Raw genomic sequence first — 144,179 nt, 5'->3', positions numbered from 1 at the left:
TTGATAAACAGAGCAGCCCTCAGGAGCCAGTGTACTTGAGCATTATTGGGACAGGCAGACTTTGGGGGACATCCTGTTCTCCTCACTCAGAGGATAAATCACCTTCTTGGCGAATGTGGATCTGATCTCAACATTCTCGGGAGATGCAGCCATGAGAGGAAAGAAAAGGAAAGAGAGAAAGCCAGCTTCGCTGGCGGGTGAAGGGTTCCTGGGGGAAGGATCACCCACGTGTAACAATCCGCTAACCTCCCACACCCACAGTGGTCCAGCTCTTCTGTGGAAGTGCCAGGGCAGGAGCGGGGAGCAAAGCAGAGCAGAGGGAGGTGAAAGACTGTGGCTTGACTCTTGCCCCTAGGAAGCTTTCTTCCAGAATTTTTAAAAAAAAAACAAAGCTCTTACAGGAAAAACTAGAAATAATATTCCTCACTCTCTCAAAATGCCCCAAAGTCTAAAAATGTGGAACCTACTTTTCCAAGTAGCCTAAACAAGCAAACAGCAAACCTGGAAGTTTATCTTGGAAGTCAAGAAGGTTAAAATGGTGATTTTCAAGTTCTTCCTCCATCTGACTCACTGGACTTAACCTACTATTTTCCTAGGAGGAAGGAGTCTTCTTTATTCTCTGCGGGCAGAAGTTGCTCTGTGGGCAGAATTCCTCATGTCGATGCAGAAACACTGCATTGCATACATGTAAAAGGTAGAGGGGACCCAGCACCACAGGTGACCACAGCAGCGAAGGGCAAAATTCATCATGAGAGCTGGCAGAGGGGGGAGAAATTATAGGACTCCATATAGAAGGTCTCCATATAGACACTCTTCGCATATATGTTGCGATTTGAGAGACATCACTAGGCATCTGTGTGTCTCCAGGTATCTCCCAAACTTATCTTCCATAATGGAAGATATTGGAGCTAATGATCAGAGTCAGATTTTCCAAATTTTTAATTTTGATTGAGTCAGTTAAAATATGACATCTGTAACTACATCCACTCTTCTGTTTGTACAGTGGACACCCATGGAACCATCTGACAATGTCTCTTCTCCCCTTATCATGGCAGAATATCAACACAATATTCTGCCTCACCCAAGGACAGGACCACCTCAGGATGAGCCATTTTCCTATGTAACTCCATCCCCAGGTCACAGTTAATTGCTCCAGGATCAAAGTGGACTGATCAGAGTTTTTCCTAAGGATTTTTCAGACAAGCACTGTTGAAGGGTTGGCCCCTCCCCAGTGCTAGAATTTGTGAGACGTAAGTTTGGACGCGCCATGTCTCCCACTGTTTGAAGGAAGCTGGTCTGCATGGAGAGTGCAGTTAACAGAAAACGCAAGAGAGCCCTGGAGATGCCCAAGTCCTTGATTGTACCTGTGTCTAATGCCCAGCTGTATCCCTGCCCACCCCACATGCTTCTAATCAAGGGACCAGAATACAATGATCTATAGCTAAAATCTGCAAGTGTTTCTTCCTGCTTATGACCAATAAGAATTTCCCTTTTGTAGTGGCTAAAACATCATCCACTGGACATCCATCAGGGGTAATACCATCTAAATCACAAAATTTCTTGGTCTCTATCTTAATAAGGGGTCATGTGAACTACCCCTCTTTCATGTGTCTCCTTATGAGAGAGTGAGGGCCGGGACATTCAATAGTGTGAGCATTAAGGGGAAAGCAGTGTGGTGATATAACGGGACCAATAGTGAGAGGGGACTAAGGTTACTATAATAGCTACTGTTGTAAGTTATTGTATACTGAGATTTCCCCTGAGATGGCACAGTGGTAAAATATTGTTCTGTTGCATGAGCAATTATAATAAATATGATTTGGACCATGAATTTGTAAGCAAAGAGAGGAAATGAGTTCCCCGCACCAGCAGAGGACCCAAACACATGACCTGCATGATGCCTGGGCCCTCCCCAGTAGACAGCGACCTGGAAGTTCTCTGGGTTTCACACAGCCAGTGAGCACAGCATCCTGCGCTCCCCAGATCCAACAGAAAAGGCCTGCATTCACCAAACCAACCCACCTTACTTGAGAAATGATGTAGCTGAGGTCCAAAAAGATGAATTTCCACAATCAGCAAAAGCCAGAATTAGAAATCTGACTAGGCTTTTTTTCCCCAAAAGCTTAGAATGAGAGAATTTAGCTTTAATAACATTTAACTCTATATCATTTATATTCAAGGAAGCTTTGTATAATGACCCTCGAAGAGTTTAAAGACACTGAGATTTACCCTTCAAGCAGTGTAATAGGAAAGTATTTATCTATGTGCATAAGAGATGTAAATTTGATGAATAAATCATGTTAATTTTGAAACTATTAAAAAATAAAAAATAAACCGATACAAATTTATTATCTCACAATTCTGTAGGTCAGGAGTCTGACAAGGGTCTCCCTGGGTTAAAAATCCTTCATTCCTGTCTGGAAGCACTAAGGGAGAGAATCCACTTCCTTGCCTCTTCCAGCTTAGCCAGCAATGGCGAGTAGTCTTCCTCATGCCACATCACTCCGATTCCCTCTTCTACCTCCCTCTTCTACTTTTTTTTTTTTTTTTTGAGACAGAGTCTTGCTCTGTTTCCCCGGCTAGAGTGCCATGGCATCAGCCTAGCTCACAGCAACGTCAAACTCCTGGGCTTAAGTGACCCTTCTGCCTCAGCCTCCCGAGTATCTGGGACCACAGGCATGCACCACCATGCCCGGCTAATTTTTTCTATATATTTTTAGTTGTCCAGATAATTTCTTTCTATTTTTAGTAGAGATGGGGTCTCACTCTTGCTCAGGCTGGTCTCGAACTCCTGACCTTGAGTGATCCTCCCGCCTCGGCCTCCCAGAGTGCTAGGATTACAGGGATGAGCCACTGCACCCAGCCTCCCTCTTCTACTTTTAAGGACCCTTGTAATTAAGTTGGGCCTACCTAGATAACCCAGGATAATCTCCCTATCTTAATTATCAACCTAATCTCATCTGCAACCTTAATTTCCCTTTGCCATGTAAGATAACATGCCCACAGGTTCCAGGTATTTGGACATGGACATCCTTGGGAGGCCATTATTTTGTCCACCACACCCAGCATACAGATTTGTTACCTGGGACAGAGAATCATAAATTATAAAATAAGTGTCACCCAGAAGAATGCATAAAGTTGAGCCCCTGACACTCAGCCCAGGTACATTTTGCTGAAAAGAAAAAAAAAAATCAAAAAAAGATCATTCTGTCGAGTACTTAAAGGACTGGAAGTCCTAATGGGGACTGAATGTTTAGTGTGAGGACATAAGAAAGAAAACAAGAGTAGGTCCATAATCCTACGTGTCTTGTTCTTCATTTCAGTTTTCAAGGATGAACAAAGATTTTTAATCTGGAGATATGTTAATGTTTTAACTACCCATTTCCAAGGCTCTCAGACCTTGTCAGCCTGATTTCTTTCTCTTACCATGGAATCTTTTTGTTTCCTAACCTCTGGGCAGATGAAGGAGAAAAAAGACACGCTTTGGACTGGAGCTGCCCTTGCACTCTGCACTTGGCATCAGTATGTTGACGGCCAATGGGCCCCAGGCAATGTTTCTCAATGTGAGGCCCACCATTCACCTGCATCAGGGTCTCCTGACCCATTTTGTCAAATTCTGGGAGTGGGATCCAGGAATCTGCATTTTAAAGAGCTCCTTGGTGATGCTGATGCAAACTAAAGCGTGACAGCCTGTATTTTAAAGTTCCCCAGTCTACGACCAGCCTCTCCCAGCTCTTAGCAGCTCCCATAAATAATTTGCCTAGTCAATGTTCTATCCCTATTGTGATTCTCAGCTATGTAATATTTTCAACAACATAAACTTGTTCTCCTGCCTGGAGAGAGAGGAAGAGACAGCATGATATTTCAGTGCAGTTCTCTGATCTGAAACTGGGGATTCTCAATACATCTTAAATATTAACCAACAAGATGCAAACTGATGCATAATTCATTAGTGGAGGTAGTAGACCAAAGTACCTTTCATAATTTAACAAATTGACACATAAACTATTAAAAATTGTAAAAGGAACAGTGTTGATCTATGCAGATTGATCCTGGCTGTGAAGAAATACAGTACAAAGGGAAAACAGTATTATGTCACTTCTGACTGACAAACAGCTAATCACATACAACTTATCTAGGGAATGGAAAATGCACTTCTTAGAAATTAAAAATCTGAAAAAAGTTAAAAATAGTTTTAAAGGGGAAAATAAAGCAAAAATCTTAGAACAAATTTAAAATCAGGCAGTCATTTTTCATTATCAATTGAAATAAATAAATGTTGACAGCAACCTGAATTATCACCCAGAATTTAAAAAAACTAAATTTCAGTTTTAAGATAAGAATATTTTCATGTATGACAATCCTTTACTATTTTCACTTTTGACTTCATAGTTTGAATTATTTTTACAATCCTAACTCAACTCATTAGATGACCACCTTTTTGAGAGAAGACAAGTAGGTTGTCTTAGTAGTTTTTAATTACATAATTATTCCTAAATAAATGCATCGTATAAAAATAAAAATGACATTACCATTAAAGCCAAAGGCCCCTCTGACTATGTCCCCAGGTAGTCCATTCCCTCCTCCTCTCCCCAGAGGTAAGCACTGATACCAGTCTGTGATATATGTTTTCAGATCCTGTTCTGAAAAATATGTATGTGCCCATGAAAAAGATGCAGAATTGTTTTGACCATTTTTTACCTAAATAGTGTCATACTGTACACAGTCTTCTACATCTTAATTTTTTTTCTCCCATTATGCCTTGGAGAGCTCTTCCCATGTATAATAGTGGTAGGTGTGCACCAAACATTCTTCTAAATTCTGGCACATATTATCTAATTTAATCCTCATTAATTTCTAGGCAGCAATGCCTAGAAATAGGTACAATTATGATCATTTCCCAGGTGGGGAAACTGAAGCACAAGGAGAAGTACAGAAACATGCTTCCAGAGTCACACAGCTTTTAGTCAACACAGAGTTAAAAATTATAAGCCTCACATGATTTCAATTACCCTTGATCTAAATTAAGTTGAGATAAGAAGTCCTCAACTTCAATAGAAGAAGCTTTCATATAATAGAAGTGTTTCCCAAATGTAATGCAATGAATTAACAGTTAGCCTTTGTTTTGCTAGGTAAGGGAAAAGGTAGTAAATATTTAAATTTCAGTTATCATAAAAGTCAAATAAATCTATAATTATTTTGCAACTTGATGGTATACATTTAAAATTCTTCGTTTGTTATGAAAGGCAAAGAGCTTTAATAAAGCCAAGGACTTTGACTTATAACCTTGAGATCATGAACACTTGTTAAAAATTAAAATGCACATTTGTCAGAAATTTATTGTAGAAACTGTCACCCCTGACCTCACGGTGATTTACCACTGACTCTGACTTCACCGATCTGGTTGTAATTAACCTGACAAGTGCAGATCTACACTTAGGAGCATAGCTAGAGGAACTCTTCCTTCTAAAAAGTTATTTCACAAGTAAAATAAAATGACTGTTACATATTAAATTAAAATCAGAACTCAGATTCTTCATTTTCTTCAAAGTTACAGAGCAGTTTTCAAAGACAGACAATCTGATTCTAGAGCTAATGCTCTCGCCCACTGCACAGCAACACAACCATATCCACCTCACTCTTTTTACTTGCTACATGATGTTCTCTCAAGGATTTACCTTTATCTAGGGCTCAACACCAAGAATATTTCTTAGCAACTTGACAAGATATAAATACAAAATGGATATATAGTCCCTGACTTCAAGAGTTTATAAACTGATACGAAATTTAATTAGTTGGCTTTGGAAAACTTTCATTTTCCACCTACAAAATGGGAGTAAATATATTTACCTGTCTTGGAGAGAGAATCTGAATAAAAATGAAATGAGATTGGTGAGTAAATACTTTGGCTTTTTTAAAGTGCATCCTGATCATCACTTTTAAGAACCGGTCAAATCTCATGGGAAGCCATGAAGTTGCCGTCGGGGACAAGAAGGTGGTCAGATTCCAGGGTCTGCTGTCTGCTCAGAAAGCCTACGTGACAATTGTCTTCAGCTAAATGGGCCTAGGGGTGATCGGTGACCCCAACAGAGAGGTACAAATTAGAACTCATTCATAACAGGAAAATTTTTATAAACCAATTATTTGTAACAAGAAATATATCTCCCAAGACACTGGAGTGATCTGGCGAGCACTTTATCCTGCAGTAGGTAAAATCTTCCAAGCAAGCCAAATTATAATTAGAAAGAAGGCTGCCTGGTAAGTGTGGAATCAGACCTTGGGAGTCTATGACTCAGATGTTCGATAGCGTCAGGCTCTGCAGCATCCAACTCTACCCAGACGTAACAGGCTGCGTCCTTGGACCGGGGCAGCCTCTAGACAGCACTTGAATGGCACTGCCAAGGGCGCCCTCGGAGAATTTCCCTGTTCCTTGTCCCCATGCTGACCATCCTCCTTCTGGAGGACATTTTTCCCTTCAGGTATGTTAATAGCTTAAATCCAGTTCCAGTCAGGCTTTGTTGATCTGGGGCCAATTCCATCCCCTTAGAGATGACTTTGCTTGTCTTTGCATGTGTTGATTGATGAGTCACACTCAGGTTAATGAGTTGCCAAATTAATGGGTTATTTCACTGTTAGCTCCATCTTTCAACTACAAAAATTAACCACTCAAAAAGTGTTGCCAACCCAGGCCTTGCCAGCCTTGACACTTCTCTAACTAAGAGATAGGGCATTTGAAATGAGCAAAATCATCATTAGAATGTATATAGATTCTTCTGTCCAGGTGAGGTGCCCCACGCCTGTAGTCCTAGCACTCTGGGAGGCTGAGGCTGGTGGATTGCTTAAGATCAGGAGTTCCAGACTAGCCTGAGCAAGAGCAAAACCCCATCTCTACAAAAAAAAAAAAAAAATAGAAAAAATGGGCTGGGCATGGTGGCGTGTGTCTATAGTCCCAGCTACTCTGGAGGATCACCTGAGCCCAAGAGTTCAGGTTGCAGTGAGCTGTGATGATGCCACTGCACTTTAGCCAGGGCGACAGAGCAAGACTCTGTCCCCACCCTCCCACCCTTCCCTGCAGAAAAAGAATGTATATAGATTCTTCTAAAAATGCCAAAACAGTCAATTCTCTTTAATTAGATAAACTGTACTCCTGCAATCTTGTTTAAACTGTAAATTTACTTGGCAAATCTTTTCTTCCAAATTCGTAAGTAAAGTTTAGCTCAACTCATTCTGTTAAATTTTAAAAGATCCTGGATTAAATGGATCCAAATTTACAAACTTTTAGCACATTACCCCATGAAGTGAAAACAAAAGCAAGAACTGTAATGTAAAAAGGTGGATTCTGCCCCTCTTTCTCATGAACACACCACTCTACTGTAACTCCACCCAAGTGCTTGATGATCAGGTTCTCAGCTTTTCATTTTTACTTTTCAGCACTTGCTAGTAACCTTAGTTTTCTAACTAAAATGTCACCATGCACAAAAACATAACCCACGCTGATTTCAGCTACTTAGCTGTTTTTTTCTTTCAAAATTATTCTGCCATTTGCAACAACATGGAAGAACCTGGAGGACATTACACTAAGTAAACTAAGGCAGACACAGAAAGACAAATACAGTCCAGTGTGACTTCATTTATATGTGGAATCTAAAAAAAGTCAAATTCATAGAAGCAGAGAGTAGAATGGTGGTTGCCAGGGCTGGGGGGGTGAGGGAAATGGGGAGATACTGTTCAGCGGGTGCAAACTTCCAGTTATACGACGAAAAAGTTGCGGGAGTCTGATGTAGAGCATGGTGACTATAGTTAATAATACATATTTGTTGTATACTTGAAATTTGCTGAGAGAAACAAATTAAGGAAATGAAATAGTGATTAAGTGCTAAGAGGAAAAGGAACAAGAAGCTGAGATGGAAAAACAATGGGAGAACCTATTTTAACTAGACTGGTTAGGGAGGGCCTTGCTGAGAAGCTCATGTTTAACCTGAGAATCGAAGGTTATAAAGAGTCAACTCAGTGAAGGGTAGCAAGGAACATTCCAGGCAAAGGGAACAGCATGAAGTGGAAAAGAGTTTGATGTGTTCCAGAAACTGGCAGAAGGCCAGGGTGGCAGTGAAAGAGGGAGAAAGTGGCATCAGGTGAAGAGATGCAGGCAGAAGCCAGACCATGTGGCACCTTGTAAATTATAGGAGGAGTTTTAATTCACTTTTTGAGGGGTGTTTGTTTGTTTGTTTGTTTGGGAGTCCTTTTTGAGAAAGGGTCTTGTTCTGCTGCCCAAGCTAGAGTGCAGTGGCATCAGGCTAACTCACAGCAACCTCAAACTCCTGGGCTCAAGCAATCCTCCTGCCTCAGCCCCCAGAGCAGCTGGGACTACAGGTGCTCACCCCCACGCCCCGTTAGTTTTTCTATTTTTTGTAGAGACAGGCTGGTCTCAAATTCCTGGCCTCAAGCAATCCTCCCGCCTCAGCCTCCCAGAGTGCTAGGGTTATAGACGTGAGCCACTGTGTCCAGCCAAATTCATTTTAAATATAAAGACAAGATATTGAGGGTTTTAAGCTGGAGAGGGGCATTTTAAAGCAGAGCAGGGTATGAAAGAGTTTAGAGGGAGGCAGAAGCAGGGATCTCAGTCAGGAGGCTGCAGCAGTGGTCCAGGTGGAGATGCTGTGGCCTGGACGAAGGTTGTGGCAGCAGAGATGGAGAGCAGTGAAGATTCAAGCCAAATTTTTGAGATAAACTACTGGAACATGCTATAATTAAGTAGTAAGTAGCATTAAGGGTGAGAAAAAGAAAGACAGGGCTGTCTCAAAGCACCATGCTGAAGCAGGAAGGAGCCTTAACATCTCATTTTATAGAAAAGGAACAGAGACCCAACGTGTGGGGTGATGGGTTCTGAGATAGTGGGCTGACTCCTAGCAGGGCCAGGACAAAAACCCAGTCTCCCAGCCGTCAGCCTAGTGGCCTCACTTCCCTTTCTTCTTCCAGGGCAGCCAAACCGCCCTTATGGCCCCAAGCAGGGGAGTAAGAGCAGGGTGTCTGCAGAATGTCACACGCACAGCATTTGTCAGCCCCTCCAACCTCATACCTTCTGGATGCTCTAGCCATGTGGAAGCCTAACTTCCCTGCCCACCACTGTAGACAAAATCCTATCCCTTAGCCATTGACATGGACATAGAATACAATGATGATGGTGATGTCTAACTTTTAGTTCTTTTGCTAGGTGCCAGATACCGATCTTAATGCTTTGCACATCCAGTAAGAGGTTATCTAATCTTCATAACGACCCTACGAGATGGCTATTATTATTAAACTCATTCTACAGATCAGTAAAATCAGGCACAAAGAACTTGTATCAGCTGTCCCCTGAGCCCCACGCAAACAGTGCGCTGTCCCTCAACCGTCCAGCCCCCACACCCAGCTCTGAGAGCTCAGGCTCCTTGTTGCTCCCACAGCTTCTGTTCGGCCCTATTCTCATTACCTGTTGTATGGTGGTGATATTTTCTTTTCCAGCTACATGCCGGGCAGTTCTTTTTGTGAGTGATTATATGGGAATAATTACTCTTTATGTAAGCACCGCCTTGCAGGATATGAAAGACATAACTTTCAGACAGCCAGAAAGCCCAGGAGGCTGCTTGTAATCACTCACTAGGTTTCGTTGTCTCCAGAAGTAATTATGGATTTCAACCACAAATCACCACTTCAATTGGGTCTACACCCCTTACTTTCTTTCCAAAATTATAATAGCAGTTTTCTAGGGAAAGATTAAGAAAGAGGGGCAGACACGCAGTGGTTCTGTTTCCCTGCTGGAGGTTTCTTGTCAGGAGCAGGAAGCAGACACTGTTACCAGAGGGATAAGTGCTGTGGCCTAGTCGCAGCCCTCGGAGTCACAGGACAGGACTCAGGACAGGGAGCTGGGAGAGACCTTACCGAGTCTTCATTCAGGCTCTTCTGGCGGCACATCATAGGAGCCCACTTCAAATCACCTCAACCAGGAGACAAGGAGGGGAGTATCTCATGGCCCCAGGAAAGGAAGTGCAAGCCTCAAGTAGGACTCATGCCAATGCTGGAAGCCATCAGCATACTCTTTCACTCGCCATAAGCTCCTTGGTGAGTGCAGTTACCAGCGTAACAGGGTATGTGCTTATGTACCCCTGAAGCCCACACTGCCCCACCACGTCCTCTACCCTCATCACCCCACTCCCATCACCACCATCACTCTTCAAAACAGAGAGTGCTCTAGGTGCCTATTGCTGTGCAATAACTACCTCAAAAGTTAGTGGCTTGGCCGGGCACGGTGGCTCACGCCTGTAATCCTAGCCCTCTGGGAGGCCGAGGTGGGTGGATCGCTCGAGGTCAGAAGTTCAAGACCAGCCTGAGCGAGACCCCCATCTCTACTAAAAATAGAAATAAATTATCTGGACAACTAAAAATATATATAGAAAAAATTAGCCGGGCATGGTGGCGCATGCCTGTAGTCCCAGCTACTCGGGAGGCTGAGGCAGTAGGATCGCTTAAGCCCAGGAGTTTGAGGTTGCTGTGAGCTAGGCTGACGCCACGGCACTCACTCTAGCCTGGGCAACAGAGTGAAACTCTGTCTCAAAAAAAAGTTAGTGGCTTAAAGCATCACCGTTTTATTAAGTTTCATGATACTCTGGGTGAGAATCTAGGCAGGACTCAGACGGAATGGGTGGGACTTCTGTTTGTGGTTTCCATGGAGGTCACGCGGTGGCTTAGTTGGCGATGGGCTCATGGAGGGGCCCGAGACAGCTTCATCCACATGTTCACACATCGGGCGCCCTGCTGGGGTTGGCTGGAAGACTGAGCTCAGCTGGGACTGTCAGCTCCCTCGCCAGGTAGTCTCAGGGTAGTCAAATTTCTTATGTGGTAGCTCAGGACTCCCCAGAAACCCAGGGGGAAGCTGCAAGCCTTCTTTTGATTAAGCCTCAGAAGTCTCTGAACAACACTTTTACCACATTGTAGCAGTGAAGCAAGTGACTAAAGCCAGCTCAGATTCAAAAGTAGGGGAATTAGACTCCATCCCTTGATAGAAGGAGTATCAGTTAATTTGTAGCCCTCTTTAATCTTCCACAGACAGGTTGCTGGACAAGCATCCACAGCACTTAAATATTTACTGCTTGCCTTGATCCAAGGGAAAGATAAATGAGAAATGGAACAAACATCTGGTCAATGACTTATTGTATCAGGGGACATAGCTTCAGAATGGGCTGTTACGGGACTTCCCTGGGTGGTTCAGGTGGGGGACCTGGCTCCCAGTATTCTGCTCACTTGACTGATGGGATGATAGCTTCAAGAAGTGTTGAAAAAGGATTGTGAAGGAAAATCTGTAAAATCTATTAAAGGAGGATAGGAATAGTATACCTTCTTAATAGGGCTGTGAGGATGAAATAGATTTTATATATGTAAAGTGCTTAGAACAGTGCCTGGCACATAGTAAGTGCCTTATAAGAATTCTTCATCATCATCATCGTCATCATTATGTTAATGGACCACATGAAAACACTGAACCTTAGCTAGGCATCAAAATTTAACTCCTCAGAGGCTGCTTTTTCAAGACTGCAAAAGGAGGGAGAAATGTGGTTTATAACCACTTGACTCCACTTATATGCTAATTACTAACAGTAATTCATTCAGGATTCTCCGAGTAAATAACTTTCGGCTCAATGTATTATCTAATAAAAACAATAATGTCATTTTTAAGCTTTCAGGTTCTTATCTACATGAGTCACAAGAATGATCATATTACCTAAAGAGAAGATGACTGAGGTGACCATTTTGTGACACCACTTTTCTTGCAATTCCAGGAGTCCCAGGGAGACTCGCTACGAGCCTATGTAGCAGGAACAAGTGACTCCCTGTCCACTGGTCACCAACTGCCAGGACTGGCCTGATGTCAAACCTTATGTCATTTAGTAAGCTGGAAGACGTTTCTGCTTCTTGGGAAGTGAATTTTCTGGGTTCCATCATTAGGTTTTCAGGTCCCCAAAAATTCCCAGATGCCTTGGCATCATTTTTCACTTCTACAAAAAATAAAAATAAAAAAAAACCACTAGTGGGGAAAGCTCACACAATACCTTTACAAGATTCTGGGTGCACTATTCTGGCAGGACACCTGGAGCTGGTTACAATACACTGTTAGGATTGTTTCCTGAAGCTTGGCACAGTAATGACCTCCAGTAAATGGGGTGGAGATGTTGGAACTGCCTTGGCAGAGTGTTGAACACAGAACTGAAAGGTTCAGAAAAGCGGGAATGGTAAACTGAACATATTGCGTGAGACCTCAAACCTACTAAATGAATATAATCCAGGAGGGCCCAGAGAACAGTCCCTTCATGGAGGCAATGAAGAAGGCATTGCAGAGAGAGGGACCTAAAATACTTGCAAAGCTTAGGTTAGATGTCTTCTGAAGGGTGGTGTTGAAAATAGGAGCATCTGCCATTGGGCTGGTCTCCATAGAATAAGTGGGACCAAGAGGCTCTGGAATGGCAGATGGTAGTGTTTAATTGTCAAAGGCAAGATGAATGTAATTAGCATGCTGGCCAGCAAGGCATGGAGTGGTAACAGGGTGCCTTAGACACCAGAGGTCTATAGGAATCATAGTTACAAGGAGGGAAAACAGACGCAGAGCAGACCAGAGTATTATTTGACTTTTATAGCCACAAAATGAAAAGCTGGAGTGTAGAAGCCTGCATGCGTTGCAATAATGGAAAATCATCATCCCTCACCTCATTTCCAAATCTAAATCAGCACAGAGACCTAGAACACATTAATTTAAGGGAAGGTTGAGTCTGCTTAAAGAAGGAGCTTACAGTTACATCACAAATTTCATAAATATTCCTGCTAAACCTTCCCCAAAGTTACATATGTCCATTTGCTAAGGTAACTATATATGAGGGAAAAAGGAATAGCTAGGTCTGTGCTACCCAAAATGCTAGTACATTCCTTGCATTCCTTGAATAGATTGGGGAGAGGGGTGTATGGAGGCCAGACGATAAATGTAATTCTCCTTATAAATGTATACTCAGAATAGGTATTCTTAATAACTTCACTTTGATTCCCTGACTTGTGAAGTAGAGCCATTGTAACAAAAAGAGGTAAGTGTATGCCCACACCTAGCCAGGATAATGAATCAGAAACAATGTCACAGCCCAGGTGGATTTGCAGAACTTAGTACCATCATCAAAGACTTAATGCCTGGAGGGGTGGCAATCCCCATCAAGTCACCTGCCCATCCCCTGCAAAAACCAGATGGATCATGGCAGAGGACAGTGGACTATCATGCACTTAACTAAGTGATGACCCAAATTTTAACAGCTGTGCCAGTTATAGTGTCTCCACTAGATAGAACAGAGCAACACAGCCTCTGGCACTTGGTATATAGTCATTGATCTAGCAAGTACATCCTCAATCTTTATCAGTGAGGAAGATCAAAAGAGGTTCGCTTTTTTATGGGAAGGAGAGCATGTCTTATCTGAGGGCTCTCTTTCACGATACAGTCACCAGAGAATTTAATTGTCTTAACATTCTGCAGACATCACATTTGTCCACTGCATGGATAATACCAATGCCAGTTACACCTAGGGAGCAAGACATAAACTACTTTAGATGCCCTAATAAGATATATACATGCTAAGACGTAGAAGAAAAACCCCACAAAGATTAAGGAGCCTGCCACATGAGTAAATTTCTTAGCGGTACAAAGATCTGAGGTATACCGGCTAAAGCCTACGTCAGGTGAAGGATAAGTTGTAGTACCTTGTAACTGCTACCACTACGAAAGATATATAGTGCTTAGTGGACTTCTTTGGATTTTAGAGGCCACAAATATGGCACTTGGGAATAGTGCTCCAACTCATACAACAAGTGATTGAAAAGCTGCCAGTTTTGAGTGAAGCCCAGAGAAGAAGAGGACCCTGCAGCAGATCCAGAGTGTGGTACAGGCTGCCCTGCCACTTGGGCCACAGGAGCCAATGGACGTAGTGGGCTAGAGATACCCATAGAAGATAAGGGTGGTGTTTGGAGTCTGACAAGATGCAACATGACAATCTGGGGTTCTAGAGCAGTGCCGACCTTCTGTGACAGAGAAATATTTGCCTTTGGAAGAAAAAAAATTGGAGAGCTACTAGGAACTGGTAGAGAGTGAGCCTGTGAGCAGAGTTGCGCATCATGCTCCATCAAATCATGTGGGCAGCTGGCGGCAGCGGTAACCCACTGCTGTAGAACCTGTCCATTCAGCATCAGACTCAAGCAGGCTAACTAGGCAGAAATAAATCATATGAACAGTTGACCCAGACTCTCATGGCACTTAACCTTTTTCTCACTGACATCTCTCCCTTAACTCACACCAATGGAAGAGGAAGATTCTCAAGCCCTGTTCACAGATGGGTCTGCTCAGTATACGGGTGCCAGTTATAAACAGGCTCCTTCTGCCCTAAACCCTTGCAAAAAAAAGTGACAATGGTGAAAAGAAATCTTCTCAATGAGCAGAACTGGAAATACAACACTCAGTGGCTCATTGCGTATGGAGGAAGAAGAGGTCTGAGGTATGGATATACCTATACTTCTGGCCTGGGGCAAATGGCTTGGCTGGGTGGTCAGAGATCAGAAAGGAGCAAGAATGAAAGAGTAGAGATGAGAAAGTCTGGAGAAAAGGCATGTGAATACACCTATGAAAGTACACAGATCTTTGTGTTTCACATTAATGCCTGTCAGAGAGCGGAGGAAACATACTCCTTGCCGGCAGGGATGAGAGTTCTCTGTGGACCCATAAAGATGGCTTCCCTCACCAAGGGTGATCTAGCCATTTCACTACTAAAAGTGACCTGCTAGCAATAAAAGCCTGACACGGAGTCCCTTATAGAGCACTGTCACTTTCAGAGACAGGTCAGCCACTTGATTGCATGGCACCACTTCTACTCTGAAGCAGGCTGTGAGTTGTGGCCAGTAGAACTGACATGTACTCTGGATGTGGGTCTGCCTTCCTACCTTCAGTGTCTCTGCCACCCCTGCCATCCCAAGGCTTAGAAAATGCCTGATCTATGTGCCTGGTATCATGCACGACATTGCCTTGGACCAAGGAACCCAATTTGTGGTAAAAAAGTTGGTCAAGTGTATGCATGACCATGGGATCTTCTGGTCCTAACACCATCTGACAGAATGGTATAAATGGCTTGTTAAAGGCCCAGCTAAGGCACCAGCTCAGGCACACTATCCCATGGGGTTGAAGCACTGCCCTCCAAAATAGTGTTCATGTACCAAACCCAAGGTTGACATAATAGCTAGAATACACTCGTAAAGGAATTAAGAGGTAGAAGTAGTTGGGCCTCTATTACCATACTATGGTGACCATTTATAGAATTTATGTTTCCTCACCCTGCAAACCTAGGCTTTCTCACAATATGCATCCTGATTCCCTAAATTGGAAATCAGGGGACATGGTATGGGTCCCAATGAATTTGAAGCTGAGACTACCTCTTGGTCTTCTTGTGCTCCTCTTGCCTACAAACGAACAAAGAGAGGAGATACTGTACTGGTAGGGTAAATAACACTGATCACCAGAAGGAGCAAGGGCTGCTACCATACAGTGGGAGCATGGAGGAGTATGTCTGTGATCTAGGGGATTCACGTGACATCTCTTGCCTCTATTAACTGCGATATTGTGCACAAACAATTGGAACAACCATGACTGGACAAAGGTAAGTCAGATAAGGGCTCAACCCCCCAAAGATGAACATCTGGGTCACCCTACCAGGCAAGCAACCTACATCAACTGCAGGCTCGCTGAGAGTGAGGGAAATGTAAAATGGGTCACAGCAGAGGGAAGTGATGGCTATCCATGATGACCTCTGACACAGCCACAGCAGCAGAGACCACTGCTCATTCTACTAATTCCTCATATTAAGTCTCTCCAGATATTGTAGCTGGCTGACATTTGAAGGATACTCTCTGATAGATGGGGCTTAGTGCTGGAGGGAAAGGGAAGAAGACAAGTCAGTATGAGTAATGCAAGAGATGGACTATACTGAACACATTATTTTCTCTCAGCCTAAATTCTTACTCCAGCTGTTGTCACAGGGAGTGGTTCCACATTGGCGTCAACCAATGTCGTGCAGGAACAACATGGAAGCTACTCTGAAGCTACTGGACCATGCAAAGAAATCTACTCAGCATTCATGCATGTACACCCCAGAAATGCAGGGAAGTTAATGCCCACTTGACCAATGCAGGGGTGACATCGATAGATAAAGGCTTCTTCCTTTTGCCCCAAGAAGCCAGCTCTAAGATGCATTTCCCAAGGTTCCTCAGAAGTGTCTTCAGGACTGAGTGGCAATCACCAATAGCAGCAGCCAACTCCTTAATACCTCTGGTTTTCCCAGTGATGCGCTGGAGCCAGCTTATACTGACCCATGGGAGCCAATTGTGCACATCTCATCCCAGCTCCACATTTGGTGATGTCCTGTGGAAACTGGCCATGGTAGGAGCATTTGTACCATGAGGAATGGTAAATGTCACAAATCAAAGTTATTGCCTTTTTTCCAGAGAGCTGGCTGATAACCATTGACCAACACGCCACTGCTTTTTTTCCTTCATCCCTCACCCTGTTCCTGATGCCTGCTTTCTCCAACTCCATTACCAAATAAACTACCTGCACATAAGCCTTTGTGTCAGACTCTGCTTTCACAACAGTCTAGGCTGAGACAAATATGTCCCTCAGAATGTTGTTATGAGTTTTAAATGGGATTGTATTGTAACAATACGACTATGGACAAGACTGAACAGCCTAGATCTAGAAAAGTACACTCACCTTAGATGGTTTTATTTTTCTTATTGTCTCCTAAGGACAGTGAGACCAAGATACTTGGAATTTCAACTGCCAGGCATCCTGAGGTAGGAAACAAGGTGGGTGTGAGGATGGAGGCCACAGGGACTTCCTCCAGTGTTGGTGCCTGAACAGGGGGACTTGGAAAGGTGGAGAGAGAAATGTTTCAGCGGTTTCCTGGGCCTGCAGCATCTCTGGGCTGTTAGCCTGTTCCATCCTTCCAGCTTCTCTGTCAACTATTATAAAGCCTGAACTCCAGCCCCAGCAGGAGTAGCACAAGGAGCCTGAGCTGATTTCCATTGGTCTTGGTAGAGGGCTGATTTCAAGCATAGCAAGTAGCTGACTTTGAAACCCCTTCTGACCTTCCCACCTTGTTTTGTGGGCCTCTGCCTCAAGAAAATGTCTAGCTGTGTATTTGTATATGTATATGGTTTAGGCTAAGAAGGCTGTATCCCTAAGGCTGCACTGTCCAAAATGGTACCTACTGGCCACGCATGATTAATATTTAAATTAATTAAAATGAAATCAAATTTTTAATCCTGTTCCACAGTCAACTAGCCACACTTCAAGTGCTAAATAGCCACATGTGGCTAGTGGCTGCCATATTGGACCACATAGATAAAGACCACATTTCCATCGTCACAGAAAATTCTTTTGGACAGTGCTTTGAAAGAGCTGTAGCATTTGGATGCCAGGCCTAGAATAGCGTGGAACAACCACAGCTGAATGTGTCAATGGGGATACATTCCCTACACACCTCTGAGATCTCTTCTCACACTGAAGCCCAGGATAGCCCCGGTGCTTGAGACCACCAGCGACACCTTGTGGCAGTAAAAGTAATAACAGTTAAAAGATCCCTTCTCAGGAGAAGAGCTGGTTTCTGGTTTTCTGTCCTCTGAGCGTGTGTAACCAGAACACCCCATTGTGCTCGAGAAGAATGATAACATTTATTGATCATTTCCCATGCAGCAGGGACTGTGATGAGTTTTTCACGTGAAATTTCTCATCTAATCATAACAACCTTATGAAAGCAGTGCTATTGATACTATTCCCATTTTAGAGATGAGGTAACTGAGGCTCAGGGATACTAGTTTGAGCACATTAGTGGTGAGGCTGGGAAAAGGGCTGTTCCCGTGCAAGTAGAAGGGATTTCATAGCCATGTAACTTGAATATTAAAAGAAATATGGAAGTTCGTGACCAGCCTGGCGATACAGTGAGACTTCCATCTCTACAAAAAATTTAAAAATTAGCCAGCTGTGGTGGTGTGCATCTGTAGTCCCTGCTACTCAGGAGACTGAGACAAGAGGATTGTTTGTGCCCAGGAGTTCAAGGTTACAGTGAGCTATGATCTCACCACTGCAATCCACCTGGGCTACGGAGTGAGACCTTGTCTCTAAAAAAAATAAAATAAATTTTTAAAAAAGGAATATGACCTCATTCTTACCCCAAAATAGTGAAGTACAATATAGTAGGTGCAAATACAGAACACACAAAGAATGTCGTGACTGTTAATTTTCTTTCTCCATCTTTTTAGGGAGCTATCTTCCCGTCAAATTTTTATTATCCACAGCTGTAAACCAGACTTCCTTGTTCATAAATTCCTAACCCCAAATGAATACATTCAAAGACGGTACTTCAGCAAGATTGTATACTATTGAAAAATAAATTCCATAAAATTTGAAGTAATAAACTTGCTACCAGGTTATATTATACACCATTTAAAAGAGTCAAAGCATGTCAATTCTGAGTTCATTTGGCAGCCATTTCAGAGCTTGTTTATAAATGTTTAGCTAAGGAACAAAATTAGAGTATTACCTGCAAAAGTTTTTCAAGGTCTCCAATTGCCTTTTTTTTTTTTGCAACTCAGACACTGGCTGCTGCTGCATGTCAAGTGCACTTCCTTGTGCTTCCACCACCTGTCAATCATTCTGAGTCCTTAATTAGGACTCTTCCAAGGAGACTCTGACATCTCAGAGAGTGATTCTTCCACACGGCTCCTCGCCCTCTTTCCCAGATCAAAACCCATGTCAGCAGACACGGTCAAAAGAGGCGCTTCCTACTTCTTGGGGAGACATTTTAGAGGGCAGATTTTTAAAGTGTGGGTGGGGAGATGGAGTGTGCTTTGGAAATGCTGAGTCGTAGGAAGCAACAGAAACTTGCTGTACCTGACAGAATGGCTTCCCTACCCCCTGCAGCCAGCACACTGAATGTTCAGGTGATGTTGTATGGCCAAAAAGTTTTGCTGCCCCCTGAAAAGTATATACTCATCAAAAACAGAGCCGGACCCTGCTGAAAGGGCTTCCAGATACCAGCTGTGTCCACAGCTGTTCAGCTTCCCAACTTCCCTGATGAGCCAGCATTCTTGTCCTGGGCAAGGATTGCCCTACATTGCATCTGATTCAGAAAAGCCAACAGGAGCCAAGGGGAGGGGTACGAGCAGAAGAAAGGGCAGTGGGGCTAGCCAGAGAGAAGAGGAGCCAGATAATAGTTTGGAGTGGGAAGAACATCGTGCTAGGGCTCAGAGGACAGGTGCTATGGTCCTGGTGGGGGTCGCCAACCCCCTAGCCTGCTTTCTTAATTGAATGACACCCTTGCTTCTGGAGGACACATTGGCTACTGGGAAAGTCAGAGCACTACTGGATGCCACCCCAAAATTGTATGATGCTCACCTCCATCAAGTCTTTTTGGAATCCTAACTCAACCGGCCCCTTCCCCCTCTCCTTTGTTCCAGAGAATCTCTCTCTAGAGGCGCTTTTCCTGCTTTCTCAGGAAGTAGCTATCTAGTGGGTGCTACTGCTACAGCCACTGTCCCACCTGCAGGGTGGACCTGGCATCTCTTCTCAGTGGGAGAGGCAGACTAGGAGATCCGCTGCAGAACCATGTGTTTCCGGGACAGTGTGAAGCTTGGCAGAGACAACAGGTTCTGATACTCGGATTGCAAGTCTCTGATGCCTATTTCTGGGAAAGGCAAAGAACAAGAAGACTGGGGGGGGAGTCCCCAAACTCCATGGCTTGTCTCCAGCTCCTAGCGCAGAAGGACCCAGAGCAGAACTGCCCAGGCCCTCGCCGGATGCCTGTCCACGTGCTCTCGAAATCAAGGCTGACCCTGCCAAACTGAGATGGAGGGCTTACACATTTTTCTTAACATGGAAAATAAAAAGTCAACAAGTGTGGTTTCCAAAGCTTAATAAAGTAAAAATTCAAAATGGAATTTCTGTGATGGTTTCAACTATATAAAAATCATGCAGTCATCTGTGCAAGACCCAGAAGGGAACAAGAAAAAAATGAAATATTCACATTATAGGAGTAGTAGAGTGGTGAAGATGGCTTTCTCTTCTTTCTTCTTTTCCTGTTATAGCAGCTCTAACATTAAGAATAATTCAACTAAAGGAAGCACTCTTTAACACTGGGCACTGCAGAAGAAGAGCGTTCCGTTTATGCCGTGGGGAGAGGCCTCACAGCAGACCCTCGGGGCTCCCCCTGGGCCTAGGAGAGGCCACAAGAGCAGCGTCTTTCCCCTCCTAGCAAGAGCCACAGGGAAAGATTGGGTCTCGGGTGACATCTTGACAGTGTGATGACAACACGACCACAGCATCCCCAGTACATGACCGGATGCAGACCCCAGCTGGCTCCTGCCCCCAGACCTGTCGCTCTCAAGGCCATCCCACCAGAGGGAAGGACTGAGCTCTCGTCAACCTGTTTCCTCCTAAGACGCCAGCAGAGAAATTACTTCCTCCTACTTTGGGAAACACGTTTAATTAGTCAAAACCTTCTCTGGCTGAATCCTACTGACCGTGACAAATATATTTCTTGATTCATGCTACATTTTGAGCCAAACTGTAGTCACTTTCGGAACACTGGCCTTGACTCTATTTTGGGGTGAGAAGAGCAGCTGAAACCTGTGGCCTTCTCACGAACGTTATGGGCTAGGAGAGTCTTCCTGCACTTCCACAGACATCCGTGTATTTAGGCTCTTGATCTCTTAAGCACTATTCATACATAGCCTCGACTGAAACGAAAGTCTCATGGTTGATATTTGGGGGGTTTAAACTAAGGGTTTCTTTTTCTGTTGTTTATTTTAATTTCCAGATATTCTAAATCTGGAATGGACCAAAAATCACTTTGTACATATTCTTTCTTTAAAGAGGAAACTGTCATCTCTGGGTCCTTATTCAATCTCAGATCCAAGAGGATCTTGAGTGGTCAGGCCAGGTTCCAGGCCCAGCCTGGAGATTCCCTTACCAACGGGAAGGAAACGTGAGAAAAACTGTTCTGGGCAGCCCAGAGCCTTCACTGTCTGAATCTGTGGTTTTGGCCAGTCCCAGACTCTCCATGAACACGCTAATTTTTCATTTCCCGGGGCAGGAAAGGGATGCCCATCACCCCCACCCCCACCAGGGTCCTGCTCATCCCAGAGCACTGAGTCTATAAATAAAGCTGGTCATCTCCCTCAGATGGGCTAAGCTTTCATCTTTCTTGACATACTGAGTATCAACGAGAATAAAAACAAGAGTGAGGAAGAAGAGAGAATGCCACTGCCACCTCCTCTGACTCAGTGTATTTATTACTCACCAGTCGTGATTAGGAGTTGACATGTATGACCAGACATAGCCTAACTGCATTACTCTGCAACAAGGAACTTTCTTGACCTGGGGATAGAGCAACGTTCTGCCTGTAGGCTTCTTAGAATCAGTATTATGGTCTGCAAAAGAAGTGTCCCTTCCTGCAGCCCAAGTGGTCACCTTTGATGTACTAATAGCTGACCACATTGGAGCATGGAGCATGGACCAGGCACTGTGCTCAGAGCCTTATATGCACCATCTCATTTACTGTTTACAACAACCCTACTAGGTAAATGCCATTACTATTAGCATTCCCATTTTATAGATGGGAACACCAAGGCTTATTGAAGCTGGACTGGTAACCTGAATTTGACTCTCCATATCCATTCTGCTCCCTTCTCAGTATGCTTTGTGTCCCTGGGAGACTGGCCTTCATGCCTGCACCAACAGGGCCTTTTTGCCCTGTGGTTCCAGTTGAGCTGGGCCAAAGGGAGGCACTGGCTTGAACGGGGAAGTCAGGAGAAGAGAGGTGTGGGCATTTATCCCCCGCCTCCTTCCGTGTCTGGCCAGTTGTGCCAGTGGCTGCATTCCTCCTCTTGGGCCACCTCTCACACTAGAGCTCTCCCTGGGTTCAGAAAACTCTGTGCCTGTCCTTGTCTCTTCAGGCAGAAAGGTGACAATGGCTTCCCCTGCTGTTAGTTCCTGGAGACTCACCATCTCTCACTGGTTACCTTAACCTTCCCACACCTCTGAAAATTGTCCCTTTGTTAAACTCCCTGCAGTTAAGTTCTTTGACAATATCACCTCTTTCCTGCCAGGACCCTTAGCTGTGGCAGAAACTGAATTTCTTGCTCCAGTTAGCACAGCTAAATATGGTAAAGCTGGGATTAGGAATCTTGGCAGCCTGACTCCAGAACTCACATTTAAATCACTATCTACATTGCACCAAATAAGGCCACCAATGATAGGGGGAAAGGAGTCTAGCTCCTAATTTCAAATCCTCTGTCCTTCCTCAGATGCAGCCATCTAGACAAATATGGTTCACAGCAGGGCTATGTCCTGGGCCTCAGTTTCCCCTTAGACTGTCAAGGTCACCCCCATTTCCCCCAGAATGGTCAAGGCCATTGTGAAAATGACCTGTCTAAAGGCCTAGGAGCTTAGCAGGGTCAGGCACATTCTCTCACTTGCTACCCAGAAGTTAACTGAATGCAATCATCCCGACAACGGGATCTAGACACTGGTCTATGCCACCTAACCCAGACCAACGTAAGCAGAGCCTCTGGGGGCAGGGCCTGGGCGGGTTAGTTCTAAAAGCTCCTCAGATAAGTCCAATGTGTGTGCAGGTTTGAAACCACCATGCTAAACTGCAGGCAGCCGTGCAAATGTGAGTTATTTTCCTCATGACGTTTTCCCCCCAAGCCTGTGGTGAAACGAGCGGTGCCCTTTCCTTCTCATCAGGAAAGGGAGTGGGGAAGGGAGGGGATACTCGTGTTTAAAAGTGGTGCAATATTTTATAGTATCTGAAACAGATCCATGAATACTTCTAAGGCATGTTGCCTCAGGCACGAAGCAGCAGACTAGCAGGCATATTCTATAAGTTTTTAAAACGTGGAGAGGTCTCAAGTCATCTGAGTCATGCGTGCTCTTAATTAATAAATCCTTTGAAATGGGCCATCTTAAAACACACCTATATCCCTACATATCACGCAGCGATGAGCTTCTACTTACCTGCCGTTGGAGCCACATCAAAAATTCCTCGGTGTTCAGCTTCCCTTTGTCCCCTCTCAGTGAAGGCAAGCTAGACATGAGTTTGAGAACGATCTCAAACTTCCCATTGTCTTGCCACCTTCTCTTCCCATTCCTGCCTTTTCTGCCTCTTCAACTGACTGGCTGTGGGACTCAGGCTAGTGAGGTCATCTTTCTGAGCTTTCATTTATCCACTGAGTCCGTGGCTCTCCAGGTGTGGTGCCCAGAGCAGCAGCACCACCATCACCTGAGAGCGTGTTGGAAACGCAAATTCTCAGGCCCCACCCAGACCTGCTGAGTGAGAAACTCTGTGGGTGACTCAGCAGTCTGTTTTAAGCAGCCCTCCAAGTGATTCTAATGCACACTAAATTTAAGAACTGTTGTTCTCAAATATCATTAGGAAGCTGCTCTCTTGCCAACCTCCTTGTATGGTGTCTTTGGATGTCCAGTTTCTTCCCCCAGATATGCAAAGCCCTCACTCTCTCTACTCCCCTGCTCCTTTTCCTAAGACTTTGGCACCTGCTGTTCTTTCTGCCTTGCATGCTCTTCCCAATGGCTTCTTCACATCTTTCAGGTGACCGCACTGTATAAAGTAGGTATCTCCTAATATTCTTTACCCCAGCACACCGTGTACTTTCTTTATAAGACTAATTACCATCTATTATCATTTTATTTATTTGCATATTTTCATCTCTATCTCCCCCTCACATAAACGTAGGCTCACGAAGTAGGGACGGTATCTGTTTATTTGCTGTATCCCAGAATTTAATAGTATGTCCAGTGTGGCCAGTTCTTTCTCCGTGATGATGGAAATGTCCTATATCCACCTTCGTCCAATTTGCTAACCACTAGCCACATGGTGGTGACTATTTGGGCACTTGAAATGATGCTAGTATGACTAAGAAACTAAATTTAAAATTTTAATTTAATTTTAATTAATTTGAATTCCAATAGCCATGTGTGGCTACTTCCAACTACACTAACAGTGCAGCTGTAGACACTCAAAAAAATAAGTGTATTGAACAAATGACTAAATCTCTTATTAAAAGCACAAAGAATGTGATTTAAAAAAAAATTGACATGGTTGGCCTATAATACTTTCATTGACTCCGATTAGTATAACCACCTTGTCTGCTAAAAATTTGCTTTTTACTCTACTTTATGTAGGAACTGCCTTCTTTTTTTCAATGCAATTGTTTTCGAGTTGCAGCCAGCATTGTGGCAGAAATTTTTAGCTGGGAGGTGAGAAGGAAAAGGTAAAAACCAGGCTTGTTAAATTGGCCTTGAAGGTAAAATTGAGTTATTCCTTTTATAGGAGGTTTGGGATGGAGGGAACAGAAAGAATGATCCATGATCTCTTCCTGCCTTTAATGGACTGTGCTTGTAGCCCTGGCAAGGGTGCCTAGAGAATCTGGAACTGCAGAGGATGGGGGAAACTGGTTTTCCTCTTCAGCAGAGGAAATATGGTGAGGTGGAAGGAAAATCACACAATCGAAAGCACTTGGATTACAAGTCATCTTGGAAAGTTACTTAGCCTCTCTAAGCCTCAACTTCCTGATCTATAAAATGGAGATAATACCTCCCATCTCACATGGCTAAATATGTCAAGTGTTTGGCACAAAGAACGTGTTAGTTCCCTTGTTTCACAGCCAAAAACTTTACAAGTCCCAGGAGAAATCTATCTCATGGAAAGGTTTTTTTCCTCTCTCTAAAATATTCCCACTCCCTGTACTTTTTGAACACAGTCAACTTTGACTTTGCTTAACCTTATCCTAACCCTGTTTTGCCCCCCGTTCCTCTGTCTTTAAGACTCCTAGATATATAATTTTACACTTTGGGGAATAGTCATCATTATTTTGGTTAGTGTTGGATGATTTGACATACTGTAATCCCTTTTATCAGATGTACTGGAATATATTCATAGCCCCAACTTACTTTTCTTTAAAATAAAAGATAGGCTAAAAATGAGATCCAAGGATCCTTCCAGCTCTAAAATTGCTATATCCTCTGGTTACAGAGTTTCTAACAAGGAAGCATGTGGCCTAAATGTGTCATCTTCATTATTAGAAATATCATAGTACTAAATTGGGCTCTGATGTCCCAAAATATTCCTGCAGTTTAATACCAGATTACAGTTTCTTCTCTTGCTTTGTACCCCAACTTGTCTGCTCTCTCTCTCTGTCTTAGTGTAGGTCTCCCAAAAAACAGAACCTGAGGCAGAAGCTTAAACACAGTAGTTTGTTTTGAAATGTGATCTCAGAGACCCAAAGTATAGGCTGGAGGCATGAACAGTGAAGAAGGGATTTGCAAGGATGCATTATCAAGTTTTCCACTGTTACAGGTGACTGGTCCTGCAGGATTTCTGGGGAGACTTATAAATTGCAACTCAAAGCTGTTTGCCTGGGAGAAGAAAGAGGAAAGCAGTTATTCATCAGTCCTCATCTCTACTGGTCAAGGGTGGCCTCGGCCTCACAGATATCAACTCCCTCACACTTCTGAGTTGTGCGTGGCTGCATGTTGATCTGGTTCGCTTCGTGTGGTGTCAGGACATTCCAGCATCAGAGAAGTGCGAGAGCCAAAGGGCAAGGCTAGTCTCCGTCAGGCTGCACCTGTGCAAAGCTGACTGCTACCTGCACAGCCCTGGTAACCACAGAAATGACATGAGCAAGAGGACCTGGAGTGGTACAGAAGGAGGCACAATCTATTTCTTGCACTTATTTTTTGTGCCTTTCTTTAAGTTCACTCTATCACAGAATCCTCTTCAAACAGCCATAATCTCTGCAAAGAATTAATTTCAGGTGGTTAATGAAAGAAGTTCCACTTGCTGTTGTTTTTGCTGATCCTAAGACCATAATATTCTTCATCTCCCTCTTCTACCACCCATTTTAGACTTCTCTCACCCTTTACCAGTATCTTGCCTGGTCGAAGTTGCTTGAAGGGTGACTTTGAGTATTAGAGTTTCAGCACAATCCACTGACACACTTCAATACAGACCCTCTGACTTTCACAACATTCTTTGTGTTGATAATTGACTGACTTCAGCCTGTCATTTTCTTCATTTTATTTTTTCAAAGACTTCAAAGCTGTCTAAACACACCAGCCAAATCAATCCTTATGGTCACCATTGCTCCCCTACTATTTTAGGGACCACAGTTATCACACAATCCAATGCTTTGCATTCTGCCTGCACCTCGTCTCAATTCACCGCAGGTCAGAGTCTCAGCAATTAACACGCTGCTGGCCAGGTGTCACCACTCTACCGACCTCCAACAATAGAGGGAAAATAATATAGACTTATTTTTCTTGTTATTATTCCCTAAACAATACAGTATAACTATTTATGTAGTATTTACATCGTATTAGGTATTATAAGTAATCTAGAGATGATTTTAAGTATATGGGAGGATGTGCATAGGTTATATGCAAATGCTGCAATGGAGTCCTTATTACCTCTGACCAGTGAGTGCTCTCCCTCCAAAGTTCCAGTCCCAAATATTGCAGCCTGGGTTCCCCTGAAAGCATAGCCTGAGACAAAGTCTTGCATACAGGAAGCAGTGAAACAGGGAAGGCGAGAAAGCCAATACAAGGATGAATTTCCAAGATGGCAATGCAATGAACAATCCTAAGGAACATTCTGAGGGGCTTCATAAAATGCATCTGAGAACAAATGGTGGGAACATTTATCCATCAGCTTCCATCCCCATTGGTGAAGGCCCACCAGGTTAGCTCCCCTGCATCTCCAGGTTGTACATGTGTGAGTGCCAAGTGAAGCCCACGGTAACCCACCCTATGGCAAACTAACAGAAGCCTGCACCAAACTGATTGCTACTTCAGTGTCTGGAATAAAAGATAGAATTTGGAGTGGTAAAACAGGTGTTTGGTACACTCCCTCTGGGATGTCCTTAAGTTCCAGTTTTCCTAGGATCATTCCAGTGTGTCCCAGTATAATTATTAATATTAATAATTAATCCCCTTTCACTCTCAATTTTATCCCAGTTTAGACCATAAGGATATAATCACTTAGTGTATTCTCTCTCTCTCTCTTTTCTCTCTCTTTCTTGCACACACACACACACACACACATACACACACAAACTTTGAGAAGCATGAAAAAAAATTCCCAATAGAATTGGTTTTTTCACAGTTGTTTTTCTTCTTCGTTGTTGTTTTTCCTCCTTCTTTACTGCCCTCTGCAGGAATATCTCTAGATAGAATGTACTTTGTTTTCCTTGAGGCAAATGAAGAATGCACCCAAAGAAACCACCTTCTTTTATGCAAAGGAACAGATCCTGTAACACACAGAGTTTATTTTAATTTACTTAATTTAATGAAGCACTGCATTCCACAAGTACAGTCTGAACAATAATTCTCCTTTAGGATAGAAAAATTACATTAAGCAATGCCTGGTACCATGAACTGTATATGGAAGCTTTGCGGATCTAGAAACCAACAGTATATAAACATCAGACATTTTCAACTTTTAAAATGTGGCCATTATAATAGGACAGGCTCTCTCATGACATTATATAAGTAACATCACCAGCATTCTTTTTGTTTTTATTTCAAACCAAATAAAAGCAGTGTAACCTGCAAAATTATTTTAGATCACTGTGACAAGTCTGAATTAACTACAAAGTTCAGTCAGCCCTTATCCGTGGGTTACAGATCCATGGATTCAACCAACCTCAGATGGAAAATATTCAGAAAAAGATGGAGAGTTGTGTCTGCACTGAATATGTATAGACTTTTTTCCTTGTCATTATTATTGTATTGTCAGTATAACTATTTACACAGCATCTACATTGTATTAGGATTATAAATTATTGAGAGATGATTTAAAGTGTGCAGGAGGATATGCATAGGTTATATTCAAATACTACATCATTTTATATAAGAGACTTGAGCATCTTGGATTTGGTATCAGTGAGGAGTTCTGGAACCAATCCCCCATGGATACCTAGAGACAACTGTGATTGCAAACTACTTCTTCAATGAATGGCAGTAACTACAAACTCAATTCTGAATAACTTGACTGTCTGTTGCACCCTACCTACTGAAGCAGAGTGCTCACTTACATGGCCACAGGTATTCATTCACCAATGTTAGGATGTGACTCAATAGGCAGTATTCTCTTTAGCTGCTCAACCTGGAACCACTAGGGAGATGGATTATCTGCCCAAAAGCTAATGCTCAGTGTGAGCTAATATAATAAAAATTACATACTTTTAAAATTGAATCAAAATCATGACTAAAGACCAATGGTACACAGTTTCCACAAGATGGAAAAACAGTCAACAAATCATTTATTACAGGTCTTGTTTTATGTTTCTCTTGTCAAGGATGATTATTCCTTACAAGTGGGGTTTCTGCCATCAGTAGAGTCACTGGTAACCTTGAGTGCTTACCTCGTTGGATTTTGATATTCAATTAAGTGAGCTTCTCCATGTTAAGCATTGAACACAGCATTTGGCCCACAGCAAGAGCTCAATAAGCCTTTGTGATTTTATTATTACTAAATAAAAGTAAATTTGAATTTCACTAAGATTTTTGAAATTCATATTTTATTTACTTAGCATAAAACTAGCCTATTCAACAATTTCCCGTAACTAAACTTCAAAAAGACCTTTATCATTTATAATAGAAAATAATTAAGACCCTAATTCATTTATTTGCATTTTTTCCCAGCTGTCTTTCATTGACTTCTGACCTTAAATATGAACAGAAATGTGTCCTAAAGCGCATGGTCTTCCCAGTGAAGATCCAGTCAGTTTGCCAAATGCTTACTCCATCCTGCCTTAATCTAATAGCACTTTCTGAATAAGAGCTTACTTTCACACCCAGAGACAATATTTTTAGAATAAAGTTCATTGTGCTTTATCATGTGTTTCATTTAATGTCATATCCCACTATGTGCAAGAAATTGGAGGAGTGTGCGCTAATGGAGATGCTTACAAAGGTCTTGGTCAAAAGTGCCACAGGGTTTCATTAACATTTTTAAAGATACTTACAATTTTTCTGAAAATAAATGGAATTCAGACAATAAAACATGATTTAGTAGGACATAAATCCTATTGAATCAGCTTTTACCGACTTTCATTTGCAGACCCTTCAGAGCGAAAAGGGATGGGGAGAGGTTGGATCAGAAGGGTGTAGTGGAGAAGATACAAGATGCAAAAAAGGTATGAAAAGCTGTGATTCCGCTTTTTAACGATAACACAGAGAAGGAAATAATGTACATAACAGTGAACATTTGCTCATTTGCCTTTAGCCAAGTGAAATCAAATGTAGAAAATATGTGTGCCCTATAATAATAAATGACACAAAAATACTATTAATATTTAGATTCAAGAGAATTGAACTGAGTAAGCCTTTAATCAATTTAGGTCACTACAGTAAGTGTCCTTTTTCACAATATTTCTCACAATACTACATATTATTTACCCTATGGTTATTCAGTCTTACTGTCTAATTATATACGCTTATAATCTTTGCCTTGGGGGCAAAGGCAAAGAGAGGAAAATGTTGTCTAGTCCCTCAGGGCACAAGAATATGACACTTGCCAATGGGCGTTATATTTATGCAGACTTCTTTCAACCATGTTTTCATTTATATCACATGGAAGCGCCTTGAGGTAACTGGGCAGTCCTGGACCACCAAATGCCAAATAAATGTTAATGAGGAAACAGCTTATTCATTCAAATACAACTTTGGGATTTCCACAAGCTGTTTTCCTTTTTTTTCTTTCTTCCTTTTAAAACAACCAGGAGAAACTGTAGCTACAGGGAGGTAACGAAATAGTATATAAATTATAGTCCTGACTTTGTGTAAAACTAAAAGTGTGCACCTATAGCATATCATAAATAAACAGGAAAAAAAAGATTAGAAAAATATAGACCAAAATGTTAACAATGGTTATCTCTGGGGGTGGGACTGAAGTGATGATTATATCTTCTCATGCTTTTCTGCTTTTCCTCAATTCTGCATTGTTGCCACTGAGGCCCTCTAGAATCTGGCCTTGTGTTGATATGGCAACTGTGGAAAACTTGCTTTACTTTTCATATGCTAAGGAACATAAGCTACTTGATGACTGGCCATGACAACTGTCAAAAGGCCACAGAAACCACGCAGCACTGGGACACGAAGCCTGCATTTCTCATGATTCTCCAGGCCGCACATGCAAATCTTGACATCATCTTCAGATGGACCAGCCTTAGAGAGAAGTGTCTCAGATTTGTTTTCAAGAAAAACAGGATACTGAGCTTTTGTTCTCATGTCAAAGAATAAGAAACTCTCATATTAGTCTTTATAAATCAAGACAGTTGATCAGATCCTAGAGAGAAACTCATATCTTGGGCTCAACCAAAGGAATGTAATCACCTAAAGGTATTAGGAGAGTTTTTCAAGATGTTTAAGTTTTATTAAATTTAAAGTTACTTCTTTGGCACCTACTATTCAAAGTCAGAGAATGGCCATACACTTACACACACTTTGTAGAAAGTTAAATCTGCCTATAAGTCTTCGGCAGACTTGTAGGTCGTTTTTCTCAGGCCTGGATGTGCTGGGATAACACAGGGTCAGTCCTTCTGGAAGGCAGGTCACTGGACTCCAGGATCTCTGTGGGGCCTCACAAGTCCCATGACCCTGGTCAACTTTAACCATTGTCTTTCCCCTCCTCTCTACACCTAACCGATCCTCAAGTCCTACTGCTTACCCCTCCTGAATACCTCCAGAACACATTCTCCCCTTCCACATTCATGCCTGAAACCTTGGTCCAGGCCACAATCATCTCTCACCTGCATTGTTGCACAGGCCTTGACCTTGACTGGTATCCCCGACTCCAGACTTTAACCTTCGCGATCCAGTCTTTCTATGAACTCAGGTCTGATCACATCACTTTTTGGCATATATTTGCATGACTTCTAATTGCCCTCAAAATAAAGCCCTAATTCCTAAAGACCCTTTAGAACCAGATTTCACATAGCATGCTCCCCCCAACCCCAACCCCCAGGCCCCCAGCACGCCCAGCATTCCAGCCATGCTAGCTACGTGATCTCACACCCCTGGCTTTTGCACGTATGGTTCCCCTGCCTAGGACACACATCATGTTCTCTCCTTTACCTGAATAACCCCTACTCATTCTTCTGGCCTCAGGTTTGGTGTTACCTGCTCTGGAACAATGTCCCACATCTTCTTGGCAGGGCTAGATGCTCCTGTTCTAGACCCTACAGTATCCTTAAGCTGAAATTGTCCATTCCCTCTCTCCCCTGCTAGTCCATAAGTTCTTTCTGGCCATGGACTATGTCATGCTACCCTTGCTCCCCGACACTTAACACACTGCCCAGCACATAAAAGGCATTCAGTAAATACTGATTCAGTCAGAAGCAATAATTTCAAGTGCTTTTGGCTTCCCAAAGATAAGATCTCTACCCATCCTCACCCCCCTTGACACAGACCTTTGTCACGAGATATAAAATTGGAGTAACCTTTCAGATGTATTGGTCCCTTCCTTTAGTTCACTGCTAACTAGGAAGAAAATATTGACGTGGACATGAACTGGCTAATAAAAACCTCAGTTTTCTGAACTGATACCAGGTTATTCTTTTAAGACCAGAGAAGATGATCTCCCCACCTTATAGGTAATAAAATAATCCAAGTGGGCACCCTCTTTGCCTGCCATTTGGTTTACACTCTGTTTCTATACCTGCAAACGTTGAGAAGAGAAGAGGGTTTTCCCCCCGACAGATAGTTCCTATTTCTAATCCTTCTCAATTTCTCCATCCTTATCCCACAAAAGGTTATACCTCTCAGTAACATCAGTCTTGAACTTCAGATTCGAGGCTGCAGTCTTAGGGTAAGAATTTATGCTCTTTATTACAAATTATTAATGGCTATCACTGCATTACTGCTCTTGCTGCTTTGTAAAAAGAGAAAGTATTAATAGAATCCTTGCTTTACTAGGTGGAATATTTAATAGTTTTCTTACCCCAATATTTTTTGTGCTTTTATGCAAACTAAAACATGGGAGCAGATGATTTGTTTCTTTGTGCTTTTGCTATTTCCTGAGAGAAATTCTTTCCTTCTTTCCTCTTTTCATTCCTTCTTTCCTTTCTTTCTTTCTCCCTTTATCCTATATGCACAGAATAACACTTTGGGTTAATTAATAGGGAGTTAGATAGACCTATTACCTCAAATAGGATACTCCCAATGCATTTATATAACAGCGCCTTGCAAAATAAATGCTTATTTTTCTGCATGTAGAAATTAAGCAACAAGATTATGTTTCCAGCTATGTTAAGTGCCAAAGTCTATAATTATCAAAGAAACATAATTGGATGTCTCTCTTCATCGGTCCTCAGCTTACCAGTTTAATAGCTACCCCCAAAAGAAGTGTGTGTCTTGGGGGGGGGTGCTAAATGTGCAAATATGGCACTTTTATTAAGTCAGTACTACTATTTTGCTTTCAAATTATTTCCTGCTCCTCAAAGTTTACATTCAGTCATCTGAAGTCTGTGTAATTAAAGAAGATATTTACTGAGCTTAAGCGCATTTAAAGTAATGAAGCACCTTTCATCTCTTCATCCATTTTGGACTTCAATTCCCTGCTAAGAACATTTATTCTACCTAATGTAGGATAATTTTCTTTGATGGAAAGGATGGAGGCAAAATAAATTCATGTGGCTTTATGGTTCCTTCTCCTGCTAATGATCTTCCTCATTTGCATTCTTCTCCTTGATTTTCCTTCTCATTTTTCCAAGCATCAGTCCATTCAGAACTTTGGCTTCCTCTAGCACTTGCGCCATTTTTATATCAGCCTTGTATCATGATTTTCCTTCCATCTTCTTCTACCATATTTCTGTCCTTGGAACCATACCTTCCATACCCTAAAAAGAAGAGATTTTTTTTTTCCAGTTGTCATCCTGCCTCTTCAGATTTCTCTGTGGTCATAACAAAGCCTGTCTTGCCAAAAGGCCACATAACTATAACCTTGCACCAAATAATATATCTTGTCTCCAAATGCTGTTTTCTGGCAGCTGGAAAGAATGTTGATTATTCATATCTACAGAAATCACAATGCTTGCAGATGATTTGATTCTTCCCCTCCCAGCTGCAGCTCGATTCCAAGTCCGGTGTTTCATCTGGACTTCCGCGGGAGGAAGCCAGCTGGAGGCACAGAGTGGGAGGCACTGGGCATTCAGAATGCTCCACCCTGCTCTGTGTCATTTTTCTGATATCTCCAGTTTTGATTTTTAACTGTTAGCCTCTGGGGGAAAAAATAATAAAATGAAGAACTAGCTTTAATGGACTGTGCTAAAATTACTTTCAATATGTTTTAAAACTCGGCTTTAAAAATTTCTCCACAACAGTTTTGACCTATGTCAAGAGACACAGGTACGTTAAGGAAGTGTTTCTGGAAAACTACATTTGAGGCAGTTTATGAGCTGAAGCCAAGGCTGAGGCATTGCTAAGGCAATCTGTTGCCCTGGGATACTAATTAACTCCATATATTGCATATAAATTAAGCCAGCAGCTACTGAAAGAAGCAGCTTACGGGAAAGAAAAAAACTAAAGAGGTTTAAAAGAAAGGTACTCTCTTCTGATCAGAGAAAAAGACAAAGACATCAGGGCCATGGGAGGAATGCTTTTCTCTACATCTCAGCCTTCTTCTTCTTTTTTTTTTTTTTCCTAGTAGCTTCTACTCTTTTCTTTTTCCTTTCGTTTGCCTTTCTCCTTTCTCCATGGCAGGTGTGATTTATTGGACAGCATGACTACAGAAAGGGTCTCTTCCCACGGAGGTCTGCTCTCTGTCTCTTTTTTTATTAGTAAGAACACTAACATGAAATCTACTCTCTTAACAAATGTTTAAGGGAACAATACAGTATAGTTAACTATAGGTGCTGTGTTGTACAGCAGCTCTCTAGAACTTACTCATCTTGCATAAGTGAAATGTAATTGACCAACATCTCCCCACTTTTCCCTCCTCCCAGCCGCTGGCAATCACCATTCTACCTCTGCTTCTATGAGCAGGACTATTTCAGATACTTCATATAAGTAGAATCATGAGTATTTGTCCTTCTGCGACTGGCTCAGTTCACTTGGCATAATGTCCTCCGAGTTTATCCATATTGTCACAATGATAGGATTCCCTTCCTCTTAAAGGCTGAATAATATTCTATTGCATGCATATACCATACTTTCTTTATTCATCTATTGATAGGCTTTGAATATTTCTATATCTTGGCTATTGTGAATAATGCTGCAATGAATATGGGAGTACGGCGATCTCTTTGAGATCCTGATTTCAATTTTTTTTAATATATGCCCAAAAGTGGGATTGCTGGGTCATATAGTAGCTCCATTTTTAATTTTTTTGAGTAACCTCCATACCGTTTTCCATTGTTCATTCCCACCAACAGACTGTACAAGGATTCCAATTTCTCCACATCTTCACAGAACCTTGTTATCTTTTGTTTGATTTGATAATAGCCATCCTCAAAGGCGTAAGGTGATGTCTCACTGTGGTTTTTAGTTTGCCTTGTCTCTTTAACAAGGAAGCTGTTCACTAGATAGATGCTCCCCTAGCTGTGTTCTCAAACTTGCCAGGGCATGAGAACCCCAAGCTCCCTCCCTAGAGATTCGGATCCAGTAGGTCTGGACCGATGGCTTGGAATCTGTATGTTTAACCAGTGTCCCAGGAGATTCTTAGAAGCTGGTGAGTTTGGGAAACACTGCCTCTCCCTCTGAGAGTCCTGTCCCTGCAATGGGACGCCGGCAGCTCTGGCTGAGTAAACCTGGTCCAGTGGGGAAGGAGTTCACGACTGAATCTGCAGTAACCAGCCCTCCTTTCCAGCCAGCCTTATTTGCTCCTCTGTGAAATGTTTCAAGCTTAGTTATTAGAATCAAGAGTTGACTTTCTATTTTTAATGCGCCAGTATTTTAGGTGAACCCACCTGTGCCTGACTCTTACTGTTCACGTGGACTACAGTGTCACTGTTGGCCAGCACTTCCATCTGGTGGCAGCACCCTTAATCCGAGTCCCAGGTTTTGTTTGGAACATGACAAGCTTCTCTGATCCTCTTAATAATCTAAACTAAGCACTGAAAATCATCATTCCACAGCCACAAGCAACAAGGAAAATGACCAAAATAAACATACCAGTTGTGCCATCCACTGACCTTCCACTCAATCTAGACATTTAAATGGCTTTGTATAGAAACCTACTGTGATCTAAGTAAAGCCTTTTCCTTTAAACAGTCACATGTCCCAAAAAGGGCTGCACAGACATTTCTGCTTAAGCCTAAATTCATATATTATACATGTCATCCCCACAACCCTCTGGAAAAATGAAAATATAGGTCTGTTATTTGTGAATTTATTATAGTATCGTTTGAAGATTCAACCTATTAGCTAAGGTCTAGTTAAGACTACGGATTTAGTAGCCTAAGGCATTAGTGGCCATTAATATCACTCATGTGCTACTGAACTAAGAAGCCTATTGTGTATTCTCTACAAACAGCTTGCCAAAAATACAAAGACTGTAATACCACACCGTTCTCACTTACTCCTAACACAGAAAGGGGCTGCTCTTAGAAAAGGAAAACAACCTTTTGCAATATCAGGATGTTTCTACTCATGAAATGACATACTACTTATGAATGTCATGGATCTGAATTCTATTTTAAAGTCTGATCTTGAGCTTATTTGACAATTTTTAACTTCTACTTGCCTGTTCAGAGATGTTTATTTCTCTTGATCAATTTCACACATTTGCTTATATCTCCTGGCAAAAAGAATTAAAATTACTTGATGAAAACATTCTTGTGAGCCAGCCATCATTCAAGAATGGATTCTGGGAAGGTTTCTCTATTAGTTCCACAGAGATGAGACCTCAGGTTATGTGATTGTAAAGGAAATAACTGAGATGGGGAGGGAAAAAACTTGTGTGAGTAAAAGAGAAATTAGAAAGGCATCATGCATTTAACAAAGACAGAAACTCGTATCAAATGTTCCTTGACCATGAAGCTATTTCTTTAGAACCTTTGTTTTAAAGAATCACTCTGAAATGTCACTACTTCCTCCAAGTGTATGAAAAGGACACCGAATTTAAGATAGGGATACATGGTTTTGAGTCCAAGGAGGTTCTCATGCTGATTCTCCCTGGGTATAACTTTGGATAATTATTTCACTTCTTTGCTTCAGTTCCATCTTCAGTCAAATGGGAGAATAGAAACATGTCTCACCTCCCACAGTGGCTATAAAGACTAACTGTGCAACTTGCCTTTAACATAGTAGAACAGGCTCTAACAAATGCAATACAAGTGATTGTATTATTAGTAATCTTTATGCTTTCATGGAAATGAGTCAAATCTCTACCCCAAAACTCAACTAACTGCAAGTCCCAAGTGCCCAGATTCACGTAGGGCATTTGAATATCCTACTAGGTACAGGGCAGGGAATTACATTCCAAAGGAAATGAAAAATGATCGAAAATAGCCCAACATCCCAACAATGGGATACCTGAGAGAAGCTAGTTTTCCACAGGCTCTGTTGTGCATGAGAGCTCGGCCCACTAGACCTGCTTCTACCACAGAATGTCTATTTTCCTACCAAAGCCAAATAAGGGCCAATGATGGCTTACTCTTTCCATGGCCAGGACCACAGCCATGAAAAAGCAATGCTCTGAATTAGTCACAGCAGTGGCCAGGCAAGCACAGAACCAAATGGCAGAGATAAATGCTCTCGGAGCTCACCTACCCTCATTTTCTTCTTGATTTCTTCTTTGCAAAGTCAAATAGTATACAAAAAGAATATCTATTAAGGATAAACATGTAAGATTCTGTTGATAGGCCTGTTGGACTCAACCACACTATTCAAGAAAGCAAGCATATATTAAGATTAAAAGTCAATTTAATGTATTATTTCTAGTGCATTTTTTCCTTGCCAAAAATAAAAACACAAGGTGAAAAATAACAAAACTAGGAGACTGAAGTACATAATGCAAGATCTACATACAACTCTACATATAATCCTAACACGCTGAGAGATCTTGATGACAAAGATTTCATTCCGAGTTGCTGTTAGTTTTAATGCAAATGCAGTATCTACCGTTGCCAACAAGCCTATAGGTTCAAGTAAGTAGAGTGCAATCATGAAAAGTTATTCTTTGTTAAGATTTCTATTGCAAAGTCAAGCATGACTTGGCAGCAACAATCATTACCCTTAATGCAGATAATACAAACCAAGAAAAAGACACTGCGGAAAAATACAAAATATTTACTCTACCTAACCTAGCAACTCCTACTGAACAACATATATGCTGCATATTTATGAGTTGTAGCCCACAGTTGTGGAGAATTCACTATAGAATAAAACCAAACACTGCATGTTACATTTAGTATACAGCATGACTTTTCTGTTCAGTACAAGAAAAATCTAGTACCCACCAGATACTCGGACTGACGGCCTGATAGCAGCAATGTGTCAGGATGTTGTTCTTTTTTGTTTTTTTGCCCCCAAATAAAAATAAAGTAATAGCATTGTTGAATATTCCAATTAAACCTCCATCCAATTCAAAATTCATCTTCAGAGCTGTCGGCTAAGAGCATTACTCGATCTTGCATGCTGTTGAATTCTCTCTGCTAGAGAAAGAAGACAGAAAAGCATTAAACTCCTTATGCAGCAGAGCAAGAACTCTTTCTGCAGCAGAGCAAGTATATCTTTTAAAGTGGGTCCACTTTAAAAGATATACTAACAAATGAAGTCAAGGCAGCAGCTGCTACGGCTAATCCAAACCACTGGGCACGTCAATACTATTCATGCATCATTAAGCCCTATGTACTTTATTAAGCAAATTAGGTAAGCAAAGAATGTTCTGAAACTGATTACGTTTTGCTATTGTTGGTTCCATACCTTTCTTTTATGCCTTTTGAAGCCATTTCTCCTTCGGCGATTCATAACCTTGATGCTGTAGAGCGCTCCCAAGATGAACAAGGCACCAGCTATCCCAACCCCTACAGGCACCAGCATCCCAGACATATAACCAGCCTGCACAGAAAAAGACACACGCATGAGAATGCTAAACAGACCACTGCCACTGGGTTCCTCATTTCTGCTGGATGGCAGCAGGTTTTTAGGCACTTTGAATCTTCATGTTTGCTTTGTTATAACATAAAATAGAACCTAGAATAAAGTTACTTTTTAGGGAGAAGGCAACAGAGAGAGAGGTATGACTATTTTGGGATATTTCAAATACTTAGAAGTAAGTACTGAAATAAATCAGCCAGACTTAGTGGCACCTCCAGCCACTTGCTTATGCACATTTGTCAACAGCAGTTTTGGGGACAGAAATATAATTTGTATTAAAGATGGATGAAGTAAGCTTCTGAGAATGCCAGGACTATTAAAATGCTATAAATTGGAAATATCAGCCAGGGCCAAGCTCCAAGGGGGTTGAAGTGTCCTCTGGAACAGTGTTTCTTGGAGGGTAAAAGGGGGATCTTGACAGTAGTGGTTCTCTCTCTCTCTCTCTCTCTCTCTCTCTCTCTCTCTCTCTCTCTCTCTCTCGGTCTTAGCTGCATTATAGTAAGAAAGGAAAGACAAAAGTGCTTGTGAGTGAGTAAAAGGTGAGGGCTTCTGGAAGCCACAGGGAAGAAGAGGGCCTGCAAAAGCAAGAGGAAGGATGTTAGATGTTGGAGTAGAAGAAGAAAAGACAAAAACAAGGAGAGAGTACGCACATAAAATGGATTAATTTCTATGCATGGAATAATCTCCCCAGCTTATTCCAAACAAGACCAAAGTTGGGGATAGGGAGGCAATTCTGAGTGTCCCCGGCCCCAAAGAAAGGAAGTGGCAGAGAAGGGCACAGAGATCACTGCCGACAACCTTGGTGCCTCCAAAAGAACCTGGAGGAATCAAACCCATGTGTGTTTCCAACATCCCTGAAGTGTCGCTATGGATACCTCGGTCCTAAGATAGCAGCATGATCCCCACATAACCCCTGGCTTCCGTAAGCAACTCAGGACCTCCCCAAGCTCAGGGCAAGCCCATCGTACTAAGGCTGATTCCTGCACCTTAGCCAATAAGACTCCTATGGACTAGAGAGGTGTGTACTAAGCTAGAGCCCTGTCATGGGGTAACACAGATACTGGTTTATCTCCCAAGAACCCCCTCCTAGAAGACAGGCAAAGTACATAAACAATTAAAGTTTTAAAAGCGATAATAAGGACTTTGGATAGGCATGGGGAGGGCGTGTAGCATGAATCTGTTCATTTATTTGACTATGTCTAAAATTTCTAATATAGCACAAACTCTTTTTAGTATCTTTCAGAATGAGCCAAAAACAGAGAGGGACAGAGAATGAAAGTCTTCCCAAAAGTGCTGAAGTTTGCAGGCTGAGCGGCTTTCCCAACATTTCTCATAGTCAATCCAAGGAACCAATGAAACTTTACAAAACTGCAGCACCCTCCTCTCTTGCTCACCGGCCTCTCACTGCTTCTGCCTCCTAGAGTCTTAAGTTAGGGCAAAATGTGGACATTTTTACATTAATTTGAGAAGAGCATTTTTCATCAGCCTACTAAGTATTTTTCCCCAAGAAACAAAGCCCAGTCATTGTCCAATAAATTAATATGCTTTGCGGAAGCCAACATTTTCTAAAGTTCTTCCAGGTTTACTTAAAGTTTATAAAAACTCTGTAATTTTCCATGTGGAAAAACATTGGACAATAGCAAAGTTTCAGTGCTCTCCCCAGAACCGTATTTTCTTTTAAATCACCATTGCCAGTGCATGGCAACATACATACACGTTGAATCATAATCAACTTTATGCCCAGTCAAGCAGGCTTTTCAGAGCTACATGTTCAGAGGATGATCTTTTTGAGCTTTTAGAAAGTCAACTCAATCGGCCTCTGTGTGGGCCACCTCGTGCAAAGTGACTTAACCCCACACCAATCATATGAATATTCCACAATATGTCACTATTTCTATATTTCTTACTGATACACTTAACCTTCTTATTTCTAGAACTTAATTTTTTCAAATTTATTTTTTAACTGATATACAAATTTGTATGTATTTATTTAATATCATATACAACATCATGTTTTGAAGTACATATACATTATAGAATGGTTAAATCTAGCTCTAGAGCTTTAAATCATTTAGATGTCACAAAAATTCAATTTTATCTTTTTATCCCTCTTTCTTTCTTTTCTTTCTTTCTTTTTTTTTTTTTTTTTTTTGGTGGCATCTGCCTGCTTTGAAATTGCAAATAAATTACAAGATGGAAGCAAAGCAACCTGTCGTCTTCAAATATAATTTGACCATTCATCTTTCAAAACTGACGAAAGGAAAATAAGCTCTTCTTTTACAATTGTTCATGATTTGATTTCTTTAGGAATGAAAATAAATAAGATGGCATGCACATATTTTGAAGCTATAAATTCTGCCTCGTACCTTTTCTTTGTTCAAACTTATTGCACACATGTGCCCCCATATGTTATACCCTGAGAAGAACACAATTGTTCCCATGTATTATTCCAAACAAGAATGCATAACCCGAACCTAATCATGAGGAAACATCAAACAAACCTAACGTAAATATTCTATTAATATTTTTTAAAGGGACCACATTCTTTAAAAATGTCAGTGTCATATAAGACAAAAGATGGCTATAAAAATGTTCCAGGTTAAAGGAAATCAAAGAAACATGACAACTAAATGTGTCACACAATCCTGGACTGGATCCTGTCAAGAGAGGAAAAAATACTTTTATTAATGTAAAGGAGATTGGGGGTCTGTTGAAAACACTGGAATATGGATACCAGATTCCATAAAAATATTATATTGATGTTAAACATACTTAAGCTAATAACTATACTAAGATTTGCTAACAAAATATTCCTACTCTTAGGAAATACACACTGAAGTATTTAGAGGTAAACAAGCCATGGTGTGTGTGACTTGTCCTCAAATGGCTCAGGTAAAAAACAGGAGAATGTGCTAGCAAATGAGCAAGCCAACTCGGTAAAATGTTAACCATAGGTGCATCCGGGTAAAGGGGTAGGAATGTTCTTTGTGCTACTCTTACTCTTATATCTTGTCAGTAAGTTTTAAATTATTTCCAAATAAAGTTTCAAATTTTTTAAGTGGATTATAAGTCAAAATAGTACTAAATACACTTGTTTTTGTTTGTTTGGCTTTGGAGGTTTTTTGTTTGCTTGTTTGCTTGAAGTGTATGAGAAAGGTATCCTTTCTTTTTAGGATAGTGTATTTTTTCAGAAACATCTGTTGTCAAGAAGCTATAAGATAACCAAATGATACACTGTACTACCTAAAGTCTGCTGAATTGAGACAGCGTCATTACGATTTCTATGCAATGGTGGTTCTCAAACAGGAGCGTGCATCAGAGTAGACAACAACAACAAAAGGAACAATTCAGAACTTGTGAAAACATCACCCTTTATATACCCAGCTAACTAATAGACACCTAATATTAGAACAATAAAATGAAGCTAACCTGAGAGAGTATCCTGGCTTGCCTGAAGGGCCCAGTTAAATGTGTAGTTCAGTTTTCAGTTCTAAGGGATTCTGTGACTTTCGCCAAGGAGACAGTATTTTTATTCTTAAATGGTTCCTGAAGATAATGACTAACAAGACTTTTATAGATGATAAATATTATAGGTGGATGGATGGATAGAAAGACAGATAAAAAGAGAGTAAGATATCAATACACATGTGTGTGATTGATTCAAATCAAATGAGCATGTAATATATCAATCACAGAGGAAGGAGGAGATGGGGAAGATTTAACTGAGTCCCTCCAAGAGTCAAAAGATGAAGACATAGGCATTAAATAAGACAACTGCTGGAGTCTCAACTTTTCTTCTTCCAAATTTTTTTTTTTTTTTTTTTTGAGACAGAGTCTCACTCTGTTGCCTGGGCTAGAGTGCCGTGGCGTCAGCCTAACTCACAGCAACCTCAAACTCCTGGGCTCAAGCAATCCTACTGCCTCAGCCTCCCAAGTACTGGGACTACAGGCATGTGCCACCATGCCTGGCTAATTTTTCTATATATATTTTTAGTTGTCCAGCTAATTTCTTTCTATTTTTAGTAGAGACGGGGTCTCGCTCTTGCTCAGGCTGGTCTCAAACTCCTGAGCTCAAACGATCCTCCTGCCTAGGCCTCCCAGAGTGCTAGGATTACAAGCATGAACCACCACGCCCGGCCTTCCAATTTTTTTAAATTAAAACATACTGAAAAAAATACTGCAGAAGAAGGTGAACAAAAAGCTGAGAAAACTTCAAAATAAGCCAGAAAACCAGGGGCCACACATAAAATTATTTGTCTTGGTGAAAAGGAACAAGAAGGTCATATCAAGATTCTGAGATAAGAATGAAGGGTTCATAGGAACAGAAAATATAGCCTTTCTCTAAAACTGCACAGATTTTTAAAGTGAGTGGTGAAGGGATATCTACATGCAGGTAAGAAATTTTGCAATATCAAACTTCAAAACAGGCTACGTGCCAAAAGTTATTTTAAGTCTATTTTTTGTCCTTTTTTTTAACTCAGAAGCATATGACATATGGATTGCTATAGAAGCAATGACATATGGATTCCTAGATTAACATACCAAAGCCTATTTAATTTTAATTTCTATATTTTCTCATGAAAAATAATAAGAAGCACTACCAACGTAAATATATACAGTTCTAAACTTTTGAGCTTTCTTCCCCTAAGTCTTTCCTCAGTCCATCTGATCATCTGTCCTTTGCACAACTGGATGCATTACAAATACCAAAACAGCCTCGCCTGACCTCAACAGCCTTAAAATTTTTCAATGTTACTTTTAATATATATGAACACAAACTCTCATTCTCAAAAACTGTACATGTTAAATTTTACTGAGAAGCAAAAAAAAAAAAATAGTAAGGAGAATTAATATAATTATATAATTTAATTCTGATTGAATGTTTTCTTTTGTTCTAAGGTGTAGCAAAATATAGGTAATTCAAATATGGAAAAAATTGATGCTAAATAATAAAAAAGATATATAATACCATCAACAGAAATATATTGAGGTGGTGAATTGGAGGAACTCAATATCCGACTATCAAAAAGACTTCCATTTAACTGAAACTCCAGTTAAATGAGAGCTGGGCTGTAATAATGGCGTCTGACACAGGCTGCAGCAAGGAATTCAGGGCTCCATTAATACGTTTCTGAGTAATTCCAGTTTAAAATTATAAAGTAACCAAAAGTGAAAACTTGCAGAGGGTTGACAATCAAAAGAAAATGAACAATATAAACCCAGAAAGAAGTTAATATTGTCAATCACTACATAGATGGCAGTTAATGCAAAAGAGGAAAACATTTTTCTAGAGTTGGCCATTCCAACATGTCAGCTCATTAATGCTTAGTAAGTAGCAACATTATAATAAGCTACATGCCTTGAGAGCCTCACATTGGGACAATGCCAGATAAAATGGGCTTATATTCTTGAGATTCCCTAGAAGAAACTCCACCTTGATATGTACAGGATATTATTCAGCTGAACATACCAACCAAGGTAAATTCTTACACTTTTATAAGAATGAATGGTGCTCCAAAGAATAAGATGTTTCCTGTGTTCTACAAGAAGGAATTTAAAGAGAAGACCTTCTTGCAGAGCACCTGGAAGTAGCCCTGTATCTTTGGATAGATTAGCAGAATCAGTAATAAACTAAAGCTCTGCTATACTGCAGATCTTTTGTTTTACAAAGCTGTATGCCTGTCAAGATAAGTTCAAAGAAGAAAATATTTTTCTTACCTTGTCTTTTAATTTTTCCATCCAGCTTCTCACTAGGAAAAATAAGAGAATAAAATGTAAGTAGCCATATTTTACTTATATTTCATGGTATTAAGCTAATTTGATACATTGAAGATTTTTTGTATTAAATACAATAAAAGGGTCAACAATATCAACATAATGACAGTAATGGTCTTGTTTTTATTTCTACTTATTTAAAAATGTAACAGAGCACAAACACCTATCATATCATTATTAGATGAACACAGAATATTTTTGTTTGTTAAATACTATTATAAATGAATGCTTTGTGGGGGGAGGTCTTGGGAAGAAGAAAGGAAATCATCTTTAAAACACCAAGTTCATTTGTTCTCTGACATTTTTTCTTTAGCTTTATTCCTTATCTTTCCCAGTTTTTATGCTCAGTGGGAATGCTGCACTTGAATCAATGTCAGAGAGCAGAGATTAAGGCAGGAAAGGGCATGGGCAAGCCCGGGCTGCCCAGCACTGGCTCCAAAAAGGAGCATTTGCAATCATATTTAAAGAAGAAAGAATTTAACAGAAGGCAAGAACAAGAAGTATTTCTGAAATATATTTATATTTACATATATATATCTTGTGAACTGTGTCATTCTATCATGACATAACCACTATGAAAAATAAAAGCAATAAACAAGTAATATTTATGGCAGCTAACTGGAAAGGACTACATAAACTATGAAATTCTATGTAGATGATGACTACAACCAATTGGAAATAGATAAGCCAAAAGCAGAAGGAAGCATCAATAAAAATGAAAACATGTTAGAATGGCCATGTTAAGGGTAGTTACAGGTTGTTGGTGGGTGGTTTTTTTTTTTACCCTTAATTACCTTTTAAAGTTATAATAATGTTTCAATACCAAAATAAAATTCATTTTTAAAGACATCAGAAATGAGAAAAAAGATAAATATATTCTCATTTTACCTCTGTTATCAAACAAAAGAAATGTTATTAAAAAAAAAAAAAAACCTTTAGGATTTCCTTAAATTTTCTTTCCTCTCTGAAAGCTTCAACAGGTAGGAAGGAAAGCAACAGAGTGGCAAACTTTTCTTATAAAGAGCCAGAGAGTAAATACCTTACATTTTGTAGGGCATACAGTCTCTGTTACAGCTACTTAGTTCTGCTGTTGTAGCACAAAAGTAGTCATAGACAATACATAAATAAATGGGTTCAGTTATGCTCCAATACACTTTATTTTTGGTTACTGAAATTTGAATTTCTTGAAATTTTCAAATGTCATAAATACTTTTCTTTCGATTTTTTTTTTTCAACCATATTACAATGTAAAAACCATTCCTTGCTCATGTGCCGTAAACAAAACAAGCAGCAGGCCAGATATAGGCCTTAGGCCACAATTTGCCATCCCCTGACATAGACAGACTTTAACCAAGAAATGGATACCATCATTTACAGTCTGACTCTAGTAGTGATATATCTGACGATACTGACAATGGCTAGCACACCCATACAGTTTTATCCCTCACAAAGCACCACGCATGTATTGCATCATCTGATCAGCAAATCAATCACAAACATGAGAGTCAGTTAAGATTATGCTCAGGGAAATGACGAGGAAACTGAAGCTCAGAAAAGCTAAGAGCCTTGCCCATGGTGAGCCAGCAAATAAAGAGTCACTGGAACGCAAACCTGATTGAACGACCCAGGAATAAGACTTCGCAACTACCCATTTCTTTTGGTGGTACCACCACTCTTCTGCTCCTTCAGGTTGAAAATATGGAGACATCTCTGGCTCTTCCATCTCCTTCAGCTCCTGGCTTTCATGTCTCATTAAAGATCTTGTCAGGACCTCTCAGGTTTACCCTTCCCCCATCACTCCCTCTGTCCAAAGCAGGATCCAGGCCAAGATGGTGGTGATATTAGTCAGGATGAGATCAGAGTCGTGGGTCAGAACAAAGTCTAGGTATCTCAGGAAAAGGCCAGGGGCCAGTGATTCTAGGAGCAGTTCCATGGGGAAGTGAGGTCCAACACCGATCTACTAGTGGAGAAACTAGTGAACCTCTGGACCCTCAGCTTCCTCATATAGAAAATGGAGACAGCAACATCTATCTTGCAAGATTCTTGCGAAGATTAGAAATAAAATGTGCAAAGTGTTTAGACAGTACCTGATGTCAAGAGACTAGAAAACAAAACAAGAAATCTAGGACAAGAGGGGAAGAAGAAAGGTGAGTAAAATATGAGTATTGTGTTAGTATGTCTCAATTAAGTCCAAGACATAGATTTAAATTCAAGAAAGAGAATGTTTCCAATTCATTTATTCATTCAACAAATATTTATTATGCAGTGTGTTTGATCAGGGATTGTGCTCTATGCTGGGTCAGCAGAAGTTATAGGATCTAGTTCCAGTGAGAATGCAGTTAGGCTAGCACATCTGTGATGAGAAGTGGATGACAAGCAGGAATGTAGGGACAAGCAGAGAGTGAGGGACAGCATGGAAAGCCAGTTGCTGGGATACAGGCAGAACTCCAACCTTTGAAGCAAGATCCTCGGAATCAGGGAATAGGCTGGGTATTAGATAGAGAGCAAAGCAAAAGAGGTGGGGGGCAGGAATGCCAAAGTGAGCACCTCAGGAAGAAGCAAGCCAGGGCAGGGTAAGGGTAGCTTGGGGAAGAGAAAGGGGAGGCAAAGACCAGGCCAGCGTCTGAGGCACCTGAGACACCAATAGGCTTGAGTACTGTAGGAAACTCACTGAGAAACATTCTAACTTAGGCCTTACCCAGCCAGGCCTCACTGGTAAACTGTCCGCATTTAAGGTTCTCAGAATGAACTTCACAGAGACTTTTAGATGACTGTCTAACAAAGTAACTCTCCACTGAAGGCAGGAAGGCATATCAGCACAGGATGGTCACATGTGTACAGGTCATCTGAAAGAGCATGTTCAACAGACCTCGTTCAATAATTTATAATACAGAAAAGAAAGCTGGGCAAAATCTTGGCTAGTGAGGGGCTGATACACAGAGGATAGTGAACAAATATTTGGGTCTAGAAAGATTGAGAAAATGCCATTCTTAGAGTATGTGAGCTTGATTATGTTTCCCCTTAAGAACAGGAGACCCCAGCGGGCCACGCCTTGTGCTTTTCAGGTATCCACCAGGCTCCTTAGCATGGTACCAGACACTCAGGTGCTTAAAAAATATTTTTCCTTCTTTTAGCAAATATTTATTGCTTTTAACTGAGTTCACAATCATTCAGTAAGCATGATTCTCTTTCATGAAGATTCTGCAAAGTGTTTTCAGCAAAACAGTCAAGGCAGAATAAAAATAAATTTAACACAAGGATCATTTTAAAATTTAAGGAACAGAAATTATAAGGGAATTCAAAAACAAGGAGAGAGAAAATCATAAGGAAATATTTTTCATTAAAAATATGATTATTTATAAAGAGGAGAATCAACAACTGCAATTTTTTTAAAAGTAGAGAAAGCATTGTCTGGGGGATGGGCACACTTGTACCTCTGACTCGGGTGGTGCAAAGGCAATTTATGTAACCAAAGCTTCTGTACCCCTGTAATACTCTGAAATTTTTAAAAAAGTAGATAAAGATCTACTGAATGTAGAGAAAGTAGATAAAGATCTCATGAATGAAAGGGGTATGAACTGATATAGTTTTTTGGAGGTGTGGGGATGGAGGGGGAGATTTGCAATCAATATCAAAAGCTTTTAAAAAGTTTAAAATATTTTATCCAAAGCTCCAGTTATCAAAGAAATGTATCTTAAGCAATTAACCATGGACGCACACAAAATTTTATTTAAATCATGTTCACTGCAACATATTTATAATAGAAAGGAGCATGTAAACAATATCAATATCCAACAATAGAGGATTGGTTTAAACACTCCAGGGGAAACAAAACCTTAGGCTACGCCTACAGAGTAGAATATTATAAGAAAACAAAATTATACAAAGAGAAATACTTAATGGCAAGGTGTTCAAATTACACACTGCAAATGAAAAAATACAGTATATATAATGCGAGCCCAAGTTTGTAGATAAAAACATTAGGTATATAATTGGAACAATGCACATCAAAATGTTAACTGAATTAATCAATGGGTGGTAGAATTCTGGGTGATTTTTCTTTTATTTCCTATATTTTTAGGATTTGTCAAGTTATAATTTCTTACTACTTTTAAATTAAGAAAAAAAATTTTATAACAAAACCCCCCAAATTCTGTAAACCTTTGTAAATTAAAGTTAATGGTAGATTGCTAATAGTAGGGAACACAAGAAGTTGAAGCCTTTCCACTTGGCTAATTCCTCAGCCCACAGCTACAGATTCACTCTAATTTCACTGATTCTGGTCTGTTTTCCTTCTTGAAATTGTATTTAATGCAAATCTCAGAGCATAGCAATATGTTAATAATAAGGCCTCTGCTCTCCTAGTAGGAAGAGAGGTACACAAAAAGTAGGCATGAATAAAGGTCATTTTTGGCAAGCCCACAGCTAATACTCAATAGTGAAAAGTTGAAGGCTTTTCCTCTAAGATCAGGAACAAGACAAGAATGCCCACTCTCACTACTTCTATTCAACATACTACTGGAAGTCCTAGCCGTCCAAATTATAAAGGAAGAAATTAAATTGTCTCTGTTTGCATATAACGTGTTCTTATTTATATAAAACCCTAAAGACACCACCAAGAAATGGTTAGAATTTATAAAAGAATTCAGTGAAATTGCAAGATACAAAATCAACATACCCAAATCAATAGCATTTCCATACACCAAACAACAAACTATCCATAAAAGAAATGAAGAAAATAATCCCATTTATAATAGTTACCAAAAAAATACTTAGGTATCAATTTAACCAAGGATGTGAAAGACCTGTACACTGAAAACTATAAAATATTGATGAAAGAAATTTAAGAAGACACAAATATAAAGATATCCAGTGTTTGTGGATTAGAAAAAATAATACTATTTAAATGTTGATACAACCCAAAGCATTCTACAGATTCAGTGCAATCCCTATCAAAATCCCAATGACATTTTTCACAGAAATAGAGACAATAATTTTAAAATTTGTAAGGAGCCACAAAAGACCACAAAGTAGCCAAAACAATCTTGAGCATAAAGAACAAGCTGGAGGCATCACACTACCTGACTTCAAAATACATCGTAAAGCTATAGTGATCAAAACACCATGATATTGTCATAAAAACAAATATATAGATCAACGAAACAGAGAGTTAATAAATAAATCCACATTTTTGTAGTCAATCAATTTTCAACAAAGGTGCCAAGAACACATAATGGGGAAAGGACAGTCTCTTTAATAAATGGTGTTGGGAAAACTATAACCACATGCAAAAACATGAACTTAGACCCTCATCTCATACCATATAGAAAAATCAACTCAAAATGGAGTAAAGACTTAAACATAAGATCTGACATTGTAAATCTACTAGAAGAAAATATAGGAGAAAAGCTTTATGACATTGGTCTGGGCAATGATTTTTTAGATAAGACTCCAAAAACTTAGGCAACAAAAATAAAAATAGACAAATGGTATTTCATCAAGCTAAGAAGCTTCTGCACAGCCAAGGAAAAAACCAACAGAGTGAAAATACAACCTACAGAATGGGAGAAAATATTTGTAAACTATACAACTGATAAGGGGTTACTATCCAAAATATATAAGGAATTCAAACAACTCAAATAGCAAGAAAACAAATAACCAGATTTAAAAATGGGCAAAGAATCCTAATAGACATTTCTCAAAAAAAAAAAAAAAAACACATACAAATGGCCCTCCCTTTTTTCATTCTCTCAGATGCTGATATTGATATTTTGGTAACCTCCCATAAATCATGAATTTTCTGAATGGCATCTAGAATGGTGAATCTTTTCCAGAAGAGTTTCAATTTTACTCTGCCCAGATCCATCAGGAATCACCATCTATGGTAGCTAAAGCCTTATAAAATGTATTAATATTTCTTAAATAAGATTTGAAAGTCAAAATTACTCCTTGATCTATGGGCTTCAGAATGGATGTTGTGTTAGCAGTCATGAAAACAATATTCATCTCCTTGCAGATCTCCATCAGAACTCGTGAGTGACCAGGTGCATTGTCAATGAGCAGTAATATTTTGAAAAAAATCTTTTTTTCTGAGCAGTAGGCTTCATCAGTGGGCTTAAAATATTCAGTAAACCATGCTGTAAACAGATGTACTGTCATCTGGGCTTTGTTGTTCCACTTATAGAGCATAGGCAGAGTAGGTTTAGCATAATTCTTCAGGGCCCTAGGATTTGGGGAATGGTCATTGAGTATTGGCTTCAACTTAAAGTTACCAGCTGCATTAGCCCCAAACAAGAGACTCAGCCTGTCCCTTGAAGCTTTGAAGCCAGGCATTGATGTCTCCTTTCTTACTATGAAAGTCCTAGATGACATCTTCTTCCAATATAAAGAAGTAGATTTCATCTACAATGAAAATCTGTTGTTTAGTGTAGCCACCTTCATCTGTGATCTTAGCTAGGTCTTCTGGATAACTTTCTGTAGCTTCCACATCAGCACTTATTGCTTCACCTTGCACTTTTATGTTATAGAGATAGCTTCTTTCCTTAAACCTCATGAACTGACCTCTGCTATTTTCCAACTTTTCTTCTGAAGCTTCCTCACCTCTCTCAGCATTCTCAGAAATGAAGAGAGTTAGGGCCTTGCTCAGGACTAGTCTTAGGCATGAGGAAACATTGTGGCTGGTTTGATCTTCTGCCCAGACTACTGAAACTTTCTCCATATCAGCAATAATAAGGTTGTTCCACTCATCATTTGTGTGTTCACCAGAGTAGCATTTTTAACTTCCTTCAAGAACTTTTCCTTTGCATTCACAACTTGGCTGTTTAGCTCAAGAGGCCTAGCTTTGGACCTATCTCAACTTTCCACATGCCTTCCTCACTAAGCTTAATCATTTCTAGCTTTTGATTTAAAGTAAGAGATGTGGGCCGGGCGCTCACGCCTGTAATCCTAGCGCTCTGGGAGGCCGAGGAGGGTAGATCGTTTGAGCTCAGGAGTTCGAGACCAGTCTGAGCAAGAGCGAGACCCTGTCTCTACTAAAAATAGAAAGAAATTAGCTGGACAACTAAAATATATACAAAAAATTAGCCTGGCATGGTGGTGCATGCCTGTAGTCCCAGCTACTGGGGAGGCTGAGGCAGGAGGATCACTTGAGCCCAGGAGTTTGAGGTTGCTGTGAGCTAGGCTGACGCCATGGCACTCTAGCTGGGACAATAGAGTGAGACTCTGTCTCAAAAAAAATAAATAAATAAAAATTAAAAAAAAATAAAGTAAGAGATGTGGGACTCTTCCTTTCACCTAAACACTTACAGACCATTGTAGGTATATTATTATAATTGGCCTAATTTCAATATTGTTGTGTCTCAGGGAATAGGGAGGCCCAAGGAGAGAGAGAGAGAGACAAGGGAATGGCCAGTCAGTGGAGCAGTCAGAACACACACAATATTTATCCATTAAGTTCACAGTCTTATGTGGGTGTAGTTGATGGTGCCCCAAAATAATCACAATAGGAACATTAAAGATCACTGATCACAGATGACCAAAACAAACATAATGATAATGAAAAAGTCTGAAATATTGTGAGAATTAACAAAATGTGACACAGAGACACAAAGTGAGCACATGTTGTTGGAAAATGGCGCCAATACACTTCCTCAACACAGCATTGCCACAAACCCTCAATTTGTAAAAAGTGCTGCAAAGTGCAATAAAGCAAAGCACAATAAAGAAAGGTGTGCCTGTATTAAAATGAACAGAAGAAAGGAGATAGGGAAGTCAGGCAAGCTGGCCAAGTTCAAGGTAGAGACCATCTCCACTTATCTAAATTAATTATAACTGAAGAATTTCAGGCTACCTGGATTTATAAAATATAAGCTTCTCATATAGCATTGTGTAAGACACATTATACTTCATAGCTAGGTTAATTTGGTTCACATTCAATTTTGAAAGAGTTATAATCTCTTTAATAGTCAAATTTTCAACATCACATCTTTCAATATTGTGGGAAACTTGATTTTATCTTAATCGATGAAAACAGAAATGTATGTTCCACCTAAATAAAAAATGAAATATCAGAACATAGTCCTTTGTTCAAACCATGTGTAGTATCCAAATTTCATTTACAGTATTTTTACAGTGTCAAGAAATAAATGGAGAACAGCTCTTTTTCCTCCCTGTTATTTAACCATAAGTGCTTTTTCTAGCCCAAAAAACAGACAAAGCTTTTTTCCAACTTATATAACACACTTAAGAATAATAAAACTTACTAAGTTTTAAGTATTATCTGCATGCTTTTTAAAGAACCTTGAGTTTTTCTAGCTACAGATTATTGTCTAATGATGCTAAATTTACCTGCTTTAAAACCACACAGAAACTCTATCCATAATCATTTGCTCTTCACATAATTACAAAACAGCAAGATTCCAATGAATAGAATGACCCACTTCTTTGCATAGGGCTAAATGAGCAGTAATCGTGTATCTAAGAAGCAATTAATTCTGAAAGCTCTGCTCTGATATTTTCAAAGAAAGGTATAAAGAGCCCAGATACCCTAATCTCTACTTTCAAGTAATATTAAGAATGTCTTGGCCAAGTGCAGTGGCTCAGGCCTGTAATCCTAGGACTCTGGGATGCCAACGCGGGAAGATTGATTGAGCTCAGGAGTTCAAGACCAGCCTGAGCGAGAGCAAGACCCCATTTCTACTAAAAATAGAAAAGTTAGCCAGGCATTGTGGCATGCACCTGTAGTCCCAGCTACTCTTGCTGCTGAGGCAGGAGGACCACTTGAGCCCATGACTATGAGGTTGTAGTGAGCTATGATGATGCCACTGCACTCTACCCGGGGTGGCAGAGCAAAACTCTGTCTCAAAAAAAAAAAAAAAAAGAATGTCTTTAGTTAACTGCAGACTTAGGAATGATACTAAATACCTACTGGGGATGCAAAAAGAATATCTTGCAGTCAACTACACATTCTGCCAGGGTCATTTATTAGTACTAATGATACTGATAAACAGTAAACTTTATTGTCACAACTCTTGTGATGAGAAGGCTATCATGAACTTCTACCATATGGAAATACATGATGCTTAAATGAAGAAAAAAGTATCCCTCAGTGTGTCTTTCTTTCTCTTCCCAAAAAGAGAAGCATAATATATAACATTTCTTGCCACTATTCAGCAAGAGAGAAAATAATTTTTCTATGGCCCCCCTCCACCCCTTATTGTTAGAGGAAAAATTCACTGCTCTCTGCCTGAGGTGTTCTTGAATGTTCTATGACTTCACCACTCAGGAGCATCAAGTCCACGGTCAGGGAACCTGAAATTCTCATTCTCACGAGGTCTCTTCTCACATTTGCACTACCTGATCTTCAATCCATTGGTGAAAAAGAAAACGGTTTAACAATGGTGTTCTAGCACCTCTTATATTATCCTGGATAGAGCTGGAGCCCATTCTACTACGTGAAGTATCCCAAGAATGGAAAGACAAGCACCACATGTACTCACCATCAAATTGGTATTAACTGGTCAACACTTATGCACACATATAGTAGTGACATTCATCAGGTATCGGGCAGGTGGGAGAGCAGAGAAGGGGATGGGTATATGCACACCTACTGGGTGCGGTGAGCACGGTATGGGGAATGGACATGCTTGAAGCTCTGACTCAGACGGGGCAAAGGCAATATATGTAACCTAAACATTTGTACCCATAATATGTTGAAATTAAAAAAAAGAAAAAAAAAGAAAAAAGAAAATGGTTTGGTCTTCATACTTTATTTTTAATAGAAAGTTTACTGCTTTCTGAAGTTCAGTATCATTGAGCTCCCAGTACAAAGTCAAGTTTGTGTGAATTCTTTTACCAGATCTACTGAATCTAAAATCTGCCATCTGGAGATATAGCTGAAGCTTTAGCAACCATGAAGTCCATCAGCCCTACCCACAGTGCCTCCTCGTTCTCAGTGTTATTCAAGGTGATTAACCACTGCAGTTTCAAGACAAGGCCCCCAACCACCCTTCTCCTTTATATCAGTTTTGGGGCTTCCACTGATAAAAGCCATGGCTTGACCATAGGCTGAGGTAAAGAGAAGATCGCCTGGTACCAGGTGACTGTAAAGTCATGTTTGCAGAGTTTCTGCATGTATCCAGAGTTTCTGACATGATTCTACTCAATCAACATGAAGCTCCCACTTCCCTAGTGCCTTGACTCAGCCAGCAGACGAAATCAGTCAGAACTGGAGAGCTGAATGAGCACTAAAGTGGTTTTCAGGGCAGCTTCAGGGTTTGTTTTCCAAAAGTTCCATCTACCAGTTCATAATGCTTCACTCCTCACAATAATGGGCAAACACCAAGCTGCACTCTCAAGAGAAATTAAGGCAACTCTTTGGTTAAGAACACCTGAACGTTGCTGTTTAAAGGATAGAAAGTTTCAGTTATGTAAGGTAAGTTCTGGAGATCTAACATACAGCATAGTGCCTATAGCTGACAATACTGTATTGTATACTTAAAATTTGCTAAAAAGGGCAGATCTTTGTTTTAAGGTGTACAACTTAAGGTGTATACGCTGTGAAATGATCACCACAATAAAATTAATTAACATATCTACATAGTTACGTGTGTGTGTGTGTGTGTGTGTGTGTGTATAGATTTTTCTATCCACTAAGAGAATAGATCTCATGCTAAGTGTTCCTAACACAATAATAGTAATACTAATAAAGGGGATGAAAGGAAACTCTGGGAGGTGATGGGTATGTTTATGGCCTTGGAGGTGATGGTTTCAGGGGTGTATACTTGTCCCCAAAGTCATCAAGTTGTATACATTAAATGTGTACAACTTTTTGTATGTCAAAAAAAGAACACCTGAATATTATAGTTAATATATTCAAAAGCAAAACTTTTCTGCTATCTAAATGAATTACTTGAAAGTTTCCCTGAGCTCTTGATCCTTAAGAAAAGCCTAAAGGTTTTGACAGACCACTACAGCATGGCAGACAATTAACCCAGACTCTATCTTTCCCCCTTTGTAATCCCTTGAGCAAACAGGGAACCACTGTTCAACATATAGGGCAGTACAGCCAATCTCAATTTCCTTATTCCTTAGTCACTTCAAAGATCATTCCACTTTGCCACGTTCTTGAGATGCCACCCCTCCTGTTACGTTTACCTTCTTTCCCTCGTGTGGGAACATTTACTTCCTTGTGTGATCTGTAATTTTTCACACAAACTTATTTTTTAGTGGGGAGGTTGTTTTTCCTATAGGAATCTTGTACACCTGAATTGCAGAAGTGCCGCTACAAATGAGCAGTATCTTATGTGCTTGTGCTGAGCACACCAGGAATGTCACCCATCTGGCACAGAGCCATACCTTTATCTCTGAGTTGGGGATTCTTGCATCATGAAGGCAAGCCTAGGGCTTCAGTGCCTTTTGTTTTCTCCCACTCAGAGCCCCAGGAGGAGAGGCGCTCCTCTGATGTTTCCCTGGTTTGCAAAGGAGGACTTTTCTAGGCCCCCCTTTCACTGAGGGAGCAGCTTTTCCAGAATGCCTTCTTTGTGTGGGCATTTCAGTCCCTGCTCTCTGCCCTGCAGCGCCAAGGCCATGTGCCTTAATCCCACATTGGTGTTAAACATCCAGCACTCATAATTGGTCCAGAGGCCCCCTCAAGACACTACCAGAATTTCCTCCCTTTTTAAGGCTAAATAATATTCCACTGTATATATACCACATTTGGCTTATCCATTCATCCATCGATGGGTACTTGGGCTGCTTCCACATTTTAGCTACTGTGAATAATGCTGCTGTGAACACGGGTGCACAAATGTCTCTTCATGCCCCTCCTTTTAATTCTTTGGGGTAAATAGACACAAGTAGAATTAGGTTTATTATTTGACATGTTTTCACTCAATCAGATGACTTCAACAATGTAACCAACATTTATTGAGTATCTAATAGATATTATCAGGTACTGTGCCAGAAAATATCTCTAAAGCCTTATATATTTATGAATTAAACCTAACAGCAGTTAGGTCTAAAAGGTAGGAAGAAGGCCAGGCGTGGTGGCTCACGCCTGTAATCCTAGCACTCTGGGAGGCCGAGGCGGGTGGATCGCTCGAGGTCAGGAGTTCGAGACCAGCCTGAGCAAGAGCGAGACCCTGTCTCTATTAAAAAATAGAAAGAAATTATCTGGCCAACTAAAAATATATATAGAAAAAATTAGCTGGGCATGGTGGCACATGCCTGTAGTCCCAGCTACCAGGGAGGCTGAGGCAGTAGGATCGCTTAAGCCCAGGAGTTTGAGGTTGCTGTGAGCTAGGCTGATGCCACGGCACTCACTCTAGCCTGGGCAACACAGCAAGACTCTGTCTCAAAAAGAAAAATAAATAAATAAAAGGTAGGAAGAGAAATTAAATTGTATTTTTTCAGCAGACATAATTAAATCTCAAAGCTCTGAGCATCGATTAGACATTAGAAGTAAAATCTGATTATCCCAGAGACTCACTTCCATACAAACTCTTTTATGAGTTGCCTAACTGCTCATGGCCCTGAATTAGCCATCAACCAAAATGGATTTATTTTTACCCAGTAACAAACAAACCTTGGACATACTTATGAGTTTCTTATGAAGAAGCAGCCAGAGTTTTTGTTTAATTGGCAATATAACCATGTACATTATTAATGATAAGTTTATTTTCTTCTTAATGTAGAAGTTTAAAGGCCATTAACTGTCGCAGCAAGTTATAAATGTACACTAAGAGAACCTAACCACATAACAGCTACTTTCTTCACAGTCCAATACTATAGAGAAACATTTTTCCAGGATTTGTGTGAGGTTTTATGTTTGCACAGAGGCATCTGCAGTAGACTTCAGCGAGAACTACAGCCACTATGTCTCTAGTCTAAGACAGATGCTTCAAAATTTTAATGCAATTTATGATAGACTGACAAATTGAAATTCAAGACCCAGTCATTCACATAGAGCCAAAAAGAATCCCCAACAGAAATCAGACAAGAATGACTTGAAAAGTTCTCCTTGACATTGTTTTCTCCCATGATATGCTTCCAAACCAGGCCACCTTCATTTTTCACCTTAGTACCTCAAGGGTGTCTCTTGTTTCTCTCCAAGCAATATTTTTGAAAAGCAATCTGATCACACCACTCCCTGCTTTAAAACCCCTTCAAAGCCTCCTATTGCCCTTAGGGAAAAAGTCTAAACTTCTTCACTCAGCTTACAAGACCCTGCATGATCTCAGTTCTTACAATGAGCTGAATGGGCCTCACCTCCAAATCTTCACATTTATTCCACCTTCTGCCTCCACCTCCACCTCTCCCCACTCACTCCTACTCATTCTTCAGACCCAGCTTCAAGGACCCTTCCCCTGGGAGGTCTGTTCTGGCCCCTACAATAGATCTCTAGACTGGGGAACCCATAGCACCCTGTTGTTCCCATATCATTAATGCCACGCGCCACACTGTCATGGGATCATAAGTGTCTTAACAGCTGCCTTTGCTGTTTGTGGATTAAAGAACCTGTCTGTTTTGCTGATTGCTGCAGCTCCTGCACCAGACAGGGCCTGACATGCGGGAGACACTATTTGTTGAATTAATGAACCCCATTCTCATGAGGACTGGGGCTATTGTCTTCACGAATTTGGAACCAGATAAAGGATAAATCTATTGAGCTAATATATATATTGTGCTCCTACTGAATACTATCTACAGGAGGGGTTCTTAATCATTTCTGTACCACGGACCCCTCTGTCTGTCAAATGAATACTATGGACCCCTTCTTGGAATACTATTTATAAATGCATAAAATAAAATACATACAACTCTAAAGAAACAAGTATACTTAATTCCATTATCAAGTTATTTTTTAAAATTTGGTATACAATAGTAAATATGTCTTTCTACTATCTCATTAAATCAGATCTACTGACAGGTCTAAAAATTACCATAATTTCAAAGTAATGATGAGCGTGAATAACATTTTATCTGTGACAACTACAGTGTGATATGAAGTTATCTGCAGTATTTGTTGGTGACAAAGACACATTTACTGCTAATACTACTATTGCTACTGTCTACACTTATAATTAGACAAAACACTAAAATTTAGTTAGAAGTTAGTGAAAATAAGGATGTAATTTTTACCATCCAAGTTCATGGACCTCTGGAAAGAGCCCTAAGAAAGCCATGGAAATGCACCGCTTAGCTCTTCTGCTGTCAGGGAGCACAGGTGACGGACAGCCACAGCCACCCCCAACCCCTAAATCCACCCCTACATTCGTGCAGTGTCCATACTTCCCCTGGACTGTTCCCAGGCACTGACTGAGCCCCGCAGGGTACCCATTCCTGTGGGACACAGGAGTCCTCTAGTGGGCAACTCAGCTCAAGATCTCACAATCAGCCTGGCCAAAACACTCTTAGCACTGAACTATCATCTGAGGCTTTTCCCACCCAAATCCTCCTTCCTTCCGCCTCTCCTTTCACAGAAGTCAGACTGGCCTTGCAGCCTGAAAGCTCTCCCAGTCTACTCCTAGTCCCTTCTCTTTACTCTTTTGCAGGTGTTTCTTCCTATAAATCTCTTGCACAAGTAATCCCATCCTGCTTCTGCTTCTCAGAGGACCTGAACTAACACAATCCCGTTTAATTAAGGAAAAGAGAAAATCCTATTTACCTGAGTTCATTCAGACCTGATTATCCCGAAGATATCTGGACACACTGCATTTATAACATTTTACCAATTGAAATACACCACCTGATTTCAGAAAAAGGCTTTGCAGAGAATTTTTTTAAAAAGAAAATCTTTCCCATTAACTCTTTGTCCTCTAAAGGAAGGGCCACAGAGGGTTAAGTCCAAGGATTATCCTCCCTGAATTGGTAACAATGGCTCATGGTAACAATGAAACCAAAAGGGAAAGGGCTAAGACCTACAGCCAGCACAAAAACTGTTTAAACAATATGATGTGAAGGATACACAAAAATCAATCCAACTGAAGATCATGTTTCTCATTCCTGAGAGCCCCTCTGACCCAGTACTGTGGATTATAAAGTGAATGCATCAGCACTCCTCATACACAGTAGAGAAAGTAAGATACTGGCTGGTAGGTATAACGTAGAACTAACTGCAGGGGTGATGCTGAGAAAATGTGGATTATGACAAGTAAATTTTAATGGGGAAGAGGGACAAAGACTGTTTATAACCCAGAGCATTTCCCTTCCCCATTCTCTACTCCTTCCACAAGGGATTTCAGGTACAATAACAACATAAAAAGTAATGCTAGAACCAAAATAGGGAATGAAAACAGAAAAAGAAAATGTAAGTAAGCAAGAACAATCAAGAAAGAAATAAACACAAGTATGAAGTTTCTAAGGTCCAGCTGAGTGAGAAGAATTGATATGGAAAAATTTGTTTTTAGCATCCTAAGTTGAAACATGGAATACATTTTCCCACCAAGACTTCGTCTGGTGCATTTGTCAGATTCTACAAGACCCTTAGAAAAAATTCTACGTCTAGTACATTGTGATCTAAGTCAGTCATTATGGGTTGCCCCAGGGACCTCACCAGGACATAGAACATGGTTTCTAAGGGGTAACGCCCTCTAAGATTCAAATCAATTTTAGGTAAAGAATTCATTCAGCAATGTAAAATACCCTGTGTCTCCCTAGGTAAAAAGAAACATGATGTTATGAGTTAAATTGTGTCCTCCAAAAGGTAAGTTGATGTCCTAGCCCCCAATACCTCAGAATGTGACCCAATCGGAATTGGTAGTTGCAGATGTAATTAGTTAAATTAAAATGAGGTCACACTGGAGTAGGGTGGGCCCTTAATCCAATGTGACTAATGTCCTTACAAGAAGAGGAAGAAAGATACACAGAAAAGAATACCATGTGAAAACACAGAGGTACACAAGGACAAGGCAGCCATGGGACAACGAAGGCAGAGACTAGAGCGAACAATCTACGCGTCAAGGAACCCGAGGATTGCCAGTAACAGCCAGAAGTTATTAATAGGAAAGCAGCATGGAACAGACTCTCCCTCAAGAAGGACCAACCCTGATGACAACTTGATTTTGACTTCTAGCCACTAGAACTGTGAGAGAATAAATTTCTCTTATTTTAAGCCACCCAGTTTGTGGTACTTTCTTATAGCAGCCCAAGAAAAGTAATACAGTAATCACAAGACTGCTCTCCCCAGGCTCCTTGTCCAGTCTCCCTGCCTGTGTTAACACCGAGCCGCTGCCTTATAAATCCCACGGTAATGTACCAGGTTTCACAGGGCTTGATTCCATGCTGGAGATGGACCAATGCTTTTGGAAACTGGATCCCTGGTAGCAGAAATCAACCTGCTGATGCACTGTAATGACCTGCGTCGTCTCTTTGCTGCTGGGGAACAATTCGCAACCGAAATGATCTAGTTCAATTCTGGCCTCAATATATTACATTTAAATTGTACTTTTCTTCCAAAAACACTTATGAAAATTGCCTCATTAATGCTCATTACTCCCTTGTGCAGTAAGAAAGGAACAAGTACCATTATCTCAATTTTGAAGATGGAGACACTGAATCCTAAAATCCCAGGAATATGAAGAACATCAAGAGATCGTCAGCTCCAAAGAGGCCCACACTTGCTGCTTAGCAGAATCACCTGAGCAACTCAGCAAAACTATAGATTCACGGGCATAACTCAGCTCCAGGATAAGCCCAAGTGTCTGTGCTTTTAACAAATTCCCCAAGGAATTTTTTTTTAAATAACTTCCATAGCACAATTCATGAACTGGCATTAGGGAATCACAGCACGGTCTCACCTTTCTCAAGTTTGAGAAATCTATGGACAGACCCCCTTTATAAGCTAAAAATTCTATGGGCCTCCAGTACTAACAAATTATTTTTATTATCATGTTACTTAAATAAATACAACCCTAAGCCCAGATGAAAGCCCCTAATCCTAATGGCTCTTTTATATGACTATAAAACCAAAACAAATTCATAAATTAAATGAAATCCCAATAAAACCCAAATTCATTTTACTGCACCAGTCCCTGCATGGCTGCTGTACTGACTGCTACAGAGCTGGTCCCTGCAGGGTGGCAGGCTCAGACCACATGTGGCAGAGGAGACCCATTCCCCTCCACTCTTCTCTCCAAGAATCCTGGCTAGGCCTGCCTCGTGCAGCCCGGGTCAATGTCACGGCCTTCACTGCACGAGAATGTGACCGCCAACACAATGCAAATGCAGGCTTTCTAATAACATGGCGTTCTCAGCTATAAGGTGTCATTCAGATAATCCAAAATATTCTTATCCTGATGTTTTTACATCTTCATCCAAATTGCAAGCACAAGATTTAAAATTTCATAGTAAACTTATGGATCTTCCTTTGATAAACATTGATCTGACCCAACTGCCTGGCAGTCAGAATTCAATGGATGTGGGTTTTAACACATTGACTGCCACACTGGAAAAAAAAAATTTTTTTCCCTTTGGGGCCATGGTGTTTTATTACAAAAATAGAATAAAAACTTCGAAAACAAAAAGATCCTTTCTTACTTAATGAAAAATTTGTAATTTTTTATTGTTTTCTGTGCGAGAGTTATATGCAATTAAATTGTCAATGTTAATTGTAACAATGAGAACATCAACAAGTAAGACTTTCACGAACCAACTGCAGGTTTTTTCCCAGGGGACCACCCGGCACGTAACATGTGTGCTACAGCATGGCAGTGTGAGTTGCCTGCGCACCACGCGGCTCCCAAGGTAAAGAGACATGTGAGTTACATATGCTTCGCAAGGCCCTGGGCTCAAAACCAGCATGAGTTAAATACAACTCACATGGCAGTTAATGTGCTAAATTCTTAGCAAGAGTTAACATACTTAGTGCTTACTATGTAGCAGACACTATTCTAAACCCTTTACATAGACTAACTTGTTTACTCTTCGTATCAACCCTGTAGGGTAGGTAGAACCATTATCTCTATTGTGCAGATGAGAGAACTGTGGCAAGGGAGGTTAAGCAATCTGCTTGTAAGTGGCAGACCTGGGATTTGAACCCAGAGAGACCAGCTCCAGAGCCTGTGCTCTCCATCCCTAACTACATAGACTTTTCAGGTGAGGTATTCGCAATCCAAGATTAATGGTAGAGTCTGACTTCCCTCTGCTCCCGAGTGGGAACCTGAGGCAGTGGCTCCAGGGTGGCATAAGTTGCAGTGATTAAGGAGCCTGGGTGAAGGGTGGGAGGTTGCACTGCATAGAAATAGGAACAAAAGAGCCCTAGAAACTCGCCAAGTCCCCAAGTCAAAAAGCCGGGCAAACCACCAAACAGGCATCCATCCAGAAAAGCTAGGTAAAGCAGAAGAATCTAAGTAGACAGCAGAGAAGAGAAACCAAGGAAATCAGATGAATGAGCAGGTCTGAAACGCAGTGAGACAGAGCTTAGAGCTCTGCTAAGCAGAAGAGGAAAAAGCCTGCACCCTTGGGCACGAAAGGAAGGAAATTGTTAAAGTTATCAATTTAGCTCCAGTACAATCCTTCAAAAAAGGAACTGGAGTTGTCTGAGTACGAACTTATGCATGTTTCCCAAAAGAGCCCCTCACAAGAGAGATAAAGGTGACACTAGAATCTCTGGAGAGTTAGTCACAAAAGCTCATAATAGGAAAAACTCAAGGCTCCCTTCCCAAAGACAACTGCATCTTTTATCTCGTCATCTGCCAGGCATACAAGTGAAACTTTGCTAACTTATACTTACTTCTTCCATTCTAAAAATAGAAAGGCATCAGGCTACGACAGGTTGCTGTGGACACAATCACAGATGAAACAAGATTAAATGGTTGTGCTACTTTGATGAATGGCATACTTTTAAAAAGCTTATTTGGACATAATTAGTAGCAGGCTGCCTAAAAGGAAAACTGGGTTTGTGTGGTGATGATAAGAGACATCCCAACCAATCTGGCTTTCTCCTGCCCTTCAAATTGCTGAACGCTCACCTTGGCAGTCAGCACTTTATGCCTGTCTGCTTCTGGAGAGAACTTGGCACTTTTTCTAACACAAGGGCAATTTTCTTTAAAGGGAACAACAACCAAAAAAAAAAAAAAAAAAAACCAAAGAACAAAGCACAAGGAAAATGTTGAAAATAGGAAGAAAAAAACAAAGAATGTGATGATATAAGCAACTGGAGAAACTTGAGTGAGAAAAATTATGTAGAAAAAGCAGGGAAGGGAGAGCAGAGGAAAATAATCTTTTTAAGTGACTGGCTGACATTAAGTAAGAAGAGAGAGAGTTATTCAAAAGCAACTTGGAAATGCTTTGTGCCCATAATTAAAGCTTTTATTTCATAAATAAGAAAATCAACCCACTGGATTTTTTTAGCAAAATAGCGTTAAGCTTAACTGATGAGAGGGAAAGAAACTTAAGCAAAACAAAAGAAAAACTGTGCCCCAGAGAACAGATGATTTTTCATTGCTGCAAGATATACTTGTTTCTGAACTATAAAAAAATGTCATAATCATAGATACTCAATTTCACATTTTTTTTTCCCAAAGAGCCTTGCTCCCTGTCTGTGTATATGATAGTTTTGGCACCAAAAGTAGCATGTATTTTAGGTTATAAAAGCAAAGAGGCAGACCCAAAAGAATCAAATGTTTTGAACCTCATCAGCCTACATTAGTTCTCTGCAGTGATTTAATTCAACCATTGATTAGGATCTTGCTGGAGGATGGGCACAGAGAAAAGATCCAGTCCCTGCCTTCAGGGAGCTTATAATCTCACAGGGATGCCCTTGTGAGAATCAATACAACACAACTGGTTAAGTGCCCACAATAACAAAGGTGGCTGTCACACACTAAAAAATGAATGCAGTCATTAATGACCGAGGACTTTTACTACTACCGAATCTTGGGGAGACAACTCACTTCACTCCTAGGATTATCAAAGCTAATGACTTAGTGACATGAGAGTGCCACACAGAAAGCTGATCCCTCTCACAGCACGGGCCCCTCCACTACGGCTCAGCAAAAGAGCAACACTTCTTTTAAGTCTCAACTACGGCGTCCTGATCCTGAATCCCAGTTTGTTCCCTGTATGATTCGATGTCCCTACGGCTTACAGCGTGAATGATCTACCCAGAAGCATTTTGGGAAAAGGCTTTTTTTTTAACCTAGGTTCTCACATACAGAAGCAAAACAACTGAATCAAACCTAGATTTCATAGTAATTTGTCTACAGTGCACATCTTGGGTCCCACGGCATGACATTTGCCTTCGAACTGCTGGCATCAGATGGAGCATTTTCCAGATGGCTTTCCCCTCTGCGCTTTGATCTTCCAACTGGCAAGGCAAGTGCTGTTGGTATAACACCCTGTCTAACCCTGCAGATGTGGTGCTATGCAAGGGGGAGGTGACAAACAGACCCTCCTTACAGGCCTCCAGACACTGTAGTAGAACTTCTGGGTGCTTTACTCACACTCGGCTCAGTCTAAGCAAGTCCAAGGAGGACCACATTCCTCAAAGCCCACTGTTTACTCAAACTCAGGCCTTCCACTCTCTCTGCCCATTGGACCTGGTCACAGCCAGTGGCAAACGAATCCCCTGTGTGTCCACATTCTCACACAGGAGCAGTCGGTCAAGGGAGACCACGAGGAGACCAGGCGCAGATGCAGAGACCTGCAGTTGCCCCCAGAGCAGCAGGCTGGGGTGAGGGGCGAGCTGTCCGGCTGAGTCACCGGTGAATGAAAAGCTGAGCTCTTCACTCAGTCTCGCCTTGTGTTTTGTTTTTTTTTTTTTTTTTTTTTTTTTTGAGACAGAGTCTCACTCTGTTGCCCCGGCTAGAGTGAGTGCCGTGGCATCAGCCTAGCTCACAGCAACCTCAAACTCCTGGGCTTAAGCGATCCTACTGCCTCAGCCTCCCGAGTAGCTGGGACTACAGGCATGTGCCACCATGCCCGGCTAATTTTTTCTATATATATTTTTAGCTGTCCAAATCATTTCTTTCTATTTTTAGTAGAGATGGGGTCTTGCTCAGGCTGGTCTCGAACTCCTGACCTCGAGCAATCCACCCGCCTCGGCCTCCCAGAGTGCTAGGATTACAGGTGTGAGCCACCGCGCCCGGCAAGGCATTGCCTTGTGTTGAAATTTGTTTCATTCTCTTGTTTTTGTTTTGTTGTTCTTTTTTCTTTTTGAATTGTGGTGAGAAAAAATAAATATATAACATTTACATAAAATTTACCAGCTTCACCTTTCTAAGTGTCCAGTTCAACAGTGTTAAGTATGTTCCCGTTATTGTGCAGGAACCTATCTCCAGAACGTCCTCCTCTTGCAAAATTGAAACTTTATACCCATCAAACAGCAACTTCCAATTCCCCCCTCCCCTCTGCCCCTGGTGACCACCTGTTCTTGTTTGCCAGGCAGGGTAGAATGTCTGGCATTAAGCTCCTCACATCCTAATGATATCAACATTATGTGACATGATGTCACAAATAGGAATGAAACAGGATGAAAGATATTAATTGAAGACAATTTTACAATTAAAGGAAAGATTCCTTATTCATTGTTCTTCCTATCCTGTCAAGTAAGGCAGCATCTGTGTTGTGAATGCAATTACAGCTGATCAGACACCCACTCAGGATCCAAAGATCTATTTCAGGGAGGGGGTTATTGAATCTCTATTTATTCCTATACTCCAGTGATCATCGGTGATGCAAAGTCCGTGGCAACTCAGCAGGTGAAAACGGCTTGAAGAGCAGTGCAGAGGATGGTGGTGAAACTAACCACCTTAATCCCTAGGGCCAGTTGATGACTTCAGAAAACACCGTATTGGCCCAGCAACCCCTCCACAGTCCCTCCACACAGACTCATCTAGTCCCAGCAGCTTCAGCCTTCCTGGGATGGGCCAGGCCAGAAAGCCTGACAGATGCTGCAAACCTAAGAGAGGTCACGAGAGAGGAGCTGCACTCACCCTAATGTCTACACCGTGTAACACACCACCGGTCCAGGCCAAGACTATTAAATGTTCAGTTGATGCAAATTTCAGCCCAGCTAAAATTACAAAAGTCATAGTTCTTCCAAAGAATACAAGTACCTCTGCTTGAATAATCAGTATATTCACATAGGGAACCTTTACGTGGTAGAGACAACTCTTTTGCCTCTCTCTCTCCTTAACTTTTGATAAAATAAGTCATCATCTGTTACACCAAACCATCCTTGTCCTTTTCAGTCCAGGGTATCATCATTCTGGATTTAATTCTATTTCTTTGAATTCAAAAGGCCTATATGAACTCCCTCCTTGGCCTCTGGAACTCCCTCCGGGCCCACGCTTAGTCTCCAGCCTTCACTGTACATCAAGGTGACACTGGCCTACTGCTTGCCCTGACCAAGTTTCATACAGCACTCTTTAAAACACATTCTAAGCTTGATTATCTAGATAACAACTCAAAATTAAACACATGAAAAGAATGAGAAAACCCTAGCATATTCTAAGTCTGAATGTTGGAAACGATTTTCAACCTTTCTATTCTGTTCCAGTCACTGTCAAAGTCCTAATACATCACCCAAATGTCCTCTGTCCTACCTCTCGCCCACCCCAACTGCTCTGACCTTACTGCAGGCCCTGGTCATCTCTCACTCAGATTAGTCCCAGGACTTGCAGCCCCCACTGGCCCAGCATCCAAGGCTCACCTTCCTTTGGACCCACCTGGACCCTTCCACCTTCCAAGAAACAAACCCTGAGCTCCAGCGAGACCAGGGACTGAGCCCTCTGCACCCCCAGCCCCCATTCCTCTTATTCTCGTTTTCTCCACCACACCATCGCTCGCTATTATACCACCTACCACTTGCTGGACACCAGCAGGCAGGCGTCAGCTCTGTGCTAAGTATTTTACACATATCTCATGCAGTTCTCAAAACAACTCCTCCTGCTATCCTCGTTTTACAATGGAAGAAGTTGAAGAAGCTCTGGGTTCATGGGGCATTCTACAAACACTTCATTTGAACCCTCTCTTGACTTTGGAGCTTTCATCAAAGCACTTTCAGACCTGTTTGTGTGTATTTGTCTCTTAGGTGCATTCCCTCAGTCAACCACACCCTCCAACTTGAAACAGTCCTTTCCATTGGCTTCTGTGACACCAGGCTTCCCCTCACCTTCCTGGCTGTTCCTCCTCAGCATCTTTGGGGGTCTGACCTACTCTACTTCACCTCTGAAGTATGGAAGTTCCTCCGGGTCCAGGTCCAGGCCATTATCCTTCTTGCTCTAAGCTCACACCCTTACAATATCTATTCCCACGGCCTCGGTCCCATCCAGTGCCGCCCGCAAAGCTCACGCCTCCAGTTCTGCCTCTCCTCCAAGCCAGACGCATCTCTCCTTCAGTGTCTCTCATGCACCTCAACAAACTCAACATATGAACTCAGGAGCTCTCCCTCTCCCCACCCCTACTCCAGCCTAACTCAGGTCCTAACCTGGTCATCCCCATCTCAGTAAGGACATCACGACCCACCACCTGCCTCAGCCAGAAATCTAGAAGTCACCTTGAATACTCCCTTTCTTCCCTCTCAAGGTCCAATCAGCCAGCAAAACCTTTGATTCTACCTCTTAAATGACTCTTGAATCCATCCACTCTTCTCCCCATCCCAGTAAAAGCCATCTTTCCTGTTGCCCAGTCTATTGTGACAAACTGCTCTCTCGCTTCTATTCTTGTTCCTTCCTCACTCCATTTCCACTCTTTATATAGCACTCCTTACAAGACATCCTGCAGCCAGAGCGATGCCTTTAAAATTCAAACAGCACGTTGAATATTGCTATCCTATCCTATTCCATGTGCTATCCTACGGCATCCCACTGCTGACAGCATAAAATCCCAAACTCTTAACCCACTCAGCAAAGTCCTGGAGGGTTTGGTCTTTGTTGATTCACCAACCTTCACTCCACTTCCTGTTGGCTCTAGGCACACTGGCCTTCTTTCAAGTCCTCAAATACTTCTTCCTGCCTTCAGCCTTCACAAACCTATTCCCTCTGCCTGAAATCCTCCTTTCTCAGCCCTGCTTCTCCTTCTCTGCATATATCGGTTCACAAACACATTCCCCAGGGAAGCCTTCTCTGGTCTCCATCAGGCCAAGACCCCCGCTAAAAGATCTCTGACCACCTAATCATCTCCTTTATGATGTTTATCATAATTGTAATTTAAAGACTGGTGATTGCTTGATTAATTTATGTCCCCTTTCCCCCACTAAAATTTGGGCACTGTGAGGGCAGTCCATGTTCATAGGAAATAATCCTTACATCCTTGCTCAAAGCTTGGTCCACGGACCAGCAGCATCGGGGCATCATCTGAGAGCCTGTTAAAATGCAAAATTTCAGTCACCACCCCCAATCTCCTGAGTCAGAATCTGCATTTTAATCAGATGCCTGGATAATTCAAAGGTTCAATAAGGTTTGGAGAAGCGCTGCTGTGCATTATTTGGTACTCAGCCACTGCCCACCAGTAATGAACTTGATGGAAGCCAACCTCAAGACAGGACCTCAGATTTTTATAGAATAAATGCTTAATATACTGTTTTCAAAGTGAATCTCTGAGGGACTTGTTTTAGGATTTAAATGTACACAATATGATTCAAAAGCTCAGCAAACTACATGGTCCTGCATTTTAATATCCTGTAAGCACTCAGACCCTTGCCTAAAATGCTAAAGGATTTAAAAATAAAGCTCTATTCATAGAGGTGAAAATACGTTCTTTTAAATCTTAATATGTATTAAGTTGACCTTGCAGAAGCCACTGGAGAAGATAGAAACTTTTATCCATAAGTTCAACTTGATGTTAAAAAAGAATTTTTAGAGAGAATGCCTCCAATGGGAACTAAGATAAGATTTTTCCCAACTTAAGGAGAGCTGCTGAGTCATAGAATTATAAAATGTGAGCTCAGAAAAGATCTTATAGGTTATTCTCTAAGTTCTGCTTCATTCACAAAATAATTCTGTGGTACTTCATATCTATAGTATCATTTTCAAATGAGCTCCAAATTATTCATCTTTATCATCCAACCAATCAACCAACCCATAAGTGTTTGAACTTCTAATACCTGAAAAATGCTGTGAGACACTTGTTCCTTTGCAAAGCTTATGGTTTAATGAAATGAAATAAAAGCTCATAGCAAATAAAGTTGTATTATTAATAGCTATGTCCCATGAGATGCACAATGCAGAAATGCTTTAGGAAAAGAAAGAGAATCCTTAGGATAAGGTAATCAGAGAAGATTCCTTCATGTTGCCGGAAGGAATCTTGGAAATCAGCAGTCCTGGGTCTTCCTTCATACTAAGGAAACTGACTTGCAAGGAGTGCTTTGGCCAAGGTCATAACGCAAGTCTCTGGCTGAACTACAGTCAGAAACCAAACTCCTGACTAATCCCCTCTGCCAGGCTGCACAGCCCCTCTTCAGTGTTGGCTCTCTAATGTTCGGCCCTAAGGCAAAGCCTACTACTTGTCCGTTAAAACCCATTCTCCCTTCTTCTATAACAACAAATCTGGTCACATGTTGCCCAGCCATCCTGGTTTTCTAGTATTTTCAGTTAGATGTGGCCCTGTGACTAAGTTGTCAAGAAAATGCTGGTGGAAGTAACGTGTGACCTCAGGGTCTGCACCTCAAGAGAGGAGGCGTGTCTCCCTCACACTCTCCTTCCGCTTCCCACCTACTGCACCCCAGACATCAACAACACCCACCAACCGTGTCCTAGTGGGTGGCAGAGCACAACTTAAGAAGGAACCTGGATCCCTGAATGATCTGTGGAGCAGAACCACTTAACGAACTTGGAATGTTTGCCTCGGATTCTTATGTGAGAAAGAAATAAACTTCTCTCTTCTTTAAGGATCTCAAACGAATATCTAATATCTCAAACCTATCTAATATAACCAACGTGAGGTTAGATGAAATTGTATGAGAGACATAATAAGAACTGTGATGCTTTCCTACTTTAATAAGAAGTATCACTTTGCATTAACTCCTTGACCTAGCTCAGTGCCTTGCACATATGAGCAGAAATAGAGATTTCATTGTGCACTTAGGTACCAGGCAATTTGTTAAGCAATTTACATATGCCTTAGATTATTTAATCCTTACAACAACTTTATGAACTATTATCTATAATTTACAGATAAGAAAAAAAGAGGCTTAGATGGATGAATTAATTAAGTCATATAACTACTTACTGTTGTGTAGAATTCAAATCTAGGTATGACTGACACAAAAGCTGGCACTCTTTGTCTAAAACGCTATATTCCAGGCTGTGTGTGTCCATGTGAGTTTATTTTGATGGACAGGCATCAACTGAATGAAATTAGTGTGGCAGGTAGATGTGGTGACCAGAACACTGGACTGAGAGACAAAAGACCTGGGATTCTCACAGGCTATAACTCTGGGCAAGCTATTTAGCTTCTCAGGGGCTAAGTGTCTTCTAGAGTAAAATGTGTTACCCGAACCAGATGATCTTTAAAGACACAGCTCTAATAGTCTGCAGCAAATGTATAAAGACCCAGCGACCCCTTATTACCACCTATTTTACTCTCAAATCAACCAAATAGAAGACCTTGCTAGAGAAATAGGGTTGCTCTGCACTGAAGGAACAGAGTAGTATAAAAATTCAAACAAGCAACATAAAACCACCAAGTACACCCACAAACTCAAATGCATGGGGTTCCAGAGTGTCATAGGTTAATTACCCTTTTTCCCATTCAAATCCAGTGGACCTGCAGAATGCCAGATGCTAGACCACTTTGCCAAATGCTCTGTCCCACCCTAGACAGAGATACCACCATAGATAAAAGGGCAAGATTTCAGAAGAGCCCTGGCAAGGATGCTAAATTTGAAGAACACAGAGTGAGCTCTAATTTTAAACTCAACATTTTCGACCAGTATGCATTCCCAAGGTCTAGGGAATGTAGATTCAAAATGTCTCTTCAGCCACTGTCTGTGGATAGGGTTCCAAATGGACTATTGGAAATGGTTCAAATAATGCTTAACACTTATCATCTCCAAAGTACCCTGTAAATACCAATTCACACCACATCACTCACCAAAAATATGCCACTAAAAACCCTCTGAAGCCATAATTCTCTCTGCTCATGACATTTATAGAGAATTAATGACCAGCTGGAGTCTATGGACTTTGACCAGAGCCAGCAGTTATTAATGCATAGGAAAAATTTTATACTCTGGTTCATTTTTCTAAAGGTAGCATCCTTCAATGTGTGCAGAATATAAAACCCTAGATGCTGCATTATACGTGAGCTCCCTGGTTTTTTAAACAGACTGGTAGACTCTCTTGTGACTACAGCTCCAGATTTCAAGCAACTGAAAAGCTAAGTAACAGGATCTGTCAGGAGGATGTTTACAGTTTTAAGCCATGTTGTCAACACACAGGAAAAAAAGTGAGATTCAAACTAACTAAAACACAAAACTGTCCTAGAACCTGCAAAAAGGAAAAATGCTTTCAATGTCTTCATAGTAAGTCCATTGTATCATAGTCTATTTTACTCAACAGTGGATTCATTTTTTAATCTTATTAGTACGATCATAATTTCAGCTTTACATCCACTTTTCCTGAGCTATACTTTATTCACTCTTTCATTTGTCTGCCTACAAGGAAAAGACTGAGTAATTCATCTCTAGAGTCTCCTAAACAGGGTAGTAAAAGCAACATTAATGAGTCAGCTTTGCTGTTGTTCCTCGTAACTCTTTGTCGCAAATGGGGAATAGCTTGTTCTTGACTTTGTACCCCCACTGCACTAATTTGCATCTTTATTCTAACTTTATGAAACTGTAGAAAGCAATCTGGTCCTAATTCTAACAGATAAGTTGACTACCATAAGCAAAGACTGGTTACAGTCCGGGAGGGGTATAAAGACTTTGAAAATATCTTTATCCCTTAATAAAAACTGATGGTCCTCCAGAACTGTGGTTTGATCACTAGACAGCACAGCATTTGTGAGTCTTAGATCCATATATTGCTGAGAAGGAACAACTGGGCACAATCTTGGAGTTTATCCCTATTAAACTGTGCCCACTTAATCTGTACCAAAAGTTATAAAAATAAGACAACCAGAAGGGGCGTTTCTAAGAGCATTATTTACAAAATACCTCTCTAGCTGAAAGAGGCTGCTGCTCTCCAGAAGCAATCAAAACCAGGGGGAAAAGATATCTCTAGAGTGTCTGGGCTGACACAGGGCTTTTTGCAGAGTATGTACAGCAAATGCACAAAGGGAAGATGTTTTTAGAGTTCCCAGATTCCCAAGCTGCCTCTGTGTGTTGTGTTGTCCAGTGGTCATGAGCAATAATGAACTGGTTATCCGTTAGCTGTATTTCCCCATCTCTCACCTCTCCAGGTCTTCCCAGCTGGGCCCACTGATGCAGCTTTGGCCTATCTCAACTCCCAAGTTAATGAGGATGAGGCAGCCTGCATCGACAGCCCCCGCCTGAGCCCCTCAGCCCAACTTGGTGAGCTTTAGGATTAAGTCACATTCCAGATTCCATGTTGTGTTCCAGCTCCATAAGGTTCCTCCTTGACTAACCAGGCCAGGGCATGCTTGGGGAAGAGTCTAACTATAATCAGCCCTTGTACTCTAGCTCTGTGTGGCTCTGTCCAAATGATCAGACCATCCTCAATTCTGATCAGTTGCCCATTCTAGGACCAGCGACCTTCCCTGAACCCCAAGTCACTGGCCAGGTCCTGAAATCCTACCTGTTTTATGCTAGTCCCTCCTCCAGGGCATGATCCTGGCAGCCTACCCACCAGAATCCAACCTCTTCGTCCTCCTCCTGCTGGTGATGACTATTCCTGGGTAAAGCCACACGTGGACCACTTCTGGATTTCCCACTGCCCTGCTCAGCCCGCCTCACTGGCTGCCTTAGAATCAATCCTTCCTAAAATCAGGACTGAAACTGATACTTTCCATCAGAAATTCCTTCTGGTTTTCCTGCTATCCCCTCTAAAGCCAGTCTGGTTAGTCGCTTTCCTCAAGAGAGGATGTTTCTGAGAGCTGCAGGAGAAACCAAACCAACAGGACCTGGTAACCACTGAATGGAGAGGCTAATGGGATAAAAATGCCAAATGACTGAAGTTTCAATCTGGTGAGGCCTTCTACAGTTCCTTATGAATACTCCGCAGAGCCACCTCTGTACTAAAAGCTGTTGAGGGAAGACGGCAGCAGGGCCGCTGCACCACATTGTAACTCAAGTAAATGCCTCGCCGTGGGAGGTGCGGAGGACGCCACCTGCACAACCAGCTGCTGAGGACAAGCCCAGGGAACATCGAAATCCAGCTCGGGCTGGGCCCACTGCTTACGTTACCCATTCAGTCCTCACACTAGCCCAGTGAGGTCAGATTATACACATTTTATCGAAACAAAAAAAAAAAACAACAAAACTGGGGCTCAGAAAGGTTAACTTGTTCAAAATCCCTCACTTAATAAGAGCAAAGCTGGGAATTGAGCCCAGATCCTTTAGATTCCAACACGTGGGCTCTATCCACTGGCTACAGTGCCCTCCCAGGACAGGCTCAGTAGAAGAACGTGGCCAGTAGAGCTCAGTGCTGCAGAGAGGCAATGTAAGAGCTGAAGAGGGATGACACATGTAGCAAGTGATGGTGACAGAAATAAGTGCACACTAAATGCCAACTATGTGCCAGGCACTATGCCACATGCTTTAGCTGTATTAGTTGCTTTAATCCCTACAGCAGCCCCCAGAGATAGGCCCATTGTATTGATAAACACAAACTAAGGCACAGAGAGGTTAAATAATTGGCCTAAATTCATACAGCTAGCAGGGAGTACAGTCTGGGCTTGAACCCAGGCAGTGAGGCCCCAGAATCTTCAGGCTTAGCCCCTCCTGGAAAGTCACTGAAGACCTCAGCAGAAACACTTTTAGGACGGTGGTGCCACCTAGCCAATTTGCAGCATGGCTGTGAAGGGAAGAAGAGAAAGAAAGAACAGGCACTCAAGGGCGTCTATTAGCTCCCTAGGGCTATCATAACAAACCACCACAAACTGGGTGGCTCAAGCAATGGAAATGTATTCTCTCAGTTCTGAAGACTCCAAGTCCACAATCAGGCTATTGGCAGGGCCAGGATCCTCCCGGAGCTCTAGTGGAGGACCCTCCTTTGCCTCTTCCAGGCCCTGGCAGCTCCAGGTGATCCTTAGCTTGTGGCAACATAACTCCAATCTCTACTTCACGTGCCCTCCTCGCTCTGTGTGTGTGTGTGTCTCTGTGGCTCCTCTGAAGTTCTCCCTGTGTGTCTCTGTCTGTGTCCAAATTTCCCTCTTCTTATAGGGACACTAGTTGTATTGGATGAAGCCCCAGCCTAATGAGCTCATCTTAACTTGATTAAATATGTAAAGACCCTATTTCCAAATCAGGTCACATTCACGAGTACTGAGGGTTAGGACTTCAACATACCTTCTGGGCTGGGGGACACAATTCGACCCACCACAGGAGCCATGGGTTCAAGGGGGAGAGTTGGGAAAGATGATTTATGTGCTCTTTTAAAATAACATTTTATTAAAGATCAGTAGGTAGGTCATGGTTCTTTCTAAATAAGCAGGAAATCTGATTATCTGCATCCCAAGAAGGGCTTGCCAGGCCTGGTATATCATTTTTAGTCTTCTGCTTTGATTTAATGAGTTGGAGAAGGACACAGCCTCACAGCTTTTGCCAGGAACATTCTGATACTGCCATCTATCACAACCTCCCCAGCACACGTCTACCCTGATCAATAAGAAAGCAAAATCAATGCCCATGTCAAGCTGCATGGTTAGCTCTCAATCACACAGGCTAACAGAGGCAAACAGTTGTGCAAACACTAAAACTAACAAACAGAAACTTTCCACCTAGCTGGAATTTGGTCTGTTTTTTTTTTTTTTTTTTTGAGACAGAGTCTCACTTTGTTGCCCGGGCTAGAGTGAGTGCCGTGGCATCAGCCTCGCTCACAGCAACCTCAAACTCCTGGGCTTAAGCGATCCTACTGCCTCAGCCTCCCGAGTAGCTGGGACTACAGGCATGAGCCACCATGCCCGGCTAATTTTTTCTATATATATATTTTTAGTTGGCCAGATAATTTATTTCTATTTTTAGTAGAGACGGGGTCTCGCTCAGGCTGGTCTCGAACTCCTGACCTGGAGCGATCCACCCGCCTCGGCCTCCCAGAGGGCTAGGATTACAGGCGTGAGCCACCATGCCCGGCCTGGTCTGTTTTTTAATTGGTATTTTTCTTAGACAAATTAGTTTGTAATCTCCCCATTTATATCAAATGGAAATAGTGGTGAAAGGAAGTAGCCTGGAAATAGCCAGATTGGCAAAAGGAAACCAACCTGGAAGTAAATGGCTGGTATAGATAATCCACATACCTTGAACTAAGAATTAGCTATACTTACACTATCGATATGTTGATCCAACACCCAAAATATTGGCATTAAAGTTTTGCCTTAAGAAATTCTAGGCAGGGCGTGGTGGCTTATTCCTGTAATCCTAGCACTCTGGGAGGCTGAGGTGGGCAGATTGTTTGAGCTCAGGAGTTCGAGACCAGCCTGAGCAAGAGCGAGACCCCGTCTCTACTAAAAATAGAAAGAAATTATATGGACAACTAAAAATATATACAGAAAAAATTAGCCAGGCATGGTGGCGCATGCCTGTAATCCCAGCTACACAGGTGGCTAAGGCAGTAGGATCGCTTGAGCTCAGGAGTCTGAGGTTGCTGTGAGCTAGGCTGATGCCACGGCACTCTAGCCCAGGCAACAGAGTGAGACTCTGTCTCAAAAAAAGAAAAGAAAAAAGAAAAAGAAATTCCAGCACAAGATTATTTATCATACAAAGAAATTACCACATATAACATTTATGCATTCATTAACTTTTCCCAAAGCATTTGTTTAAGTATTACCCACTCCTGACTAGTTTAGCATAGTATTCCCAGCATAGAAATTAGCAAAATTCTAATTAGGAACACCTATAAAGAATGAGCAGCTGATATTTGTTAAAGTGTTTCTAATGCCATGAGACACCCAATGCTCACTATCTTTACTCTTTAAATTCACAATCACTGTATTCACTACAGCACTGGAAGCAAAAAATGATAATCCCCAGCTGAGGCAGAAGCCAACATTTTCAAGGAGCAAGAATACTCTCAAAAGAAACACACAACTGTTTATACAAATCGATAAAATGGATGTTGTTTTATTCCAACAAGCAAGTCAAAGACTACCATTAATTCCAACAAGGTTGGTGTTACTTGAAACTTTGAAAACTCCTTTCCTACAATTACCACCAGAGTATTGTGACAAAGAATGTAAAACATTCATTAGAATGCATAAGAATTTACCAAATTCTTTGTTAGTACCTGCCATATATGTGACATTGTGCTAGGTACCATTGATTTTTGGAAAGAGTCAAGAGTTGATGAAGCAGATTGATACCATTTGGGATCAAAAAATGTTTCACAAAAAGTATGTTGCCAGCCAGAGTACCATTCACTCTCTATACATCAAATAGAGCCTCTCAATGGTTTCAGAATTTCCTCAGAGTAATTCTGGCTAACGCTGGACCTTGTAGGATGAACTCTTAGCAAACGATGTCATTGATTTAAGAGAATCTATGTGCAGGCATTGGCGTATTGTGTGATTGCAGCCTTTCCATTCCCCTGAGCCTCCAGGCTCAAATCGGACATGTAGGCCAAGCCCGGCAGGTGTCATCACCATTTATTATCTTCCTCAGAGACCATCACTTTTTTTCCTAGTTTCCCTTGAAAAAATCAAAACAAATGGTGAGTCTTTGTGGTTTCTATGCATCACTGCGAGTATACAGCCTACTCTCCATAGAGCTTTTACTTTGCCCTTTAGAATGAGCCTGTCTCCTAACCTTTGGACAGATAGAGGTGACCGGATGGCCCATTTATACACCAGTGTGGCTCCACATTATCCCCACCACCCAATATTGTGTCCTTAGTAATCTCTTCCTCTTGAGTGTGGTCAGGACCTGTCACTTGCTTCTAACCAATAGAATATAGCAAAAATGATGAGATGTCATTTCTGTGACTACGTTACATAGGACTGTAACGTCTGTCTTGACAGCAGACTTTCTCTCTTGTTGGCTTTGATGAAGCAAGCTGCTCTGCCGTGCGCTGCCTGCCATATGGTGAGCCCCACGTGGCCAGGAACTGAGGGCAGCATCCACCCAGCAAACCAACAAGAACCTGAAGCCCCCAGGCCTACACCTGGCACGAAGCTGAATTCTGCTGACAACCACGTAGAGCTTGGAGGCAGATCCTCTCCAGTCAGCTCTGGGAAGAGCCTCAGCCAATACCTCGAAGCTCAGCACCTGATGCAGGGAACCTAGCAAATCTATGCCTTCCTCTTAACATTATTCCATCTCCAGAGGATTTTCTTGCCATGTTAGCTGTCTTGATCATTCATTTACTTCACATAAAATGAGCACTAATTTTTAAAAACTTCCAGGATAATTCTACAACTGCCAATAGTATGTATGTTTAGTGGTCAGTCCTGGTAACAGTATCTCAACACATATAAACATGCAAGCATGTCACAGCCGTGCTATGTGTCCTCTGCTTCCACATGCCAGTTGAGAAAGCCAGTCCTGCTCTTCACAGTTGCCTTCAAGAGTAAACAGGGAATCCAGAATAGGTAAATCTACAGAGACAGAAAGCAATCTAGTGGTTGCCAGGGCTAGGGCAGAGGAGAAAGGGGAGTGACTGCTTAATGGGTGTGGGGTTTCCTTTTTGGGTGATGAAAATGTCTTGGACTTGAATAGAGGTAATAATTGCAAAGCACTGTGAATGTATTAAATGCAACTGAATTATACACTTTAAAATGCTTAATGGCTAATCTTATGTGAATTTTACCTTAAAATAATAAATGTTAAGAAAGGGAATAAACAGGGAGAAGTAGGGACCATGACGGCTTTGAGGGGTTCAGAGAAATATTTTTTGAGCCAGAAAGGAAGGTCACTCTGGTCACTTTTCCATGAGGAAAAATCAAAATCCACTGTATTACACACTACCTCCAAATACTGTATTTCATGCACTGTAAGAGGTCGTTGATTATAAGATTTATCATTGAGGGATCGGGGCCAACATGGTGGACTAGAAGCAGCCCGCACACGCTGCTCTCTGGAGAGGACTGAAAACCGCAAGTAGACGCTCACCTACGCATAGACCCTCTTGGAGAGAGCGTTATAGATCATCAGAGAACCAATGGGGACACTCAGAGTGAAGGAGACAGGGATAGGGAAATCCACTAGCCAAGATCGGAAGGTACCTGGGGGAGACCCCTACATGTGGGGACGGAGTAAAGGAGAGAGCCCCAGGCCCTACGCTCCCGAGTGGACACTGCAACTCGAGCTGTGAGGGGCCCCCACTACTATCACAGGCCTCTGTGCTGACCAGGGAATCACTTGGAGGGTATATGGTGAAGATGCATCAGAGATCAGGCTCAGCAGGGACCCACTGGCCTCTGTTCGTGGGTAACCTTAGCTGACGCCACTCTGAGCTCTCGGGTCTGGAGCACCTGGTCTACACAGAGATCGGCTTTGCTGCAGCTGCCCCAACATCACACCTTGCCAGGGTGGGGAGGGAGCAGGGAGAGCAGACACGCTCTCACACCCATGACTAGGAGCCAGGCACTCCTCCCAGCCAGGGAATTCAAATGGGGTTCGAGAGGTCCCACGATAGCAGCCTCATTAGGACCTGTGTGAGGAGAGAATCCCAGCCGCCCAGAAACCCAGCACCCACAGCCCTGCATGCCAACCAGTGGAACGACTGCCCCCCAACCCCATGTGCCACCATGCCAGGGCCAACATGCCCATGGACCCAGGCGCCCAGTGGAGGTCCATGTCCCTACAGACCTATGTGGCATCTAGCAGGCCACATCCTCACAGTGCTGTGCACTGACCGAAGCCCGCTGGACCCTCATGCCGCACAAAGGTTCATGCCCCGGCAAACCCAAGCTCTGAGTAGGGGGCCATGCCCCTTGGCCCTGTGCACCAGCTAGCAGGCCACACCCATCAATCTGCATGCCACATGGCAGGTCAAGCCCCCGCAGACCTGCATGCCACGCAGTGAGCCATGTCCTTTGGTTTTGTGCACAGGCTGGCAGGCCATGCCCCCATGGCCCTGAACACCAACCGGCAGAACAAGCCCCTGGCCCTGCATGCCAGCCAGTGGGCCACACCTCCACATCACCACACGATGCCACACTTGTGGTCCAACTCTCTACCATGGACTGCTGGCTGCAAACCAGGGCCTACCATGTACTACCATTACACCTAGACCTGGATGGAACAAACACCTGCAGCCCTAACACCTACAGCCACAGCCTAGATATCCTCAGCAAACAGCCACTGCCACCACCATGGGCAGACATGGACAAAGCAATCTCCCAAAAAGCCCACCTCCATGGAGGGGGACTCACCCAGCCCCCTGCTCAAGCTTCCAACAGTGGCCCAGGGACAAACTCACCATTCCATAGGAAGATCTTCCAGCCCTGGCCCAGGTGCCATGACTTCCCAGGCACTGGCCAAGATCCCGTGACACACCCAGTTGCCTGGCAAGAACCCATGACCTGAACCACCACCAGTTGCAGTCCTATGATATGTCCAAGCTACCCCAAGGCCATGTGACCTGTCCAGGCACCAGCCAAGGTCACACCACCCACCTCTGTGGAGAGGGACTTGTGCAGACCCCTGCCTGAGCACCCAACAGTGACCTGGGAAACAATTCAGCAATCCAAATGAATATCCTCCACCATCGGCTTGGACTATGACAACCGCAGGGGATCAAGATGACACAGAAAAGCTGTGTTACAGGCTCTCAGCACATCCTCCCCTCTCAATCCTCCAGAATAGGACACAAAAGTGTTATCTAGAGACCAATCCTCCTTCTCACTAAGTAGAAGAGTTCCCAGAAAAGGAGAATAGGTGTTCTACAATGCAAAAAAACAATAGATGCTAGTATGGATGCAGAGGAAAAGAAATGCTTATACACTGTTAGTGGGACTGTAAATTAGTACAACCTCTATGGAAAACAGTATGGAGGTTCCTCAAAAAAATATATGTAGACCTACCATTAGATCCAGCAATCCCACTACTGGGTATCTACCCAAAGGAAATGAGGTCATTTTATCAAAAAGACACCTACACTTGAATGTTTATTGCAGCATGATTCACAATTGCAAAGATGTATAATCAACCTAAGTGCCCATCAATTCATGAGTGGGTAAAGAAAATATGGTTTATATATATATATATATATATATATATATATATATATATATATATATCATGATATATACACACACACACACACACACCATGTAGTACTACTCAGCCATAAAAAGGAATGAAATAATGTCATTTCTAGCAACTTGGATGGAACTGGAGACCATTATCCTAAGTGAAGTATCTCAGGAATGGAAAACCAAACACCATATGTTCTCACTAACAAGTGGGAGCCAGATGATGGGTACAAACAGGCTCAGAATGATATAAAGGACATGGGAAACTAAGAAAAGGAGAGCTTGAGAGGGAGGGTGTGGGATAAAACCTTACCTATTGGGTGCAATGAACAGTATTCTGGTGATGGGCACACCAAGAGCCCTGACTTAAGCATTATATAAGGTATCCATGTATCAAAAACACTTATATCCCCTTAATTAATATTTTGAAATAAAAACAAAACAAAAGGCAAAAAAAGATTTATCATTGACATTGAAAATATACATTGTCTGCAAGACTTACCCCTGAGTTTAGAAACATCAAAATGTGAAAACTATTTGTATTAGAATCAAAGGAAAATGCCATCACTAAAACATGAGACATAGTTACTAGTAATTTTAGCGGATACATTATACTTGACTAATCTACAATGTAACTTAGAATGCCTGATATAAATATAAATGCCTTATAAGATGGAAAGAATATAGTGTCACTGGGGTAAAATAAATAGAAAGAAGACTAGAAGATAATAGGTCATTCATTTCCTAAGAGTAGAGGGATTGTGGGGGAGTTTTCTCATCTTCTTCAAATACTTTTGCAATGTAACAGAATGGGATTTCCTCTCCCTTCAACTGCTTTGTGCCTTCCCATCTTCCCCTGGTAAGCAGAGGATCTTCTAGCCTAAGGCATGAGAAGAGGATCCCTGGTAGAAAGAGGATCTTCTAGCCTAAGGCTATGAGAGGGGAACAGTATAGCAACAGAGAGGGTTGTTTGTCTAGGTAGATACTTCACTCTGAAAGCTTCATTTAGTCAACAAAAATGTATTGATCTATTATATGGTAGGCTTTGTTCTAGACCCCAAGGACATAACTAACTGTTAATTAGCAAAGTCTCTGCCCTTGTGTAGTTTCCAATCTAGTGGGGGGCAGGGCAGGGGCGGAGGGAATGGGACCAGCTCAACTAAGCAATGCAAAACAGGACTTACTGGCTGGTTCACAAAACCACAGGGTGAAGCTGGAGCCCCAGGAGAGAGCTGTAAAAGAGGGAGTGGGTGGGAGAATGGGGGAAGAACAAGAAAGAGGAATTTCTGAGCACCACATAAGGATGGTCAGCTCAGCCTGAAAGGGAGATGGTAGCAAAACATTTGCACCATTCTCTGGCCGCTGAGTGATTTTGTGGTCTGCTCTAAATACGGTTCTTTCTGATGACAAGTAGAGCCAGAAACCTACCCAGCTGTTCCTGGGCATAATGCCAGGGTTATATATCTTATCCAATTTTTCTTGCTTTAGTATATACAGCTTCATAGTCAGAATTAACAAACAAATAAACAAAAATGAGGGAAATGGACTAACACCTGCCTTACTCTTTTTAGCCAACCAAGCAGGCATTTTTTAGGAGGAGAGAAGTCCCTATCTGCAAAATCATCACCTTATGAAAATACATAAAATAATAAATCCCAAGAGAATCTGCAAGTTCACTTCAAGTAAAGAAAAAGGAGAGAAAGAATAAGTGAAAGAATCACATTTCTCTTTGGAAAATGCCAGCTTTTTCTGAATTCTAATGGATGGTATGTCATTGAAGCATCATTTAAGTGACTGGAATGATTTTTCTCTTCAGGGTGATAATGGATCCAACATAGGTGGTAGGGGACTAAAAGGAAGCAAGAATAGAGGCAAGTAGATATGGAAAAGACAGGCTATAAAAGCTTTTAGTTCTTTTTATTATTCACATTTCTGAAAATGAATATGTCTGCATATTTGACTACAAAAATCAACTTTCCACACTTGAATATGGTGGGTGGATTATGAATTAATTCCATTTCCCCACCCAAGAAAAAGCCTTAGTTGCTGATGTTTCTGCATTAAAGGAAGCATTAAAGTTCCCACCTTAAACTTCACATATTGATGACAACTCACTGACTAGAGTAATTGCCTGCACTTGAGGTATGTTGCAGCCTTAAGAGATGTTCTTTGCTTCTCAAAACACCACATCACTGTGCTCGTCATGATTAAATAGCATCATATTTGCCTTGCTCAGCTGAAACTAAGACATTTCGCTAGCCTTAATAATGCTGGCTTGACAACCAATTCGTTTGAGAATGAGCCTAATGATTCGTCATTTAGGGACACAGAAGTGGATTTCAGAGAACTAAGAAAAGAGACAGTGACAAGTTATGTTGAGCAAACTACCCTTGTTTCTCAGCCAGCAGACAAAAATGTGACAGTGTTCCAACTCTTGATTTGAATTGATATAACCAAAATAAAGTTATCAACTTTCGCAGCTTAAAGAGGACTTTAAAGATCTAGTCCAAAGATTCGCTGACCATCAGTTCAGAATCTATCCACAAATGCCAAATTTCTTCTTTCCACAATTACTGCCATTTCCATCGATGAAAAGCATTGCAACCACTTCCATCCACACATGTATGTGGCACACATTCACTCATTCATTTTCATCATCAACTACTTACTGAGCACTAAAAATGTGCTATATACTATAATAGGTTATAGAGAATACAAGGATGAATAAGACATAAATTCCCTGCCTTCAAGTAGCTCACAATCTCATAAGGAAAACAGACATTAACAAATACAATATAACACTGTAAGCAAAGGGCTACAGAATTATAAACAAGGAAAGTAATCAATTCATGAAAATTCTCCCAAATAAGATGACATTTGTATCAGGTATGGAAGAATGAGTAGGCCAAGGGAGAAGTGAAAATGGAATTCCAGACAGAGAGATCTGGAGCAAAACCTTGGAAACATGGAAGAACACTGCACACGCAGGTTGGGAAGAGTTCAGTGTGGCAGGGATATGAAATATGCAGACGACGGGAGAAAACGTAGCTGAAGGTACCATTATCGGAAGGCAGATTTGAGGCCAAAATGTGTACAGCTTCAAAGGCCATACAAAGGAAATTCACTTTATCCTAGGTAAATGAGGTATCCAACATAAAGTTTTTATTTAAATGGGACCATGCTGTCTTCTTCAAATTGATCATCTCTCAGAACCAGGCATAACACCCTTTGACAATATAAATATTCGTTCAGTGGAGATGCTGATGCTCAATGAACATAATCAGATTTGTATTTTAGAAAGATATCTCAGAAGACAATGAGGAGAGGGGACTAGAAGAGACTGCAAGAAAGAAGATCAGTGAAGAGATCCCTGCAAAAGTCTGGGCGAGACACGATGCTGGCCAAAGGGATGGCAAAGAAGGGAGAGTCCAACAGTCACTTAGGGAGAGAATGAGTGGGACTTTGCTACTGACTGGATGTGGGAGCCGAGAAAAACAGAAGAATTGGAGATGACACCAGATTTCTAACTTAGACAATGAGAGTTTCCAAATGGCTCGGTACCCTCATCAGCTCAAAGATGAGGAAGAAGTTGATAGGATCCAGATCACAGGTGTCAGGATTATACTTGGACAGGGGGTAGGTCACCTCTTCCTTTAAGTCATTAAGGAAGGTGGGCCCAGATACACTGGAGGTGAGCACAGAGAAATATTAAAGGCATTTATGCCTGCTGACCTCAGATCAGTCCAACTCCCCTTTATGTAGGTGAAAACACTAAAGGCTCAGAGCAATTAAGAGAGTTCCCCAAGACCACACCATACATTAACAGCAAAGCCAGAGCAATATGAAGTTTCCCCAGGGCTCCTCCTACAATATGATCATGTTTCCCTTTACAAATTAGGACAACCAAACACTTCATGAGCATGGAAACAGGAGACAGCATACGTACATAAATTAAGAACAACTGTACAGTTAAGCTTTTCACTGTTCTGAATGTCTAGTTCTCTGCAACTTATTTTGTAACCTGGTACATTTGAACATTTATTTTCTTTGTTCCAAGGAAAATAGTCAGAAAGAGCAATAGAAAAAGTCAAAGTAGCCTTGAGGCTATGGTTTTTATAATATGACAAATAATTATTTTCTTGAATGAATAAAGAAAGGGGAGTGCAGGCCCTAGAGTTAAGTAAAAAATAATAATAAAAAGAATAATAGTACAGGTAATAATAAGGAGAAACTTACTTTTGTAATGTCTTAATGAAAAAAGAGACAAGAAAATTTGATAATGATTCATCAGAACACATTTCTACTATCTTTGCAATACAAATTTTTGGCCTCCTAAAAAGAAGGCATTCAGATTTACTAAACTGGTTTTACTCACCCAAAAATCAGTATTTGGGACTCACCAAATTGAGTTTAGGGTTTCAAAATGTAACTCACGCATCACTAAAGATACAACAAATACTGAACAGAATAACTTCATGTTCTTATCCACATTTCCTTCTTTATTATCTGCTCAAAATGTCCAAGATCTAATGAAATGGCCCGTCTTTTCTTGCCAGCCAGGTCACTTAACTGGTGCCAAACTGCCTCCCACCGGTGTTTTAGGCTAACTTCAACTCCCTGATGGAACCTGGAGCTCTTTTAAAAATCTAACACCCCGGAGAGGAGTGAATGTAGAAACAATGGAAAGACAGACTGCCTCAACATTCAATTTTATCTTTTATATATCACATGCTAATAAAATAATCAAGAGTATTTGTCAAAGTATCTGACATAAAAGTCACTAAACAGTTTTCAGTCTCTCAAGAGAGAGGTAATGACTGTAATATAAATCGTGATTAATTTTTAGGTATTTCAAATTATCTAAGTAAAATCAGGAGGGAGGGTATTCTTTACGCATTTTTTTTTTTTTTTTTTTGAGACAGAGTCTTGCTCTGTTGCCCTGGGCTACCGTGCCGTTGCACCAGCCTAGCTCACAGCAACCTCAGACTCCTGAGCTCAAGTGATCCTCCTGCCTCAGCCTCCCAAGTAGCTGGGACTACAGGCACGCACCACAGCACCCAGCTATTTTTTCTATTTTTAGTAGAGATGGGGTCTCACTCTTGCTCAGGCTGGTCTCAACCTCCTGACCTCAAGTGATCCTCCTGCCTCGGCCTCCCAGAGTGCTAGGATTACAGGCATGAGCCACCTCGCCCGGACTATGCATTTCAAATAGTGCTGGTGACAAAGAAGATAAATTGCACCACGACAAGAACCTATGAGAATCTTAAATGGAGTGAGGGAATCCAGATGCTGCCTTTCTGTTCTGTGCCTTGACACACGATGTGGGCACCTTTTTAAACACCATTTTATCCAAGAGATCATCCTGACCACTCAACTCAGTCAGGACCCCTTGTCACCTCCTTCTGTTTCACCTAGTTCATTCCCTGTGATTATACTAATCTCTCCATACTGGAATTATTTTTTTTGGTATTATTGCTTTAATTGCTTGTCGTCCCACCAGACATTAAGCTCCAAAAAGCTAGACTATCACTACTGTTCATCATGGTAATCCCAAAGCCTGGCAAGTGCCTCATCTGTTGTAGGTGTCCAATAAGTACTTGTTGCATGAATGAGTTGATGCATGAATGGATGGATGGAATGAAATGATTTGAAGAATCAACTTTTTTTTCTGAAGAGACTTGTCCATTATTAGACATATGTTATTTTTAAAAAAAGAAAAAACCAATATAATGTAGTAAAGGATTCCAGTTCAGGGTGGGGAAGAAGCCTAGATACTCAGTTAATTTTAATAGCTACTAGTGTTCCTTTTTCCTCTAACAGAAATCCTTTCGTCCAGAGCTCACCTTTTTATTTGACTGCAGCGACATCTACTGCTGAGTTAGAGGAAAATCCATCTTTTCACTTAATGATTGTCCACGGTGCCTAAGACCCCAGGGCACTCAGATAGATGCCATCCTCTCATCATGCATAATATTCTTACAGACAGTTATCTCCATTCTACACAGAGAAAACATCCGTGTATTTTTCATTAACGTATCCCACAGCAAGTGAGGGACAGAAGTCCTGGCTGCAGCGCCCCTCCTTGGAGACTTGCTGAATGAGGGGAGAGCATGACTATCATACAACTCTGCCTCACTAGAGGAAATGCACTACTGACATAGTTCCTCTTAATGTGAATACCACCTTCATGCTGCATGATCCCACGGCAGAAGGCAGAAGGGCGAGCGGGCACATGAGACAGAGAGAAGAAAAGGGGCCAAACTTCCCCTTTTCATTAGGAGCCCACTCCCAAGATAACTAACCCGCTCCCATGACAATGGCACTAAGCCAAGCCCCCATGACTCAATCACCTATTAAAGGCCCCACCTCTCAACACTGTTGCCTTGGGGATTAAGTTTCCAACACATAGACTTGGGGGGACACATTCAAACTATTGCAACCTTATCGCGAGCACCCAGGAAATGAAAGCTCCTACTGCTAAATTTGCTACATATTTATGTGCTCACAAAAAATGCTATGTAAAAGGTAAGTGTTCAATAAAAATTTTCTGAATAAGTATGTACTTGGAAGTTTTTTCTCCCAGGAGCAAGGCTGGATTTGCCCTTCAAATCCCACTCTGACTGAGACTCTTCCATGATAAAATGCCCATTCACGTGGCTCTTTTCTAGGTTTCTGCCTGTGAGCCTCACCTGCGGGGAGCTGAGGGTTGGCTTCCTTGGCTCTATGCTCTAGGCAGCCACAGACAAGTGCTAAAATTCTGGACTACTTATAAGCAAAAGTAGTAACTATGGAAATGATCTGAGTAACTGGATTCAGGGTGGAAGATTCGTCAGCAAGATTAGACACACTAGTTAAGGGGGTCAGAGTTCATCCTCATTGCTCCTCTGCAGCAGGTAACAGCCAGGTGATTTGCCTGTTGACGATGCTAAGACAAAGAGAGATGAAATTCCCTTGTCACTATCATTAAGATTTTTTTTAATAAATTTTTTAAAAAGAGTAAAAACTAACTAGACTAAGGGTCTAAAGAATTGTCTGTAATGGGAGATGAGGACCAAACAATTGCATGTTTAATAAAAGCATATATTATAAAATTCTAACTCCTCTTTGTAAAACAATACCTCTTAATCTCCCAAATGAGATTTCCTCAACTTCCCAGATGAAAAGTGTGGCCGTTTGCCCCTCAGAGTGTGGTCCACAAACCAGCAACATCAGCATCTCCTGGGAGCTTTGTACAAACGCAGCATCTCGGGCCCCACCCAGACCTACTGAATCAGAACCCACCTTGTGCCAGGATCCCCAGGTGACTCGTATGCACACTAATGGTCAAGAAACACTGCCCTTTTAGCTAAGGACTATGCTCAGCTATATAAAATTAGTAAGACACTCATGGTGCAGGGAAGTTCCTATCTTAATCTACTGCCTTTATGCTAAATGCCCTTATGATAATCATGTGGGGATATTTTTCTTTCCTAACAGCTTTCTGTAATAATCCTACCATGTTCCAAAAAATAAAATATATAATTAACCTGGGAGGGAGAAAAAAAAAAAAACTTAGAGGTGTACCTGTAGCTTGAAAAAGTAACATTTAAAAAGTGAAAAACTCTAATCAATTATTTGCATCATCTCTAAGATAGGTGATCACTACAATCTCCTCACACTAAACTGGTTAAATCAGTCAGTAGAGACCTGTGCAGACAACCACTGGGTCATGTTGTAAAAAAAAAAAAAAAAAAAAATGAATGAATAAGCAAAGGCCATTAGAAATCCTCGTCAGATTTTTAAATAGTTCAGCTATCATATTCCCAAGAACACTCTAGGTTTTTGAATTTATTTTTGGTAGCGGATTCCTTTTTCTCAAATACAGTCTTCTTGGGAACTCCCAGTATATCAAAGCTCCTTGAGGGACTGGAGGGTAAAGGAACCCAAGCCAGCAGCTGGCCCTGTTTCTATCTTACAACGTCCCTGTGCCCTTCTCCACCTTTTGAAACCCACCTAACCTTTACAGTCTTGTATAAATGGGCTTCTGCTTCACTTTGCACATCTATATCTACTCATATAATGTTGCAATGACCCTATGAGTTAAGAATTATCATGCCCTTTTTTGAGTTAAAGAAACCGAAGCTCAAAGAAGTTAAAAAACTCACCCAGGTCAACAGTAGTAAAGCGAAGACTTAAGTTCAGGACTTCCTACTCCAAATTCTAGGCTCTCAACTGCCAACCTGCATGTTGTCTCTAATGCTTCACATGGTTCCCTTAGCTGAAATTACTATTTCACCCTTCAGTACTTTCAGGGCATTTTTTTTTTTTTCACAGCATATAGCACATCCTGCCTCACATTATAGATTTTTCTTTCCCATGACTCAGCAGCTCCTGGAGAGCAGACACTGTGTTCTGCTCATCACTCATGATCTAGCAATAATTTATAAATAGCAAACTGAGTTCTTCCAGTTTTCTGGGGTTTGCCTTCCTTGAGAAAGTGCACGTGGATGCAGACCCCTGGAAAAGCTAAGAGCTCACCAAGCCAGTTCTGCTTCAGGTAAGCCGCATTTACTACCACCACCACCTGCCCCTCCTCCATCCAGGTGGGGCCATTGACTAATTCTCACTAGCAGAATTTAAGCACAAGGAAAATGAGGAGTTCTGGGCAGCCTTCCCTAAATTCTATCTCTTTCCTGCTTCCTGGATAGCTGCAGAGGATCCAGTAAAATTGCTCAGGCCCAAGAAGATGCTGGGGATACTAAGCAGAAGAATAACTGCATGACAGTGGATTGTGAAGAAAACAAGAAATAAACCTATTAAGCCACTGAGACTTTGGAGTTGTTTATTATAGCAACTGGCCTTCCCTGACAGATACATTCCCACTTATCCAACATAAACGCTTCCAAAATTTAAACTTTGGAATAAGGAAAAGAGATTATTGAACAACCTTTCCATGGAGTGCTGGAGCCTCTGAGAATTACTTTACTGCATTAGTACTCTGCACCTTTCATTGCCTTTGAACTGTTTTACAACTCTCTAAGTTATAGACAACTAATAGCAATACAAACAACTCTTCTTTAGATAAGCAAATTAAATATTCAGTAGGGGAACAGCCCTACTGGAAAAAGTCCATCTTGCATTCATCCATTCATCTGTAAATTCATTTCAATAGTTTTTGACTCCACATAAATTTGTGGTTCTTTGATGTCTCCTTTGAACCAGTTGTGGTGTCTGCCTGGTTCTTTCATTAATTGAGTTAAATAAAATCTTTGAGATGTATTCATTTTACATCTATATGAGAGTCATGATTATATCTTGTTTTAAAAATTTATCTTTTAACAAGTATGAATTATTGATGGTCCCCTTCAAAAGTCATTAAACCAAGGTCTTAGGGAAACAGTGTATTGATACAGTGAAAGAGATTAAGAGAAGAATGAAGCCTCTTTGGATCCCAGGGCAGTCCTGGGTAGGTGTGACCAGTGCTCAAATGAAGAATGCAAAGTGAGCATGATGACCAGGAAAAGGAAGAAGGAAAGGCTGCAAGATTCCATTGAAAACAAACTTCCCTGCATCAGGATTTTTCCCACGGTTCGCCCTACATCCTTGTTATGAGTGGATTAAATAAATGAGTTGTCTTTATATTTCTCTGTGATTTCTGTGGCTCAATCCTGAGCTGTCAAGCCCCCCTGGCAACCACTCTTCACCTTACTTCTATGTGCATGGCCTCCCCTACATATCTGCTTCCCACAGAGCAGGCAGAGAAGCCCAAGGCCTTGGTCCTGCAGGATGTGCAATACTTTACCAGGCTTGTGATAAACAAACCCAGGTGTTAGTTCACCCAGTGCCTATGGCTGATTTCACATCAAACCTTCTGCCACTGGAAGTTGCCAGTGCAACTTTGAGTATTTACCCCCAAGGATCCATCAAATCCATCCTGTTCCAAATATTTGCTATCCTCTTTCAAGAGGAGCAGCTTGAAAATTCAAATCCCATTATTTCAAAAAGATTTCAGCCCTGCAGGAAAACTTAGAGATGGAAGGTGTAAATTAAAATCTCCTTTGTTGTGAGCACTCCTTCATTTAAAATTCCTTCCCCGGGTCTTGATAATCTCTGTTTGTGAAGTTTATTTTAAAGGTTCTTCACATGAATTCAACTGGGACCTCTTGTTTGACCATATAGCTACATCATGTGCAAAGTTCTGTGAAAGAATTCTTCTGTGCAAGCAGAAACATTCTGAGTTGGGAAGGCAGAACCCTGTGGTTATCAATTCTCAAATGCCGAAATGAAATAAACAAGTTCACTGGCTGACTTCAACCTCACCCGATCACTAAAGTTAGCTTTAAGGCTTTAGCATCCTTTTTTATGATCTCAATTGGAAATAGGGAAAAATTACTTAAGTGCTCTGTTTTCCAAATTGCCAAAGTTAAGAGTATTCTTTCTCTGATCTTGTCTAAGCCAAATAAAACTTAGAAGACTCCAAATATTCCAGATTCTTAATACAGTGGGCCAAGAGCATTTAATTAATTAACTCACCTCAATTAGCATCATGTAAACTTAAATCAAGAGATAAGGACACTGTTTTGACTATTTTCTCAATTTTGTTTTAACACAACTGCAAGTTTTTAACATCAGCTTTATTTACTTTCCTCTGTATTTTTCAAAGAGAACAATTTATACTTAATTTCTTCCTTTCTGAAAAATGTCCCAGTTGTCCTAGTATTTCTTCTTTTTTAATTCCCAGAAGAGCCTACTAGATGTTTTCACCATTTAATAATTCCCCAACTGAGCCTACAAGTGCATTCTCATTACAAAGTAATTAGCTTGCAGCATTCTCCTCAGATGTAATGTGCCTTATTAATGTTTTTATTAACTGTAGCTGATGAAGAGATTATTTTCTGGCTTGGTCCCAAGACTCCTTTTCTGGCTCTCCAAAGGAAAATTGACTGCTGAATTTTCACATAAGAAATGAATTCTTAATGAAAGAAATGTGATTTTTTTCCTAATTCTCTAATTTAATTATGAAAATATAGAGAAGACCTTCAGCTTCTGGGAAGCATTGAGTCCATTATCTCATGCAGATCATTAGAAGAAGTTAAACCAAGATAAATAATTTGGAGTTCAGATATTTGGGTTTAGGTTTCCAGAGGGTTCTTTCTAATCAAAAAGTCCAAATTTATTTTTAATGAACCTTAGACACAAGAACCCAATGTCTAGGATCAGGGCATTAAAGACACAAAAAGAGAAAAAATGTTCAAACCAGGATCCTAAAACATTTTAGATACTATATTATATGCTGCAGCTGGAAGTGAGATACAAAAAGACAACTTGATTCTCTGACTTGGGTAAGCAATCAGCCCACGGCAGGGAGAATCAGGTTTCGTAAATGTCTCACTACCATCTTAGGTAATGTGATGGTTGTTTTCATTCTTTGGTAGGAGCCATCAAAAGGCTTTATCTCTATAAAGCCACCCAATTAACTATTTGGAAATTTTTTAATTAATCAATCACTCTGTGAGAAGGCAATCATCTGATCTTTTTTTTTTGAGACAGAGTCTCACTCTATTGCCCTGGCTAGAGTGCCGTGGCGTCAGCCTAGCTCACAGCAACCTCAAACTCCTGGGCTCAAGCAATCCTTCTGCCTCAGCCTCCCGAGTAGCTGGGACTACAGGCATGCGCCACCACGCCCGGCTAATTTTTTCTATGTATATTTTTAATTGTCCATATAATTTCTTGCTATTTTTAGTAGAGACAGGGTCTCGCTCTTGCTCAGGCTGGTCTCGAACTCCTGAGCTCAAACGATCCACCCGCCTCGGCCTTCCAGAATGCTAGGATTACAGGCATGAGACACCGCGCCAGGCCAATCATCTGATCTTCATCTGATTCAGAAGCTAACAGAATCAAGGTAATTGGCCCAACATCTCCAAGGTCTGATCATTTCTACAGTGTAGAAGTGCTATTAAGTTCATTCTTAAAAAAAAAAAAAAAAAAAAATTGTCTTAAATGTTGGATTATGTTTCAGAAAAACCTAGTCCCAAAATGCTCCCCAAAGTTCATGATCACAAGTCACACTATATAATTAGTTGATTACTAAAAGCTTGTAGATGTTGAAACTACTTTGCAGTAAATAGAAACAGAGAAAGTTAAAACCAGGTGAATTTCTACCTGCCATGTGATATTTAAGTTTAGTGTCAGTTATAAGCATTATACAGTTCCTGGTCATTATCCTTTTTTCCATAAATCAAACTAATGTCATCTAAAAGCCCCACCCTGCCCCCCACGTTGCTATCCAGGAGAGATGCAATATAGCCTCCCCATTCCTGCTCCCAACTGTACTGGAGAGGTTCAAGCCCAGAATGGCTACCAGCTGGAAGAGAACCCCCTTTTAAGCAATACTTAATCCTGGGTGCTAGGTGGTATGAGGTTCCCAGAAAAATAATAAGCAAAATGAGATAGTGCAATGAGTGGAAATTAAATAATATTGACAATAACTACTCGAGGAATTTCCAAAGGGAGGACTTGGTGTAAGTTAGGGTTCCCAGGAAAGGCTTCAGCCAGTTCTGAGTGTGGACACATGAAAGGGGGAGAAAGCTATTCCCAAAAAAGCAATGGTGGGAAAAAAATGGGTCAGGAATGTTTGACGCACACTCTGGCGACAGTGACTACAGCCCAATTAAGACCAAGGTCTTGGACAGAGCCACAGGGAGAAACAGACAGGAAGACAGACCAGACAGAACATGGAGATCCTTGAATGTATCAGGAGTGTATAAAAGAGACAAATATATTTTAAGAAATGCTTCTGATCCTTGAACCACTGAATCCTTGAATTACCTGATCTAAATCTCTGACTGCTTATTTTAACATTTAATCTCCTTTACTTTTGCTGCATTGTATTTCTTCTTTGCACCTTCAATCCTTTGAATTTCAAAAATAGCTTCAGCTTCCTGAGGCCAACTTGACAGTTCTTTTAGGAAATCATACAGAACCTACTACTCTAATATTGCTACTGTGAACCCTCAGTCAGGAGACCCAGCTGGTCCAAAGGTTATTTTTTAACAACCAAACCTAATTTTCTTTCCTCAACATAGGAACAGCCCCAGGGAGGCTTTACACCTGAGAGATTCAGCTGAGTGCCCTGGACATACTAAATTGTGCACACAGGAAGTCGTGGCTGCTACCGCACAGTGGCGACACTCAGCTAACTCTATTTTATCGGTTTCCATCAGTACGTTTGAGACTTAGAGTTGACTCCATGCTTACTTTCTCAAAAGAAAACTTAGAAGTATGGAAGGTAATTTGCAGTGTTACTCGGCTGACTTGGGCAAAGTGCATGGTGTCTGTTAATCTGAGTTCTGCCTATGACTCTTGGAATTTAATGAATTCCTGAAGCCTCAAGTTCTCTGTGCCTGAGAGACTTCTTGGTGTGGAAGTCCCACAAATAGCTATGAAACATCATTAATGTCAGTCTTCAAGAAAAATTTAGCACAACCCACAAAATTATGCACATCATCAGTCCTTTCCTCTTCTCAAACACCTTAACATGTCCTATGTTGAAGGAAAACAATAGTTTGACTGTAACCAGTATCTGGAACTGTTCATCAGAAGTCTCATAAACATTAAAATGAAAGGGAAAAAAATAGCGTACATTAAATTCTTTTTAGACTAGCACCTGATTTTCTTTAGGCTTGGCCTGTCCTCTCTCTGACTTTGGTTCTAATGAATTCTGTGTTTGTAGTCCTCAGTGCACATTTGCGAGCACAGTTGGGAATGAGCAGCAGGGAGGAAGTCTATTCATTTTGGGGCATTTAACCTATTTATAACCTACCACATGCTAAAAAGAGGATTTAGGGCTTTTGACAAAAATATGTACAATACAACAGGATGAAAATAAATGGAAAACTCAGGAAATAAGTGCATTTAGAACCCACTAAAATCCTAAGTTTGCTGAATATTTTACCACAGGCATATAGATAGATTTTTCTCCCCTAGAAATCCTCAACCACTACAAATCTGCACATAACCAACAGTTGACATAGTACTTAAAAGGCATCCTCCTCTGCAGATTGAGTTTCCCGTATGTGTTCACCCTCATGAGGTAGGCAGAGGCAGGGATCATTATCTACACTTTAAACTCCGGCACAAGGGTATCTTGTCTAATGTGAAAAACCAAGTCTTTGCTTCTTGTCTAGGAAAAAGAATTCAGTTCTTTCAAAAGATTACTCTCTCCAAAGATTACTCTCTAATCCAGAAACCCTGAGTACCATCTTGGGGATGGGGGACTCCCAGGCATGTGGCCGATACTTACCCAAGGAAATTCCCCAGGAGATGGTCACTCATCCTGGATACAGGTGTCTGGGCACAAACCTCCACGGCCCAGATTTAGGAGTCTGTAATGTGACCATGAGCTTTCCAGGAAAATTGAATCACGAATATTGACTTTGTTTGATCTCTATGTGACTGTAAAAAAGCTGGAGATTTCTAAGACCTGCTAATCCAACACACAAAAGAACGCTAACCACAATGTAAATCTTTACTAATGGGGATTCCATTTACAATACACAGAAACACTTCTCAAAATCCTCTTTGCCTTACATAAACAGAAGTAGCCTTGCCCCAAGGGGATAACCACTAAATTCAGTTGAGCACAGCTGTCGTCTAGGGTTAGGATCCAGGTATCAGTAGTTTTTATATTTCTCTAGGAGCTATAAGAAATTGATTCCAATGTGCAGCCGTGGTTGAGAGCCACCGGTCTGGGGCCTTCAGCCAATCTGCCATCTCTCTTTGTGCTGGTTACATTGGACTAAGGTTTCTTTCCTTCCTCTCATCCCATACACAGATTTAATTACGCTAGCCCTGGCAGCTTCCTGAGCAATATTTTAAGCCATAGCTTAACATGTTATACAGGAAAATACACTGGCATTTGTTGCATTAAGGAGTTGCTTGAAATCTCACACTACCCACTATTTTTTGCGAAGCATCTCTTCCTTGCTGCCATGTGTTGCACTATATTAAGGATTCAGTCTTAGCTACATGCTATGCGTTTTAAACGAATAAGAAGAAGGAGGACAAGGAGAAGAAAGAGTGCTGACATGTTTTAGGGATAAGGGTTGGACTTTCTCACAGTTGAATGCTCTGTTTTCATAAAGCTCTCCCACCACACTTAGGCCACAGTCCATTCTACCTTCCTACCAATTACTTGTCTCATGTTCCTCACCCCTTCAACTTGCTAAATTACCAGCTAATGAACCTGATAAATGACTTCCTTATAGAGCATAATAAATGAAAACATCTTAATGAGTTATGCTACCCAGATAGCAGTTCTACATTTTTCTAAGGCCTTCTGAAGACACATTATCTCAATGCAAAGGAAGGCTCTAATATGGGAAAATAGGCCCCTTGTGAGGACAGGAAGGGGATACAAATGAGGGGATTGGGCAGTGCGCCTCTGAAGTCACACCTCACAGATGGCTGCCCACTCCCAGCAAGCCTGGGCTGTAGGTGAAGATTCAGTTCCCCGCTGTGGAGTTGCTTGGCCACTGGCCTCACATCTATGGGGCCACTCTGCTCCACTCCGTAGTCATTTATCTCTCTCTGTGTCAGCCTCTCACTATTTCCACAACACACAGCACACACTTAGCAGGTGCTCAAGGAATGTCTGGTGAAAAAACAGATACATGAGCACTCTCCCTTCCTCTGTTTTCCACAAACATCCCTAGACCATTAAGTGACTATCATGTTTTTTAAAGATTTCCAGAGAAAAATATTCCAGTCCCTCAATCAAGTGCCCATTCCAATGTTATATGCAGGCTTTTGAAAAAAGTAAAGATATCTATAATAATTCTTCGATTAACTAACTGATAACTTTTGGAAGCTTTATCCATCTGGAACAGCCACCAAACTCTAAAGTAGTAGCCAAAAATGGTTTCTTCCTGAGGAAGAAAATGGAACCATGCCACCCTGAAGCTCTCACATGAACTCAAAACATATTTAAAATAAAGACATTAATTTAACAAGATTGATCTTAGGATTCTTAGAGGATAGAACAGACATTGATGAGTAGTGGCTACAAAAGAAGAAAACAGAACACAGAAACCATGAGTGATGGGCGTGGTGACTGCCACCCACCCCACCCATCCCGCCAACCATGTGACCACATTCCCCTTGCAACCGATGGTGCAGAAATGAGCATGTGACCTAATCCCAGCCAATTAGGGGCAAGACAAATTCTACCAGGGATCCTGGGAAAGGCTTCCTCTCTCTTGAAAAGAGCTGTTGTCTTCTTTCCCTGGACAGTGTCTTGACTGTATGTGACACCTGAAACTGCTGCAGCCATTGCAACTATAAGGACGACAGCCCATGGGCCAAGTCAACACACCAAGGATGGCAGTGCAGCAAGATTAAAAAAACTTGAGTTGCTGATGACAATTGAGCTACTGAGTCAACAGCCACAGGAGTTTTATCTCTGAACTTCTTTTTTTTGAGAAAAAGTGTATTTCTTTACTCTTTAAACCAATTTAAGTTAGGATATCTACTACTTATACCTGAAAGCATCCTAACAGACATAGAAAGCAAAAAGGAAAGAATCATCAGATATTAATTACATTGTAAATGTTTAAACATTAAAATGGACATGTTGACTCAATTTGGTCATATTGATTTTACACTTTAAAGAGTATAATGGTGTGATTTATTACAGCAACTGGATAAGAAGTGGTGTGGGTCACAGTGTCTGCTCTCTGTACAGGTTCTTGTCAATAAATCTGAAAACTAACTTATTAGATCGGAGCAGAAATTGATTCTGCATATGCAAATAGACAGCTTCCTATATGCTACTAGCATTTTACCAATCAGTCGATCCACCTCAATCAAAATGTGGAACTTTCACTCCTAATTCCCTCTGTCCTGACAACAAACAATTCACTCCACAGTCACACTCACTTCCCTGCAACAAGATCAAGAAACTAAGCTCTCTCCCTCCAAAGCTCTAGAAGCAATGCATACGCGACATATGTGAAAACAGAAGCTCAGAGAATTTGAGGCCATGAATCCACTGCTTTGCCTTAGAAAGTCATCTCTGTTTTCTGCTCTTGTCATTTCACAGGAAATGAGACTATAATCTATTCAAAGAGTTTGCATTATTTTTAGCCCACTACCCACCTCAATCTGTTCATTTTTTAAAATTTATATGGGTTTTAGTGTTTGCTTTGGAATACCATTCATATTATAAAATTGGAGGTGATAATCTATGAATAAAGTAACCCATTTAAAAATAGAGAGGATGGCCAATTAAAGTGTTATTATATTAAATCAGATTGTTTTTTGAAGGATCTCAGTGTCTTCACTTTTATTGATTCACTATGAAAAAGCTATACTTAATTTTATAGTGTTTACACTCTGAGTATAGCTGCCGTGCAGCTCTCCTTTCAAAATGATGCTGCTCGTTAAATACTTATTGAAACCCGTATTAATTTCCTATGGCTGCTGTAATAAATTACCACAAACCTATGGCTTAAAATACAACAACTTTATTAATTTATAATCCTGGAGGTCAAAAGTCTGAAATGGGCCTCACTGAGCTAGAATCCAGATGTTGGCAGGGCTGCGTTCCTTCTACAGGCTCTAGGGAAAAATCCATTTCCTTGTGTTTCCAGCATTTCTTGTCTCATAGCCACATCACTCCAACCTCTGCTTTCGTCATTCCATCTCCTTCTCTGACTCTGATCCTCCTACTTCCTCCGTAAGAACCTTTGTGATTACACTGGGCCCACTCAGATAATCCAGGATAATCTGCCCATCCCCATCTAAAGTTTCTCTTTTTTTGAGACAGGGTCTCACTTTGTTGTCCAGGCTGAAGTGCAATGGCACAATCATAGCTCACTGCAGCCTCCAACTCCTGGGCTCAAGCAATCCTCCTGCCATGACCTCCTAAGTAGCTGGGACTACAGGCATGCACCACCACACTCAGATAATTCTTTTTATTTGTTGTAGAGATGGGGTCTCACTATGTTGCCCACGCTGGTCTCCAACTCCTAAAGCAATCCTCCCACTTTAGCCTCCTGAAGTGGGTGCCTGACACCCACCTAAAGATTCTTAACTAATGAAATCAGCAAAGTCCCTTTTACCATGTAAGGTAACTTATTCACAGGTTCCAGAGATTACAACAAGGACATCTTGGGGGCAGCCAGTATTTACCTACCACAAAATCCATCACAAATAGGGGAGATTTTCCACTATTTCATGTGACCTCAGAGTATTTAGGTAACTATATCAATTAATATTGCTTCATAAGTTACTGATTTTGAGTTACCAGGAGAAACTCCTGTCCTTTCAGGAAAAGGTTGGTGGGCTAATAAAATTCTAGACCCAGACACTTCTCAAACACAGTCTTCCCACAGCGGGAAAAAGAACAGTTTGAAACATCTGTTCTTGCTTTGATTCCCAAGAAACCCACAATTCTAGAAACATGTTGACAAATAAATGTATCAGGAAAAGAAGTGACAGCAAAAGGTAAGAGACACCTAGGGAAATAGTAAATTATTATAAAAGGAAAAAAATCTGATACTAAAAAAATCTCAGGACCTGAGAAAATCACCTTTAGAAGCATAATAAATCACTGAATTAGTATCACTAATTTAAGAAACTTTAGCCATGCATGGGAACTGAAACCAGGAGTCAGGACAAGAGGACAGCAGAGCTATTTGTCCTGAGCCTCAAGCCTGACAAGCCTTAACATTTAACTGCTATGAGGCAAAAACTGGCAACAACCCAAATGTTCATCAACAGGTGATTACATAAAAAACAAAGTGATATATCCTTACAATTGAATACTACCCAGCTATACATATATATTACATGTAACAGGGAACAAATTACTGATACATACAACAACCTAGTTGAATCTTAAAACCATTATGCTAAGTGGAAGAAGCCAGCCACAAAAAGGTACATACCATATGATTCCATTTGTATAAAAGTCTAGAAAATGCATACTAACCTATAGTGACAAAAGTAGATGAGTGGTTACCTGGGGCTGGGGGCCAGGGCAGTAGTCACCGGGGCTGGGGTGATGGAAATGTTTTGCACTGTGATTGTGAAAGAGGTTTCATGGGTGTATGCAACTGTCAAAATTATCGAACTGGATGCTTTAAGTGGGTGTAGTTTATTGTATATAACATATACCTTAATAAAGTTGATTCCTTAAAAATCTGACTTCTATTCAGTGGTAAATTTGTGTTGAGGAGCATGATAAGACCACAGCCCAAATGACCATTCCAGCCTCTCCATATTTTTCTAAGATCCACAGTCCCTCCAACTACTTATAAGTATTTATAGATGGCAAGCCAACTTCATGAGTGGTGAAAGTTGGTCTCTTTGACCACAATCCAGGGGTGGACACCACATGACCTCCCTACTTCGATACAAAGACAACCCTCTCCCCCTTGCTCCTCTCTCCAGGAGTCCCTGAATATTCATGCTTTCCATACTAAAAAGACTAAACTGTCCATGATACTTCCATATCATAAAGCCACCATCTGGGAAGTCACTTTATGTGTAGATTTTTGTCTTTGTTTCTCACCGGCTCAATAAGAAGGTATCTTTGTATTTTGCCTTTTATTTCATTCACTTCAAACCTGTTCATGTAAAACAGGAGCATTTCAGACTAAATAATTATTAACTTGTTCACAGACCAGTGTTCATATTATTTTGTGTTTGTGTTACATTTTGATATTATAATATTGTGATACCTTTATAAGCTTTTATCAGTTTCATTTGACCTGTTTTTAAAGTAATCATTGCCCAATACATGCTGAATTTGGCCAGAAAATAATTCAGTAAATATTGTCTGTCCACTGGAAGCCCATTCCTTATTGTCTTCCCTCTGTGCTATATGCATGTTCCACAGGAAATCCCAGCTACACCACAACTACAACCTTTATGCCAACCTGTAGTGTGATAATCCCATAATTATATCCAGAGCAAAGTCCTGGACCAACTTCCAAATTTCAATGAAATACCCCCAAACTGGTATTTTTACCAGTTTACCTGACTCTTAAGCCTAAAGGTATAAATTAGTCCAGCTGTTAAAGACTAAGATAATTTTAAAGAGGGTATTTCTTTGGAGAAGAGGTCGCTTCAGTCAGGTCAAGAGAGTGAGGCTTCAAGGAGTCACTCCGAGGTTAACAGAGCCTCCCCCTGACAAGCGGAGAGGGGCAGACTGGGGGCTTCCCTGCTGACAGGGGAAGGAGAGCCAAGGTGGGGTCTCTGGCCTTAAGGTGGGCTGTGCACAAGAGGGAGTGAGCATGAGGTGTTCTGAACACTCTGGCTGCTGAAAAGAGATTGTGTTTGACAAGGTAATGCAGCCATAAGACTAAGGAGAAAAGTCATGGGACTGCCCAGCTGCTCACCTAGAAGCAGCAGAACCTTCCCCAGGGAATAAATTCTAAAAGGACAGAGTGGGACTAAATGCATTTGTTTTCTGACTGCAGTCCACTCATGCTGCTGTTTTAATATACTGATGACACACATCTCCTCCCCATATAGAAGTCCCCCTGAAGCCTATAACTGTCTTCTAGCTGGGAAGGAAAAACAGAATTCCTTCCAAAAATCAGGCAACCATGCTCTTAATGGGCGTAGGAAACTGTCTGAAGCCTGGCTATATAAGAGCATGAATATAAACTTATTGAAGAAATACTGGATAACTTTTTCCCAAATGAACCACCCATAAGTATAGAAAATCCATCTGGGGCTGGGCATGGTGGCTCACACCTATAAACGCAGCACTCTGGGAGGCCAAGGCAGGACGATCACTTGAGCTCGGGAGTTCAAGACCAGCCTGAGCAACACAGTGAGATCCCGTCTCTATAAAAACTTTAAAAATTAGCTGGGTGCAGTGATGCACACCTGTCATCCCAGCTATTTGGGAGGCTGAGGCAGGATTGCCTGAGCCCAGGAGTTGGAGGCTACAGTGAGCTACCATCACACCCCTGTACTCCAGCCCAGGCAACAGAGCAAGATCTGTCTACAAAAAAAAAAAAAGAAAGAAAGAAAGAAAAGAAAATCCATTCTGTTTCACAATAGTTGCCAATGAAAGCAGGCTGTCACCTTAGGAAAAAATAAAAGGAAGTTTGAGAGGAGGGAAAAGGAAACACACATGACTCTTACCCAGGCCTTGATTCTGCTGTTCCCACTCGATGGCATCTGGCACCTGGTAGGTGGCTCCCTCCAACAGGCCCATGTTTCCCTGCTCTAAGTCGGGTTCTTGGGACGTGACACCAGGGAGAGTGAACCCTGGCAGCTCAGTGTCGCCATCTAAGCCCTCATCCAGGGAGTCTGCATCTTTATCCTCCTCATCTTCTTCCTCATCTTCCTCTTCCTCGTCTTCATCTTCTTCATCCTCTTCATCCTCATCTTCGTCTCCCTCTAGGCAAAAAAGAAATCAAAGGGAAACATGAAGACATACAATGAGTACACAGGCAAACAAATGAATCTTTTGAAATGATCCAAATACTACAAAATAATCATGCTTGGCCTTTTAAAATAAATTGTTATAAACAAGTCAGACAAGGTGAGCTTTGCAGAATTATGTGCCCACTGTATATCCTGTATTTTAAACTTTCAAAACCACAGTTATATAAGATAAGTGTCATGTATTATATTTACTGGGAGTCAAAGTTCAGGTAATATGAGTTGGTATTAAAGTCATTTATATTTACTACAGGGTAGGAAACATCCCCTTCCTGTTTTCCGGACGTCATTAAAGGTTTATCAGAAAACACACTGAAATACTAACAGAATTTAAAAGGAGCTGTTCCAATCCCTTTATATCTCCTAACATAAAAAAAAGAATTCATTATTTTACCATTTTTTCCTCTTCTTCCATAGCAGTGAGTACAACTCATGATAATGTTAAGCAAGAAATGCATAAATTCACTCTTGGATTCTGTTCTCCCTATGGAGGAATAATCAAAAAAACTGGAAAGATTGCATCAACATTCTCAATCCAACTCTAAAGGAATTGGGAAATGGAGTATTATCAAGAACAGAAAAGCAACACATGAAAAAATTATCATTATCATCATAAGAGTTAACATTTACAACTTGTCATTTCCAGTGCTTCAGGTACAGTGAATTTAAGGAACATAGGAGCCCCAATTTCATTTTGCTTCTCCAATTTTAACTTCCTAGGAATATTTCAAGGCCCCATCATCATGGATGCACCCCTGAAGCCCCCAATGAAAGCCCACCAAGCTCATAGAAGGCCTTCCCTGTGGTGTCTCCCCTTGGTTTTCAAGCCAGCAGTGACTGCAACAGGGAACCCTCATCACAGTGGAGAAGAGAAGGGAGGAAGGACAACCACAGCCATGCAAGAATGTTTGAGACTCCTTTCTTGCTTCTGCACAACTTTCTCCCCATATACCCCTTTTCCTCTCTCATTTGGAGGTTTTTTAACTTTTAAAAAATTAGTACTTCTAATCTCTTTTTATTCATATACATACTTTAACTTCATAGGATTAATACTTGTCACTGTTCCAAAAATACAAAAAATATTTACTGAACCCCTCATGGGTGTTGCTCTAGGCACTGGGGACAGAGCAAGAATGTCTCTGCCTTCGTGGAGCCCACATGCCACTGAGGGAGATGTACAGCAGCCAAATAGATATACCAATAGGCAGACATTACACTCTGATTAACTGGCAAGAAGACAGAGAATCCCAGGTGCTGCTACATTAAACAGGGCGATTAAGGCAAGCGTTTCTGATTAGGTAAAGTTTGACCAGAGACCATACCAAAATAATGAATTCGCTTCTTGTTTAATTTAGGTCAATATCTACAGCAAGAACATTCCCAAAAGAAGGAAAAGCAAGGGCAAAGCCTTGAGGTAGGTGTGCACTTGCCGTGTTCAAAGAACAGCTAAGAAGACTGGGCTGGGGGGCAGGGAGGGACAGAGAGAGTATAGGGAATGAGGTAGAGGCCAGATCTGATTTTTAAAAATGACTCTGGCTCCAGGATGGAGAACAGGCTATATCAGAGCAAGAGACAAAACAGGAAGACTCATTAGAAGGCTATTTAAAAAATAGGGAATAGATGCTGGTGCTTTGGACTAGGGTGTAGTCTGGGAAGAGGAGAGAGGTGGCCATGTCTGGGGTGTAATGTGAAGACAGAGCCCTGCTGGTAACGATGATGTGAGATGTGGGAGGAAGATCCCACATTACTGAAAATGGAAACTAAATGATAAAGAGCGAAATCAAGAGTTTTCTTTGAGATACAGTAACTGTGTGATGGCCAAATGGAAATGTTGGAAGTCTAGGAAAGGTCAGAGCTGGAGATAAACATTTTGGAGTCATCAACTTATAAATAATATTTAAGGCCTTGAGACTAGCTGAGATCATCCAGTGCAGGAAGAAAGGCAAATGGTCCAGCCCACACCCGGGGCAACCTGCCATTCAGAGGGTGGCCAGCAGGGGGCGATCCAGCCAAGGACACAGCGGAGCGACCACTGGCGGGAGAACCGAGAAGAGTGTGGGGTCAGGGAAAGCAAACGAAAGAAGCACTTCCAAGGGTCTGAGAGACTTAGGGTGTCTCTCTGGCTTTGACACTGAGAGAGCATTGGTGACCTATACAAAATTTGTTTCCAAGGAATGACAGGGACAAAAGCCAGGTTGGAGTGGTTCAAAAGAAAATTAGAAAAGAAGATACAGCAAATATAGAAAATCTTACCAGAAATTTGGCTGAAAAGGAGAACAGGGACATTAAGGTACAGTTGGAGAGAGAGATGGGGTCAAGGGTAGGTTCTTAAAATAGGAGACACTAGAACTTGCTCATACGTTGACGGGTGAGACCTGGTGGGGAGGGATAACTGACCATGCTGGAGAGAAAAGCAGCTGCTGGAGCAATATCCAGGGAGACAGGGTGTGGCAGAGCAGCTGCACACGTGGACTCTGGAGCCGCAGGAATTTACTGCCGCGGTGTGATTTGGGACAGGGTGCTGGACTGTGCTGGGTCTCAGCCTCCTCATCTGTAAAACTGGTATCATTCCCCCCTCACAGGGCTGCTGTAAGGATTACGGCAGTTACTGTACCAGGCAGTTAGAACTAAGCCTGGCACACAGCAGACACTGCGCAAGGTTAGCTTCTTCGCAATTCCTGAGAGAGGGCGGGCTCCAGCGCCCAGGCTGGCTCGACACAGCCTCCCCTGCGACGGGAGGACAGGCAGGGGACACCGGCTCCCGCGCAGGCGAGTGGGCAGATTTGATGGTGGGAATATGCGAGAGCTATCTTCATATTTCTTTTATTTTCTCAGTCAAATAAAAAGCTGGAAAGGAAAAGAGAAATGTTGGTGGTTTGAGGCGAGAGGAGAAAGTGTGAAACAGACATCTTGGAGAGTGGGAGAGTGAATTTTCGGGGGAAATGTGGCAGGACAGCCAGTCGGCCCTACGGCCCGCTTGAGATGTGACATCATGTATTTAAAGTGAGACCTGTTAAGATGGTTGTGTGTTTCCCTCCAGCCATATTCGGGGGCTTGGGTGCATGGGCGGAGAGGTGAGTAGGCAGAGAGCTTTAACCAGCAGCCAGTTTTACTAGGAGAGCTCTCTTTGCAACGTGGGGGACGCAGACAGGGTAAGGCAGGGTGTGGACTGTGTGAGAAGGATAATTATAAAGACAGACCAGGGGCTCTAACTAAGGAGAAGTTAAGGGGGAGGTTGGCAAGAGGAAAAAAAGTGAATGGGGTAATTGGATTATGGAGAAAACTATCAGGGACCCTAGAAACTATTTGAGGATTTCCACTTCTTTGTTTTAAACTCTGGACAGGTTTTTTTCCCCTTCTCTTTGTGGGGGGCAGGGGGGGGGATATGGAGGGGGTGGCACCCCATCCCTCTCTCAGCGTGGCCCCCAAGGGCACCCATGGTCCACAGCTTCACAACGTAGCAGGGACCCCCAGCTGCCATTCACAAGTGCCCGTTTCTGTTCTAGAAAATGGAAAAAGAACAAGAGCCAGAAGGAAGGTACAGGAGTGAACCAGGAGTGAGGAGGAATCACCGAGTCAGAGTAGTAACCTGAGGCCTCCAGGCCAGGGCAGAAGGAAGGACAAGCAGACAGACATCTAGAGGAGAAGCCAAAGACGTTGACCAGGAAGATTCAGCCGTGGGACACTAACGCCCACCTCACCTGCTGCCTGTGCAGCTAGGACCTCATCAACACCACCACGGTGACAGAGTGCCCGGCCACGTTCTCTAGGGGGTTCCTGGTAAAGTATTTGGAAAAGAATGACACCTGCCCTTCGTGTAGGATTGTGCTCTCAGAGCCACCTGCTGCAGTACATTGATCATGGCAGAACCATGCAAGATATTGTTTACAAATTGGGACCAGCCCTCCAAGAATCAGAAATGAAAACACAGAGGGAATTCTATCACAAATTGGGCGTGGAAGTACCTAGAGACACCAAGGGGGAGACTTGTTCTGCAAAACAACACTTACATTCCCATCCAAATGGCAAAACCAAAGCAGATGACAGTTCAAAGAGACATCAGAAGAGAAGCAAGAAGAGGACAATGACTGATGATCAAAGGAGTGATGAGTAGGTGAGCATCTGTCTGGAATGCAATGGCAGCAAACTGTGGGGAATGAAATGGAAATGGACCAGCTGACGATCTTCCATCTAAAGAAGTTCATCACCAGAAAATGTAAACTTTCATCTTTCAACAAGGTAATAGTCGATCCCTAATTAGAAGCTATGGCAAGTCATTTCTTATTTGTATAAACGCTTCAAAAATTCTTCAGTTTTGGGGTTTTTTTATAAGTTTGTTTGGAGATGTTAATCAGAAAAAAAATCTCAATTTGTTTTGCCTACCCCACCAGGTAGCCAGACAGGAAACAGCAGTGAGGACCAGATGAGTGAACAGATAGATGGAGAGATAGAGAGAGAGAATAGGATACTTTCAAATTGTGATAAATAATGAGAATAAAATGAAACCTGGTGACCTGCTAGCGCAAGGTGGGGTTGGTGGCCGGCAAGTTGCAGGGAGCCCACCTGAGGCACTGACAGGTGTGCGAAGCTATAAACCAGCAGCAGGAGCCAGCTCTGCACACATACGAGAAGGCACTGGAGGGCCTTAAGCAGGCGTATGTCATTTGGGGCATAGTTTAATAGATCCCTCAAGCTGTGTGGAAAATGGGTCATGGGGTGCAGAAGTGGAAGCAGGCAAGCAGGCCGATGGCAGGTGTCCAGGAAACAACCATGGCAGTGCAGGGAAGGTAGGGAAGTGGACAGACTCGAGGTGTGTTTTGGAGAGAGCAGTGGGCAGAACAGTGGCCCCAAAACAATAAGCCCACATCTTGACCCCCAGACCCTGAGAATGAGACGTTATTTGGGAAAGGGATCTTTGCAGATGTAATTAAGAATCTATAGATGAAATAATCCTGGATTATCTCGGTGGACCCTAAATCCAATGACAAGAGTCCGTATAAGAGTGAGGCAGAGGAAGCCTTGAAACACAGAGGAGAGAAGAAAGCTGTGTGCAGATGGAGGCAGACACTGGAGTGATGCAGCCCCAAGCCAGGGAACCCCAGAAGCTGGAGGAGGCAGGAAGGATCCTCCCTGCTGTGGTCTGAATGCATCTTCCAAAATTCATACATTGGAAACTTGATCCTCAGTGCAGCAGTGTGGGGAGGTGAGCCCTTTATGGAGGTGTTTAAGTCATGAGGGCTTTGCTCTCATGAATGGATTAATGCCACTGTGCAAAGGGCTTGCAGGAGGGGGTCCACTATCTTCCGCGCTTCCGCCAGGGCAGAATGCAGCAAGAAGGCCCTCATCAGATGCTGGCACTTTGATCTTAGATTTCTCAGCCTCCAAAACTAAGAGGAAATAAATTTCTGGTCTTTATTAAAAAAAACAAAAACAAAACTATTTGAGAACTTCACAGACCTTCTTCCTATAGAATTGGCTAAAAAGAGCACTTCTTTATTTTTGAAGCATTATAAAATCACTTTTAGTTCCCCTTCCTCCCCATGAACCTAAGAGGCTTGTGTTGATAGAATAATTGTGACAATATGAAACTGATCCTCTAGGATCACTGCTTTCTGACCACTACCATCCACCAAGCACAACTTCTGCTTTGTCCTCAAAATCTTCAGTTAATCTCTCCCTTTTTTTTTTTTTTTTTTTTTTTTGAGACACAGTCTTGCTCTGTTGCCCTAGGTAGAGTGTAGTAGAGTGCAGTGACATCACCATAGTTTACTCCTGGGCTCAAGCAATCCTCCTGTCTTAGCTTCCCAAGTAGCTGGGACTACAGGAGAGTGACATCACGTCCGGCTAATATTTCTTTCTTTCTTTTTTTTTTTTTCTTTTTTTTTGCCCAGAGATGGAATTTCACTCTTATTCAGGCTGGTCTCAAACTCCGGACCTCAAGCAATCCTCCTGCCTCGGCCTCCCAGAGTGCTAGGATTACAGGTGTGAGCCACTGCACCTGGCCCAATCCCTTCTCTTTAAAGTATAGAGCTATAAAAAAAGAATGAAAGGGACCTCAAAAGTCATGTTACTCCATCCTTTTGTCCCAAAGAGAAGGCTACACCTAAGTAGCCTGAGCCAACAAGAAGTTTGCTACCTTTATAATGTGATTTTGAGAACACTGCTAGGGTTGACATGTGTCATAAACTCTCCGACATTCACTCACCATGGTACAGCCTTCCTTCTCCTCCTCCCCTCTGCCCTAAAATGCCCTACATGAGATATCTTCCTCTGAGTCAGACTATAAAACCTAGGAGTACTCATTCTGGAAACATCTTATTGAGTAGTACACAATTTATACTACCGGAAAGTAAGGAAGGACCCTGATTTACATGTGGGATGAAAAATGAAAGCCTTCTCTTTGTACTACCAACCTCAACCTTCAGCACAAAGCAACGTAGAAGATTTACTATTTGTCACTTTTAATATTTGAAAAATCATAGAGCAAGCCTGAAATGATAGCTTTAGAAAAAAGAAGTTTGGGTAACCGTGTGGAGAAGACAGGAGGAAGTCAGGCCTTATAGGAATGAGATTTCTCTTTTAATCTAGGCTTGTTCCCTCACTATCTTTTTCTGCCAGAACTGGTCTTTTCTAGGAACCTACAATCATTTTGTAGGCATTAAACATCTTTAGTCGTATGTCCCCTCTACTCTGCTGCAATTACCAGTGGACCAATGACTACTATTACAGATCAGTAACAAAAAAGATATCATCACCTTTTCTAGTATTAGCAAAATAATATATTTCATAGCAGCTTGACCTAGAAAGGTAGAAAAATATTGAATAAAGGAAGTAGTCTTGTCCTCTGTTACATCTCCAGTGACTAGCACAGTGCTTGAAAATCAACTGTGCTCAATATGTATTTGATGAACAAATGGATGGGTGAATAGACGCATAAACAATGAAACAGATGCAGTTTCTTTTTAACCCAGCTCTACAGAAACACAGAGTAACATTTAATAAATAATTACTAAGACATTCCTCTGAATAATCTTGCAACCGCAAAGGCAACATGTAAGACCAACAGGTGTAAAACAAATCAGAGTTCTGTGCATTGATCTTCTAGTCTTAAAATCTGGAGAGAAAGTCATCTGTATTTCAGCCAATCTTTCAACTACTAATAGTTACACCCAAGAGAAATAATGACATCATGAACACCTCTGGACACAAAGGGCAACAGCATGCCGTAACGTTCAGCAAATAAAACTGTGCCAAAACCAATAACAGTATCCTCGGTCCAAAAAATTAAGATTAAAGAACTTGTTCAAATAACACTACCAGGTTATATTTAAAAATTTTAAGGTAATGCTTTCTGAATTTTGCAATATTATTTCAATAAACCCCAAAGTTAATTTTCATTTCTCTGAACTCCAAATAAGCAAGTGGGTCAAGTTAAAACACACACACACACAAACACACACACACAATAATTCCACATAAAGATGGCACAGAGAAAAAAATGGACCTCTAAAATGAAACAATTGCTCTTGCTTTACCATATGTAACAGATACACCCCTGTATCAATATCCAGTGACAATGCTCAAGGACTTGAAGTTGTATTTGTCCTGAGAATCTCTCTTTAAAAAAACACATACAGCAACCCAGGAAGGGAAGGTTCAGAGAGTTCAGCCTGAGAAGGTCCTTCTAGTCACGTCACCCAGAATGGAAGGTTCATCTTCATAACCGACACCTCCTTTCCCCAGGTAGGCTTGGCACTGATCACATCAACAATAACAGTGACACTAGCAGCAGTCAAAGGGACAGGAATGATGGTTTCTGAGTAGCTATCTCTCTTGACAGGCAAAATCCTCCCAACAAACTGCACACTGTTCCCACTCCCAGGCACATGATATATGCTGCGGAAAACTCCCTTTTCACTCCTGTCGAACCAGCATCTCCTTCAAAGCTGTGTCCCACTGAATTCAGGATGTACAGTCAGGCATTGACTGAGGTTCCTTGCCATGGAGCTAACAGATTTTTCCACAGAATCCTTACCAAGATCAAGTCAGTTGGGATTAATCTGATACTCTTGCTAGCATGTCCACCGTCAAGAATTCTGACACCTAACAATAAGGATGAACCTGACCGAGGTGTCACCCAATAACCTAACTTAGGTATTCGGAGAGCACAGCTCAGCATGCAACAGGCACTAAGATGTGGTTCAGCTTCTGATTCTTATGCTTCAGGTGCACTGAAACAGTTGAAAATAAAACTGTAAAACATTCAACAGAAATGTCAGATAACAGTGCCACATGGCAAAGAGAGGCTTAGTAATATTAAGTAGTAGGTCTACCACTCAAATAGAGAGATGTCCTTTTGCAAGTGGCAGGGAGAAAAAAAATGTGTCTAGACAGTACTCTAAGCCCATTTCATCTGTCTGGTCGCTCTCTGACAGAATCTCTTAGCGGCTGCTATACCCCACAACAATACTTCATACTTACATGGGGCTTTTCTTCTGAGGAACACAAAATGCTTTGCGGGCATTATCCTCCAAACTTACATTGTTGGCTAAACAGGGAGCAAGTTTTACAAGCTTTGTTTCACTTGCATGCTACTTAGCTGGTGAAATAACTACCTTGGACGTTCAGCTATCATAGCAGAACCTAAAAATGAGTTTGTTCAAGCCCAAAATTTTTGCCTCTCTAGGTCAGGCCTGTTTTCTTTACTCATTGCAAATGTTTCTGCCTAAAGGTCCCAAAACCAAGAATTTTCATTTTGTCCAAGGCCAGCGTCATCAGCTAACTCCCAACAAATGCAATGGAAGATGTGGGAGAAATTTTGCCCTATGACCCTGGTCTGAGTAATTCGACTCTGCTACAAAGTCCATTTGCTGTTTAAAAGGCAGCTCCCTCCAAAGGTGCTCAGTGTCTCTAACCGCATTTTTATCGCAGCTTAGACATTTTTCGATCTCCAGAAGATAATTATCTAGCACTTCCAGGCTGTTACTAACGCATCAAAGGGGGAAAAAACTCTTGGTTGAGAATGTGTCATCGCAACAGTAAGAGTAGGAAGACCCAGAGCAGTAACACTCTTTCCCAACGTATCCTGTCTATCCTGGACTCACAAGAAGAATAGCATCTCACCTGTCTGTACCTTCTGACTTTTGGGAACAGCAATGGTTAATTTGAATCTCCATCTTTTGCCTATTTATTCATTAGTTTTACACATCAAATCTCTCTTTCAGTGGCCTTTTCTTCCCCTTACTAAATTTAAAATCAAATCTAAGGCAAACAAATTATCACATGTGAAAAGAAACAAGGTAGATTCCCCAGGCATAGCCAGAGCACCTATTAGTTTTTCTCCCATGATCCTCTGAAGGGAATGGCTCTGACACAGCCCGGTAACATCTTTCTCAGAGAAGAAACGTCTGTTGGCGTATGTTTTCCTGGGAACTCCTATGCCAATAATAATCAAAAGCCACTGTAGCAAAATGGTTCCCACACATAAAGAGTGACTGAAGCCCTAGGGATGGCCTTGCTTCTATTTCCAGATTTATTTTTTTAATTTGGGCATCAAATACGGGTGCAAAACTTAACAGCCAGAAAAGAAAAAAATTAAACTTGTCTTGAGAATGTGAAGGGATTCTCCAGCAGATGGCTCTCCAGGATCAGAAGGTGCTAAGGAATCTTCTGACATTACCACAAAAGCCAGCAACTTACAACGTTAAGTTGACTTGGAATTTATAGAATTTCATTACATTTCTAAAGTCTGAAATATTCCTTCCAAGTGCTTTTAAATTTTTATCATGTAATATTAGGTATATGTGAAAAAATATATATGAATGTGTGTATAAATATATACACATATACACCATATTTATGTCATTAAGCTTCATAATAAAATGAACTGCAGAGAACTCATCATTCAACTTAAGAACTAAAATGTTATTAATACTGCTGCATCTAACTGCCTATTACACTTTTATCTTAACCTCCTTTTCCTGAATGCCATACAAAATTACTGGAAGTCATATTTGGGGACTGTCTTGCCATTCAAAATTATAGTTTTAAGTTTCACCCATCTTTTACAAAACACTAGTTTATTAATTTTCACTGATGTATGGTATCCATTATACTTACATGTCACAATTTATCTATTTTTCCCTATGCCTAGGAACATTTGCAGTATTTACTTTTCGCTAATTGTGTGTGTGTGCTGTTAGGAATAGTGATGCTTGAACATTCTTTTTTTTTTTTAAACAGGATCTCACTATGTCACCTAGGTTGGAGTGTAGTGGCTTTTCACAAATATGATCATAGCACAGTAGAGCCTCAGGTTCCTAGGCTCAAGTGATCCTCCCACCTCAGCCTCCTGAGTAGCTGGGACTACAGGCGTGCACCATCATACCCAGCTAAATGACGTTTATTTGAGGAGAGAAAGATAGGATTATACGGCAAGAGCAAGATATAGGTTTACAGACATTGACACATATGCCACAGATGACAACTGGACCCATTGTCTCAGCAGGGCAAGCAAAAGGAAGGGCAAAGAGAGAGCTTGTTTCTCTTTTTTTTAGAGATGGGGTCTCACTGTGTTGCCCAGGCTAGTCTTAAGCTCCTGACCTCAAGTGATCCTCCTGCCTCGGCCTCTCAAAGTGCTGGGATTACAGGTATGAGTCACTGTGCCCGGCCTGAAGACTCTTATCTATGATGTCAAGTATACCTGCTCAAGGGTTTCTCTAGGGTGAATTTCTAAAAGTGGAACTGCTGGGTCAAAAGGAATACAAGTGTTCAACATCCTAGGTAATGTCTAGATAAATTTCCTTAGCTCCACATCTTCATCAACCTTTGGCATTGTCAAACATTAATTTGTTTTCAATCCAGTATATATAAAATAACGTCATTCCAGATGTAATTTGCACTCCTCTGATCACTAAGGAGGTTGTGTATCTTTTCATATACTTGTGTATCTCTGTGAGATGCCTACTCATGTCTTTTGTTCATCTTTCCTATTGGGTTGGCCATCATTTTCCTACTGATTTTTTTGGAGTTCTCCTGGACACCAATCTCTTACCAGTTATATGGATTACAAATATAATCTCTAGTTGCAGAGCTATATTTTCACTTTCTTTATAATAGCTTTTTATTAAATTTTTTTATTTTAATATAGCTGAATTTATCAATATTTTAAGGTTAGCAATTTTGTGTCATAGTTTAAAAATTTTTATTATGAGGTCAGAAAAATATTCCATAACTTTAGTCTAATTTTTAAGTTTTGGCTTTCACATCTGTTTTTAAACCATATGGAATTGATTTTTATGTAGCATGCAGCATCCAATACAATTTAGTTTTTTTCTATATGGACGAGCAATTGTCCCAGAACCATTATTTTTTTAAAAAAATTCTTTCCCCACCACCCTGCAGTGCCATTTCCATCACATATCAAGGATGGTCTACAGCAGTGTCTGTTTCCATGCCTCTATTCTGCTCCCCTTGTGACTGTCCCTGTCCCTGTCCCTGTCCCTGTTGTCTAAATACATAAAGATATAGTAAGAGCTTTATAAGTTTTAATATCTGTGAAGGTATTAACAGATACCCTCCCCCAATTTCTTCTTCTTCTTTAGGAATGCACTAGCTATTTATTTCTTGGGCCTTTGGCATTCCATATAAATTTTACCAAAGTTCAACAAGTTGTTCTAAATTAATGCAATGTAAAAATAAAATAATGAAATCTTATTTTTATTACTCCATTCTTTCTATTTTCTTTGAGTTTCTTCTGTTTTGTTTTTATAGCTTAAGTTCATTAATCTTCAGTCTTTCTTCTTTTCCAATAAAAGCTTTTTATTTTTATTTTTTAATTGACAGATAAAAACGCATGAGTTCATTGTGTACAACATGATGTTTTGAGGTATATATACATTGGGGAATGACTAAATCTAGCTAATTAATATATGCATTACCTCTTATAGTTATCATTTTATAATGAGAACCCTTAGCATCTGCTCCCTTAGCATTTATCGAGAAAACAATATATTGTTATTAACTATAGTCACCAGCTTATAATAGAAGATTTTTAAAGGCTAAAAATTTCCCTTTAGATATCTCTCTATTGTCATACCTCAAGTTTGATATAACATTTTCACTATAAGTCAGTTCTAAATATTTTTATTTCTATGATGATTTCTTCTTTGATCCACAACTTAATTAGAAGTTTTTTTAATTTTCAGAAGTATGAAACAATTTATCTTTTTTATTATTAATTTCTAATCTAATTGCACAGTCATCGGAGCATGTGGCCTGCATGATATCAATTCTTCAGAATTGGTCAAGATTTCAGGCCAGGCATGGTGGCTCACACCTGTAATCCTAGCACTCTGAGAGGCCAAGGCAGGAGGATCGCTTGTGCTCAGGAGTTCGAGACCAGCCTGAGCAAGAGCAAAGACCCTCGCTAGAAAAATAGGAAAATTATCCAGGTGTCATGTCATGACATGCACCTGTAGTCCCAGCTACTTAGGAGGCTGAGGCAGGAGGATCACTTGAGCCCAGGAGTTTGAGGTTGCAGTGAGCTATGATGACGCCACTGCACTCTACCTGGGGCAACAGAGTAAGACTCTGTCTCAAAAAAAAAGAACTGGTCAAGATTTTTTTTATGGACTAGTAAATGGCCACTTTTTGTAAATATTTCACATGTGATCAAAGATAACATGTATTCTCTAATAGTTGAGTACAATATTTTATATACAACCATTAATGCTTTTGTCTTAAATTTCATTTTGCTTGAAAATTTTAGCAAATCAAGTTCCATACATAAAAAGGATAATATATCATGACCAGTTGGGCTTATCCCAGGAATACAAAGCTGTTTTAGCATTCAAAAACCAATCAGTGTAATTAATATATTAACAGACTAAAAAAGAAAATCATATCATCATCTTAATAGGTACAGAAATATCTTAATAGGTACAAAAAGCATCTGATAAAATCCAACACCCATATATGTCCAAAATCAAACAAAAAGAAAAACTTTCAGCAAACTAAAAAAAGGACCACTTGATTAAATTAGTTAGCTTGGGCTACCATAACAAAATATGACAGAGTTGATGGCTTAAACCACAGAAATTTATTTTCTCACAGTTCTGGAGGCTAGAAGTCCAAGACCAAGATGCCAGCCAGGTGGGTTTCCGGTGAGGCCTCTCTTCCTGGCTTGTAGACAGAAGGCCACCTTCTCGCTATGTCCCTACATTACCTTTCCTCTCTCACAAAGAGAACTTTTTAGTGTCTCTTCTTCTTTTACTAAGGACACTAGTACTATTGGATTAGACCCATTCTTATGACTTCATTTAACCTTAATTACCGCCTTAAAGGGCCTATCTCCAAATAAAATCACACTGGTGGTTAGGTCTTCAACATGAATTTTGAGGGTACACAATTCGGTCTATATCACTGATAAAGGGTGTTGACAAGAAGCCTCTAGCTAATATCATAATTAGCCCACTTGTATTTATTGTCCTTATTAATATATTTGTTTATTCCTTTATCTGTTCCACTTTTTCTGTGCTTAATTTTTCTCCTTTCTTGGTTTTTTTTAAAAACTGCTTAAACTTTTTTCTTATTCTGTTTTCCCCCACTACTGGTTTATAAATTATACATTCTGCTGCATTTCTTTTTTCAGCTGTTACTCTTAAAATTGTACCATGAATATTTAACAAAACAAAGACTAAATCACTATCTTCCCACTCATTAAAAAGGGATTTAGAAAACTTTAATCTTTATAATACCTTCCTAATTAATTTATACCCTATTGCTGTCCACTATTTTAGTTCTGTCCTTTAATAACTCCATAAATTAAAAATTATATTTTATACAAAGTATTTATGATTTATGTACATGTTCATCAATTTATTTGCTCACTCTTTCTTCTTGCATCTCAGCCTTTCCTTCTAGAATTATTTTTCTTCTTCTATAAATGCAGCCTTCAGAAGTTCCTTTTCTAAAATCGGTTGTTAGTAATTTTGTCTTTGTTCTTAAAAAGTATGGGCACATAATTCTAGGTTATCAGTTAACTTCTCTTAGCACTATGAAGACGTTATTCTCCTGTCTTCTGGTTTCCATTTCCATTATTGCTGCTGTGAAGTCTGCTATATCTAAATATTGTTCCTTTGTAGGTAATCTGTCTTTTTCCCCTGGATTTGTTCCTTTAAATCTGGTTATTAAGATTTTTCTCTTTCTCATCATTATTCTTCAATTTCATTACAATGTACCTCAGAGAACATTTCCCTGTTTTTAACTTTTTTATTGATGTAGAACATGCAAATAAAAAAGTTGACAAACTGTAAGTGTATAGCTTAATAAATTATTACAAAGTGAACAGACCAACGTATTCGCCACTGAACTGAACAGAACTGAACTGTTTCTGTTTCTCCTTCCTGTCCACTTAATTTTAATTAACTTCATAGCCCTGTTTATGGGGCAACACAGCTCTGAGTATTATTTGCTATAGAATGAGACAGAATGAGCCTATTTTCATACAGCTGTATTTCTTGTGTAGTGAGAATAGTGTTATACTGCCTAGAAATGAATCACCCCTTTAAGAAGGATGGGAATTCCTCTGAAGGGTGGCATGTACATGGTGTTAATCATGACAGTCATCTGACTGTCAACTGCCTAGGGACTGAAGGTGTGTCCCTCAACCTGTAAAGAGGACAAACAGTATGTATGGGGGCAGGGGCATTCACTAGTGGGCCCTAGGAGAAATTAACATCTTGGTCTTGGCTCTTCTATATGGGGACAAGAATGGGGAGGAGAAAAATAAGAACTTACCCTCTGTAGAGAAAACAAGCCAAGAGCCCTGATGCCAGAAAGCCTAGCAAAATGCCTGAAAAATTGTTCCAGTGCTTTGGGAATAGAATATAAAACACCTTCTCAGACAGAGCACAGAATGGGTCAGGGCCCAGGAGACCTGGGAGCTTGTTAACTAAGGTAAGATCAGAAAGAAATTTGTACCTTGTAAGCCTAATTCATTTTATGGTTTTGTTTTATTTTGTTTTTGTTTTTTGTTTGTTTACTTGCTTTCTTAGTGTATTTGTGTCCTCTTAGGTTTGAGCCAAGTATTTTTAAAATTTCTACTAGTTTCAGTTGAAACAAGTGAGAGGGTTTTCACCTTGAAAAAATCCAGCGGGAGCAATGTGAGGCCCCTGCCTACCTGGAGAATCACCTTCTCATGCTAAAATAAAACCTTGGGGACTATTTATGCTGTTTTAATAGAAGAAGAAATGTCCATAAAATATTTTGTCTGGAGATATCAAATGATGTAAAAGGATACAGAATGGCTGGAGAAGAAAAGCCATCAGTAAATGGAGGCAGAATCAATGTCAATCTTTCAGGACAAATTTAATGATTCCAAGTGCAATAATTTTTTTAAATCTTGTAAGGCCATTTAAATTGATGCATTACATGTTTATTCTAATCTTTTCCTTCAGGGATACGTATGCAGTTAAGTGTTAGGAGGTAGTCTGATGCCAAAACAATGTCATGGTTATGAATGCAGGCTGATAAAATGTTGGCACTATCTTTACATTATTTTATACATTTTTTAGGTTTGTAATTGCTTGTCCTCCAATCCAATAAAACTCTCATATTTACACCAGTAAAAGAATACTTATATATGTCTGTCCTCATAGTGAAGCATCATGCCTTTAAAATTATGTTGATTTTCTCCAAACATTTAAAATTCCTTTCAAATCTCCACAGCCCATTATATAGTTCCAAGCTACGTTTGCTTCAATAACTGCACAAAAACTACCACCTATGGAAAGCCTTGCTTGGGCCAGTCCCCACAGGGATTCACAGCCCTGGAGTATGAGCCCAGATTAACCATTCAGAACAAATCCTTTTGCCTGGGATCTGAACATGCCCCTCAAGAGAGACATGGTTCTTCTTTGAGCTTCAGAGAAGTTAAAAGAGAGAGAAAAAGAGGGAGGGAGAGAGAGAGGGAGAATAGTTTTTATAAACCAGATATTTATTAGCCTGAGGCTGGGTACTGGGTACTGGGTTTCAAGGTCTTCTACCTTGAAAAGTGGTTGCTTCTGTTATTAAAGCTATTCTTAAGGAATAATTCATACAACCAATAAGCTAATGCTTGATTATACATCTATAAAATAATTTATTGCTAGTATGATGTATCTGGTATCTATTCACTAACTTTTAGAATTTTTTCCATATTTTTGTATTTGTCACCACTCATCATTCTATAACTGTCAATAAAATGATAAATATACAGTCAGGCATCATTTAACAATGGAAAGACGTTCTGAGAAATGTGTGGTTAGGCGATTTTGTCATTGTGTGAACATCACAGAGTGCACTTACACAAACCTAGATGGTACAGCCTCCTACACACCTAGGCTCTATAGCATAGTCTATTGCTCCTAGGCTACAAACCTATACAGCACGTTACTATACTGAATACAGCAGGCAACTGTAACACAGTGGTAAGTATTTGTATATCTAAACATAGAAAAGGTACAGCAAAAGGATGGTATTATAATCTTACGGTACCACTGTTGTACATGCAGTCCATTGTTGACCAAAATATCATTATGCACCATGTTACTATACATATATATACAAATCTCCACACACATACACACATACATATACACACGACATACAAGCATATACATCAATTCAGTGTTTGTCTAAGCTGGAGCTAAGATCTCTCTCCTGACACTGAGAGTCCTTTTTTTGTAATTTTTTTTGGTGATACTTTCCACCTTCTGCCTTGCACATCTTGCCTTTTCTGCTAAAACTTGTGCTCCTCTAAGAGCAAGATTCACCCCCAATTTTGCTTACTATTATCTGAGTCAACAAACAAATACTTGTTAAATGCACACATAAATGAATGAATAAATAAAATCACTGAATATGTACCAAGCAAAATCCTTTCATTACCATGAGCCATTATGTATAATTTTTTGAGTGTCAGAGGTGAGCTTACTGAGTAGTGCTGGGCTGGGCAACAAACGCACAAAAACCAGATGGGGCGAATCAACTCTACAACAATGTTTACTTAGCTATGATTATACCAAAAAATGAATTCCCCATGGTAAGAAGGCATACCAGAAAATTCGAGTAAATGCCAGTTATTCTCTTTCTTCAACAGCAGAATTTGTGAGCACAGCTTTATGGCAATACATCACAATATTAATTTTAAATATTTCTGAAATACCACTGTCTATGTAAGAATTACTCGCACACATGTGATAACCATTCTGAGTACTAATTGACTGTACTACCTTACAGAGCATATAGGTACTTAAGAAGAGAGCTCTGTTATAAATGGCAAAAAAAGTTCTATGATTCCAGGCCAAAACAATAAAATAACTTACCATACAAAGCAATCAACAACTGAAATTACCAGCAATTCTGTTTCATAATCTGTCACTTAAACACTTGAAAATGATGCAAAGATGAAAATAGGGAAAAAAAAATCTCATCCTTCCCTAATATATTTGGCACTCCTGTTAACAGAGTTATAAAATTATTATTTTTTTAATTTAATCTGCATTGTTTCTTCCTGGATAGGCATCTGGGGGGGCCGGGGGAAGCTAGCATTTAATTCATCATTAAAATCAAATGAAGGGCATACTCCATCCAATACTCTTTCCACATCTTCCCCACTTGTATATCATTAAAGTGGCTCTGTCACTGAGGCAAAATTAAATCCGAATCCAAAGCATTTCCCAGAACAAAAGCCAAAATTTGTGCCCATTCTTAACACAGAGTGAACATTTGTAACCTCACACTACAGTATCACAAGTAGCAGGAGACAGTTCAGGTTTATTACACTGTACTTGATCTTTAACATTGTATATACCACATAGCAGCAACCAAACATAAATCACATAAACCTGGTTTTACAAATATGGCCTCCTGATGGGATTTTTGAATACTTTCTCACCTTTACATCATAGGTGTCTTCTGAGCTGAAAACTCAGCTGTGAGAACTGAGAAAATAACAGGAAAATATTCTGAAAATGAGTAATTATTGGGAAGGAAAAAATAATTGATTTTGTGAATTAAAGTGCAAGTGAAGAGCAAATACTTCTCCCGTAAAGATTACATGAGCTCTTAAATATCCTCAGTGGAGTTTTAAAGAAAAATATGTTGGAAACATCTCCCTAATGCCACTTAAAGAATATATTTCTCAATCTGTTTCTGATTCACCAATAAAAGGAGACAAAACATACGGACATCAGTACCAACTATGAAGCCACCACACTGTCACCTGAATGAAGGAATACTTTTCAAATGTGACTTTCTCCTGAAATTCCTATCAGTAGAGAGAATCCCTTAGAAGAGACAGAACCAAGAACTCCAGATAAGGAAGGAGAGATAACACTACTCTCTCTTCAAAAGAGGAAATTAAGACACACAGCATATATCAATAAATACTGGAAGTGCTCTCTGAGGACTGCCAAAAACATCTATGAGATTAAATACACATGCACATGCATGCACACATGGTGCACACGAGAAGGCAGGAAAATGATGCCAGTGAAATAAATTAAACAACGAGTGACAGAATAATGACAGATTTCTGCCCTATGCATGCTGCCTGTCTGGAAAAAGATGTCGAAAATGTAATCTTTTAAAACCTAAATATAAAGACAGCCAAAATGATCTTAGAAAAGCAAAAAAAATTTTTTCAGAAAATAAAAAACTGATGTTAAAGGATATATTTGACCTTATATTTTAAAAAATCAATAAAGGGCTAATATCCAGAATCTACAATGAACTCAAGTGAGTCAGCAAGAAAACATCAAAAACCCCATTAAAAAGTGGGCAAAAGATATGAACAGAAGCTTTTCAAAAGAAGATAGACTAATGGCCAAGAAGCATATGAAAAATGTTCAACATATCTCTAATCATCAGGGAAATGCAAATCAAAACCACAATGAGATATCACCTAACTCTAGTGAGAATGGCTTTTATCAAAAAGTCCCAAAACAACAGAGGCTGGTGTGGATATGGAGAGATAAGAACACTTATATACCGTTGGTGGGACTGCAAACTAGTACAACGTCTACGGTAAGTAGTATGGATATACCTCAAAGAACTAAAACTAGACCTACCATTTGATCTAGCAATCCCACTACTGGGTATTTACTCAAGGAAAAAAAGACATTTTATAAAAAAGACACTTGCACTTTAATGTTTATAGCAGCACAATTCACAATTGCAAAGATGTGGAAACAACCCAAGTGCCCATCAATATATGAATGGATCAATAAAATGTGGTATATGTATACCACGGAGTATTACTCAGCCATAAAAAAAAAATGGTGAACAAATACCTTTTGTAACAACCTGGATGGAACCAGAGACCATCCTTTTAAGTGAAGTATCACAAGAATAGAAGAACAAAAACCAAATGTACTCACTACTAAATTGAAACTTATAGATCAACACTCATGTGCTGATTCAATGGAAATTCAATGGAAATCAAGCAGGGGGATGGAGGAAGAGGGGGTGGGTGAAATCATACATAACGGGTACAATGCACACTATATGGATGATGGACACACTTATAACTTTGACTCAAACTGTACAAATGTAATTCATGTAACCAAAATGTTTGTACCCCCATAATATTCTCAAATTTTAAAAAAAAAGTTAAACATGGCTTCCCCGTCAGATACCAAGAATTAAAAATCTCTTTGTGTGTTAAAAGTGATAATTCTCCAGCAAGACAATTACTATGAGTTTGTTCCATAAACCCTGCAATAAATGGGCCTTTTGAAACAGATGAGGAAATGGGGATTGTTTGGGACAATGACATGGGATTATATAGCCTCAACACTCAACACTTGTGCCCATACAAAGATCTAAATAGGACCAGTCAGGTCAAGAATTCAAGTTCTCCAGGTCAGGGACACTGGCATTTCTTTTTCTCTTGCAGAAGAGCAAGAAGCTAACCCAGAGTCATCCTAGGACCATCAGAGCAAATTCACCATTTTCCTGTCTCTGTCTGCTCAGCACCGTGGTGAGCAGTCAATGGTTTTCCATGTCCCACTACCTGGAAGGCCAAGATACTGACTTCTAAATATTAAGGGAGAAGGTGCCAGGGTTGGGAGAGAGGATTGCCAAAGACTTAATCACAAGGACTGAGAAATCTCTGTTCTTGTACTCCTATCTCCCACACTTTCTTAGAAACCTAGTACTTGAATATATAGATTTTTCTCAATATTGAATTGTTAAGGCAATAACCTTCCATTCTACAGTATTATTGTCACAACTTTACAGTACATCTTCCATGGGGGGATACAAAAGAATAAAATAAGGTTTTGTTTGTTTGTTTGTTTTTGTTTGTTTGTTTGTTTGTTTTGAGACAGGGTCTCACTTTGTTGCCCAGGCTAGAGTGAGTGCCGTGGTGTCAGCCTAGCTCACAGCAACCTCAAACTCCTGGGCTCAAGCAATCCTTCTGCCTCAGCCTCCCGAGTAGCTGGGACTACAGGCATGTGCCACCATGCTCGGCTATTTTTTTTTTATATATATATTTTTAGTTGGCCAGATAATTTCTTTCTATTTTTAGTAGAGATGAGGTCTCGCGCTTGCTCAGGCTGGTCTCGAACTCATGACCTTGAGCAATCCACCCGCCTCGGCCTCCCAGAGTGCTAGGATTACAGGCGTGAGCCACCGCGCCTGGCCAATAAGCTTTATTTATTCAGAGTAAATAGATATCCTCAGTTGGATTTCTAATATACAGAAAGTGGAACTTCTTTAAGTAAGTAAGAAATATTAGTATTAAAATATTTTAAACACACCTAACTCAAATAAAAAATACTAAGTATGTTTTCAAGAGTAATTAGAAATTTTGAGTTGGTCTTTGGAGCAGATGAAGACATCAATATTCAAAAAGAGAAAAAAATCAATCTATATAGAGATCATGTTCAAAAATTAGTTTATGCAGTTATAAATAGATAAATATGTATATAAAATCTGCCATTATCCTATTTTGAATAAAAAATTAGACTATTCTTGTCATATTTGTATTTCAAAGATGCTGAATACAGCCCTAGCAGAGCTATGCCTGAGATGAGTATAATGCATTTTTTATCATTCTGAAAACATCTATTCCCTAAAAAAAAATCATACATAAAAGTAAAATGTATCAGGCAATGTGAAAAAATAAACCATTATCCCTTCAAAATCAAACTGCATTTTTGCTGACAAAAGACTTACTGAAATACGCACATGGTGGCATGCACTTACAGAAGGAGGCTTTCTTCAGTGACTAAGAAATGTAAAACACACCAAAACTTCTTCCCCTCTACCAATTCACATCACTCAGGTAGGTGTTCCAGAGACAGAGCATATGTGCCTTCAGAGCCAGCTGGCAAACTCATCAGAAGCAGATCCTCTGTTGTGTGTTGAACTGTGTCCCCAAAAAATGATATGTTTAAGTCCTAACCAGCAGTACCTGTGAGTGTGACCTTATATGGAAATAGGATATTGGAATATGTAATCAGGTTAAGATAGGTCATTAGGATGGGCTCTAATCCAATGACTAGTATCCTTATAAAATAAGGAAGCCAAGTACAGTGGCTCACGCCTATAATCCCAGAAGTTTGGGACGCCAAGGTGGGAGGATCACTTGAGGCCAAGAGTTTGAGATCAGCCTGGGCAACACAGCAAGACCCCATCTCTACGAAAAATTACCCAGGCATGGTGGTGTGTGCCTGTATCCCCAGCTACTTGGGAAGCTAAGGCAGGAGAATTACATGAGCCTGGGAGTTCAAGGCTGCAGTGAACTATGACTGTGCCACTGCACTCCAGCCTAGGCAACAAAGTGAACAAGACCTTGTCTCTAAAAAAAAATTGTTTTAATTAACAAAATAAGTAATACGAGGAAATTTTGGGCACAGAGATACAAAGGGCCATGTGAAAAAATTGGAGTTATGCTGCCACAAGCCAAGGAACATCTGGGACTATCAGAAGCTGGAACAGGCAAGGGAGGATCCTACTCCAGAGGCTTTGGAGGGAGCATGGCCCTACCTACACCTCGATTTCAGACTTCTCAGCTCCAGACTGCATGGGAATAAATTTCTGCTGTTTTAGGCCAGTCAGTTTGTGGTACTGCATTACGGCAGCCCTAAAAAACTAATACTCCCTTTTAGTCATTATGTTGTAGAGATGTAAACGGGGGAAGAAGACAGGGTACAAGTAGATATAATTTTTAGACTGATTTGGGCTGTTAATTATCTCTTAAAGAATAAATAGGGCAGTGGATTCAGAAATTTCCACAAAGGTTCACTCTCTTGGGTGTCTGGTGTCTAACAAGGCATGTCCCTTTCCATATCCCATTGAGAAAAATACCTCATTTCCCTGGAGAAATGCCCCTGTCCTCTAGTGGGAAGGAAGATATTAAAATAATATAAACACGTCTCAGAGATTAGAATGTGAAAGGCAGATAACTTGATATAACTAATACACTGTTCTAGATAAGAATAAATTATCTCCCTCTCGGTATGATTCTATGGTAGAATTAAAATGTTTCACCAAGTCAAACCCTCAAGCTGCACATATATTCCCGGGCAAGGTGGAAAAATACACATTGAAAATGGAGGCCTCTAATACACCCAGGAGTCTAGTAGGTTTATCTGTTTAGGTAAGTGTAGTCAATTCAGCTTTCAGAGAATAGAGGCACCAGCATAAAACTAACTGTGACATTATTAATATATACTAATTAAATATAAGCTGTATTCCTTGATATTCAGCAGAAAATGTGTGCTAATTCAAAATCTTATCTTAAACCCAGCAATATAGCAAAAAGAATATCTTTTAACCAAGAATGTCTTTTGTAAATCTTGACAAGGATCATAATTTAGACCAAAAACTCACAAAATATATTATCAAAAAAGTAGCTAAAATCGAATTGTGTAGAAGAAAAGAACTAAAACTCCAGAACATCTTAGGCATGTCAGGAAAATTCTAACATATTTCAATACAACTGCCATCATCTACTAAATTTAGAAAATTATTGCAGTTTCACAAGTATGGATTATTCACAAATATAATTTTTTTTCTCTGATTTAATGAGCCCTGCTGGGTAGAGCTGTCATCTCCAACTCAGGTTAATTTGAGGAAACCTGCTTTTTCCAGATGGCATCAAAAAGAGCAGTTAATATGAGACACTAAACTCAAAGTCACCTGGTGTTTACCTTCATGCGGAGTGCAAGAGCTGTTAGCCTCTGAGCTCACTTGGATCTGTTTCGTAAACCACGATTCCACTGCAGAATTCTCCACTCTACTCCTAAACTGTCATGTTTCTCTGTCAGCAGACCACCAGCATTACCCTCAAAGTCTACGATAGAGTCTGCTGCAAATCTAGCTGAACCTTCTTCCCTGCTGTAGAGCTGTAGAAAACAACAGCACATCCTATGTCTTTAACAGCATCAAACACATGGCTAATTTAGTGTCCAAAGCTTACCTGTGTTGCAGATTAGTTTAAGAAACTCTGCACTACAAATCTCTGGACATTTTGTACCTCCAGCTAGGCACTATTTATCTGCTAAAATGCTGATCACTTGATTAATTATGGGTCATATTTCTAGTCTTATTTATTAATGTACAGCCATACCCCCAAGTTTCTTCCTCATGATCAAAGCCAATGTCTTGGAAAGTACAATTTGGCATGAATTTCTCACAGTCTTAGTAAATAAAGAGACTGCCTATCTCCACATAGTGAAACATTCTAACCCAGAGATGTTACTAAAGGAGAATAAACTAGCATTAACAACCAGAGCAATGTTACCAAAATACAAGCCACATAAAACTTCCGTAGAAGAAAATCTAGCGGAGAAACTCAACTTCTCCATTAAACCTAGTATTCTCAATCCAGCCTGAATACTGAAGTCCCCTAAGGCACTTTTAAAATGTTGATTCCAGATCCCGCCCCGCCCATGTTATCTTAATCTCAATCACTGGGAGAGGAACTCAGGCAATGGAGTTTTTTAAAAGCTCTCAAGGTAGTTCTAATGTTCAACTATAGTTGAGAACCACTAACATATCCTAGGGGCCAGCAGACTTGTTTTATAGAGGACCACATCATAGATAGTTTAGACTTCGTGGGCCATTTAGTCTCTGTCACAACTCTCAATTCTGCTGCTGTGGCATTAAAGTAGCCATAGACAACATGTAAATGAATGAGTGTGGCTCTGTTTCAACACAGCTTTATTTATGAACACTGAAATTTTAATTTTATGTAACTTTTACATGTCACAAAATATTCTTCTTTTGATTTTTCTCCACCATTTAAAAATGTAAAAACTCAAAAAAAGTAAAATTAAAAAAATGTTTTAATGTAAAAACTATTCTTAGCTTACAGGCCATGCAAAAACAGGTGGCAGGCCAGATCTGGCTGGGCCATAGTTTACTGACCGCTGATCTACACTGCAGATTGAACACACTTCCACTCAATCTTTTCTCAAAGACATTTGCTCAGTGACTCACTCCATAAGTCCTAGAAAAGATCCCCTTCACAGCACGGATACCTTCAGATTCGAGTTGGTCCAGGCCATACGAGGCAGCTGTATTAGCTCGGCTAATGGACGGAGCAACAGTTCTCTCAGAGGATGCCTCAGAAGCAGGAGGTGTGGGGGACAGGCTGGGTGTCTCCACCATTATTCCTGGGGGCGTCACTGGAGAACCCAGAAGTGGTGTGAACTCCTCCTCTGGCCCTGTGACTGTGTCCCTCAGGTCTGCCAAACACAAGAGACAGGACTTGACCCACAAGGTGATCATTACGGGACGCGTAAACATGTGCTTTCACAAGAAATGACTGATGAAACTAATATCTCACATACAGTAAGTCTGGCACTTAGGTCAGCTCCCCTTCCCCATATTGCATCAATCCACCTCCTCAAAGCAAACACTTTACCTTCCAGGAAAATATATTGTCACCAATCAGAACTTGGTTTTTAAATTTTAATCTCCCACTTATTCTACTGACAGTATTATGGATTTAGCAGGATTTTATATATTATGTATTACCAAAAGCAAAAGATTTAACAAAAATGTATTAAAAAACATGCCAAAGACTACTTTGAAAAGACTGAGCGTTTTTCTCAAAATGAAGTCAGAGTAAGAGCCTAGATCTGTGTCTGGAATGTGCTCAATTTCAAAGCAGCCAAAAATAGCCATTTATTTCCTAGTCTAAAGACTCCAGAATAGTAGTAGCTTGAACACAGATTTGAAAACATCACTATCCTTAAGAGATCAGAGCACTTATATAGAAAGCATTTTGTAGACATTATTTCAAATCCTTAAAATAACCTATAAGATGGGTAAGTGTTATTTAGAGAGGAACAAACCAAGCCTTACAGAAGTTAAGAAACTTACTTGAAGCCATAGTACTAGTGAGGCCACAGCTGGGATTCACATCTAGGTCCTTGCTGTTGTCACCTCACCCTGCTGGCTCCTAGCAGCACAGTTACCAAACAAGGAGAGCGTCCTCAGGAGGTCTGGCCTTTGTGAATCCTTAGATGAGCCACCAGATTTTACTTGGTAACTGACCCCTCATCCTTTTGGACTGTGCCACACCTCTCCAAACAAGAGAGAGCTCACCTACCTTTCCAGGCAGGGTGTGTGTGCACACGGATGGCAGGACCAACTGCCTCACTCATTCCATTCCTTATCAACTTATAGAAGAGAACCACTCCCAAAACAATGAGAACAACTCCCTCCCTTACAGACCTTCCGCAGTGGGAGTAACTTCCAAAGACCAAGGGACGGCCGTAGTTGAAACTGTCATGGCCAGAGGCTCCCATTTTCTTGACAGCTGAGTAACACCGGGAACATCAGACACAGGAGCAGGTGACGCCTTTCCTTCCTCCGTCTTGCCAGCGTCTCTGGTAACCTCGAGGGTAGCAACCTGCTCTTGTGTCACCAAGGATAAAGTGGCTTCTGGTTCTTGAACGGCTGTTGTCATCTCTTGAGTGATGATGTCTTAAAAGGGGGGAAACATTTTAAAATAGAACAAATCCCTATACTTTAAAAAAAATCACTGTATAATTAATAAATTGGGGGGGGGGAAGGCAAATAGCTATTTCAGGAATCGGGAAAGCAAAGGGAAAAGTCAGACATAAAATGCCAGTAAATAAACGTTTTCCCTGCTGCTGCTCTCAGGAGTCATGAATCAATCTAAGACAGAGATAAAGAAGTTTATATAAAAAACTAAAATAAAATCCAAAACACAGTAGGAGGATCAACAGTTGAGCTCCCTTTCAAACACTAAGAAACAAATTATGCAGAACTAAGTTGCATTCAAAAATTTTCAGAAACATTTGTATACAGTATATTAATTTTCACATTAGCATTTCGGAAGAGTCAAGGAAGTTAGCATTTTAAAACAAAGGAATAATAATTCCAACAACTAATGTTTGCCAAGTGTCTATCATGTGTCATACACACGCCATGCTAAGTGTATGGTGTACATGATCTTATTTTATCCTCCCATGTGTACTAAGGGAAGGTAGGTACCAATATCATCCCATTGAATTGTGTATCACCGTAGTCCAGAATGCAGGCTTTAGAGCCAATTTGCCTGGGTCTGAATTCCGACCCAGTCACTTACAAGCTGTGTGTGATCTTAAACAAATTACTTCACATCTCTGGGCCTTGAGGTACCTCAGCTATAAAATGGAGATAATAATAGTTTTGATCTCATAGAGTTGTTACAAAAATTAAGCTATAACAGATAACACATGTAAAACACTTAGTACACACCTGGTACTTGGTAAGTATTCACTAAACTTCAGCTATTATCAGTCCATTTCACAGAACAACTTAGGTTTAGAGAAGCTAAGGAAACTGCCTGAGGTCACAGAGCCAAAGCTTTTAACCACTGTACTATGTCCAAGGAACACTCGGAGCAGCCTCTGTAGATTTACATTTGCTTTTCGATCAGAAAAGAAAATGAAATAGACCTGCAGGGTATGATGTATCTCTCATAGGTCCACTTTCTTGACAACATTCCAATCCCCTAAAATACATTATTAAAGACTATTTCTAAGTCAAGATGTGCCCTCTTCTTAAAAAGGGGCTATGCTGGAAGTTGCTAATCCTGTACTGAGCGACTACTAAAACCTTAATTTCTAGAAGATCTTATTACCTCTCTTTTTGTATATACTAGCTATAGACACAAAGCATTTTAGCAAGGCCAGTGAGTTCTAAAATGAAAAATAACATTCTAGGGATAGCTGAAAAAAATTTTCTCCAAGTTTTTAATGACGTCACAATATATCCTATTACTTAAAAACATTTTCCTTGAAAATAATGTATTTGTTTAAAATAGTATGTTTTTGTTTATTTTTCAGTATAAACAGTTCCTTTTCTTGATATCCATCCAGTTTAGACTGTTTTTCTTTTGAATTGATATATAAGATTATAGGACAAACAATATGAGTTAGGGTAAGGTTTTGACATGAGCTCCATATTTGTATTTTACACCATTAAGTTCTTTCTTTCTTTTTTCTTTCTCCAAAAAGACTCTAAATCTCTTGAGAGCCAGGATTCATTGCCCTTTCCTATCTCCAGCACCTAGGACAATGCTCTATTTGCCACAAGAAGAGAATAACATATAGTTTTATCATTTTAAGCAGTATGTATTGTCCACAATTGCCCTCATTTTTGAAAGCATAATGAATACTTCTGAGAACAAACATGTAAAAATAAATACACAATCAATGCTCATGGTTTTATGAAATATCAAGAAATTTTAAAATGCATAATACCTTGAATAAATGACTGCTGTTACAGAAAGCAGAGTGAGAACTGGAAGTAGTAATGGAAATATTTTAAATAACCTCAAAAATTTCCCAACATCTCTCACTCTTTCTACTTCCTGTAGAGAAAAAATAATATAATAATAATGATAGATTATTTTTAAAAACCTGATCCTCAGCTGAACCAGTTGAAGAACTAGCTGACTCAGAAGACAGACTATAATGTCAGGGAAATTCATCTCTTAATAATATCCAAAAGCATCATGATATCATTGTATATTCTGAAGGAGAAAACGTCCTTAGTGGTCCCTGAGCCCTAAAATGATTGGTATTTGAGTTGTTTACTTTAGAAAAATATTTATAATCACCCGAAATGATTAGTAAAACTTCTGGGCTATTCTATAACTACTATTGCCAATAATTGCAAGCTTTCACGTTCTTTTTAACTCTATAGGACAAAAAAATAAAAAATAAAACGAAAATAACTACTTGTCTATTCTTCTCTCTACAAAGAACATTTAGAAGCTGTTTGATGAATTTGGACAAGGACAATAGGCATTAAATTGAATAATTCCAATCTGAATGGTTCTCTATTTTCATTTATTAACCCACTTAATGGATATTCATTGAGTACCTACTATGTGCCCCGTATTGTGCCCGGTGCTAGGAATAAAAAGATGTCACCTATTAAAAGACTGTACTTTAGTGAAGTACTTATAAATAAGAAACATATTCAATAATCAAAATAACTTTAAAAGTTACCAAAACTATTTTACTTTTTAGGTTGTATTAACAGAAGCTCATGCAAGTCTAGTATATAAGAATCATGGATTCAATTATGCAATGAATAATCTGGGGCCATACGACTTAATGCTCCAGAAATACAAGCGTTCCAAAGAACTGAAGTAAACTCCTTGTTCAGTTATATCTAATCTCTTCCTGGCCATGTGGACCCCCTAGTTCCACATAAAAACCAACTTACAAAACATTTTCTGGAAGCTTTTATGAAAACTTACAGCACACTAGGTCTTTCAGTCTTTAAAAAATGAATTAGACATGTAAAATTCAATCTTTCTTTTATCATTCATCGATCAATGATGTCTTATCATTTTAATTCAATCTCAATAACACTTTCTAAAACATATTACTAATTTAATATTTTCCATTAATTAGGCTACTTGGCTGAAGTAACACATTGTACATGTTCTAAAACAATTTGAAATGAGCATGTACAAGTTATACTGAGCATTTCCTTCCTGCTGTTATTATCTGACCAACTAAACATAATAAAAGAAAAACATTTTCCAGCAGCAACAAATATAAGGCTTGCCACTTATAATATTCACAGGTGTAAGGACCAAGAGAAAGTAGGAAATTGAAAATGCAGAACCAAGCCAGCAGATAATTTATCTTTCCCCCCTTAGCTCCAGATGTTTTCTTTTGGGGAAAGCAAAGTCAGGGAACTCATACGGTTAACACTATGAGATAAATACAGTATTTACCCAAAGCTTTTTTGTTAGAAATATAAGGGATGTGAGTATGTTTTACAACAATGTGAATACAAGTATCCAACATTGTTTATTATACCATTTAAACATATACCTAATCATTCGCATTTTTTTATTTATACATTTTCATAATAAAACATTAGGCAAATTTAGTCTATATCAGAGTTTCTCAACCTCAATGCTATTAACATATTGGTTCGAATAATTCTTCTTCTGTGGGAGGCTGTCCTATGTACACTAAGATGTTTAGCAACATCCCTGGCCTTTACCTACCAGAAGCCACTAACATCTCTTAATTTTAACAACTAAAAATGTCTCCAAACATTGTTTCCTGTGCCCTGGAGGAGGGGGAAAACAGAACCATCCCCAGTTGACGACCACTGGTCCATATGCAGGGTTTATATTTGGGTGTAATTTTTATATAAAATATATGATTTATTTGTATACTTTTGACTTTCATTAAAATGTTAACCTATCTCTAAATTGCCATTTAAAAAAAGAAACCATAAAACCAAATTAAAAGATTCAAAATTAAACCAAGCCTGTTTTTGTTTTCTTTTTTTTTTCTCTCTCTCTTTCTTTTACCTTTCAATGTATCTCCCAACAGCTGATATGCCTCAGACTCATATTCAGAGACGGAAACAGTGGTCTCTAAGAAAAACATGGCATCTCTTTCCTTGGTGGATTCTGTGAAGTCTCCTGTACTTTGGAACAGGTTCACAACGGAAACTTTTGTGTCTTCCATCAGACTTGTGGGGGTAAAGGAACTTTGTTCGGTGAAGGCAGGTGATTGCTCATCCCCTTGCACTATGAGCAGGGCTGTCCCCATGTGTGTTTCCCCTTCAGGCAGCCCCAGAGCCACCTCTGAAGCCTCTGTCAAAGGCTGGCCCCCTTCCACACCCTCATGGCTTGCTTGTGCTGTCTGAGACATTTCCATTCTCACCTGAGCCTCTGCACTGTCTCCAGGCTTTGGAGTCTTTATCTGGCTTACACTGTCTAATTTGGTGTCATCCCACTCATCACTTAAGACAGCTGTGCTAACACTCACTGTGACTTCTGGGGCTCCCAGCAGACTGTCAGTTTCTGGCTCAACACTGAGTGTGTACTCGGAAGTCATGAATGATTGCTTGGTGGCAGTAGCCTGGGTATCATCAGCTGTCATCTGCAAAGACCTCTCCCTATCAGGCGTGAGGCTTTCAGGATCAGTGCCTGCTGTGAACGCAGCACCAGGAAAAGAAGTTGTCCTATGGTCTGTGTCTGCTTCAAATTTCTCAGTCCTTGGATTGGTAATTAGCATTTCTTTAGTATTCACATAGGATGAAGATTGATGTCCCAAACTAACTCCTTCCTGACTTTCAGTTGCAAATAATTGATTATCCACGTAGCTCAGAAAACCTTGTGTTGCTTCTGTGGTCTCTTCTACAATGGGCTGAATGTTGGTACTCCTAAGGGGTTCCTCCTTTTCATCAATATTCAGAGACGCAGTTGCAGTGATAGCAATGGTTAACATGGCCTTGGAAAGTCTGCTTTCCGGAGACATTCTCTCCGGCTGGCTGGAACCAAACACTTCTCCACCTGCTGGGACCTCTGGCTCAGTAGCAGTATAAACACCGGGGTTATTAGGCTGCAGGAGCCCCGCTCCTATAGGATGGGTTTCTTTGTTAATCAAGAATACTTTATTTAATGACACGGCTGTTGGTCCTGCTGACACTATCAGTGCATCTTCAGAGACCACCACTTGAGGAGTCTGCTTTGAGGTAATAGAGCTATTTTCTAGGTCATCTGTGTTTGTCTTCTCAAACTGCCCTTTTTCTGCAGGAACATGTGCTATCTCACTCCTTTCCATTTTGGGAAAGGCCAGACATTGTGTGGCAAAGTTGAGAAGTAGAAGGCTACAGAAAGCCAGACAAATGTGCAATATGATTGGTCTGCTCATAGTGGAAGAGAAATGTGCACATAAATTGGCAGAGTTGACAATTCCAGTAATTGAGTCCTGCAGAAAAATAAAGCACACCGAACTGTCATAGAAATATATTTTGTAAATAAATCCCTTTAAATTAAACCGTAAGTAAAATAATCTCCTTGACTTCACACAAAGAGATGGTAGGTAGGAGAGGGCTGTTCTATTTCTTTGTACCTTTGAGACATGAATAACCCAGTTCATTTTTCCCTGATGAATTTTTCTGATTTAACTTGAAACTCCCTAGAAAAAGGTACACGTAGCTGAAGTATTAGGTTCATTGTTTCTTAAATACCTACTTGAAATAAACTACCCTTGAAGTCACATTTGCAAAATTCTCTCCAAATTCCTCTATTAATCACGTAGTTAAATGACTACAGAAATAGCAACATGTCAAAGATATAAAAAGTAAATTTTACACATTCATTCAAAGAACTTTTTCAGTGTTGCCATGGTTTGAATGTTTGCATCCACAAAATTCACATGTTGAAACCTAATCACTAATGTGACGGTAATACAAAGCAGGACCTTTCGGAAGTGATTACATGGAATGGGATTAGTGCCCTTATAAAAGAGACCCCAGAGAGCTCCCTCACCCCTTCTACCATGTAAGGAAGCAAAATGGGGCCATCTATGAACCAGAAAGTGGACCCTAATCAGACACCAAATTTGATGGTGATCTTGGATTTTCTAACCTGCAGAACTGTGAGAAATAAATTTCTGTTGTTTAAAAGCTACCCCATTTATGGTATTTTGTTATAGCAGTCCAAATGGACTAAGACAAGTATGTTTTAAAACTTATTTAATATCATTATTAAATACTGAATGCCAGCCGGGCGCGGTGGCTCACGCCTGTAATCCTAGCACTCTGGGAGGCAGAAGTGGGAGGATCGCTCGAGGTCAGGAGTTCAACACCAGCCTGAGCAAGAATGAGACCCCATCTCTACCAAAAAGAAAAAGAAAAAAAAAAAAAATTCAAAAAAACTAAATAAATAAATACTGAATGCCAGTTACTTTCAAGTTTAAAGCATATAAATAATTTTCAATTAAAATACATCTTTTAGGCCGGGCGCGGTGGCTCACGCCTGTAATCCTAGCACTCTGGGAGGCCGAGGCGGGTGGATCGCTCGAGGTCAGGAGTTCGAGACCAGCCTGAGCAAGAGTGAGACCTCGTCTCTACTAAAAATAGAAAGAAATTATCTGGCCAACTAAAAGATATATAAAAAAAATTAGCCGGGCATGGTGGCGCATGCCTGTAGTCCCAGCTACTCGGGAGGCTGAGGCCGTAGGATTGCTTGAACCCAGGAGTTTGAGGTTGCTGTGAGCTAGGCTGACGCCATGGCACTCACTCTAGCCAGGGCAACACAGCGAGACTCTGTCTCAAAAAAAAATAAAATAAAATAAAATATATCTTTTAAATGCCTAAATCACTTCTTATTCTCTGCAACAACTATAAAAAGTATAAGCAAAACCTTCATGTTCCAAAATTTAAGGATTAGAATAGGTGTAAGTATTAGGCAATGTAAATAAATGGTTTTAGAAAAATACAAAACATTTTAAAATTAGCAATCTTTACTGAATACCAATTACTATAAGATTTAGATGTATTATATTCTTTAAAATAAACTATTTATGCTCTCATTACAACTAAAACTATATTAAAATTGCTAATTTTCCCCAAAATCTAAAGGTTTTAGTTCTTTTTTAACTATTTTGCTGAGTAGGGCCCTTTCTTTTTCCATCATCAGAAATTTCTCAGAGGCTATAGGTTTTCTAAAAAATTAAACTAGAAATGAAAATTCTAAAATAAAAACCTTGTCTTTATAAAAGTTATACTTTTTCTTTCTTTCTCGTCTAATCATCCAACCGTCTAACATAAGCACACAATGTGCACACATGTGAAATAGAGAAATTTACATTTTTATAGAACCTTCTCACCTTAGGGATTTTAAACCTTCTACATATTATCCCATTTAGTCTTGCAGGTCCTTTTAAGAAAGAAAAAAGGTCAAGTCCTCAGAGCATGATCTATATGGCCAAACACAAAAAGAAGGCTGAATTTTTCCTTTGAGGAAAAAGGAATCCATGGATTCAGAGCTAAGGCCTCTGGCCAACTGAGCACCATATGACTGGGCCATCTCTGAGTCCAGCCTTCAGATGACCGCAGCCCAGGCTGACATCTTGACTGCATCTTCTTAAGAGACCTTGAGCCAGAACCATCCAGCTAAGCTACTCTCAAATTCCTGATGCACAGACTTGGTATGAAATAACAAACATTTATTGTTGTTTTAAGTCATTAAGTTTTGGGGTAATTTGGTACACGGAAATCTTGAGTCCTCCATACTACGGGGCAATACAGGAATGGAACAGTGTTATAAGGTGCATGATGCCATGTCCAGAAAAGGAATAGCAGCATAGCAGGGATCATAAATTTAGCAGAAGAAAATTGAATCCAGAGATGACCAGGATAAACATAAGCTCCCCCAAGAATCCTCAGACATAGTGAAAGGGATGCTAAGTTTTTCCACGTGTATGATGGAGGTTTGAAACAATGTTATTTAAGTATTAAATTACAAATAGGTAGTTAGCATTGGTTTTTAAAAAGAGAATATGGGAAGGATATTTGATAACGAGAGAATAGCATGTCAGCATCCTGGACATCAGTTATCCCTCTACTTTAGATGAGCCAGAAAGCATCCCAATTCATAGCAGGGAACAGATCACTGTATTTGGCCTGCTGCCTCTATTTGCCTTCCTGAAAACAAAAGCATATGAGGGCTGTGAAGCAAGGGTATTCACAATCAATGAAACTACACCTTTGCATTTCTGCAGACAAACTGAGCTTTCACTAGGTAGTCAAAGAGATGTAAAAGCTATAGAACTCTTTGGTTCATTTCTGATCTGTTCGGATAGCTATCCCTTCCTAAACAAATACGTTTCCCATTCAGTGAAATCTTACTCAACATCCCAGAAGATGTGGCCTAAAAGCTTGTTCTACATGATCCCAAGTTGCTGGACAAAAACCTGAAAGCCCCGGGCCATCATGAATAGTAATAGAGATTGGAGGGATGTGGACTTGCATCAGAAAAATGATTCCTGAATCCTTGCTTTAATTCGTTTTTTTTCTTTTTTTTTTTTTTCTGTAGAGCCTGGGTCTTACTATGTTGCCCAGGCTGGTCTCGAACTTATAACTTCAAGCAATCTTCCTGCCCTGGTCTTTCAAAGTGCTGGCATGAGCCACCACACCTGGTCAAATCCTAGCTTTATTGTCATTAAAACTTACTATGTGATACTGGGCAAGCGGCCTCGGTTTCTCCTTTGACAAAATGAGGAGTTAAAATAATCTTTGAAATCCCTTCTACCTCCAAGATTTTATTTTCATATCTCATCTATATGACATAAAATAAAAATACAAATATATCCATATTCTCATAATTTTGCCATCCAGTAGAAAAGGCACCCAGATGGTGGAATGGATGTCTCACATTTTATTTGTATGTTCTGGAGTCATGTGGACTGAAAGGAAAATTTTATGAGCAAATTAGATCAGGGAGAGAGGAGGCAAAAAACAAAGATTTAATATAGCCTCAATTGCCTTTCCAAAACATAATTTTCCTTCAAGGTTTTATTTCATCTATAGCTTGAGTTTTAGAATTTTTGTGTGAAGGGAATTCTGCCATTGCCCTAAAAGATTTTCCTTCTGTGATTAAGTGTCAGCCACCTGCTTTCTAAATCCAATTACAACAGAAAAAGTGGGGGTGAACCACAAGCCTTTTCTATGTCTGCGAATTGAGGCCATATGCTCCTTCTCCCCACTATTCAAAGCAACGTCTGAACTTTAAAAGAAGGACAAAAAGCCTGCAGGGACAGCAGCAGGGAACATGTCTGCAACTCAGACACACTGGTAGATGACCTTCAAGTTCCAGGTCTTTCTCCATCTTTCAAAGCCAGGTACAGGTTCACATAGCCACTCCCATGAGTATGATGTCCCACAATGGGAGTTATGTGAAATTAGGGAATAAATAAGAAAAGACTGCTGTCAATTCATTGACAGTATTTCTTAACCTAAATAACCATCCGCAACCATATTTTGAAGGCTATGGGCCTTTCGTTTTTTCCTCAACACTGTATCCTTTACCTGGCAAAGTGCCTGGCACAGAGGAAATGCTGAGTAAATATTGGCTGAACAAACAGATGACTGTCTACAACCCGCTTTGCTGGGAGAGGTGGAAGGCGGGAGGATTCCATTGCTTGCTAGAGTTCTGTGTCTTAGTTATCTTAAATTAACTCAATCACAAGAATATTTAACAAACAAACAGAACATTTACTTTTTCTTCATGCTGTGTCTTTGGATGCTGCTTTCTTTTCACTGTATCTGTCACTGCAAATTAATTCAGATAAATAAACCCTAACCAAATTACTAACTGATATTGGATATTAGCTTCAAATAGCTTAAAAAGCATCTCCTTCAGAGCAAGTCAGTAGCACTTTGTCTATCATTCGCTATCAAGGTGTCTATCCTAATGGCTTGGCAGTCCTCTGAACAATTTACCGCATTTCTGCCACCAGTAGGCAGATAAGCTGTTCTGTCAAGCATTATCTTTGACAATCTTAAATAGATACAGTCCAGAACCTTTCCTTGTCAAGTCTAGGCCTACTCAAGTTTCAAAGACAAATGAAAGGCAACATTAAAAAATACAGCCTTAGCCATCTTGTTAGACTTAATCAGATTTTTTTTAACACTGGTTAATATTTTTCCAACTAAAATGAATACTGATATTCAGTACATTACCAAAATGAAGACATAGAAGCAAAATCAGCATGTTAAAGCATTCTCATCAGTGACAAGGTTACTATCTCCAAAATATTTTGAGTTTTGTCTATAATATAAAAGGAACATGAGCTTTGCCCCAAGAGCACTCAAGACATAGGAGGGCTTAGAGTATACCAATAAACTGGTGACAATTTGCCTTTATTTTCGTTTTCTCATGATAAACACAAATACTGTAAATAGCTGGTATGGGATGGGGAAGAAAGTTACCTAATCTTAGCTTTTCATTGTCTATAGGAAGTTACTTTGATGCCACCTCAAACACAACCACCTTCTTTGTATAAATTTTGGTGTCATCTTGAACTCCTCTCTCCTTTCCATCCAAGATTCATAACTTCTGTGGATCCTTCCTTCATAATCTCTCTTGGAAATTGTCTCTGTTGGTCACCTCACTGGATTGTCGTTATTTTAATTGCCTCTCAATTGATGACCCTGTCTAGACTCTCTCCTCTCCAATCCATTTTATACAATCCAGATGGTTTATTTTTAAGAATAAAAATGACAATAATCAGTCAAAAATGGTTACCATTTAGGAGATGCTATGTGCCAAGTGTTCTAACAGCCTTATGGAAATTATCTTAGTTAATCCTTACAACAACCTAATGAGGTAGATACCATCATTATCCCCATTTTTTTAGATGAGAAAATAACAAGATTATAGAGGATAATTAACTTTCCTAAGTGATAGGGTCTGGTTTTGATCTTCTGGATTCTGTTAGACTTCAAGGTCCCCACCTTTGCCATACAACTCTCTGCTTTCTCAAAACACATCATATAATGTCCCCAAATATACAATTGCCAAACTCTATATCTATTATGCAGCTCCACACCACTAGTGCCCAGTACAAACACCATCACCAGTCACATATTTTGCCTTCTTATGCGCCATACTCATTTCAAGGTCCTAAGTTTTGCTGGTGCCACTGCACAAGCCATGACACTCCCTACTTCTTCCCTACCCGAGTATCCAAACCCTAGCCCCCCAGGTCACATCCATTTACTAACTGCTGTCATCACAAAAATGCCTGGCCCATTCTCTTCCCACTCTTCTCTAAGCTCCTCTAGCACAAATCGTCATGTCTGTAATTTTGTCACCTCAAATGGGATTATGTTCCTTGCACACAAACACTGTCTTTAAGCTTCCTTTGTATGCCTTATAATGGCAGGCAGTAGGCACATAGAGGAGGTGTTCAATAAATATTTGCTGGTATAAAACTAATATAAATAAACATTTAAGGATGTGAAAGTGGCCAGGTGTGGTGGCTCACACCTATAATCACAGCACTTTGAGAGGCCGAGGTGGGAAGATTGCTTGTGGCCAAGCGTTCAAGACCAGCCTGGGCAACATAGTGAGACCATGTCTCAAAAAATTTAAAAATCAGCCAGCCATGGTGGTATCTGCCTGTAGTCTCAGCTACTCTGGAGGCTGAGGCAGGAGGATTGCTTAAGGCCAGGAGTTCGAGGCTGCAATGAGCTGATTGTGACACTGTACTCCAGCCTGGGCAACAGAGTGAGACTCTGTCTCTAACATTAAATCAAAATTAAAATTAAAAATTAATCTAATTTTAGAAGAATGTGAAAAACAATGATCAGAGTCTTCATTTTGTATTGTAAGATTTTTCAATGATATTTCGTGGTCTATCTATGAGTAATTGTATGATTTGTTCAGTACCTAGCTAATTTTGGCTACTTATTCAATGTATCATTTTAATAATAAATTCTGTATTCTTATTTCTGCTATATGTTAGGGTTTCAGAGTTTATTTCACACACACTAAAAAAATAGATAAACAGTTACAAGTAACAAGTCTCAGAGCTTCAGGTCAACTTGCTTCCCAAATACCATCTCACCTTTTAAAATACAATTAGTGATTCTTTGACTGATGAGAGAAAAAGGAAACTCTTCTTCTTTGTGTCTTAATAATCTTTTCATTTTGTGCTTTTCAAGTGCCTCCCTCAATGATTAATTTGTCATTGTCTTGCTTTTCCTTTTTTTAATCCTTAAAGCTCTCACTGCCAATACTATTTCATGCGTCTAAAGCTGAGCTTACCAAGACTCTGACTCTATTTAACCCAGCCATGGCACAAAGCATTAAGGTACCACATTTCTGACTCACTGTGCTTCTGACAACTGTCACTGGTCTGTTATACTGGCTTTAAGATCTGGGCCGCAGCTATCCTTCACCATAAATTAAATAGCTAGAATGACAGATGATCCTTTTAGCAGTATGTTCCATCACCGTGGAAAGAGGGAGAATGGAGTCATCACGAAGGAAAGCATGGTCCCCCAGGAGGAAAGCAGAACCAGGGCTAACAGTAAAGAGGGTGAGTGGGCTGGGGTCAAAATGGTTACTCTGGAAACTACCAGCAAAGTGCTTTACTATCCCTGCAGACTACAACTAAGTTCTTCACACTGTGCCCACAAGCTTTAGTCTCTACAATTTAGTGATATAGACAAATGGAGATGTCTGCACTTATCACCCCTCCATATTATCCTATCCCTGGGAAAAGAAGATGGACTTGACGATTTTAAAATGGCTTCAAGTTCCAGCATTCCCCCTCAAACTACAGAAATGGGAGCAATTTGAAGTATCTCTAACATCAGTCACAAATGGAACGTCATTTTTTCCCCTAGATATTTCCATGGAGCTGCCTCTTTCAGCTTTTCATGTAGACAAAGTGACCTAGGAGCCTTCTGCTGTGTGCAGAATCCTGTCCTGATCAATCTTGATCAACAAGCTCTTGTCTAACCATCAGTTTTTTTCAGTACCCAATTAGACACTTTATTTCTGTTTTTTGTGGTTCACAAACCTCATTTGCTTGGTAAGATCTCTAAATAACAGCTGGCATTTAAAGGGAAACTGAAACTAGATTCAAATAATTTTCTTTTTCTTATACTTTACCACATAAACACAATATAGAAAAATAAGATTGACCACACATCTTAATTAGGAAATGAGTTTTCATTTCATAGAAATTAAACCCAGGTTCCCTCTGAACAGAGAGCTTCCCTACATGAGAACAAGCAAAATTCAATTAACAAAAAATACAATTCCATACACAACTTTTCAGGCAAGCATCTACTGAATAAAGAGTAAAGTACACCTGTAGTTGAAGAGCAGAAATTTTCCATAACAGATAAGCCCATCTTCCTCTTCTTGATTCTATACTTACATTTAGCATCAAACCATTTCTGTAATACCAAATTATGATATTGCAAAAGTGTAGCAGGAAATGCCTAGAATACAGAGTAAGAATCCTCCCATGAAAACAAAGACAAATTCACATCTCTCTAATTGGCTCTGTTGCTGTAGCTACCTTAGACTTGGTGAGCCTTGGGAGTTTTGTGAATAAATGCAATCAATATCAAGTCAGCTGCATAAGTGCTTGGTTCATTATTATGACAAATATAACAAACACCACTTTATTCATAAGAGCAAGTCAGATTACCTTTAAATCTCTACTGTGTGTAAAAGCAGCAATGGTTCTGATACTGTGAAACCTTACCCAGTGTTGAGTGTCTTTCAGTAGATGCTATAGTGGGGTTCTGCTGGCAAGTGGCAGAAATCAGTCAGTGACTCTGTAGATGCTTGGCTGAAAGGACACTCCCTGGAGCCCAACAGCAGTACTCGTGATCAAGGCAACACACAAAAAGGAGGGGAAAGCATGCAAATTCTGACCATATATTTTGCTTCTTGGAGAAGAGATCCTTCAGAACTTTAAGGATGGTTTTGTAAACCATTCCTCACTCCCCCTTAAGTTTCAAACTAAAACTTCCAAATAAAGAAGGCAGACACTTTAAAGCAGGCTCCGCTCCTCTCTTCCACTCAGTTCTGCACTGGAATTAGCTGCCAAAAGCCAGGCATATCCTCCGAATCAACTTGGAAAGGTAAGGATTCCTCCCATCTGAGAGCCCGAAACTCTTGAGCGTCTAGTGCTTTGTTAGCGCCGGCTGCCTCCCCGCCAGCCAGGGCTCTACATGCTTGTAACCTACAGAGGTAGGTTCGGTCAGGGACCACCACGCACATGCGACATCTGGGCACCTCCGGCAGCACCTCCCAACCACGCGGGAGTCCTATTCTCACCTCCTCCAAGTCTAACCCGCAGGCCCTTTTTCTACTAAGTGACCTTTCCAAGGAGCATCCTCCAGCCGTGTCCTGAGGGGCCGGCCAGGGGCAGAGCGAGGAGGCTCCACATCTCTGCGCTAAACACTCAACTGTTTTCTGCAAAGTGGCAGAACCACATCTCGGTGGCCGCCGCAGCCTCGATTCGCACCGCAGTCGTTGGGCTCTGAGAGGCACGGGGGACACTGCGACCGAGGGTGGGAAAGGAGTAAACCGTTGTCTTCCGGGCACTTCTCTCTCCCGGCTGTGGGATCGCGAGCGGAGGGAGAGAAAGAAAAGCTCACACAAAAGCAGCCAGCCCCGCAAGCTCCGCCAGCACAAAGGCCCGCTCGCTGGTGCGGAGCGGGAGGCTGGGCTGGAGCGAGGGGCGCGCCGCGTCCTCCGAGGCCTGCGCGTCGCGCCCGCTGCTCCCGGAGCCGCCCCCGCGCGCCCCGCGCCCGGGCACCGCGTTCCGGCGGACGCTCGGGGCGCTCGCCCGGCGCACCCGCAGCTGCGCCGCTCCCTGGGCTGCACGGCTCCTGGGGCGACCCCGCGCCACCGGGGGCTCCGTCCCCGTCCCCGCCCCGGCGCCACGTCCGCACCGCGGCCGCCCGAGTGGCCGGAGCCGGGACCGTCTCACCTGTGCGCCTTCAGCCGAGCAGCGCGCGGAGGACAGCGGCGGCGCCGGCGCTCGGCATCTCCGCCGCGGGCCCTGCGGCGGCGGCGACTCCCTCCGCGGTCTGGGACGCCAGGGGGACGGCGCCTCGCCTTGTTGCTTATTCATGAGGCCGCGGCTACGGCTGGGGATTGGGCGGCGGGGAGCTGTGCCCGCCCCGGCTCTGCCGGCGCTGGCGGACAAGGCTGTGGTCCCACGCCCCTCGGCGCCCCCGTCCCCGCCTCTGCTTCCACGCCCGGGCGGCTCTGGTCGCGTCTCGGCGCCGGGGACCCCTCCGGGGACCCCCGGCCCTTTGCCCCTCTTCGCAGAGTGGGCTTCAACGGCAGTTCCCCCTCCGTACCTATGGATTAGAAACCAGGGCACCGTTTTCCCAAGAAAAGCCCGAATTTCTCTGGTCTTTAAGGCAAGGGGCACAAATCGGAGACTGCAGGGTGTTCCTTGTGGAAAGTGTGTACGGCTTGCCCGTGCCCTAAATAGGACCCTTAAAGTAGCTCTATACGACATATCCCTTTCGCAGGCTCTCAGAGAAGTTGAAAACTAGTGCTAATAGTAAGGACGGTTTATGGAGTCCCTACTCCTGCCAGGCACAAGACTAGACTCTTTACCTGCTTCTTCTGCACGATAGAAAGGTGGATATTGTAATCCCCACCTAAGAGGGGAGGAAATTGAAGCCGAGGGCTGTGTGACTTGTCCAAGGTCTTATGGCTAGTGTGGCCACCGGGAATTCATGACCTCCGATCTTACATCTTTCAAGAACTCAGTTTACTTTTTCTATTACTCCTGATTTAGGGGGGAAAGAAGTGTCAGGAATCTAAAGGCCCATTCTAGAACAACCTCCACAGCACTTTACATTTGCAAAGCACTTTTCATATAGTTATGTCTTATCCTTATTAACTCCCTTCTTTACAATAGCTTAGTCTCGTTTTATAGTTATGTGTAAATGCTTTGAAGTCAGAGCAAGGTCTTGTTCACCATTGACCCCACACCTAACTACGGTGCACAGGTATGTACTGTTACCATCTTATCCATTCCACCTCCCTTTAGAAGATACTATCTATGCACGATCATGCATCAATTACTAGGGAATTGATTCCTTCTGGGACATTTCCCAGTTGTGCGAGCATCACTGAGTGTACTTACACAAACCTGCATGGCATAGCCTACTACCACTACTACACTTCTAGGCTATATGGTACCATAGCCTATTTGTCCTAGGCTACAAACCTGTACAACATGTTAACTATACTGAATACTGTAGGCAATTGTGACACAATGGTCAGTATTTGTGTATCTAAACATAGAAAAAGTATAGTAAAAATACCATATAAAAGATTTAAAAAATGGTGCACCTATAGGGCACTTATACAGGTACCCTATACACCTGCATAGGACTTGTATAGGGTACTTAACCATGAATGGAGCTTACAGGACTGGAAATTGCTCTGGATGAGTCAGTGAGTGAGTAATAAGTGAATGCGAAGGCCTAAGACATTACTGTACACTACTGTAGATGTTATAAACACTGTACATTTAGGTACACAATTTAGTGTACCTAATTTAGTGTACCTAAAATTAGGTACTCTAAATTTATAAACAAAAAATTTCTTATTTCAATAATAAATTAACCTTAGCCTGCTGTGATGTTTTTCTCTTAT

The 144,179-nt window shown here is 40.8% G+C and overlaps 1 protein-coding gene and 1 pseudogene across 2 annotated transcripts; one reads left to right on the top strand and one right to left on the bottom strand.

Annotated features, from left to right (window-relative positions):
- Positions 1-37,026: 37,026 nt before the first annotated feature.
- ARMH4 (armadillo like helical domain containing 4) lies at positions 37,027-142,599 on the bottom strand. 2 transcript variants are annotated; one of them, XM_045566529.1, is made up of 8 exons: positions 142,489-142,599; positions 131,541-132,948; positions 127,418-127,669; positions 126,217-126,423; positions 101,381-101,638; positions 43,937-43,968; positions 38,045-38,179; positions 37,027-37,773 (listed from the first exon to the last, which is right to left on the bottom strand). In XM_045566529.1, the coding sequence occupies exons 2-8, from the start codon at positions 132,889-132,891 to the stop codon at positions 37,705-37,707; spliced, it is 2,304 nt and encodes a 767-aa protein (XP_045422485.1). In that variant the 5' UTR covers positions 132,892-132,948; positions 142,489-142,599; the 3' UTR covers positions 37,027-37,704. The 2 variants fall into 2 exon arrangements, with proteins under 2 accessions (XP_045422485.1, XP_045422491.1); XM_045566535.1 differs by lacking the exon at positions 142,489-142,599 and having other exon boundaries at positions 37,637-37,770; positions 131,541-132,891.
- On the top strand, positions 103,630-105,940 carry LOC123642931 (annotated as a pseudogene).
- Positions 142,600-144,179: the final 1,580 nt, after the last annotated feature.

The sequence above is a fragment of the Lemur catta genome, chromosome 1 (genome assembly GCF_020740605.2).
Source record: "Lemur catta isolate mLemCat1 chromosome 1, mLemCat1.pri, whole genome shotgun sequence".
Classification (NCBI taxonomy): Eukaryota; Metazoa; Chordata; class Mammalia; order Primates; family Lemuridae; genus Lemur; species Lemur catta.
Note: the sequence above shows the minus strand (reverse complement) of the source record. Positions and strands in the feature narration are given on the sequence as shown.

Bases quoted from the DNA above. Each gene is read 5' to 3' on its own strand.
- ARMH4 (XM_045566529.1), bottom strand. From the start codon at position 132,891: ATGAGCAGACCAATCATATTGCACATTTGTCTGGCTTTCTGTAGCCTT. The intron at 126,424-127,417 runs GTCTGTAAGGGA...TGTGTTTGGCAG, and splicing joins AGTTACTCCCACTGCGGAAG to ACCTGAGGGACACAGTCACA. The intron at 101,639-126,216 runs GTATCCGTGCTG...TTTTTTGCCTAG, and splicing joins GGACCAACTCGAATCTGAAG to AGGGAGACGAAGATGAGGAT.